The 144179-nt window shown below is 39.4% G+C and overlaps 1 protein-coding gene across 3 annotated transcripts; it reads right to left on the reverse strand.

Annotated features, from left to right (window-relative positions):
• Positions 32647-105252, reverse strand: CCSER2 (coiled-coil serine rich protein 2). 3 transcript variants are annotated; one of them, XM_021397836.1, is made up of 12 exons: positions 105132-105245; positions 104387-104663; positions 87376-88852; positions 86314-86516; positions 73384-73474; positions 69940-70102; positions 69020-69215; positions 59616-59702; positions 58772-58858; positions 57444-57542; positions 47086-47170; positions 37598-37828 (listed from the first exon to the last, which is right to left on the reverse strand). In XM_021397836.1, the coding sequence occupies exons 3-12, from the start codon at positions 88811-88813 to the stop codon at positions 37734-37736; spliced, it is 2544 nt and encodes an 847-aa protein (XP_021253511.1). In that variant the 5' UTR covers positions 88814-88852; positions 104387-104663; positions 105132-105245; the 3' UTR covers positions 37598-37733. The 3 variants fall into 3 exon arrangements, with proteins under 3 accessions (XP_021253510.1, XP_021253509.1, XP_021253511.1); XM_021397835.1 differs by lacking the exon at positions 47086-47170 and having other exon boundaries at positions 32647-37828; positions 104387-104564; positions 105132-105252; XM_021397834.1 differs by lacking the exon at positions 47086-47170 and having other exon boundaries at positions 32647-37828.

A 144179-nucleotide genomic window follows, 5' to 3' on the forward strand; every position in this document is an offset into this window, starting at 1 on the left:
ATTTAAGTGTTCCTTTCTAGGGAACACTATTCACATACTGTACTGCTACCAGAATAATTAAAAAAAAATACAAGCCATCCTTTAAGAAAAATGCTCTAGTTAAAACAGAAATTACAATTTCATTCAGAGATTGCTGGGAGAAAACCTTAGGTATGAAATGGTCTGATCAGTTCCTTGCAGTCTTTCCTTCCAGCCTCAAATCTCCAGGAAATTGATGGAAAAAATGGTTACTGTTTTAATCAAACTTCAGTTTTAAAAAAACAGCCAGACTTGTGGCAGCTGTTGTACACAAAGGATGTAACATTCCTTGATCTATTATATTAACAAAATCTGTTAGAAACAGAGGAACACTTTGGGCAACATTAAATCAGAAGCACCAATGTGTGTTCAGGTCCTTTTAGTTCTGATTTTGCAAAGCAAGGGAGCAGAGGTTGTCAAATGTTTAAATATTAAAAATGTATCCCTACAATAAGGGATATGAACCCAGAAAAAAAATTCTAAATGCCAGATGATCAGGTTTTTAATAAAAGAAATCAATCTGCCCAAACCCTACTGGAAGACAGACTGCTTTTAACAGTCCTGTGCTATACAGTAGTCCTCTAACCTATCTTCTACCAGCCCGTGTGTCAGATCAGCTGGATTCCTTAAGCTTTTAACCATGGGCCCATCTGACTGGAATTCATCCTACACTGACAGCCTTGTCAATATCTGAAAGAACAGGATGAATTTGCAGCTGTAACTCCAGTTTTCTGTGAAACATCTGTGCAGTCTCACAGCAACCACTCATCTAAATGTCTTCAAAATGCAATACAGACAGATCTTTTCAATTCTGCTCTGCAGGTGATAAGAGAGAATCTTACCCCAAGCTGCGTCTCAGATAGGTTAGGCATTAAATGCATCACTTTACTTTGATTCCATTTTAGAATGAGAATTAATAAAAACTCTTTTGCAATGGATCAGCTTGCTCATCTGCTAGCTGCTATGGCATTTGCTGCGTAGCTTCTTCTAGTCACTCCCTGACAACTAAGCTAAGTCTCATAAATTTCAGACTCTTCACGCCACAGATCACTTTGCTTATTTTTGGAGTGAAACTTCTGTGTTGAAAAATGCCTGTACTGTTCCCTGCTACCTTTTCTTTCCCTCTTTCTCTCTGTCCTTCCTGACTCCAAAGCTGGCCTTCTTAATGTGCTACCTGGAAATAAGAAACATTTCAAAGTGAAGTCTCTGTTTCATTAAGCGGCACCTCTGTTCTCCCCTGATGTTGCTTGTACAATTTTACTCTCTGGTACATACTTCCTACTGAGTGTAATCCTGTGTCTATCTGAGCAGTTAATGCAAGTGTAATGATGTCAATTTCCAGGTTGTTGAAGTTACTCTAAGGACACAGGTCAGAGGCTCTCCTTTTCCTCCTATTCACTGAGTTGATTGTTATAAATTCCCCCCAGAGACTGTTCAACTGAAGGAGAGCAAAGGTAAACCAGGTAGCAACTAAACCAGAAACTATGGAGAGGAAAAACGAACAAACAAACAACAAAACAGCAACAACAGAACAAACTGCAACTGGTAAAGCTGGCAAAGCAGTCCACACCAGTACAAGCATGCAACTGATTGCACAGTGATGCTGCATTTTATGAAATATTTTATTCATTAACTTTCACTCCACCTACTGAAGCACTATTTAGTTAATACTTCAAGCTTTTCTCACCAGTCTAATGGCCCCAGACAAAAACAGAGCCTATTTGTACTGAACAGTGTGAAAATACCTAGGAAGATGTGCCAGCCAAGCATGATAATCCTCAGTCAGAATGATTCACTTGATAAAAGAGGTTAACACATACCAGCTACTCAAGCCAGACAGTATGAAAGGGAGCAAAGTGGCTGTTATTCCTATTTGGTCACCTTCAATTGCTTCAGGCCGTATTGACCAGTAGCCATTCACAGGTGTGAAATTGCTTAATGTTGACAAGTATCATTGCTAACTTGCTCCAATTCTTCTCAAATGCTTCAAAATTTCTGATAATCTAAGCAGGCAAGATTAAAAAAAAAAAAAAAAGAAGAAGAAGAGACATTATCCTTATTACAGTAATGAGGGCCAGGAAAAATGATGTAATGTATCACTGTCACATCACAGAGTCCAAAGATGCGGGAATTGATCTCAGACTTCTGGGAACCCCAGTATTAAGGCCACACGGCATTGGAGCCCTCCTAACAAGTTCTGACCTCTGAATTACAGCAAATCACTGCAATACCACAGGAGGGGCAGAACACACATAACAGATGTAGCAGGACGAGCCATTTGGTTTCTGGAAGTCACTTGGAACAGAACTCAAGGCTATATAAATAATTCAGACTCAGATAATTTCCCTTGACCTAAAGAATCTCCTCCACAAGAGAGAGCAAAACTGTGTAAAGTGAAATCAGATATACCAAATAAACTGCAGTTGTTTCTCTCAAAGATAGTGGAGGAATAATTAGAGCTGAATGTAGACCCTAGCCTAACCTGATGCCTGGATACAGGTTTACTGGCCAAGTCACCTTTGTTCCCCTGGAAAACCAATGAGTTTACTCCCTTTCCAGTCAGGTACACCTAGAAAGTCATCTGATATTTCACAATTCATGGAAATAAATGTATTTTTTTTCCATTCTAATCTTGTAAGGTCCGGGCAAACAGCTATATCTGATATGAGAATTTAACTAAGTCTGCTGAAAACAGTCTCGAAGGCACAAACACCTTAAGATGACAATCTGCTTTCAGATGTTCTCTAGATTTAAAACACATATTTTTCATTTCCTCACACATAGTAAAGATGTCACAGGAAAACAAATAAACAAAAACAACATCATCTCATATCCTATCCAAATTTAGGAATTGGAAGCTTGTCACATTTTCAATTGCACCACGGGAAATAACAGCAAGGTAACATTTAGCATGTTTGAGCAATTTTGGAAGAAACAGTACGTAAGTAGATCCTTGGGCTTTGGTTAGACAGAGGACCTGGAAGCACAACCAATGATCACACTTCTGAAGCTGGAGGCTTTGATTTTTGTTCCCTAAGCTGTTAAGACAGAAGACACTGCTTTATGACAAACAATGTTTTAGAGAAGATAACTCTTAGATACCTTCTATAGGGTCTACAGGGACATAGAGTAACACAAACAGGTCAAATATGATAAATTCAGTCTATTTCTATTTCAGACTACCCTTCTTCTGAGATGGGCTTAAGGTTCTAAAGTCTATGTGCAAAATGTTACTGCAATTCAGCCTAAGGAAAAGTTCAGTCATCACCCATGTGTCCCTATTCTGGCCCAAAAGACAAAGCAGAACACTACAGTTCCTTTGATGCTACTTTTCCAGGACTACTAGTTAGAAAGGAAAGAATTTGTGCCATCCGCATTAACTTACAGAAAGAATAGGAATCATTACAGACGAGTGACCCCAAACTATCACAGAACGTATGTAAATAGGTATGTAACAACGTTTATTTTGTTAGAACACACAACACTGTATTTTCTCTAAGCTTGCAGTCTCACCCAAGACTGGAAGAATGCAGAAAAACATCTAAACTAATTGCTGGCCTCAAAACCCAAAATCCCATTAACACACAAAACGATCATCAGACAACCAAAACCAGAGCACAGTACCTGGTGCTTTCTTGGATGAACCCCACAGAGCTAGGGCAACACTACAGACAGAATCATTAAAGGCAGACTGTTAAGTGGTCAGCCAGGCCCCCAGCCAACAGAGCAAGTGAAAGGCTATGCTCTACTACAGAATGATGAGATTAAGTTTTATTGAGCACTGCCCCAGAGCAAAGCCTTTCCAACTCTGAAACGAGAAACAGAATATACAATGGCTACTTTAACTGAGGAAAGTGAAACTGTGCTAAGGGGTTTTGCTAAGTTCTAATGAAATGGCAGGATAAATCTGCTGAAAAAAGTTATTCTACTCTGTGCTGATAAGGACCTAGTGATTTAAACATTCATCAGAAAGACAACCACTGAGGTCTTGAATTGCCTCTTTGGAAATAAGTTGAGACGCCGTGCCTCAGAAATCCTGACACTGGCTATTTTGGGTTTATTCCTTCTTTTTAAAAGGAATTTTGTTTTGTTAGTTACAATGAAACAGCATTTTAGCTTCTGTTTGGTACTACTTGACTTTTTTTTTGGTTGATTTCTGTGATTGTGTTAATCTCATACCCACAAAATAATTATAGCTGTACCTTATGCTTATTTACAACATCTGTATCTTAAACTTTTATACTAGCTATTGTGAAACATTCCTTTAACATACAGTGAGAACAGGATGGATCCCAGAGGTACTATATGCTCAGTAGAGAAAACATAAAATAAAAAACTGCCTTTTAATTTCTCAAGGGCCTCATTTCACATCCCATGTCACGTGCAAGTATTTGTACATTAGTGACTTTTTGATTGAATGCTGCATAAAGTCAGCTCACTGATGTTCCTCCCCATCCCCAGATAATTATAGTCTAAGAAGTCTGATAGAACATACTGATGTTCCTCATGTGGAAAATGACTTCTGTGGGACCAGACTTTTGCCAGTTTAGCTCTTAGAAATGAGCACCTATGCACACGTAGTAACAGAATATCACCTCAGAGGAGGGGTGGGGAAGGCAGGAAGAAGCAGGCAACTATTCACTAGACTGAGTGCGTTGCTAACATGCATCTCTAATAACAGCATTACTAGAGAGACAACAATCAGGAAGACACCACTGCATTTCCAGAAGGGGTTACGTAACTGAAACTTTAGCTTTGCACTGTCACAGCTCAGAATACCATCTTACATTTGATGCGTCACAGCCACGTGAAAGAAAGTAACGTGGTCAAAGAGCTGTTCCAAAAAGTATGAGCACTCTGGTAGTATGACCTTGCTTACAAGCAGTATTCAACAGATTGTAACTGACTGAATCAAAGTGACCAAATGTACTAGCAGGAAAGGGAAATAAATGTGATCCAACAGTCTCTTAAGATTAAAATTGCATGTAAGGCTTTGCATGAGAGAGAACTCAGTGGAGTTTTCTTTCTCAACTTTAATTAAGAAAATGAAATTCTAAACTTCTCTGAGAGCAAACCAGGAAATGGTTGATAAAGAGAACCACCCACTAATGCTAATGCATGATCAGACAAAGCACCAGTCACCAAGGGTGTCATCATAAAACATTCCTCAAAGCCATTTGCGCAATGAAAACATCAGATGTGTTCTACAGTTTGTTCTTCTCTCTGCCCTAATGCACAGTGGCCACGCCTCTGCTGAATGGCTATCACATCCAGAAACCATTCCAAAATAGTGTATTCTTCTGAATAAAGTCAGGCTTTTTTTTTTCCTTCTGTATTTCTCATCTTCCTCCTCTTTCTTTCTTTCCTCTCATTCATGGCTTTACCTCTTCTTATATGAATACCACATTTTGTGTTTTATTATTAAAGAAGATCTAGATGGTGTTAGAATATATATAAGCAATACCGTGCAGTGGTTTGGGCTACAGCCCTCTTGTCCCTAGATCTAGTCTTCTGATTGCTTGTGGTGTATAAGCCAACAAGCAGCATCCAGGTTGGCTGAGTCCTACTTCCTCATCCTTGAGGCAGGGAGGCAGCAGGATTGGGGACAGATAAAGATTCAGTTGTGACTACATGAGAGGCAAGGTCTAGGAGATGAACCCACCCTTATGCTACTACTTAGTGAAAGCCTGCAAGTAACAATCCTAGGCACATAAAGCAAGCACGCAACTGCACGAATTCCATATTCCCAAGTGCAAGCCATCTTGCATCTTTCAGACACTAACATGTTCTTCCTCAATGCAAATATTCTTGGAAGAAGAAAAAAAAGAAAGGATGAATCAGAAGGGACAAAACAAAAATACATTAAAAAACCTGCTCCAAAGTAGGTCTGCAGAAGAGTGGATTTAATCAACAAATAGCCAACCTGTATGCAACTTGTATATACATCACCCATTGATGTTAGCGACACCGGAATCGTTTATGTGGGGAAGTTTAAATATTATTTGACATAAGCATGTGATTATGAATGAAAGACGTAGTCAAAAAGAAGTTCTCTAACATACAGAGGAACACAGACACACACTGGTACAATTGGGATTAAACAGCTTCATCCATAAATCTACCAGGAGAATTTATTGGAGAAAAAAAAATAGAAATCTAAAAATGACATTAATAATACTTGATTCTCAACACTAATGGGTAAGCATGTGGTCATTGAGGGAAAAGAAAGCCCCAGGCAGACTAAGCCCAGCTTTAATTACTGTTAATCTGCAGAAACATTCGCATCAGAAATATCACCCTGGCATTTTCCTGTTTACCAGCTGTAGATCAAGCTCTGTAACATTTAATCTTTGCAAGTACTTGCCCTTTGAAAATCTTGCTTTCCCTCATCTTTCTCTCAGCACATCACCTCTGCTCTTCTGTTGCTCATTCTGCTCAGCAGTTTTTTCCAGTCTCTCACAAACAATTGACGGGGAGTGGTCTCCTAGACCCTCTCCCCATTTCACAGTTCTTTCTTACTGTTTTGTTGGGACTATCAGCTTTAGCCTGACATGCAAAAACTCTGGGATGCCGGGACAGTCACAGACACGCTCCTAGCTGTGTGCACCGTGTGTCCAGAAAACCAATCAGAATGGTATTACTTTAACGACAGTTAAGTGCTCAAAAAGCTGTCGGGATCAAAACCTAGGAAGCTAGTAGCACATAAGTCACCTCAGGAGATCCGGAGTCACGTTGCTCCTAGATAAATGGCTATGCTAGCACTACCTCAGTTTAATAAAAGTACACTTAATTAGATGGCAAGCACCAACGACCACAGTGAAACAATGTTTATCCTGTAGGCATAAGTAGCCAGTAGGATCCCAATCATTTATACACTGCAGATAAGCCCATGTATATTCAAGTCCAGACCTCAGTAACCAAGTAAATCCAATTCCTTTTTCCAGACAGGTACATGCTGAACAGTTTTTTTTTTTTTTTTTTATTATCTGCACTGAATGTTTCAGGAAGAAATATGGATAACACAAGGGCCAATTGTCTTTACTACTTTAAAAATTGAAATTCCTTAGTAATATATGGAGACAATCCATTAATATTCTCTGCACAAGAATGAATCAATACACTTTTCCTGTGATAGTGCCACATGCTGCAAATGGTTCTAGTGTAGATTTTGTCTGAAAAATGTGACATTACTTCTAAATGTTTCAAAGTCATGGATTCCGGGTTTTGGGCACTAGAGCTGGATAGGAAAGTTAAAACATCAACCAAAAAGACATTCAGAACAGACTGAATCCTAAACCCTTCTGAATCTTAAGGAGAATGCTACCTGCGCTGCTGCGATATATTTTCTTATTTCACATCATTACCAGCATTACACGATATGAGGTACTAGCACAGTAAAATGAAGTGGTCACATCTCCAAGATTATGCTGCACTGCAGACAGGCCTCCTTTCCCATTCTCTCCCTTCCTTACATTCCAACCAGTCACTGGAGCTGTGCCATATGTGTCCTCTCTCCTGTCTCCAGATATACCACTACATGTTTGTCTGTCCCTCAGTGCCCCTGCTTGAAGAAGTGAGATTATCCATGGGTGATGCCTGACAGTCAGATTGCACAGAGAGGTTCTTTTCCTACCAGTTCATCACAAAAGATTGGCATTATTGTTGGCATTAGAGGTTCTCATCATCTCATCAGAAATATTCCCATCGTTGCACTGCACACTGCCTGCTGCACTCTGTGATCACGTGTTCCCCAATGCTAACTACTTAGAGCACACAAGCCAAAAAAGGACACATTATGTCCCTAACAAAGCTAAAATAGATCTTCCTTCCCAGCCCTGCAGCACATCCTCAGCCATGAGGTGAGTTAAAAGCATCCCTCACATGTATCTTGAGCACTGCTACAGTTAATAGCCACATGGTCACAACAAAAACTTTCAGGAAGAGAAACCATGTAGTTTGTAGAAACATATAAAGAGGTGCACATCTTTGTAGCACCTTTAGTATACATCTCAGTCACAGGTCATCTTCTAGTATTCCACTGGAACCTCAAAATGTTTGTAACATTGGATAAAAAATACTGGAAAATGCTTTTGGTCTCTTTGTGACAAAAAAAATCTGTTGCTAATCTAAACTGGGACTGCAGCTCACTGCATTTCTATTTTCTGCAGAAAAAAAACAATCTCTTCTGATTTTGCCTAAGGAAGTTTTGAGGTTTTATTTCCATTTCTAAATTCTTATTTTCCATTTAAAATATACACATATTTTTTATGATCCACTTAAATAACCACTGTTCACTCTGAGACATCTCCACCTACATCCAGTAAGCAACATACACTAAAAATGGTGTCAGAAAGAGAGCTCTTAGCCTTCTTTCTGCTTCCAGTGCCTTTTGTCACAATGGACCACCCATATTCCCTGACTGTCTCACTCTGTGCACCTTCCTCTGGAAAGCACTTTCAGCACCCCTGAATAAAAAGAATATACAGGGCTGTTACTGACTGGTCATCTTTCTAGTTTGAATAAAGATATGAATTTAAGCCTGGCTTGTAGTTTAACGTGTTGAAACATAAATATATATATATGTATATAAAGAAAATTTAACACCTTTACAAAATGTTTCATGAATTTATCTGTCAAATAACCCTCAGCCAAAAAAAGCTCAAGGCTGGAGGAAGACAGCATCACAGATCACAAGCATGGTACATAGCTGTACACTGACAATCACTATCAGCTGAGGGGGAAGACCCTAAAGCAGCATGCTAAATCCTTATACAGAGGGAGAATTTGCATTAGAGCAGGGAATTCCCTGCAACGGACAGGCTCCAAAGGAAGAATCAAAGTTCTCCTTTACCCTTTGAAGGAAAAAAGTATGCCTAACGGACTGACCTCAAGAAAGGACAGTAGTCCAAAAGGTACATGTTACGGACTCTGTGCTTGAAGAAGCATGCTCTCTGTGCTTGTTCCTCAAGAAACAAACCACGCAGAAGTGATGCATCTGTGAACGACCAGATATAATATATTCTACTTTTCTGAAAAGAGAGGATTTATTTCAATAGAAGCATGATAGGCTGATGCAGGGGCATACTGGAACATGCTATTGCTCTGCCAGGAAAGGGAAGCATCACCTCCTGAGTTCAAGACACATGCTGTTGACAGTAGGTGAGCATCCCTTACTGTGCATTTGCTCAAGAGAGTTATTCTAACATAGCATGTGAGAAAGGCTTTTGAAGTGTTGGAAAGCTCAAAGCACCAAGACAAACAAACATACAAACAAGCAGACTCAGTTTCTGAGAAATCCCATAGTTCACTATCCACTTCATTTGAAAAAATTCTCAGATTCTGAACAGGAAAGAAAGTCCAGGCTGAGCCTTCACAAGCCTCCCCCACCTGCTCCCAGCAGATTCAAATCACCTACAGCACTTCCAGATCTACTCATTCTGTGACTGAAGCAAGAATGTCTAGAGTACGTAGATATGACATTGTGTGACTATGCAATCAAAGTCTGCAGTGGCTAGGCCACTACAGCATTTCAGCGTGCCACAACTGCATTCTGAACTATTGAGCATGATGTTAGCGCACCCATTTTTACAGCAATGCTGTACAATTTCACTGCATTTCCAGGCTAGTAGCTTCAGTAATTTTGACATAGTACATGATCTCTCCCTAAAATCAATCCAAAGAAAAGACATTCAGCAGGAAAAATTCCAGGTTATGGTAAAATATCTTAGAAGAACTTATTCCAAAACATCTTTTCTTCAGTTTCATTACTGTTTTTTCATTGCTGGGTGCAGAAGTGAGGTAAGAACACTACAGACTTTGGAAGAAAGCAGCTACAAGCATACTTAATTCTGGTCCATACTGGCAAGGGAACTCCCAGTTCAGCAGCTATATAGGTATGGTGCTTCCCAGGGGGTAGTGAGCCTCAATGAGCACCTCTGCCAGTGCCGGTGATCTGGCAGGGACTTGCTCACCCAGCAGCCAGCTTTCCTCAGGCTAGATCAACTCCTGGAGGACAAACCATTTTTCTTCCTGATCTTCCAAGAGGAATGGGAAGAAGAAAGACTCTTGAGAAAGTAAGCTTTCCACTCAGACATCATCTTTAGCTATCAGTTGCTAGCAACATCTAAGAAGGCTAATACTTCTTCACCTTCAGTTGTGCCAAGCTGCTGTGTCCAATACGTTTTTTCAGCTTATGTATGGTGGAATCACACAAACACGAGATAGCTGTTCAGAGAATATTTCAGAGCAGCAGGTGTCCCTGAAGCTTTTCAGAATAAGAAGTGAAGTAACAACAGACATGATAAATTTAATTTACTTCTTACAAATAGAATAGTGTCCCGGCTAATTGTGCTAGATTAACCTCTTTTCAGCTGGAAACTATACCTCTCAACACATGTCCCATCCTCTATGCTTTCTCAGACCCACAGATAACAATTTCCTTCCAGAAGAATGCTAGAAGTTTCAGTTATGCTTCATAATTTCCAAGACTGAAGCTACACTGAAACATTTTCCCTTGACTTCTTTTCCAGCATTGTTTATAAATTTTTGAAGAAGCCACATATAATGATAATCAAAATTGCTACTAATAGCAAGGTATTTCACCCTGTGATTTTTAGTAAGTCTGCATGGCATTTCCAAGGGGCAAAATTACCAGCATTTAATTTATTAACATTTTTGTTATACTTTCAACACTAAGAATAATAGGAGATTTTCATTTCCTGAAAACAAGACAAAACATTGCTGCCCTGTTGCTATTTAGACTGAGGTGTGTGAAAGAGAGTTTGTTCTTCATGCTGAACACAAAGAGACTGAATAAGGAGAAAAAGCCCACAAGATCAGCATGTTTGATTCTAAAAACAACTGCCAACAGAATTTCTGATCAAAAAGCATCTCAGGAGTCTAATGTCCTTACCTTTATTGACACTGTGACTTTAGAAGCTACAAAACACTAACTAAGAAAAATTATAATTATCTCCCTCTGTAAAAAGTAAAATTAATTTGTTCAAACTAGTCGAGTAGAGGAGTCAGATATTTATTCAGCAAAACATTCACACACATTCCAGGCAACCGCTCTTTACCTTTGATTGTTTTTGCAGTGATGCTGTATCAGCCCGTATCAGGTGCAGAACTACAGCCTCTGGGTGGTCAACAGAACTTTCCATAGACTATGAATCCCCAGGACACACATCTAATGAAATCAGCACTTCATTATCTGCTTTTCCAAATCAACAACCAAATCAGCAGAGGAAATCAGCAGTTGGCAGATAATAAAAGAAAATCAAGCTCATATGGCGCTCACCAAATGAAGACACTGTTATTCTCAAATCAGTCCTCTTATAAGCTTAATTCAGCATTAATGTCAACAGTCATATTTTACTAACTTCAGCCAATTCTGCCTTATGTATATAATTATCTCAACATCAGCTATGCACAACTTCTTTGTCTCCACATCCGTGCACCCTGTGGCTATGCTTTCTTGAAGATAATTAAAAATCAAGTCAAAGATTCCTTTTGCCACAGCTGAGACACTCCAGCCTGCTTCTATCTATTCCTTTTTGCAGTTTCTCTTAGGTGCAATACTGATTAAACAGCAGTACTAGGCTATGAACATGCTTCGCTAGGCCCCACCTTTACATTCAGGCTCTGTTGGCTGACACAATGGCCTTATGGAAATCAAGATTCTTGCATCACTTACACAAGGCAGCTTTTTCTACAAAGCTCTGTGGAACCCCATCATACGCTGGCAGATGCTGACTTGCAGGGAGCATAGAACTGGCTATATTATCTTAGTGCCAGGAGTCACTGCTTAAGTGGAGCTGCCTGGTCAAAAATCCTCCTCCCAGGAGCTTTTCAGAGGCTGGAAAAGCAGCAGCTGTCCTTATTTGCAGAAGCAGGAGTTCTGCTGAGTCTGGAACCCTCCTTCTCCATCCCATTTTTAATGGTAGCTTCCTCCGTCTTTTCCAGGGCATGCAAAGAAGCTTTCTAAGGTCACTACTCATCACATCCCACCTTTCTACTCTCTCTGAAAAGTTTACCTGTAAGGATTACTTTCCGCTGGGCAATATGTAGCCACTGCTCCTTCAACCAACAAACCAAGGCTGAACCATCCAAACATGAAGTTTGGCTCTCTCTTGTTTTCCTGTGTAGAAGCAGCATTTTTACACACTGACAGTGGTAAAAGAAAATGCCACCTATATAAAGTTATCTCACTCCAGCCAACTGGCTGAAAATATGCTTTCTTCCATACCGCTAAACCTGACCATGCTGACAAAAGTTTCCCTAGCAGCCACAGAATCCACTATGGGAAGTATACAGCCTGAACGGCAGTGGTACCTAAAGGTTTACTGAAAGGTCAAATCACCTCCTTCAAGCAGCAACTTGGAAACTCAGTAGGAATGTTAAAAATGTGGACAAGTTCTAGGAGTACCAAAGGCTGGGAAAGGTAACAGGGACACAGGTACCAAGAGGCAGGGAAGGCTGAAAGCAGTTCACAGCGACAAGGAATAGTCCCCTTGTACAGGAGATGGAGGATAAGCCTGAATTCCTCTAGATCTCCTTATCCACAAAAGGAGACACAGAGGTAATAAATAGGATAGCTGCAGACCACAGTGAGGTCGGGGGCAAATCCAGACATACGCCATCTTCTGGGCTCATGCAGCTCCTTTAACTTTCAGGCAGGAAGGTTGCAGAGTACTGGCCTTGACTTTATTTAGCTGTGTCACATCAGAATTACCAAGGAAAAGTACTTACTTGCCATAATGACCCCCATATACATGCACACTCGCTCCCTCTCACTTGGGAAAGGTAATAGAGCTCATCAATACAGAAATTGACAGTAACCTTGAGAGAGTTGGGGAAATTCTTTTGCTTGCCTAATGACCACAAAGGGACTTTGTGCACTGTATTTTCAGGTAATCTGCTTGCTATTTAAACAAAAAATAATAATCTTATAGAGCCTGTAGCTATCTCAGACTTTGAGTCCCCGTGCAATTACAAATCACTGTTTGAATAACTGGCTTTCCTTTCACTGAGCTCTGCTTCTCTCTACTCTAGTGACTCCTACAGAAAAAGCAACTTTCTGCTAGCTGCTCTGGGAGTTATTAGATTGTCAGAACTCCGCACCTCAAACACACTGCTAGTACTACCAAGGAGAGAAGAGAAATGGTCTATTGCAAAGGAGGGTACTTGCCTAGATTTCTTTGAGAGCACTTATGCACGCTGGGAAATTCCTTGTTTTCTACCAGCACTTGTAACCAGGTGTCTCTTAACCTTTGACTGCTTCAAGCAATCACATTCAGTGATTTATCAGGTTGCCATTGTAGAAATAATGAAGACAGCGTAGGAAATAATAAATTATACTTGCATGTCTTCAATCCAAAGTTCTCAACATGTTCTACATCTGTTGATAAAAAATACATAAATGACAGTGGGTTATGTGTTTAAATATGATTAATGTTAAAGTCCTTTCCACTGCAGAGACGTGATGAAGGGGGGATGACACCATCAAAACTGAGCAGAGAAGGGGGAGAATGGTTGAGGTAACAGAACACATTTCTCTTGTTTTATAGATGGCACTTGTTTAGTTTCACTTAAAACAATAGCAAAAAGTATGAGGCTGTTATAATTTCATGCAAGCTTGCAAAGTTGAGTGTCCTTATAAAAAGAGCAATTATATACACACTTTAAGCACGAAGCAGCAGAATAATTAAATGAGTAATTACCTTCCCACTTTTAAGCTGTCATGCAATTAAACTTAATTAAACATTCTCTATACTTCACTAATCTTATTCAAACAGAAGAAGGTAAGAAGGGTGTGGTAAGGAAAGGGCATTTGGCAGAAGGCTGAGCCTATTATTCTGCCTGTAATAATAAATAACACTGAACAGTCAGCACTAGATTCTCATGAAATTACCTCGTTCCTAGCAAGAATATAGCCTGGTTTGAGCTGCAAGGCACACAATAGACTGAGATAATTTATGTAGCATTCTTCTGTACACCATAGGAAAATGCTCTTCACAAGACAAAACTATAAGTGAAGGAAAATGCTGGCATTTTAGAGCTGAGAGAGGGGAGAATTCCATACAGAAAGACTAGCACAAATGGAAAACAACCTTTAATGTAAACACAAGTCCAAGGTTTCTCTTGTTCCCAGTAAAGGAATGTTTGTGGAGACACAACAGAGGAAGAACCAAAGTAAGACACAGGAATTTTGCTGACAGGAAGACCAAGAGCTATGCTGCCAAAACCATTCGGAACTTGCTCCTATTCCAATCTGAAATTCAAATGAGCTTTGTAAGGGCACAGCCCACATACTTCTGCTAGATAGTTATTCATTCAGAGATAGTATATGTGATAGATCTTATCTCTAGCTACATGTTACTTTTATGGTAAGTGATAAAATTAACACTTGAGAGGATTTACCTCTCAAGAAACAAGAATTCTCCATCATTCCCTGAGGCAAACGCACCCGCAGCCCAGTGCCCAAATACAACTTTATTTGTCATCGTGTTATATTAATACATAAGTGTGGTTTAAATGTATCAAGTAAAGTTTAAAATTACCTCTAGTTCTCTTTTCTGTTCCAACAGCAAATAAAAATTCATAGTCTGGTAAAATCTAAAAATACAAATTATCATCCACATATTTGGACAAGAAGTGCTTAGAGAGGACACGAAGCAAATGCTACTACAGTACATCGTGTGTTCTCCCATTTCCCACCTCCTCTCATAGAAATCTAAATAAACACACAAAAGTGAAAAGTTCTCATCAGCTCCACTTAGTACCAACGTTAGTTCAAATCGCAAGCAAAGGGATTTTCAAAAAGTAACAGCCATAGCCTGTTCAGAGCATCTCAACACAACAGATATCACTAACATTGTCTCTATGTTTCAAAGATACACCATGTGGGAAAGAGCACCACTAAAAAAGGTTAATGGTAGAGTAGCAGAGCTCAAAAAATCTTTCAAATCACTCCCACCCACACAGAACTTACCTCATCCTAGTTTCAATGCATTAGATTTTTACCAAATATGTCCCAACACTTTCAGTGAACAAAACACAAATCTAAAGCATGGTCTGAATATGGGAAGGTTTCTCATTTACCAGCCAATGGAGTCTTCCAACATGCAATTGCCTCTCAAAGACAACACTCTTTTATGAATTGTAGGCCAAAATCAGTAAATAAACATCTTGAGAAACATTGGAACGGCAGTATTTAGGAAAAAACTTGTTATGACTAGTCTGTACTTTCTTGAAAATAAGAGTGACAGCCCACGGAACTCTGCTTTAGGCTGCTTTGAGCCTGCTGTCAGTCCTCTGTGGAAGGAGAGGCAGGCAGTGCCACACAGGCCCTGCCAGGTACACACCTGATAAGGCCATTTCTCCCCCTCCACTGTAGCACTGCTGATTTAGAAGCCAAGGACCTTGGGCCCAGCACAGCTTCAGAGAGCCTTCATTAGTCTCCAACCTTAGCTGTTTAACCCAACCTGACAAGCTTCAATGGATATCTTATTTCAGCTCTGGGACATTATATATTTTTGTTAATGGACTGGAAGCCAACAGTCCTCTATAGCTGGCAATGGTAAGTGCTGTGTGATTTAAATTAGGAATCAGCAAAAGAAGCAACATTGAAGTCATGGTTTCTACTTCAAAAATCCATTATCCCACCCGTACCAGAATGCCTAAAACAAAATCCCATCAGACCAGAACTCACCCACAACCAATACGGCCCTTTGTTTTCCCTGATTCGGGCTGTGGTTTGGAGTTGCCAGTTTGAATTCTTTTTCCTGTTTGTTTTATTTTCACGTTTTCCTGTCAGATTTGATATTACCACCTTAACATCCCTTGCTGCATTCTGATTCATGTTACCTTATCTGCAGAAGCAAATTAAATAGTTATGTGAAACTAATTTGCAAGCAAGAACCCAAAGACAGCGCACCTCTACCCTGCCTCAAGAAGCACTATGGAAAATACAAGGTAAACTAACCCGTGTCATTCTGCTCTGCTTGTCATGCCCAACCCACCTCATTTAGTTTCAGCATATCCAGAAATAATTAGAGACTTCATTTCCATGCTGCAAATTTCTTTTTACATGGTTTCCATGAAAGTCTTGACTCATTTTACTGAGTATTTGCAAATTTCAGAGCAATCATTCTCTTTTCTGAACTTACAACATGAAATAAAATGAAGGCATAGGCAGCACAGCATTGTATTTAATGCTGTGGGGGCTGCTACAGAGTTGAGTTTAACTACGTGGATGCATTTAACCCTACTGGGGGGGGGATTGTCTCTTGCTGATACAGGCTAAAACTATGGTGCAACTTTTTATTTTCTTTGTTTCAAAAAGTTCTCTGATTTCTATCACTAACCGCTGCGGCACCACTTAAATACTTACAAGACGAACAGCTGGAGCCTGCTCACAGTAGACCCAGCAGCATGCCTCCTGCTCTGCAATAGCTGTTGCCCCAGCACTGCTCATAAGGCAGAAGCAGGCTTCATTCAACAAATCAGACTGTTTCAGCAACTGGACTTTTCATACTGGTTAGCCAAAAGGAACAGGAACTATCAATATGCACTCAGGTTGTACACCATACTCATGGGAATGCTAGAAGAAAAAAAAAACAGAAAAAAATTAGTCTGGGAGAAACACTTGTTCTCTCTGTAAGACTGCGAAGGCGAGGTGTACCCTGCAGACTGTCTGGTTGCAAATCATCACATGGAAATCCTGCAGCTCCTAACCTGGCAAAGACCCTCTGGGTTCTCACTTCACAGGGTCCATGAAGAGCAGGGAAAAACATCTTCCAAGGTAACACTTATTAAATTCTAGAGGAGACATTTTATTTTAACGAGGCTGTTATCTCAGATATAGACAAGTTTACACAGTCCTGGGCAAAATCGACACACATTCTTTCACTGCCTTCAAGCTTCATTTGTCTCTTGGCCAGAACATCTCAATTATGTAGGCCGCTCTGAAAGTATTGCCTTCTATTTATTTCCATGGAAATAAATAGCACAATACACAAAAGAGCACAATGTCATGGTTTTATGATTTCTGTTATCGGTGCTCCACATCATAACATCATATAGCGCACTGGGATTTAAAGAGTTCACGCTCCAGTTCCATGGACTGTCAATATTTCCAGGTACCTGGTTCTCAGAAGAGAAGAAGAACTACATCTCCCAGAAGACTTCACTGTTCTGCTTTTGCTTTCCGTTTAGAGGGAAAGATAAAATTGCTCACGAGTCAAGAGATTGCCCCTTCTTTTTACTGCTCATCTGCAGTGTGTGCTCCATAGCTGTCTCATCTTCAGCATAAGAGTAAGGCCTTAGGTTTCGGATGCTCTCTCTCTTATTTTACTTGATTTATAACTTCAATTCCAATTATATTGCATTATATTGTGTTATCTTGCATTCCGCTATCATACTTAGCAAATCTGTTTTCTACCTCGGCTTGTTGCCAGTTTTGTTTTTAGGCCCATCTCCCTACCTTTTCCCTACCTTTTCCCACTTCCCTCTCTCTTGGGCCATGGGTTCATGAGTCCCCCCCGCCTCATAAGTCACGGAACTGGGCTGAACCAGCCCCAAACCAGTGACACACTATTTGAGAGAAACTTTCAGCTACAAAACACTAAATTCAACATAGTCACCACCATTAGCTATGCATTTTTGCCAGCAACAAACAAGAGCCCGCATGCCGCGCTCATAAAAATCTGCACCAGCTGAAGGTGACCCACTGTCTCACAGCTGCTATGACAGCACTGATGCTAGGAAAACGTTGCCCACACAGTCAAGTTTTCACCAACCTGATGGAAGTCAGAAGGCACCAAATCTGAACTACACAGTGGGTGTGGTAGGACACTCCCACCAAGACTGGCAATGTGCTCCACAGTCTTCAAACTGGGAAGGGGCCTGGCGTTCTCATGTTGCAGGAGAAAGTTGTCCGCTGATCTGTCTCTAGAAGCTTGAGCCTTCAGCTTAGTCAGTATCATTATGCAGTGGTGTACAGCAAAGGAAGGCGACGGCACTGCCTTGTACTGGGATACAAGTGCTGCAGAGCAAAGAAAGATGACAAAACAGAAAAGGTAGCTCACCCTTCCCAATGACCGGTGATAGCTCAAGAAGAGTGAGATCTCTATCCAGAGATACTACTCCCTCAGCTGCTAACCCTTAAAGGAGGGTGAGGAGGGGTGGACCCAGGTCATTCAGGTGCATTGCTTGTACCCGAATGCCCTGGGTTAGCCATGCCTTCTCACCTGCTGCTCAACCACTGGTTCAGGCCATGGCCTGGCAATTCCCATGCAAGTGGTCAGAGTTGATGGTTTGTCCGGGTTCCAGGAAATCCAGACAGATCGCCCCTTTCCTATCCCAAAAGACAGTGCACATCACTTTACCAGATGAGGGCTGAGTCCTGAGTTATTCCTCAATGATGAATTCACACGTCACCACTCTATGGACCGCAGTTTTGAGTCTAGCTCATAATGGTGACACCACATCTCATCATCAGCAATGATACGATCCAGGAAACTGTCACCTTTAACTTTGTGTTGATTCAATAGGTCCTGACAAACTTGCACACGCTGTTCTTTCTGTTCCTGTGTGAGCATTTGTGGGACCTACCTGGTGCAAACATTGTGATATTCCAGTGTTGCCACCATCGTTGCCAATTCACTGAAGCCAATATTCAGCTCCACACACAGTTCTCTGGCTATATTCTGCCAATTCGCACAGATCAGCTGATTGAGATGTTCTTCATTTTGTGGTGTGACAGCTGTGCATGGCCATTTGGAACATGGCTTGTTGCCATGTTTCACGTTGCCATGGCCACTGCTCCACCACAGACCACCACCTCACCATGCTCACATCCACTGGCTGGCCTGCATAAATGTTCAGCAAGTGCTGATGAATGCCAATGGGTGACATTTTTTTTCCACATGGAGGAACACAATGACACACCTTTGCTTCATATACACTTTCATTTCAGACACCATTCTGTCAGACTGCCCCTCTGCTACCATCTGTCACACAGCAACAACATGTAATGGAACACTGCTAAGAACGTTCAACATCTACTGCCATACCAACTACTTTCTTCAGTTGTTGGTAGATTAATTCTCCTGATTGATGTAGACTTCTGGATGCTCAGAGCAGACAATTCAGGCTCACTGTTACAGAAACATATTCTTGGAAAGGTCATAACAGAAATCACATTGTGCTCACTCCTGCCAACATGTCTAGTTATTCTTGTAGTTGTTCAAGGACCTGCTGAGGCCACCAGTGACTCCCAGTACAGTAGCAATCTGAGCTAGTAAGCTACAGGTCCTTTACCTGCCTCTGTTGCAAGTATGGAAGAAAAAGAGCAAGGAGAATACCCAATTCCAGTAAATGGTGCACAAAATCTAAACGGACACCCCACTGCATAACATTCAGAATGGCTGTTCAGTAAAATAGCAATGGGGGATAAAGAGAAAACACAAGAGGTCTGCCTCACATCTTTCTGTGATGGAAAGAGGGACTGCAAGTAGGTAGTCTTGCAGTTCTGTTTCACTAGAGAGAACTCACTGGAGACAAAAACTTTGCATTGGGAATAAACATATTTAAAAAAACAAAATCTGAGAAGCCTTTTTCTTTTAATACTTAAGTACATCAGCAAGTAGGATTCTGCCTCTCACTTTGCCTCTTGCAACTCAATTGATATGACCCCTCTGCCCAAGAGCAGCCTTCACGCTTAACAATACTAAACACACAATACACAAACAAAACACACAATAACTACAGAACGTACAAACCCACCAAATCAGCCATTGAAAGTGCCATTTGTGCAGCAGCAATTCTGACAAGGAAATTACCAACTTATATTTTATTACAAGTTACATGAAAAATTCAGAAGTTCTCAAACACCTCATTTTTTCCTGCCCAGGAAGTGCTGAAGACCATAACCTTCAAGAAGTTTTTGTCAGATAAGCTTCTGGACAAGGCACAGGGCCACTGAGCGGTATGTAAATACCATGAGTTCCCTAAGTTAGCTCTGCCATTCATAGCTCAGACAATTCCAGATGAAAGTTTTGTGTCAAAGTCAGTACATATAAGCAAATAAGCAAAACATTTTCAATATAGAATTTCTAATGATAACCAGTACAGGTCTACCAAAACTAGCTGGTCATCTAGCAGTTAAGTACTCCTAAAAAAATTTCACTTTGTATGCAATTTCAATTCACATACAAATCAGTCTCTTGTCTGATGCTCCAGTTAGGTTTTCTCCATTTCAGCATCCTTACACCATCTCAAACAAAAAACCCATCACTTTTTCTTTGCCTGATTACAGCACCTTTCAGATACCTGTGTGAGTTCATCCTTGGTTCCTTTTAGCATCTCAGACATACATCCTCCAAGACTGCATGCGCATACACCACTTGCTCACACTTCAGACTCCTGTCCCTCAAATCTCTTCTATCTGTACGTTTTTGTGCATATGCACAGTAGCTTCTCAGAAGTGCTTGTAGTATTCTGCCCTGGATTCTCTCCTATGGCTCTGTCCTTTAAGGCCTGCTCAATTTTGTTTCCGTTTCCTGGACTCATTCCAATTTGGTCACTATAACATTGTCAAGGGTTTACAGTAGGTTCAGCCCAGTTCCGTGACTAATGGGGCAGGGGAACCCACAGACCCATGCTCTGGGAAACGGAAAAAGGGAAAAAGGCTAGGGAGATGGGCCTAAAAACAAAACAGCAGCCACAATCTGAGGAGAAACAAACTCATTTACTAAATAAGATATTGGAACGCAAAATAACACAGTATAATACAATATAATTAAAATTGAAGCTAATAAATCAAATAAAATGAGAGAGAGTGTCCAAAAACCAGAAGGTCCTTACTCTAAAGCTGACGGCGAGACGGCTGGGGAGATAGATGCTGCTGGGACGAGCAGAAGGGGAAAGAAGCGAAAAGGGACGTCTCGTGATATGCAAACAGTTTTTAATCTTTCCTTCTGAACGGAAAACGGTAACAGAACAGCAAGCAGTCCTCTGGGAAATGTAGTTCTTCTCCTCTTCTGAGAACCAGGTACCTGGAACTATCCACGATCCATGGAACTGGAGCATTAATTCTAACTCCCAGTGCACTACATGATGCTATGATGTAGAATACCAATAACTAAAAATCATAAAACCATGACAAACAAAAAAGCAAAAGAAATTGACTTTGGCTTTGCAGTAGATGTCTCTGTCTTAAAGTGCGTAACGTGCACTTGACACTATTGGTAGAAGACATATATACTCCAGAAGTATAAAACGCAAAACCATCACTGGAACTGGCTAGACTGTTGAAAAATAACTGCTGCGCTGATCTCACTACCCTCTGCCTCCTACCACCTAAACAACCTCTGCCTCTACGCACAATGATGTTCTCCTCCTTATTCTTGATTCTGAAGCCTCCTAACTATGTTCCAAGGTTAGATGGTGGCAATGAGCTGCATACAAAGCCCAGGAGGCAGCCAAGAATTTCACATCCTGCACAGGGTTTGAGAATTGTGAAGAAGAGGAGCCTAGGCTCTCAGTATTTAAAAAAGTACAGAATTTTGCTGAGTGAGAACTAGCCTTCCAATATCTCCACAGCAAAGGGAAAAAAAAATATATTGTAATCACCTAACAGACTACACAGGTGACTAACCACAGCAGCTGGTTAATTCTGAGTGTTCTGCATTGCTGTCTTAAAAATGAGGGGAGGAATTTATTGGGTTTAATTATTATAGTATGCTTTTCTCATTACCAAGGAAATGCATATTTATTTAAAACAAGGGTTCCCTCCCCTCCACAAATTCATAGCTTCTTGTATCACTGAAGAGGGAACCCCAAACATTTACAGGTAAAATGAAAAATCTAGATTTGTTTAACATAGTTAATGAGTTCTGTTTATTTCCTGCTGGTTAGGCAGGGCAAGTACATCTAATAGAGCTGCAAAGCCTCGCCAGGCTTTTGTAGGATCGTGTAAAGCTTCAACCTACAGAAGAAGTAAAAGGCAACTCCAGCTGCTTCACTGCATAAATCTTCACCATCAAAACACATCTGAAATTGACAGGTTCCAGTTGACTTCCCTCCCTGGTTTCCATTAATTACAAGCTCTTTAATTACTACATGCACACAAGGGGTCAAACAACTTAGCTGCTCCTCCAAGATTTAATTACCAAGCACACCCCACCAGAGACCCAGCTTGGCCCAGTGTAGCAAGAGCCACTTCCTCTCACAAGATGCTGTTCATTGACACAAGCCACCTTCAGCACAGCACCATCTTCTGACTGCACTCGGAAAAGCACAGGAAAAGCAATTACTGGTAGGACTGGTTAGAAGAGCTACTGTCTGCCTTTTCCTCTTCCCACCCAAGAACAGCTGGTCACCCACACAGCTGGGGTGCACTGATAGCAATGAACACCTTTGCAGCCTTCTGGATGAGAGAAGTCCATACTGGATCTCTCATTCACTTCTCAGGTTCTCTCCTTGCATCTCTCACAGTGGGATAGAATATTCAAAAAACTTCAGTGGCTCACACACAGGCCTCTCTGACTTGCAATGGCATGCATTTTCCTTCCTGAACTATACTCACAACTGGTGCTGGCACTGGAACTGGAGAGGACACAGAGAGCCACTGCTGACAGTCCAGCATCCCCTGACCAGTTACACTTGGCAGGGTGGCACACAGACCTGTGCTATGCCCAGGCCACCTCCAGGCTGGCAGCAGTATTTGCTAGAGGTCTTCAGGTCCAAAGCCATGAGGAAGAACCAGATGCGCATGTTCTGCTAAATTCAAGATTAACACTTTTTCTTATCTCTAACTAGACCTCAAAAGAAGAGTTTGGACGGAATTACTTCCACAAGAAAATTTGGATCTATTGTCTGCATTAGATCAGAAGTGGCTTAACCCAACCCCTTGCAGGCAGACCTTTTCTGGCAGTCCTGCTCTCAAAGTCCAGCTGCCCTGTCTGACGCAACACTCAGCCTGGAAAACAACTAACCAGGGGAGACAGACCAGCTCTGTCTACATCAAACATAATGATGCATCCGGAAGCCAGAAACAGTGCAAATCATTTCTTGTTCTTCTTTACAGCACGCTCTTCCACGCCCCACGTTCTGCAAGACCAGCAAGCAATAACACACCCCAGACAAAAGTCAGGTAATAACAGACTGAATAGTGAACCCATGCTACTCAGCCCCCTCTGAACAGTGTATCCAGCCCAAGAGGATTCCTACTGAGAAAATACTGCTCTCTAAACATTCAAAATGAGCTCCAAGCAGCTTTATGGATCTCAAACTGCAATACGATAAGCAGCACATGCAGAAGCCACTACAGTCTACTAGGAAGAATATTAAGACTTTCTGGTAGGGGACTTTCAGCAAACACTTAGCCTGAATTTACAATCTGACCCTTCAGTTCTCTGCTCCAGATGTGACTGGTCCTTGGCTTCTTCATACAAGCTGTGTTCATATCCGAGTACAGTATTTGGAAAAAAAGAGCACAGAACTCAACTCATCAAGAGCTCAAAACTCTCATCTGCTGTTTTACTGACTGTTTCCCACTATTTCTTCATTAAAAAAAAAAAAAAAAGCGAAGTTCACCAACTACATAGGAGAAGAACCTCCAATAAAAGCTGCTAAGAGAATAATTTGAAGCTGTGAACAGAGATCAATAAATACATTTGGAGATGTGTTCAGTCACCACCCCCCAGAGCTAGGGAGAATTAAAAACTATGCATTTATCTCCCAATCATTTAAATATAAAGTGAAGGACAATCATACGGCAAAAAGCTGGAAGAGAAAATTGATCTTCCCAGACCCTTTAATACTGATCTTATATCAAATAACTTACAAACAACCCAAAATCTTCACTACACTCTAAACCACTGGTTATAGTTTTACAAAGCAACAGAACCCCCTCCTCGCTGATCATGTCAGCACAGTTAGCATTTGATTCATGAAGCTGTGCCGTAGGCCGTCAAGAAGAGAGCTGCTTCTTAATTAATAATAATGAGCTCTAGCTTAGGAGCCTCACACTTGTAAGACCCCCAAGGAGCACCAGATGAAGTAGGAATCTCAGTGGGCAACTTCTATTCAGACTAAAGCAGAACCACGAAGAGATTAGCAAGAAAGAGCTTTTAAAACAGATGCATTCACGTTCTTTGATGTTTGTCTATTTTATTACCAGCATTGCCAAAAAAAAAGCCACACACCTTTCTGGGTTTTGGCAAAGCATCTGCTACCATGAAACTACCTCAAAACAATTTTATCTGTAAGTTGAACAACCATAGCTTGGAAATATGCTATCATATGGTAATGAGAAACAGCTTACTCTAGCTGGAAAACAAAACTCTTGTATTTTGTAGCAGAATCTGTGAAAAGGAAGTGGCAAAAATGAGGCCATTACATAAACAAATAACATAATGCAAAAACCTTTAGTCACAAATGTAGAGTGCAAGACAGCTGAATGCTAAGGTGAGGCAGGAACTTTCTGCCTTCTGGTTCAGGACATGCAGCATCAGCTACGTTATATACCTCAGATCACTTGTTTGCAGAATTAAAGAGACCAAACTACAGGCAGCTGATGCTGGGTCAGAATTTAACACCAGCTCCATCCCCTGAGATATGCCAGCAAAATCTCCACGCCTGCCAGCGAGCCCAGCACTCAGCAGCATGCTTGGATCCAACAGCGCGCTGGAACCCAAGCGGGGAAAGTATTGTCTTTTGATCTGAGTGTTTGTGTTTGCAAGTTTGCCCAGATTCAGGCCAGAGGAAGGGCTGCGCTCCCCACCGGCCTCCCTGAGAGCCCATAAGATCCTGTTTAACTTGTGATGAAATAAATACCAACATACTCCAATTGATGCTGTTGAAAGTGAAAGGAAAATGAACTGGCTTCCACCAAGCATTCCAAGCACCAAAACAAGAAAATGAAACATGTTTTCTTCCTCAGGACTGAGCAACATTCTTTTCTCCCTCCATTCTCATTATTTACAGGGAGAAAGTAACAGAGATTTAAAAGTGCCAGGAAACCTTTTGTACCTTTCAATCCCACACGAATTACACCCACGTAGAGGAATGCACATTGCTAATCTTTTCCACGACTCTAGCTCTCCCAGCCCTATACAACATCAGATGTCTCAGCTCTGCCTTTTAGGTTGAAAACCTCTCCCAGGTGCTGTGCCTTCCAGCAACATGAGGCCATCATCATTTTTCTAGGAATCCCCAAGAACATCAGATGGCCAAATTTCAGCCGTTGTTGCACACCCCTTTTGCTATATATATGCATGCTTTTTTTCTCTTGATGAGACTTGCGGTTTCTGCCCCTCACCCCACAGCCCCTCAGCGCACCACCCAGCCCCATGCGGCCGTCGGCGTGCACTCAAAATGGCGGCACGCCGCTCCGACCGTTAGGCGGCAACGCCCCGCCGGCCGCGCGAGGCGCTGCTGAGGCCCTGACCGCCGCGCGCCCGGTCTCGTTCAGCGGGCAGCAGCTGCACGCACGCGGCCCCGGCTGCTGCCTAGCACGGCTGCAAGGGCGGGGGATGGAGCACACACGTGGCTGGCGGGGCAGCTGCAGGAAAGGAGTAATGCAGCGGATGCAACTGCAGCGGTGTCAGTGCAAGGAAACTCCTCTGCGTATCGGAACCGGCGCTGCTGGCACTTCCTCCCATAGGCACAGATATTAGTGCCTTTGGAGAAGTGCCCGTTGCAAGGTTACTCATCACTTAGCTGTTACCTTGCATACAGGTTAGCAGTAACGCCTACGGATGACAACTCACGGTGCCTGAAGGCTGCAGAGATGTGGAACTTGCAGCAGAGTCGTGCTCCTGTGACCTCGCTGTGATGAGCGGTGCCTGGGCTGCCCTAGTAGTGCCTAACGTGCTCCCAGGGATCACAGAAGTTCCAGGTTTGCCTCCAGCAAAGCCACAGGCTCTGCAAGGCATCAGCCTGCAGCAAAAAGATTTTTACAGAAACGAAGCGAAGAGGCCCTTCCAGTTTCCAGTAATCACTGGCCCCAGTGGTGCTTGGCTCTCCAGTCTCTTGTGACAGGCGGTCACTCCCACCAGAAGCAGTGCACAACTGCTGAGCAAGCACATTCGGTGCGCAGGGCACTCAGCACTGCACAAGCCTCCATGAAACAGCCCAAACCCAAAGCTGAGGAGAATTAATGATTTCCATACCTTTAACGGAACAGAAGCTGACAATATGGCTTTAGACAGGAAGGACTGCAGTACCTAAAGGGGAGATACAGGAAAAAAAGGGAACAGACTCTTTAGCAGGGTCTATGGTGATAGGACAAGAGAAGATGGTTTCAAACTTAAAGAGGGGAGATTTAAGTTGGATATAAAGAAAAAGTCTTTTACAGTGAGGATGATGAGACACTGGAACAGGTTGCCCAGAGATGTGATGGAGGCCCTGACCCTGGAGACATTCAAGGCCAGACTGGACAGGGCACTGAGCAGCCTGATCAAGCTGTGCATGTCCCTGTTCATTGCAGGGGAGCTGGTGTAGATGACCTTTAAAGGTCCCTTCCAACTCCAAGCATTCTATGATTATAAGGAAACGCCTCTGAGGAGCAAACATGGGATTGAAAAGTGACTTTCTTGGTTCGAGGAGCAAGTCAGTTCATTGTCAGTCTATACTATGAAAACACTTCCTTCTGTCAGCTGTAGTCACATGGTGAAAAGAAACCCAGTAATGTCCATGGGTCACTATACAAAAGAGGAACAAGGAAGTTATTACCAATAATCAAATAATTGTCAAGACCACATGTAATCAAAGGCTGACATGAAAAACAGGTGAAAAGGATGCAGAATCAAGTCAGGCTAAGGAACTTGCCTACAAAAAGCCTTTTTTTTTTTTTTTTTTGAAAGGATAGGAAAAGATTCAGGACTTTAAGTAATTGGACTAATACCTGTATATAGTAGCAAATTACAACATTCATTAAAAAGAATTTCTTTTGCAAACAGCTAGAGGGACTTGGGAGATGTGTGGCAGGTGATAGTCTGTATTTGTGTAAGAAAATATTCTAAAGGGGAAAAAAGAGACAAAGGATTAACCTAGTACAGTCACATCCACCGAGCTGTGGCATCCCAGCTGCCTCACTCCTCCATTCTCCCAACTCAGGGCAGACTGGGCACGTAGTCAAACTGGAGATGTCAAAAGAGAAGTGACAGTGATCTGAAAGTGTGCTCAAAATATTTCCATAGGTAGAATACAGCTTGAAAGACTGAAAAAAAAAATTTCATCCCCAACATTTTATTTTTGCTCTTAGCAAATATACACACATACTTACAGCTGTGCTCCAGCTTGTAGAGGTACATTCTGCATTTGTGTGCTTCCTTCAGAATGAATAAGCATACAAATTCCTGCATGCTCAATCTTGTTGTCTGTGGCAGATTTTGTAAGGGTGGAAAGGGGAGACAGATAAACATTTGTTTACAAGAGGCAGGTATATGCCTAGGAATATAGTGTTGTGCATTGTTATATAGATGGAGCAGGTACAGCTATTAAGATTTCTACCTCTGGTCTTGGAGTTGCTACAGTCTCAAGTTAGCCTGCACTGGATTCTGCTGGACAAAAGACATGCTGATTGCAAGTCCAGTCCTTCCTCCAAGAGACTTTTTCACAAAATTTGGTGTTACAGCTTACTTATGCAGCTTCAGTAAGGCAGCTTACTTCCTGCCTGCAGCAGCTACTTTCACACTTCCTATAATGGCATAAGGTGGCAAAGTTTATTGGTTTTTGTGCTTATTTGGTAGGAGGTATACACCATACTAAAGCACATTTGGAACATAAAAGTCCATCACTACTTTAAAAAAAAGACTCCAAAACTCCCACTACTGGATTCAGTCTGAAAAAAATCAATTATTGTTCAGTGGTGGTGCAGAGCACTATGGTCCTGAGAAGATCACACAGATAGAATGGCAGAAACTACAATTGCTGAACACTGTGCCATATTTCTACAGAGCTTACACCCCAGGCATAAAGCTCTGATTGCTTACTGTAAAATTAATGTATATTAATATTTAAGAGCAACTTGCTCTCAGTCAAAAGAAAAAAAAGAAAGCTGTTTTTCAGAGATGAGATCTGATGAGGAAGCGTTACCCACTAAGTAACAAATTCAATAAGCTTTCAGAGGAGTTTGTTTTTATTTTTAACAAAAAAGGATTTAACGAAGGTGTGCTCAAGAAATCAGGGTCATTCTAAGAGCACTGAAAATTGAGGACCCAAAAGCAATAGTAATTTCTGATTATTTAATCTGGACTACACACAGTAGCTAACATTTATGTCCAGTTAGACAAGAAAGAATACACACACGTTCTCCCTAATTTTCCAAAAGTGATGGCCAGCACATCAAATTGTTGGAGTAGAGGGAAGAAAATAACACTTCCCAGGCAGGACTTCCTCTCCAGAGGAAGTGCACTAACTGCACTAAGTGAGCAGTTAAAGATTCTGCGACGGCTTGGAGCTGCGAACACATTTGCACATTTAGTCTTCATCTCCCATATCCCTTGTGGATTTCCAGCCTAAGCAGTCAGTGAGCTGCGTGATAAATACAGCAGGCTGAAGCAAGGCCAGCCTGTCACAGAGAACAAGCGGGGAAAACCAACTCAGTTATTCCAGTTCAAATGACGCAGACACTTCAGTTAAGGTTATCAATGCCTGCTGTACTCTCCACCTCCAAACAGATGATTGCTTCTTTTGACTGAGCAATGTTGCTTCTGCTCACTGAAGAAAAAAGAAAAAAACAATCAGTATTGCTTGCTCTGGGGCCTTTCCATCCAAGCAAACAGGACAGAGTGAGGAGATGAACATCATTATGTTAGTTAAAGAGATAGCTCCACCTATGGCCGGGAAGGCATTCTGACATAGTAACATGTTTGTAAATGTGCATCTTTCAGCTGCTTGCATTGCACTGCCCTCTGCTGTTGAGAGGAGCAAAAGGCAGCCTGCTATCTGCTTTCAAACCGGAGGGAGGAAAGGCAAGAACAAGTTTTTGCTATCAAGAGAGGTTACAATACGAGTTCACATTTAACCTGATCAGAAAAGGCAAAGGAGGCAAACAGAAGTATTTTTTTTCCATGAGATTTCCCAGCAAGTGTATCGTTTTGCTTGCTATCCACCTGTTACCTATGCATTTACAATTAAAACGACGCAATTCTTGTCCTTTTCATCAGTAAAACCGCAAATACTTTACCAGGAAAGTGCATACTAGTAGGACTTGGTTGCTTTGTAGACAACAAAACATGTTTGCTAAGACATGTGCAACTGGCACCTGATGCAGTTACCAGTGTCGTGACACTTGCTATTGCTTGCAGTAACATTTGAAAAGCCCTCACGTAACATTTATCCTCAGGTATGTTTCTGACACCCTTCCTCAGACTTAGTTTCTTGTTTAGTTTGATATCAACTAGCTACATTCCAGGATAAGACTGGAAAACATACAACACACACTTAAGTCAGTGTTCTGGCTGTCAGCGGTGCAAGAGACATAACAGCGCAGCGTGAACATAACCTCTGTTATCCCTTTTTCTCCATTAAAAGAAATGTGTAACTCAGACAATATTATATAGCAGAACAACAACCGTCAAAGATAAGCCACTGAGAGATTACGTCCTCAAAGGAGCTAACAAACAAGTGCTATTAGAAGTACACTTTAAAGGAAATGCATCGTTTTCATGTCTAAAAACAAATACGTAGTATTTTTTCAGTACCATGCGTGTCCCATAAATGCCACACAAAGCTTTCAGCAGTTGATGCAACATGCACGCACAGCCCTTAACTGACTCTCTTGAAGTAAGGAGTTGAATGCCAACATAAAATGCACAAGAGTGTTATTAGCAAAGAGTTTGTGTATCATTAATCTTCCCTGCACAGAATTACCAAATCTGCAACAGCTTATAAGCATATGGTTTGAACATCAGACTTCCTAGAAACATAAGTTCAGATCCTGGCAGGATCGACTCAGCCTGACAACCTTCTGCTGCGCGTCTTGTAGCAGTACCTGCTTTTCTGCTCCATGTTTTGATACAACATCTCACAGAAAGGTCTCTCACCTGTGACTACAATCTGCTGGGTTACTGCTGCACTAGAAAAAACAAACAGTGCAACAACCCAAGTCAGTTTACAGAGTAGAATTTACAAGGGGCAGGGCTAAACTTGGAGTTACCTACAGTAGCCTGAACAACACAGAAGCTGCTTTGCAAAAGGTGAATAACAACAATAATATAAAAGAAATAACACCACGAAGTTGCAGCTTCTTCTGGGTGTAAGCATAACGCAAACATCTGGGATCCTCAGGAAGCTAGGGAGGCAGGTTCCTGTTGCCCCATGATACTGTCAGCGTACTGTTTGGGATACGCATGCCCAGGGCCTCAGAAAATTTGCCCAGTGTGGTACTCATAATTTACACAGAGGAACTACTCCCTCATCTACACTTCGGAATTCTTGCAAATAACTGCTTTGGAACCCTATTAAGATGGAAATTTGCTGGATCTGGTGGTGGTAACTCCAGTGAAGTCTATGAAACGTGCCCTCCATCTTCAAAAGCCAGCAAACAGAAATGCCACCTTTTTGCATAGCTCATACTTTTGAAGACTCTTACCAGGTAAATGCAGGGAGATTAATGTAATCTTCAAGAAAGCAAGGGAAGATTAATTTTCTCAGGGAATTTTTGTCATGCTGTCAGCACAGAATCTTGGTGAAGACAAGAACTGCAATACTGGTACTCATTTTTTATATAAGGAAACTAAGGTACTGAGACTAAAGGTAGCATGGAATAATTTGTCTAGTTGGCCAAAGTGAACAGCAATTAAAATGGAGCAAAGTACTGTAGGAATTGCTGAATTTTAACATTACTACACACTGAAATATATCAGACTAAGTTACCAAAGACTTCAAATGCTTATACGTTTTATATGCATACACTTGTTTACTGCTACATAAACACTTAATCAGTCTTTGTGCACAGAAGATTTTTAGACTGACGATCATGAGGAAATTACAGAAATTTACCCAGGCTGATCTTCAAGGATCTTTCTAACTGTAACACCCAAGATAATGATGCGTTGGGTCTCTTCAGAGTAAAATCTGAACAGTTCCTTTGATTGGAATGTACTTTTCTTAATACCTCTACATCAGAGTGAGATGTTCTACTGAAATCTGAACATTTCTCTGAAATTGCTACATTTCTATAAAATATTTTGGAAAATAATGCAAGCAACTGTTGGAGCATCCTATCTCCACACCTGTTTTTAAATGACTAATGGTTCAGGGCATTTCTGAGGCTGTGATGGAGGGAAGGATTTTACTTTGATAGCTTTTAAGTTTTCAGATTTTGCTCTGCTTTGTAAAAACCAAAGAGTGGAATCACTCTTAAATTAGTATCTGCTCTGTTATACGAGCAATTACTTCTGCCTTTAGCTGCATACTAAAAACTCCAACTATTTTCAGAATTAAGTATACAGAAGTACTCCATCTATTGTATGGGACCCAAGGACTCTAAATGGCTATGGTTTCACAGAAAACACCTGGAACTAGTAACAGAAAATCTTCCTCTGATTTTTCAGACTGCCAAATTGTTACATACTTGAACTCATATTTTCAGAGCTGCAGTATTTACGTTCAGTGTCCTCTGCAAAAAGTCCATTTTCATTTGAAAGAACAGCTGATACTTGTAACCCAGGGAAAGCAGCAACCACACAAATCTGGTTGATACCACATGGTTCAGTAATAATTTGACTTGCGGTTCAGCAATATTCAAGTGTACTCAAGAAAATAAGTCATTTCTGTACCGGCAAAGGTGACAAGGATGTTGATTCTGGGTTTCAAAAGGAGGGAAGTGTCATCACCTAACACTTTCTTCTCACACATAGTGTTATGCCCAGTGACAGTACAGCAGGTCTGTTCCAGCATGAGCAGAACACTGCTCTAAGGCCAAGCACATCACTGCTGCAAGGCCTATGCCTCTGGATGGGAGATGGCAGGGAAGAAAGAATGGGAGGGCCATGTGAACTACAGCTTTTAAGTATGCTAACAACACAGTCATTGCATCAGCTATTTATCTTCTGGTGATCACACCGACAGGATTAGATACCACAAAAATACAGTGTTGTTCATCAAACAACGAAAAGCACACTAACCCGGTAGAAACACAAGGGAGGAGGATCCGCCAGTACATAACTAGCTTTTTGGGCCTCAGATGAGGAAGGTACATATTTTACATTTGAACTTGGAAGCCATATGCAACTTACTCAAAGTTATTATCGTAAGAGATCAATTTAACTAGTTTACACAATAGAACTACGATGTAACCATCTGCTCTCCTCAACCATGCATTAGAATTGAAATAACATACCTTTAAAAACTAACCACATCAGTCCTTGATCATAGCTTTTCTATGTCTTTTCTCTGTTTTTAAATGCTCTCATGCTTTAAGTCAGAGGAAAAAAGCTGCAAGTCTGTTGAAGAAAAACAAGTCCATAAGAATACATAATTGTAAGCTTAAAGAATCTCCCACCACCGCCACCACTCTCAGACTCCCCTTACAGTCTTGTCATTCTGCACAGTCAATGACAGAGCTAAAAAAAATACATAAAGTGAACAGTCAGGAGAAATAGCAACTGATTAGAATTATGACTTTTATTTTTATTCACTAGAGCAACATTGAGGAAAGAATTTTTACATACAGGGTTTTAAATCAACTTTACAAGCAAGTCCCAATATACAATATTTACTCTGGCCTGGGTAAAAAAAAAAAACAACAAAACCAACAAAGCAGATATAGTAAGGGTACCTCTTGTTTTAGCTAGTGCTGAATTTAAGATTTCATTGACACTGGAATTATATTGTTTTTATTAAGATGCTTTTATAGTTGAGTAGGCAGCTAGAAGCTTTCCCACAACAGTGACTGGCTTTCCTCCATAGCGTTGTTGTTAAGATTACTATACTGAGGCCTACCACCAGAATCATGTATTAAACCCACTCTGCTCAGAAAAAGCCACTATAACAAGATAAGGAATAGTTACGGAAGCCCAATTCAAGAACAGAATGCCATTATGAACGGCAAGAAAATGTCCACAATAAGAGGATTATGTGCTGTGCAAAAACAAATACTTCTCCCCCCCGCAACATGCAACCTACCCAAGTATGACATTTCAGAATAGAATGTGCATATGGTTGTGACATGCAAACAAAGTAAATCACGCAAACGATAACCAGTTTTCCAGCATCATTATAACAAAAGGGCATTTAGATCAAGGATGAAGTAAATTTCACTGAGCTATGGTGCAGTCTAATTGCTATGTCTAACTTTAGTCTCACTGCTGTGAGAGTTGAAGAACCCACCTTTTTCAGAACTACATGAAAAATTCAGTGCAGTTTTGGATTTTCAGGGCTTCTGTGATCATTTCCAGGAATTCTAACAGTCAGTATTGCACTTTTTTTTTCCCCCCCAACAAAAAGATATGCTGGGACCATTATTTTATTTTATTTTTTTAAGGGCTATGCTAGTCCTAAGAAAATGTTGCCTTTGGCCTTGATTGGCAAAACGAAGCGCTCGCTTCAGGGAAGTGGAAGGTAATTGGCTGCTTCAGCAGTGTTAAAACTCCACAGTAAATTTAAAGCCATTGCACAACAAAAAAATCAGTACACTACATGACTATTTCTAAACATGCTAGAGTGCATATCAATTTTGTGAAAGTGACGTGATGATATCTTGGAAACAGTAATGCTAGCAGGGAAATTAGTTTCAAACAAAAGCCATACACAGCAGGAGGCATCTAGATTATTTTAGGCACAACTCCAAGCAATAAAGCTCATTTAAAGTGCAATTCTGTTTTTTTCTTTTGTGTTTATTCACTTGTTAAAACATGTAATTGCCTCTGTACATACGTACTGAACAGCAGTTTAATACTTCTGTGAATACTGCACAAAAGAATAAGACATTAAAAAATGCAATAATCAAAAAACCTAAAATTTAAAGATATAAAATAATTTATGCATTTAGAACAATCTGCACAAATACTGATTATATATCTGCACCTTCCATAAGGTAGATAAATTACCTGAAAATACATACTTAATCCCATTCTACAAGGTGTACACAACACCCTCTTACCCATCTCCCCCCAGCCCCCGTCCTTCACCAAAGTGAGCCTTCAAACTTCACTTCACTGCTACTCTTCCCCCTTGCCCATCTGCTGACAGGCTTTGCTCATACTCTGGACTTACTATACATGCAACAGAGCCTTCCCTAGAAAAGTCAGAAGAGCTAAAATACTTTATAGGGATGTGAGGTTAGGAGCTGAATATAAACAATTCTGACTGGCATCTGTCTCATCCGTGATCAAATCCCAGTTTCTCCAGCTCAATGTCTCTCTAATCTTGCAGAACAAAATGAAGAAGTGCTATTTATTAACATCAAAAAAGTATAATCAATTTATGCTCCTTTAACAGGGAAAAAAACACCAAATAATGTATTTTTCATCTTCTGAAAATAAAACGAAGAGCCATCTTCTGTATAATGGAAACCCCCCTAGCGATCTCTCTGCTTCATTCCTAAGTTTTTCAGTAAAGGTGCAGACAGATGGATATCTGTTCTTTTAAATGTAAACATAAAAATTTTAACATCACTAAATCAGACTGGTGACAATTCCAGAATAAGAAGCAACAAAATTCATGGTGAAATATCCATCAATAGCATTAAGTGAAAAGAATTTTTTTTTTCATAAAATCATATACAACCAAAAATAAAATCAGCCTCTCTTCAAGGAAAGTGAACATAAAACAACCTTCCGCAGAAATCTATACGGACCAGGAAATGAACCGGGAACCTGATCATTCCCTCAGCAGTTTTTAAACTCTTGAGTAACACAGTTAGCTGCCAGGAGCTAATTTGGGAAATATTCAAAAAATCATTATCAAAAGTACACATTTACACTGAAGGCCATCTAATTCAGTGCTCTGCAAGAAAAAGTAATTTTTTCCTGGAGAATATTTGTAACAGCAATCTTGAATTGTATTTACTTTCATCTTATATAAGCTACAGCAGTTACCGTTACTCATTACTTCTTGGTTACATTCTCTTCCACATAGCCCCTTCAATTAACAGGGAGTCCTGTAGGTCTCTTACTTCAGATTCTGAGAAGCAGTTCTGTAATGTAAACTACCCCTTAACTCCTTCCTCCCCCAAACTTCTCATTTTTTCTACTACTTTGACAGTTAGAAGAATTGCAACATGATGAATCCAAACTTTTGGGGACATTCATTACATAATGAGAAATTCAAATCGCATGATTTTTCTTCCATGTACCCATCCAACCAAGGTATCCATCAGTATACCCCGAATTAAAGGGCTGATATTACACAACATGATTGTGGAAAATATTTATGAAATGTCTACACCCATTCACTTCATTTTCTCAAAGAAAATACTGTAATGTTTCAATGTCCTATGGCAAAAGCCTAGAATAAACTTTTACTGTATTTCATTTTTCTGTCATTATATGCTGTACACAAACAGAATTTGAGTCAACCGTAACAGCCTTCTGCTGCTTATTTTAAAAACAATTTAAGAATAGAAAAAAACATTAACATCTACTATTCAGTGATGGGGAAGAAGTGGAGAATAGGAGATGGGACATAACATTAAGTTTTCAGAACACTTGACTGGATATGTATATATTCAACTCACAGCTCATGTGTTATGGTCCCATAGTTGCACCGTGATGGGCACATTTCCACACCACTTTGGGAAAAAAAAAAACAAATTACCCTAGATAGCCAAAGAATGTTGATTTTTTTGTTTTATTTCCCCAAAACGCTCCTTGCCAGTTATCATGCGCTTCTTGAATAATTACAAAAAAAAATTACAGAAAAACCCCCAAAAGAAAATGCACATCTCTGAAAAACTCTTAGAGTACCAGCTCTGGATAAGGACAAATAAATGGGGTTAATTTATTATTATTTAAAAATAGTTGCTTTTTTAATACAGGTTTTATTACGTAAAATAGTTTCAAATCCTTACACATATGGCAAAGTTTGTGCAAACGTTTCAAGTCAGGTACTTCAGAGTCTTTCAATATTAAACAGAAATCAATAAATACAAACAGTACAATAAAAGTTAAAATATATCCATTAAAATGCATGTTGTGCAACCTCAACATAGGTGTTATGGACCCCTAATTCCCATGGGCTCCTTACTTACCAATTCATAAGAGCCTTTATTGCAAGGTTTTGCACAAGTATCCTTAGCACTACATTTTGAGAATATACCCAGTAACGTGTCTATCATACAATAAAAACATACCACGATATCTTAACAAATGATGCTGTTTAAGAGAGAAGATCCATTTCACCATGTGAAATCCACTGTCTGTGAAGAGTGAAAATTAGATAAAGAACAGAGTAACTTCAGATTACAGCAAAAACAATACAAACCACTCAACCCATCAGATTAAATAACATTAAATATGTCAGTCTTCAGATAATGATAAATACGAGGATTTTTGCATAGGCCTCTGGAATACAGAGTCAGAATTATGGCCAATAAAACATCTGCTAATAATTCTAACTTTCTACCACTCTAACCTAACGAGTCCTCAGAACCAAGAAGTTAAACTGAATAGTAATTTCATTGTCTAATTACTCAAGTTAACAGAGGTAAGAAATTATTTCTGCTCTCCTGGAATACATAGTGCAGCATTCTGGTATTCATGGTCACCAGACTTCAGTACTGATTAAGATCACTGTGCAATACAATCATTAATACAGAATTACAATATAATTTAACACTCTGAAGAACTGCTGCACAGCTCATAACATGAGCTTCAGAACAAAAAAACAGAATATGCAAACACTAAAGGAAAACGCTCTTTTTGCTATTCACTCAGGATTTGCAGGCTGTAGATAAAACAGCCTCAATGGCAGTCAATACATAGGAAGCAATTTAACACATGACACCACCCAATGAGATGTAGGTATGTTCTCAATGTGTCTTTGGTTTAGGGAGGCGGGAATGCCGATTAGAGGGCAAACTGTCCCCAGAATGCAAAGCGGTATTCTGTGTTTGCACATTTTCCTTTCTCTGTACTTGTGGCTTTGGGATGTTAGTCTTCAAACAGGTGCTTTGAGGCTCTTGAGACACCGATGTGGATTTCTGACTGCTCATTTGCTTAGATTTAACAAAGGATATAGTTGGTGGACGAAGTTTGGACACTTTCTGACTCTGTTTACCCTTTAGGTCATCTGGACCAGATGTCGGCTGCAGTTGAGCCGAACTACTCAATGGTAGAAGCTCAGGTTCCTTGGAAGCAGCAGAATGATTTGCAGATCTTGCGAGTATGGCCATTGTAGGAGGCACTAAAGCAGTTGGAGGCTTTGCAATTCTTGAAGTCTTTGGCCGAGAAGCCTGGTATGTGAGTGAGGGTTGACCTTTCACAGCTACCTCAGTCCGCACCTCTTTAGCATCAATTCGTGTAGAGGTCTGAAGACAAGAACGAGATAGTAACGTACCTTCTTTATTACTAGCCACCTCCCCAGGATCTTCAGTACATTTATTTTTCACATTTTCCAAATACAACGCATTCTCATCTTTTATGTTTAATTCTATGTTCACTGAAGTGTTTACATCATTCAGGCTACTTCTCAGAGATATATTTGCAGCATTTTGATTCTGATGATTGCCATTTTCATGCACACCATGTTTAGAGTATTCACTGGGGGCCTCGATATGTGGCATTTTTATTAGTTTTCCCTGGACGAGGTCTGTGGAACTGGGAAGGCTGCTGGAAGGCTGTAGTACTTGAGGCTGTTGAAGAGAAAAGAATGCAGTAATATGTTAGGCAAAGAAAACACCAGATAACATTCTGAACCCAAAGTATGCTGACTGGATGCTTGGCAACAGCTGTATATCTTTTACAAAATTAAAACTTTTTACTTTGGTAAAAGAGGATGGTTCATGGGACACATACAAATGTGACTTGTAACTTAGGTGGAAAAAGTTAAACCACTACTGAAATACACAATAACAAAGACAAAAAAAAAAAATCAGTGTAAAGTAAGAAACATGAAAGAGACTTGGTTGATGGTTTTGCCTTAGTCTGCAGGACATCCTAACAATTACACAAGAATACTGATCAAATCCTGATTTGAATTCTTAAACAAATGCAACAGCTATCAGACTATCCATCTTTTAGTTTCTATATACTGTGTACTTAAGTTAGCTACCCCAAAACTTTAATTGTTGCTACATACTATATAGGCAGGAATTTATATAAAATATATTCATTTTCATTAAGATTTCTCTCTGTTGGAGAGTGGTTTACTTCTGATTTCCTTCACATGCAGAACAGTAAGCAGAAACAACCCCAGTGAAGTCCATGGAGTTATACTACGTTGCTTTAAACATGAGGATGACTTGTCCCTTTACAGTTATCACCCAGTCCTCTGACACCGCACACTTCTTTCATCATAAATAGAGATAAGCCTCTTTGCTGGGGAAAATCTGGGATAGGGAGAGGATGGCCCAAGGGCAGCAGAGCTTCACAGAATACTGTCGCAGGGGGCTGAGTAAGCATGCAGGAGGGGAAGTAATTGAATTTACAGCACATTTTCCTTGTATAACTGATGCCAGAAAATTGGATGCAGGTATGCCGTAATTAGGTTACTGAATAGATTTAGCTAACTGCATTATCTTGAAGTGAATTCAAATGGGCTGGTAAAGAAACTATCTTCAACAAAACAGCACAACAAAGTATACATGAAGCTAGAGCTCACACACTCCTAATAACCAAAGAGATAAAGGTAACCGGATGAAAACGTTACATTTTGTCAAAAGAGACGTTTCTGTATTGGACAAGAGAATTGCCAGTACCTTTTCTGGATCACAAAGTGAAGCAAATAATCATGGAGAATGGAGCTGTGCAACCTATTGCCACAGAAGACTGATCTAAGTTTCAGTTTTTCAAAAAGGACAGGTCATTTTTATGGATAACAGTAGTGCTTCAATTTAAATCAAGGTGCATAAGTTTCAGCTTGCTTCTAACTACCAACAGCCAAGAAAATACCTGCGAAGAGCAAATTACTCTGAGAATTCTGAGCTTCTTCATCAGGCTCTGAAATGAGTGAGTATGAACAAGCAGGCTTTGTCTCCACCAGACAGACGCACTGCAGCTTTCCTGTTACTTTGCAGTTTTGCTGCATATCCTTCTTCCTCAGTCCATCTCAGACTCCTATCTGACTATACAGACAAAATGTTATGCACAGGGTGAGCTCTGAGCATCTTTGACTCAGCCAGTATCCCTCCCAATACTTTTTATCCATAGTAAATAACCATGCTAGTATTCATCAGAAGTGTCTGTAAATGAGAGAAACTCACTGGCAGGGGCTTTTCCCTTGTATACCAACTGGCTTAGCTACAGTCCTCCACTGCTGTGCTCTGCAGCTCCACACACTGCATTAACCCTGCTGTGTCTCCCTGCCCAGTGTGAATGACACACTCCTCTCTCATACTTCTCCTACCCTTGGCTATGAATTGCATTATGGTCACTGTGCTAGTGGTGGTTAGGAGACAGAAACACAGAAACCAGAAAAAAAGGGAAAAAAAAGAAAAATTACAGCTATTCCATGTCTGAGGTATTCTCGCTGTCTGAACCACTGAGAAATTCTGCTGTACATTCAGATTTGGCAACTCTGTCCATGGCAGGTTGTTGAAACTAGATGATCTTTGAGGTCCCTTCCAACCTGAGCTGTTCTACAATTCTATTATTTCTATGTTTTCTTTGTTCTTTCCTGTAAAAAGACTATAATGTGTGAACACATACTAGACCTTAAACTTGTACACAGGTCTTGGAAGAATTACTGAATAGTCTGCAACGCATGGCAAACCCCAAAACCTATTAAAACTTCATCTATACTTTCAACAAGCTTCAAGTTTGGATGATTTTCTCATTTTCTTTATAGAGGAACTCAACTGCAACAAGCTACTCTTATCCCTGAAATTTGCTGAAACTACTTGAATCCATCCCAAGTGATAGTTTGTATGCAAATAGTCAACACACTAAAAGCATTTGCAAAATACAGTCAGTGAAAAAGAAGCAGCATTTGTCTTAAGGGATTTGAGTACAACTATCACTTCAGTCATCCTCTTGAATTATTATTCTCAGCTTCAAAACAGGAAAGAATTATCTGTCTGGTCTTCTTGCTCTTCTTAGAATTAGCAGAGAGACTATAATGATAACTGTGCATGCCACAATTCTATAATATTTCTAGAACAAGAGCACATTTCAGGACTCCTTAGATTTTCATCTTTCATCTAGCAGTATTACTGCTGCAAACAGAATCCTCAGAGTCATCGAGAGAAAAATTGATGGTAATGAGGGAAATACCAAGGTTTTTTGATCTAATTCCAATTTACTAGCCATCTTTTTCCACTTAAAATATACCAGTTCTACCTGTAAGAAAAGGCAACATCTAAGTTGGACCCGCGACATCAACAAGCAATAGACATGTTGAACAGTCTGAATACAATTGTTCTTGGGGAGGGGGGGAGGGGGGATTTAGAAGTGGTGTCAGATGAGTAGAAAAACCTTCATCTAGAATTAATGCATTTTTCCTCATCTATTTTTTCCTTGAGTGCTGTCAAATGTAGAACTATCCTCCTTCAGCAAGCAATCTTACAATAAGTACTAAAAACAAGAAGTAATTTTAAAATTTTAAGTTACAGCTTTTTTTTTTTTTTTTTTAAGAAATCCTGCAGATAAACTTATGTCATTTTTTCAGTGTTTGTGTAATGGGTTACAGAAATTATTATCCTTCCAGCGTAGGAGTTGACAGATGTTAGCCAAACTGGTTTATTGTTTCGAGAGCACACCTACAAAAGCAAAACTGCTAAAAATGTGTGCAGAAATCAAAGCAAGGCACATATTATTACTGCACTAATACGTAGATAACTGATTTTCTGATGTAGTGAATGCAAAAAAATCTATGTTTATAGAAGGTAGTATTATGTCAAGTTCAAATATGTACACAGTCATCAAAAACAACAAAAACTTTCCTCTCACCTAGAAAGGGTTTCTAAATGCCAGTCTTAAAAAAATGCAAATCTTTCCTGACACTACGGATCCTAACTTAGTAACTAATTACGATAGTTATACTAATCAGAAAAATTAACTTGTTGAAAAAGGAAGTTAATAGAAACATGAACAAGAAAGAGAAAAGCTTTTGATAATGCTGTTATTTCAAGGCTTTTGACAAAAAGTATATTTGATCTTAGCAATTTTGACAATTTTGCGTTTAATGCTTTGCATAGAAAAATAGCCAAATACGTACTTCCCTTGTTACCTCTCACAATCTAAAAGGGTCTAAGCAACTTAAGATCCATAAAGTTCATAATTTAAATGCAGAAGACAGCTAAGTGCCCAAAATTATGAAGATGGCACTACAGATACGGTATCATCTTTTGCCAAGTTTTTAAAAATACTGTACTGTTTCCTTATTTTCTATTTCTACTTACTCAAAGTCTGGTCACTTTTCAGAAATACAGGTTATTTCAAGATGCTACACATTCAAGATGACAGTGAAAGTAGAAAAACACTCCCAAAACATGCAAGTAACTGTTCATGGGGTTTTAACAAATTATGACTAAGCTATTAGTCTAAAAGCCAGCAGAAGGACTAGTGCTTCGTGAAACCTGCCACAAGGAGGGAGAATAGATAAAGAAGCATTTCCCCTCCTATGAATAATATTTTAGTACATACAAGTTTTAAAAATTTGTCATCTGTCTTGCTTTAAATACATATTAGACAATATTTCGAGGACAGACAGACAGTGACTTGGTAGCGACTGTCATACTAAGATTTCCTTTTTTGTCCAAAAGACCAAAATATCCAGGGAGACAAAAACACCTACATTCCTTTCTGATGTTCCTGGAATCTAAAGTTAGATGCTCAAACTTATTTCTAGTACCATGTGACTGAGGACAGTTAGTTCTCAGAAAGTACAGCAGACAAAACGCTTTGTGAACACGTTCCTTCTGCAAGACAAAGAAACAGACATTTCTGTAGCGGCAAGAACTTCAAATACTTGGATATATTGATGCACCAATCAAGATCATTCAATTGGAATTCCTATCACATTAGCCTCAGGGATTTTTCCTTGTTTCTCTAATCATCTGTTGAAAAATGCCAACAATATTCATGAAGAGGTTTATCATTAATATAAAGGTATTGAACCACTGAGATAGTTTTCCAATACAAAGCCAATAAAGATGTAAATAAGAATGTTATACTGATAAGCAGTTATGTAAAAATGGTCATAACAGTTATAGTGCAGTGCCTATTTCTACTTTAAAATTCCATTCATTTTTGCTTTGGTCATTCTGTATCTCCAATCTAAATATCCACCTCAACTCCCCATACAGTACCTCTGCAGAACTAAATAAGACGTTTTCTCCCTGCAGTATTTTGAGGAATGAAGGAAATGAAGGAATGAGAAATAAAAACTGCATGCACATCTCCAATAGACATGCATCATGCATAGGGCAAAAGAACAACAGTAAAATGCACGAGGAGGAGATGGGAAGAAATCTGAAGTTGTACTGTACCACGCTTTATCACAGAAGTAATGGACTAACTTCTCAACTCCTTGCCAATGGCATAATGGGAAAGCAGAGACAAGAAAAAGACAAGGACAATGACGTCAGAGGACCAAGACAAAACACTGAGCAATTGCCATGACAGAACTGCAACTTTTCATCATTTAAATTGCAATTAGCACATCCCACATTTGTTTTTAATCCATCTTCCAGAAACAAAGACAGCAATAGTATTTACTACTGCAGCATGAACCATGTTTATAGCAAGACCCGCATGGAATACCTTTGCTCTTTTACCTTCAAGTCTTTTAACACATTTACCCTCTTACACTTCAAATACTCTTAAGAATATTAACTAGAGTTTGTGTATGATTATAAGCACATACATCAAAGATATCTGCATCCACCTATATATGCTAGGTACCTAACAACGAACAAAAATGTCATAAGATAAACTGCGTTACATATTTTGACCTTGTTGACTGTACCCATCTTCCTTGCAACTCACTGATGAGCCTGAAGAAAGAGACTCCAAACTACTGTGTCTTCTTTTTGGAAAAGGAGTAAGGAGTGGGGAGGAACAGAAACTCCTCCACAAATATGTATCGTTTTCTGACATCACATCTCACTGCCATTGCAGAGGATAAGCTGTCATTTCACAGACCTTCATTTGAAAATGCAGCCTTGCTGGAAGGCTACAATGAAAAGCTGTCATTTTCTACCATCAAGATTTCACACCTTAAATCTGCAGCATTTGTCAATTTTTTTTTTCCTCCTTCTTTCACTTACAATTAGCTGTATTAAACCTGTGTCCCAATATCATAAAATAGCATTTGGTAGTATGGAGTATGACATCCAACTATGACACAAACTGAATCTCTCCCCTTTTCTTCAAACCACCAGTCACCACTGTGTGAGGTAATATAATAATAACATGGCATAGCATGGATTCCTCTGCATAATCTGTATATAAACACAATTTTCTAAAAAAAGAATTGCTGAAAATAATATGGTACATCAAGGCAGGTTTTTTGTCCACGCATTCAGATCTATGGGCAACTAGAAGAAAAGTATGACCATACAAAATTAAGGTTCAATTACAAACATAACTGATTAGGTACACAAAACATTTCCACTGTAGTCCAAACATCCAACTACCGAAGGGTGTTTTCTTAAAGGATATTTCTTCATATAACTGCACACTATATGTATTTATTTGTGTTGTGAGAGATTGAAGGACAATAATACAGTCTTCCCAGGACATTTTTAATAATTTATTACTCTTAACGTGAGAGTCATAGAACTTCCAAGATAATTTTCTGAAGCAAATTTGTTCTGCTAATATCAGGACTTTGCACACCCTACCAAGAACCTAAATTGGTCAGGAAATTCTTAGATTTATCATGGAAATATATCATAAAGTTAAGTTGCATACCCTTGTTGAAAAACGAGCATGAAAAAGTAAAGCATGGACCTCGTTTACGATCAGCGTGCATACAGTTGCCTTGCTGGTGATGGATGTATATATCATCCGCTAGAATTACTTCCATTACCTCTATTTGTAATTCTTATATACAAAAGCTCTAAATACTTACCCCACAAAGTGCTTAATAAACAAATGTGGACAACTGCAGTGCTTGAGGTGAGCAACAGAACAGTTTTCATCTCTATTTCTGTACAGAAAAGTACATAGGGCTATGTGCCTAGAGACACTGGTACTATATTCTTGTATTATAACAACAGCTTACAGTTGGCTCACTGAAAATGTGTATTCTAAATGTAGTGTTTCTACAGATGCATTGCTGAAGCTCTGGGATACAAATAGAAAAGTTTTGAATGGTATTGGAGAAAGTTTGCTATGTCCTCAAATTATATCCTATTACCAACAGAAACATAAGGTAACATAATATACGAATCAAGTTCAGCACAAATGAGTTACTGGAATAATAAAACCATACAGTTTCATTCTTAAGAAGAAATCCACACACTATTGGGAAAGCGTTTATGAAATATAAAACGCTAAATTGTCTCTAAGGCTGCTGGAGCAACAAAACATTACAGAAAGTATTCTTCTTAGAAGAAGAAAACATACATCTAATTCCAAAGCATGGAAAAAAAAAGCCTCCAATGTCATGAATGGATCTTAAGGCAAGTCAGGCTGTAGGCACTCTAACCTTGTAATCAGTGCTAACAGAAGAAGCGTATACACAAAAGTATGATGATATTTGATAGTAGGGGTACATTACCTGTCCTGTACAGCAGCCATAAAATTATATTAAACAACTGTATATGACCAGTTTACAGATTTACATCCTCAATCTACAGTGTTTCTAAGTAATCTATCTATCCATCATCTACCAATAACACAGCAAGTACTTGCATCATTCACAAGTGCACATACTTTCTTAGGTTTGGGATCCTGAATCTCAGAGTGACTGAGGCTGGCAGGGCCCTCTGGGTCCATCTGGCCCAACTCTGGCTCCAGTAGGGACCCCCAGAGCAGGATGCCCAGGGCCACATCCAGGCAGCTTCTGAAGACCACCAAGGAGGAGCCTGTGCCAGTGCTCCACTACCAGTACGAGGAAGTGCTTCCTAACGTTTAGACAGAACCTCCCATGTTCTAGCGTTCTAAATTCCTATTCCTAAATTCCAATTATCTCTGGACAGAAAACACTGCCAAAACATTCCTTTGTGTTCCCATCGCCATCTCAATATTATTGCAAAAGAACTACAATATTTTTTTTTTCCTATTCTCAGTGGTGATACTCAGCTCACTGCTTTCCCCAATTCCCTCCCCTTTTGCATTCCTTACCAAAGACAGGAGACCTAAAATCTCTGTCCGAACCAAAAGAAAATCTAGTATGGAGGATGCAGAAAGATGCTAGTGATAACTCCTGTAACTATTAATTTATAGAATTTAATGCATAAGATGTATATTTAAAACATCCAACCAGCTTTAGTAATGGAAGCTCACTATGGAATCCTTGAATAAGAGGCTGCTGCAGTTGGTGGAGGAATGCAGTGGGAGCTCAGAACCACTAAGAGATTAGCAAAGATCTCTTCTTTAGTTAAGCAGTCAGTGTGAATGATGTGACACAGAGGCACATATCTGGCAGCTCAGAGAGCACTGCCCATTCTGGCTCTATGATTGGGAAGTTCCAGAACTGTGGTATTTATATGTTCCTCAGATCTAAGACCAATCTTTTCAGACTCCAATTCCCTGCTGATTGATAGGCTGTAAACCAGCCATGCTGTGGTACTGTTGCCCTCTAGCCAGAAACAGAACACGTGATGATCAGCTTTGGGAGTTCTACATTCATTACATTTACACACAGGCAAACACACAAACAAAGCATACCCTTCTACTGCAAAGAGAAAAGCCTATGGAACAGAGAGTGCATTCCTGGTGAGTTGATTAAATGAATATTGTCACAGAAACGTCAAGAGAGTATTTGAAATACAATTTGAGATGTCTTACAAGATTTTCTTCTCTTGTAGTTGAAATAATTGTCAGGATTATTTCAATCTGAAGTAAATGTAAGCTTAGTTTTCCAAGGTGCAGCTTACTCTTCAGATCTCCACCAGCCCTGGAAATCTTACTCTTTCCATAATTATACTGCATTTCCTGTCCAAATACACTCTTGGACATTGCTAAGCAAACACTGTAATTTTCAAATTACAGTAAATTAAAAAAATATAACTTTGCTTTATTAACTAGTTATATTTCTTTGAACAATTATGTTTATAATGCAATCCAAAGCACAAAATAAGACTTACCATTTCTCTACATCTATGTAAGTACACATTTTTAAAATCAGCAATTGTCTTTGTTTTGCAGATCCAAGCCAAGAGAACAAAAGCGTCTTATATCAGCCCATATTTTAGCTATCACAAAAGCAACGTTAGCAAGTCATGCCAGTCTTGCAACAGCCACTTCAATGTATTAGAAGTATTTTTACAACAAACACCAGGAGAAAAAAAAATACTAGTTTCAGGAAAGCCATTCTGAAAAGTTAAGAAAAATTCTAGTGAGAGGCAATGACAACTACATTGTCATCAATATCTTTTTATGTACATCCACAGCATATTCATGAAAATACATCCACATATGCAAACATGCAGACTTATGAGCAAACAGAACAAATGCAAATGGGATATTATATTACAGGCATGAAAAACAAAGGGAAAATGCAGCAAGCAAGATTTATGTTAAGATGAGACTGGAAAACAAGGGACTACTCCGGTTTGCCTGAAGATCTGCTGAAGTGGATCAGCATTCAGTAACCGTTACAAAGCTCTAAGTTGTAGCTGCTTATACGCTGGCTGAAGGAAGCATTTTGGTTAGCCACAGACTGTTGTGTATGCCTGTAAATCTGCCTGAGAAAGGAGGATACTACAAGATGAACAGTGCGTGCAAAGGAAAGCTTCTACTGGAACACGGTGAGGGAGATGAGTGAGAAGTACAGACTCACTCTGTCTGCGGTGCGGTGGAACAGTCCGAGGGATGCCCTGGAATGAGCCCTGCCAGGGAGAGAAGGAGGGAGCAGAATACCCACCCTGTGCAGAAAGAGAGAGGGGGAGAAGTATAATAAAAAAGAGAACAGGGAAAAACAAGACACCAAAAAGCCACACCATTCTTTTCCGTTTTCCCCCAGAAAGGCATCAATATATTTACGAGTTTTTCTACTTCGTTGAGGTAAATGTGAGATTCTACTGAAGTCCACAGGAATTGATGGCATTGTGATGCCCTAACCTAGCCAGAAATCTTATAATACACCTCCGTTTTTATTCCATATATATGCACACAATTCTGCTAAAGTTGTTTTTCTTTTTTCCCCAGAGAGAAATATAGTAGCTGAACTTTTCATGTTAAAACTGCATGCTAAGATTTTTATTTTTATAAGTTTCAAAATGTTTTTTAAATGCCTTATGAATTAGTACATTGGTTAACAATACCTATCCACGGGAAAACCAAACAGTTTTAGTTCACAATAAAAAGACTTTCTCAGAAAAAAAATCCTAGTAAATCTCAGTGCTTTTGAGTCTTCTTTGCCCATGTTTTGATAGTGTTACTGATTGTGAAAGAGGAGACGTGACACTGACCTGCTTGCCTTGCACTTTGCTTTAGGAGCTTGAGCCTCCTACTACAGGATCAGAGAATTGTGACCGGGTATGTTGATTACTTGCAAAGTTTGCCTGTCAGATGTTTCAGATCATCACAGAAGTGACAGGAGGGAAAGTAACTTTACGTATATCTTTTTCTCTCTATCAACGCCTTTAAAAGAAGCCTACCCAAGTTGGAACTGCCCCCTCAAATCAGATACTCTTGATATTCCATTTCAGCAAGTCAGCTTTAAGTCTCTACAACCCTTCCACTGCTTACCAGTGGAAAATCTGTTTCCAAGGGATATGGAATACTGCTTCTAAGAATAAGGCCTTTCATTGCTTCCAGCTACCAGTAACCAGCAGATAGCAACAGCAACCATTTGTGGCTATTTCTTCAGATAGCAGGAATTTCATATCTAAACAGACATCTCTATCAAAAGCACCCAGGAACATGGTTTGCCTCTCCCCTCTAGTTTCTCTGCTGGCATATCTGTTGCACATCACACTGTTATGGTTGAACAAATAAAGTAGTATTTTATTTCCACAAGTTTTTTCAAAGTTTATTAAAGTACTACATGATTTCTACACAGAAATAGTCTACTTTTTTTTTTTCCCCCTAGTGTAAGTTTTAACATTTCCCTGACCTACCACTTTTCTACATCTAATTAGATTTTATACATCGTTATTCCAGGTTTCATTACTGCTAAGATGTAACTTAACATGTCCATCCAAATCAAGTCATAGAATTTGTTCGGTACAATGCTCTTTAACTAGAACAGAAAACAAAAAAAGTTGAGAAGAATTCTTTATTCTTCTTCAGAAGCGGAGATAAAACAATTACTTGAAAGAAATCACTAGGAAAAAGTTCACTGTTATTTGATTATCTCTAGATAGAGATACTGATTACTTAACATGTTTTCACAGTCTGCTGTCAGTAGCCACTAGTGTTCACACAATTTTAGACTGCCACATGAAAGAACGTTACTATTTTCAGTCTAGCAGTATGACAAAACAATATAATATGTTGCATCAATTGAGACTAGTATTAAAAAACAAATATTCCTAGGAACAAGACCAATCAACCCCTGACCGATGAGACATTAACAAAAGCTTTGGATTTCCACTGCACTGTACAAAAGAACAGTACATTTTTCAGGCTATCTGCATAAAGTTTGCTCACATTTCATCCTAAATTATGTCAGGATGCACGAACAATAGAAAATGACTTCCGTTCTCTAAATATAGTCCAGGCTCCAGACAGTAAAAAGGCCAGATTCACCAGGCACAGGTCTCATTTTGTAGAGAACTATTCAGCTTGGCAAAATGGTTTGGGTTTTTTTTGTGCTTCTTTTTTTCCTCCCCGGACTTGTTTGATATTTTAATGCATTAAATTAAGAAGAGTGGTTAAAGTTTTATACCCTCTTCCTTCTAAATGAGAGATTAAGTACAAGCCAGATGAGCTACTTAATACCTATAATATTACTGTAAAAGCAAAGAAATATTTAGATGTCTTGATACACTCCAGTACCTTTTAGGTATCCACACTAGCACTTCAAGGAACAGCCCTAAATACAGTCTGCTCCGTAATTCTTCATGATATTTAATCGTTATTTGTTGACTGAAGAAGTAAATAGAGAAAGGGCAAGTAACTTGTTCCCGTGTCTTGCCTGCTAGACTGAATTGCTCTCTAGGCAAGGCTCAGTTCCCCTCTCAGAATTGCCAAGGAACATTTTATAAGTTGAGAAGGAGAACTAGTTATTCCTCTGGCAGCAGACTTCAAAGTTTACATTGCTCCATATGGACAAGTCTCAAATGAAAGCCAAATTTCTCCTTTATAAAAATCAAAAGCATTGCTTAACTGTACCTCAAAAAAGTAATTAAAAATCAACATCAATGGAATCAAGTAAGGAACCAGAAATACAGTGCTAGAGATTCATTAGTGTCTGTATTATAACTTACGTTGGTTTTACAAGTTATAAATATTATATTGATCCTCTACATAAATCACATTAAGACATAGTTATCTGACAATAAGTCTGACTTATGAAAAGATGGATTTTCTTTTAATAGCATACAAAACTCCAGCAAATAAATTTATAAAGCTTTTTCTTTAAAAAGCCTCAGACCCACCTCCCTCTATTAGCCAAATATACGCTCGGATGTCCAAGGAAAAAAAGCATACTCACACTAAATAAACATATCTCCTCAGATTATGGCACATACTTAAAGTACACAGAAAACTGCAGTTTCCTAATAAGTGCAGGGAAGATAGCTTGATTACCAGAAAGTCTCTAAAACGCATAAGGAAGCTATAGTAGAACTAAAAGATGAGAACAGTACTTACCCTAGTTTTTATTAAAAAATAAATTTAAAAATATTTGGATTCTTCAAGGTTCTGCAGCTGTGATACAAGTCTTTCCACTTGCACTTTAATGCTAGACAGCAGCCTCAAGAGATCCTCCCCTCTCAGCTATTATGTGCATTGAGGCACTCAACTTTAATCCCATTCCTCTCATTTCACAGATATTGAAACAGGGAAACAGCAAAAGCATCTCAAAAGAAAAGTGATTTAGAATTTTAACTATCCAGCAAAACAGGAAACTCCAGAAAAGAGTGAAAATATGACCTACTCAAAACAGAACAAGATGAACATTTTCCATAGATCCTGACAGATTGTACAATTGTTGCTAAAAGCCTTGCAAAGTTTTAACCCAAACTGCACTGGAAAACCTGTTTTTTGTTGCTGCTGTTCTTAATTTTTAAGAAAAAATAAGAAAAAATAACCTAAAAAATACAAAAAGATTACTGCCAGACTTTTCCAGTGCTCTGACTTCAACCTTGGTATAACCCATCACATGAATAAAAAGAAATGCGGGACAACTGAGGAATCATGCCTAGGCAGCACAGATTCATGAAGAGCAGGTCCTGCTTGACCAATCTCATCTCCTTTAACCGGGTGGCCCGCATGGTGGATGAGGGAAACACTACTGATATTGCCTATCTAGACTTCAGCAAAGCCTTTGACTGACTCCCACAGTATTCTCCTGGGGAAGCTGGCAGCCCGTGGCTTGGACAGGTACGCTCTTTGCGTAAGGAGCTGGCTGGAGGGCCGGGCCCAGAGAGTGGTGGTGAATGGAGTTAAATCCAGCTGGTGACCAACCACGAGTGGTGTTCCCCAGGGGTCTGTGCTGGGGCCTGTCCTCTTCAATACCTTTATTGATGACCTGGATGAGGGCATTGAGAGCACCCTCAGTAAGACTGCAAATGACACCAAGCTGGCAGGAAGTGTCGATCTGCCTGGGGGTAGGAAGGCCCTACAGAGGGATCTGTATAGGCTGGATTGATGGGCAGAGGCCACCTGTATGACCTTAAACAGGACCAAGTGCCACATCCTGCACTTTGCTCACAACAACCTCATGCACTGCTACCACGCCTGGGGCAGAGGGGCTGGCAAGTTGCACAGAGGACAATGATCTGGGGGTGTTATGTGGCAGCCAACTGAACATGAGCCAGCAGTGTGCCCAGGTGACCAAGAAGGCTGATGGCATCCTAGCTTGTATCAGAAAAAGCGAAGCCATCAGGAGCAGGGAAGTGACTGTCCTACTATACTCTGCTCTAATGAGGCCACACCTCGAGTACCATCCTTAGTTTTGGGCCACTCACTCCTAAAAAGACACTGAGGCCCTGGAGCAGGTCCAGAGAAGGATCTGGAGCACAAGTCTTATGAGGAGCGGCTGAGGAAACTGGGGTTGTTTTAGTTTGGAGAAAAGGAGGCTCAGGGGAGACCTTGTTCTCTACAACTACAAAAGAGGCTCAGCCTCCCTTTCCAGGTAACTAACAATGGATGAGAGGTAATGGCCTTAAGTTGCACCAGGAGGAGGTTCAAATTGGAAATAAAATTTTAATTAAGAAAATTTTATTCTCAGAAAAAATGGTGATGCATTGGCACAGGCTGCCCAGGGAGGTTTCCAAGAAAAGGGTAGATATGGCACTAAGGGACATGGTTAGTGGGCATGGTGGGATGGGTTAATGGTTGACTAGATGATCTTAATGGCCTTTTCCAACCTTCATGATTCTATGACATGCTTCTGCCAGAGCAGGACAAGAGAAATATTTCTAAGCTACTGCTGTATAGTAGTCTTAGACCATCAGCCAAATATTGCAGCTCTTTTTCCAAGGATATACCAACATTCAAAACTACTACTACTAGGAAAAGTCTTTCCTGCTGCAGAAAAAAAATGCAGGAAAGGTCCATGTCCAGAGCTTTTGAGCACTACTATGAAGATGATCTTTACTGTCTCAGCTAGCATTAGCAGCTGTCCCACATAAACTTAAGAGATCACATGGTAAAGAAATCTATGACATATTTCAAGCATCAATGCAAACCAAATGTTTTTGCATCAGTTTCCCTTTGCTAGCCTAGCAGCAGAAAGATATAGATGAGTAACTCTGGCATGCAATGGTAATTTTGGAAGTATAAGGTAAATTCTATGTGGTAGTTTTCTACTGAACAAACAAAAATCATCCACAAAAGCATTAAAGGCTCACTTTTTGGCACGTGCCTGCCTGTTACACAATGTAACAGTGTTGCTGTAACAAAGCAAGAAGCAGATGTCCAACACAATTACCTAGCCCAGCTATGGTCTGTGCTACCAAAAAAGAGAACGTATTAGTAATCGGTATATTACGAGGGCTGCAGTGAAAGTAATGCCTCCTATTTTGTTATGGTGGCCCATGATGTCAGAGGCAGATATTGGTGGTATGGCAGCAGAGGTTGAACCTTCCCGACAATATTCTGTTACATGTTGTTGCCATGCCACAGATGGCAGCAGAGGGGCAGTCTGACAGAGCGGTGTCAGACATGGAAGTGCGAATGAAGCAAAGGTATGGAACTCAGTTCCTCCACGTGGAATAAATGGCATACATTCACTGATGGAGACCAAACAGTGGATATGAGCGCAGTGAGGTGGAAGGTGGTATGTTTCAGCAGGAACAGGAAGAACAGCATGTGCAAGTTTGTCAGGACCTACTGAACAAATATGAGGCTAAAGATGACAGTTTCCTGGATCGCACCATTACCGGTGACAAGATGTGCTGTCACCATTACAAACTGGAGTCAGAACAGCAGCTCATGAAGTGACGACATGTGAATTCCCCATCACAGAAAAGGTTCAAGGCACAGCACCTCAACAGGTAAAGCGATGTGCACAATATTTTTAGATTGGAAAGGCGTGATTCTTTTGGATTTCCTGGAACTCAGACAAACCATCAATTCTGACTACTACATTGTAACAATAAGCTGAATGCCCAATCTTCCAGAGTTAGGCCAGAGAAGGTGGCAACCTTTCTCTTGCAACATGACAGCATCAGGTCCCATACCAGCTTGAAGACCGTGGAGCACACTGCCATTCTTGGCTAGGCTATCCTACCACATCCACCATATAGTCCAGATTTGGTGCCTCCTGACTTCCATCTGGTCAGGCCAATGAAAGATGGACTGCACAGGCAACATTCTCTTAGCAACAATGCTGTCACAGTAGCTGTGAAACAATGGATCACTTCTGCTGGTGCAGATTTTTATGAGCGTGGCATGCAGGCTCTCATTTATTGATGGCAAAAAAAGTATAGCTACTGGCAGTGACTATGTTGAAAAAAGATGCTTTGTAGCCGAGAATTTGCTCTATCAAAAGGTGTTGTTGTGCTCTTTGTAGCTGTTGTAGTTTCCATGAAAATAAATAGGAAGCATTACTTTCAGAACAACCTTTGCATAACAGATGAGCAAGTGAACAATAGAGAAGTGCTGGACAATGACAGAAACCTATGCTAAATGTGAAGATAAACACAGTGACTAGGCTTCAGCACCTGGAGGTTAGAATTAATAGTTGCAGAGTCAAACCATACAAAAAACTAAGGCTAAGGTGGAAGATGACACTCAAAGACAACAATAGAAAGCAGAGACAGCCAAATTATTATTAAGGTTCACCAAAATAATGGGAAAGTCTATGGAAAAATAAGGTGTAACAATACACTAAAGGAAGGCAAAGTGCAGACTAAGATGTAGCAAAGAACAAGAATACATCTGCTCCCATACACACTGCTGTTTTAAAAGAGACATGAATGAACATACATAAAACTTTAAGAAACAAAACTTGATCTTATCATTACTTACTTCTCTGAGACAAAGGAATAAACCAGCTCTTACTGTACACTATTTACTGTTCCAGGGCATGAGAGAATATTCAAACTAAGAAGAAATCCATTATGCTAAGGAATTGGATCTCGGGGGCAAGAATCCTTTACAGGCATCTTCATCTAAATTCAAGGTTTTATCATTAATTTGCTCATATTTTACTTTTCAGCATCTGCAAACAACCTTTCCAGTCCAAGAAGCCAAATAATTTGTCAATATAAACTAAAGACTTGACATGTCAACTCAATTTTGAAAAAGTATTTAGTATTACTGAAACAGTGCTGCAAACCCTGAGAGACAGTTGTGGCAACAGATGCTCACATTGTAAGCTTTCTCCATCAACATTAAATCCTTCAAGTAATTTTATATTTTATTTTATATGTTCTTCAAGGCTTTAATTACTTCTATTTTTCATCACAGCTAAACAGTAGGCATATATTGACTGGAAGTGAGTTAATTAAAAGAGATCTATATGAAGCCCTTCCAGAAATGTCATTATCTAGCCCTGTCAGTCAATAATTGCACAAGACTCTACTCTTGAGGATGGCTAACCAAAACGAATAGTTCCCCCTAAGTTATCATCGACTATACAGACAATAAAACTACAGAATGTTGTTTTGAGCAGGACACTACATGCAAAATTCTATGTAACAGAGAGTGGCTGGGCAACACATAGCTAGCTATCAAATCTTAATATGCTTAGCTTTCAAAATGAGTTTGAAGAATGAACCTAAATTTACGTAGCTTACATTTATGTACATGTTTATCTTTAAATCGGTAAAAATAACCTAAAGCTACTTTCAAAAAACTGTGGTCACAGATAAATTTATTACTACAGCAGGATGGGCCATTTTCTAGAAACGTATCTAGTACTAGAAAAAGAAACAAATCAATAAGAAGATTTCTTAAAGAATACAATTAATGATACTTACAAGTCTATTTATTAGGAAAATCATGCTAGCAAGATTATCAGCTATACTAAACAAAGACTAAAATCGCAATGAATTACTGTAATACATACAGTTCTTAAATTCCTGAGATCTTTTAATAGCTGATTTCCACTCTCACTATTCCCTAGTTCATTCTAGTGTCCATTCTTTATGAAACACTACATTAACTAAGTACATATCTGGAAGTACTTTCTGAAACAGCAAATTACTGTAGGTACAGGGACTTACGCTCCATGAATTAACTTACAGTATCAGTTCTGCTAGAATTTGTAAAGTGTTACATATTTGTAATAAAGTTATGCCAACCTAACCAAAGTAACTTTTAATATTCGACATCATTTAAAGTAACTGGCAGGTCAGGGCTAAGAAAGAAACAAAATAGTTGGATATTCATCAACTTTGCTAATTATCAACATGCTTAAAGATTCAAAAAGCTTACATGCCTCAAAGGAGCTCTACATCTATTGCAAAAATTTCAATTATAATTTCATTTTTAAAACTGTAGCCTATACAAAACCTTCATAGTTTCCATAAACATTAAGTACATTTGTGATATAAATCATGTTTAGATGCAATGAACCTGATTTTTCCCAGCCTGCACCGTCAGTTCAAGGCCATTATTTTAAATGGAACAGGAATGTTAAAGAAGCAAAAAAAAAAAGACTTTTTTTTCCTAGAGATAATACATTTTTGCCACCTGTTTCCTGCTATTTGCTTTTACTGTATTTGTCCCTCAAGAAAATGCAGTCTTTTGTTTCTTCTTTCTACTGCAAGTGACACTTTGTCACTGAATTCAAGGTCAACAATGACTTCATACCAAGACTTTCTACACTTATACTGTATATTTAGCCAAAAGAAGATAAAGAAAACATTGTGCCCCAAACTTTTGAGCCATGATTTACAAGTAACAGCTCCTGAAAAGAAGATTGCTTTGCATAAGTGTGCGTATATACATATACACACACCCAACCATGAGCATAGCTTGGACTATGTTGTTTGTTGTTTCTTTTTTTAATTTATAAATATATTCTCCCTTAACCTGACTTAATTTCCATATGGCATTGAAGTGTCTTTCTGAACAGAAGTACTGAACTTTGAAGAAAACACATACTTCATTCTGACCAAAGAGATAATAAGGCCAAATGAATGCTTTTAGCTGAAATACTAACTTGCCTCTTCCATCCTCCATCTCCTGATATCTTTGTTTCAAGAATTAATACTACAGACTGCTCAAACTAAAGCTTCTGCAGCTACCAACTAACTTTTTATAGTTGATAATCTGTTTCTGAATTTATACAGAGAAAGAAATAGGAAAAAAAGACCAAGGAAACAACAACAGTCTCTAACTTGGCAATAGTATCAGTACAGAAAAACATCACATGCATGTCACATATATGAAAGTAAATCCTAGGGAAAAAAGAACGTAAGAGCTCAAAAGCTCCAAAGGTATAGGAGAACAGAAATGAATGGGATAAACAAAGACATTACATGTGCTTTGTGGAAAAACAAAGGTGTCACAGCAAAAAAAAAAAAAAAAAAGAAGAGCCACTTAAGGTTATGTTCTCTTTACTTCGGGTTCTAATCACACAACAGGAGGTTGGAACACATGGTCTCAATGGAAAAAAAGGATTCACTCGGAAGTAGTGAGCACACCATACGGTGGCGTTTCTATCCTAGTACTAGAGATTTAAAAGAATAGTTTTAGAGGAGTGGTATGGTTGATTCATCTTTACTACAGTTTGACAGCAAATAACTTGGGGCAGGGTAAAACAAAACTAAAGAGTCTAACCCATTTTCAGTCTTCTAAAGACAATTTTCAGGATTCTCTAGCTACAGCAGTACCTGAAAGATTATAATCTGAAGACTACTTGCTGCTGATTGATAAAAGCCTTGTTCATCATTCAAAAACATTTCCATATTATTACACAACAACAGAAGTGTTGTCTCCCCCGCCCCCCCCCTCCCCCCGACTACCACTCCATCTTAAGTATTCTCTTACAGTTCTATTAAGAATGCAATAATTTTGTACATGGGAGCAAAAATGATCCGTGCAACAACATATGGGAATTAAAATGTCCTCTGTCAAACTGACATTCACCCAATATTTTTTTTTTAATTCAACCATTTCTACAAACAAATGACTGAAGAAATAAAATAACTTTTGTTATTTAAATTTAGGGACTTAAGGTTAAGAATATGCTGTTACTCTTCCTCAGATGTGCACACAGGTACAGTTAAACTTCAAAAAGAAAAAAAGATATGAATAACCAACTTCAAAAACAAGATAAGAAAATGTCGATGTATTGTTAGATATACAGCTTGGGTTGACAATGACATCAATGTTCAAAAGATGATTCAGTAGAGAATTCAGAATTACATATATTAAAATAAATGTTTGTTATAATTTTTAAAATATGATTAGGTCTGCAAGAGGATGTTTAAGCTAGGCACAGCAATAAGGACATATGAACAAAACACTAATAAATAGCATACATAATCTCTTAAGTACGACAAACTTGTGCATGTGCACCAATCATAAAACTGAGGAATGAAACTCAAAAAAGTCATGACAAGTTTTACTCACAGAACTCCTCCTCCAGGAAGTTTGTGTAAATTTATCAGCATACGTGCACTTTGCCACTGTAGGTTTTTGGCTGTCTTTCTGGCAGTTACACCTACTGGCCTTAAACACCACCCAAGAAACAGAATGGAGAATTAATTAGTTATTTTCTAATTAAGATTGTTGAAAGGCACCATTCAGGCCCAGCACCTAATGCCTTCTGGCATTACTTGGTTACCGTGTTTATTATGCAACGATAGAACGAAGTACTAGTCCCTGTGTTAATTTGTTCATCTAACAATTAACTCCTCTGGAATACTTGTTTTTCAAGGAGAAATAAATATAATATAAATATAAATATTCATATAAATGAATAGAAATAAATATAATATAAATATAAGTAATATTTATTTTCAAGGGGAGTACTTGAAAAGTTTGTCAAATATATACATATGCACCTAAAAGTACAGTAACTGCAAATATCTGCAATTAATCAAGAAGATGAATGGCTAGTTAACAGTGCATTCAAAGTCTTTACTCACTATATGCAAAAAGATGAAACTGAAACAACATTGTAGAGGTTTCTACTATTTGACAAGGGAAGGTATGTGAGGACTATTATGAAACTTGTTATAAAATAAAAAAATTCATATCCCATGTCAGACTTGGACATGCTAGGGTGTGAATCCATTTCACCACCAATAACTGAAAAGGTATGTGAAGGTATGTAAAAGCAATTGTAAGTACACTGTATCATTTGCCATGGAAAATGCATGGATTGCACAGGAAATTGCAGGAAAAAAGTTATTCCCACAGAAGTTCACGCACCATGTTCTTAGAAAGGCCTACCTACATTTAAATGGCATTATATCCTCCCTCCCTCCATGCTACTCTTCTGTGTTTTTGATTGAGACTAGAACAAGACAATCAGTTTGAAGTGAATTTAAAAAGCAATTTATCTTAAGTTACTTGAGGAAATGGCTTGAAAACATGTGACAACTTTGCAGTGAGCTAGTCTGTCAGAAGCAAATGCAGAAATACACAGGATAAAATCCAAAGCTAGCTTAGAACAAGAGTAAGAAGCGAATAAGCATATAATACTTTTTCTTGGGGATGGGTGTTCATCTGAATCTGATTTGTAAATGTCCCCTGGTTTCAGAGCCATAGCTTTTATTTATTTGCTCAATATTAAAAAATACAAATCATGACTGGCCTCCTGAATGAAAGATCCCCCCAAGAAGAGTTAAAATTAGAAGTCTATCCCTTTTAAAGCCTTCACGAGAAATACCTATTAGGTTTGCACTCTTCAGTGCTTGCTTGGAATTTTATTAAGCATTTAACATTATACTTACAAGTTGATGCTCTAATTGGTTGATTGTTTCATCCTTTTTCTTCAGTTCATCTTTAAGCTGCCTGATCTCGTTCAGTAAATCTTCCGTCTACAACAGAACATTGGGCAATATGAGTTTTTCCCCTAAGGGCCACACAATCTAAATCAACAGCTCTATAGGATATACTACATCAGAGGTTCACGGAGCCCTAGCAGTAATAGGGCTCCGTGAATAGTAATCTTTCTTTGCCTTATTTGCATGGTGAGATGTGATAACGAGAACACCTTATGAACAATGAATTTTATTTATTTATTTATTTTTAAAGAGACTTCAAGAGTTTAGTTAACCCACTAAATCTACAGGCTGCGTAAGTAAATCAGCTGCAGTTTTGATGTAGATTCATCTGTTGTACAAGAAGCTAGAGAAAAAACCCTAACCATCAAATACTATCTCTAGCTGTATTTGCAGTAGTAGTATTAGACCATCTAAGGAACCAGGAAGATAAGCCAAGAGAAAATCTAAGTACTTAAATAATTATAGTATTATTACACTTCAGAGGAAACATTGTCTTTTTGAACTTTAACAGTTAACAAACAGAGAGAAAAATCTTTAAGATGTTACTCTACAGCTGGTAATGCCCAGGACTGCTACTAATATAAAAAAGCAAAGTTATTTTAACTACTTAACTGTAGTGCGACTAGTAAGCATTTCAGAAGGTTATGTTCTATTTGAAGAAAACTGGCATGATCTATACATATACATACACATTTGCTAGGTTTAAATAGATACAAGGAGCACTACTTCATAAGACAAATACAAACAAGTTTGCATCCCTTACTCTGACAAGTAAATCAGTGTCATTTACCTTAAAATAAGTTGATTCAGGTTCTTGCGGTTCTGGACTTGATGGAATCGAGAGTGAGATGTCCTGGAGCGACACATCCTCATCGTTCTAACAGAGAACAACAACAAATGATCAAATTATTTGCTTAAACAACCCCCTTTCAAACACCCTTTCAAAGATATAGATACACTGCCTTTCTGAAGAGCCTGTTACAGCACCTGAACTCCCTCCCTACGAATTCTGTTTTTCTTTCTCTGATATAAAAGCCTGCCTTGCAGCAGTACACGTATGCTGTCCAAATAAGAGCCCCGAACAGCCTCTCCTCACAAAGTAGATGCAGCTATGTCAAAACATATTGATTTTGTGCAAAAATTGGCCATTGTTTAAATGTTTTACTTCAGGATGGAATAGCGATACTATGCCAGTTTAAAAGCTTCATTTCCTTTAGCATCCATTCAAAGATGTCTGAATAACACCAAAATATACAGCCAAAATACTTCAGCTAAATGTTCTTCATTAAAAAAGTAACATTTACTACTGAGCAGGCAAACAAAATTATTTCACGCTCATAAGAACTAAATATGAATTATAAAAACTAGAACTATGAAAAAGCACTCTTTCCTCTTCTAATTCTGAAACTAATCACAGTAAGGAGAAGCGGGAAAACCAGCAATGATGTTAATGGATAATTTTACTTTGCTATATCGTGAAGCACTTAGACTAAGAGCGCATTCACAGAAAAGATAAGACACACAGATAATCGTGTCTCAAAACCTGTCTGAAACCACAGCAAGTCTGAGCCAGCAAGTCCACCCTCAAAGATCACCGGAATAAAACTGCAGCTCAAATACTGAAGATTAACTGCGGGGAAAAATGATAGTCCTATTTATGCCTTTCATGGATGTAAAGTGTATTTTTGCCTTTATGCCATAAGAAGTTCCTTATGAATTTTTAAATAAGCATTACAGAGATTGTCCAGATGCAAAAAGCAAAACATTTCAGCTTGTAACTTTTAACTGTTCAATTTTTACTCTTTCCTAATAGTGCTGATTATGTGCAGCTGGAGTATGCAAAACCATCACCAGAGCTAAAGACAAAAAATACTAGGAATCGAGACAGTTCCAAATTGTTTTTGCCATACTAAAGACAGTTACATTTAAATTTCCACCATTATTTATATGTAAATTTATCATACATATATATACACACACACACGCACATGCATGTATTTAATCAAAAAGCTTCCTTGGCCTTTTTTTGGTTTGAAAAGACTACTCAGCTCTTTTGTTGAGGCCTTGACTCCTTACCATGGCATATATTTCAGCTGTCCAGCACACAATTTAATTCAATCCACAAGCAGCTGTGTGCCCCTGGGCAGATCGCCAGCAGGTGACAGGCTGATGAAGCAGCAATTTGCAATATATAGCTCTATAGCACTTTGAAATTTTTTGAATTATTTTCCACAGTATTATCTTAAAGAACCTTACTTAATTCCAAACTTCCCTAAAACGCTAAAGTAAGGGAGCAACAATAAAAAACATTGGTTAAATTTGTTAACTTTAAATAACTAATTAAACTACAATGCACAGAAGAAAAGATATAGCAGTATCAGAGTTGTAACTGTGAAGGATTAATTATGGGGAGGGAAAAATACAAAGCAAAATAAATGTACAAAGTAGTCTGCATAGAATTTAAATTTGTAGAATACCAATACAATGCACAAAAACAGAGAAATCAAATGTTCTGCAGCAGCAGATTATGACTCTAATGCATAGGGTCATAATGCAAGGAAAATAAATCACAAATTTTCTGGCAATTCAAGTACTTATACGCTACACTGTACCTGATACTCACCAGCAAAGCAAGAGCCAAGCCCATTTGCACCAATTCCCTTACCTCTGTTTTAATCATTTTATTACATACAGTAATCTCAGTGCAACTGAGAAAAAACACATAGCTAACACTATCATTGGGTACCCCACTGTGAACATACGAACAGACTAACCTACGCAGCTTTTCCTGTTTTGCTTTTCTTTCTTAATTGTATTGCAAAAACAAGATAGGAGAAAGAAAATAGTACGAATAAGAAGGCTATCCATGTATCATGAAAAAAGATACGAATTAGAACAAAGACAGAATTTGCAAAACAATGCAACTTGTTACAAGCACATTATTTCTGGTCGCCCTAGAAATCATGCACTAAGACATCAACTTTAGGAAACATGGAGTGAACATATCATTTCAAACCCCAGGTAAAGTTATGATAAACTTAAAAACCTTACCACACTGCAGTTACCTATAAAAACTTCCAAGCTCATTTCAACCCAACTTACGTTTTTGTTTGATTTTGTGTTGCTTTTTGTTTTGTTTGTGTTTGGCTTTTTTTTTTTTTTTACAATAGTAGAATACATAATTCATAGTACCATGAATTTGCGTTGAGAACAGCTGAACTAATCTAATTTGTGCCAAATATAGACGATGGTTGCAAAAATAGCAACAAGATAGTTTATTAAGCATATCAAAATCAAATGCTTACCAAGCACACTGAAAAATAAGCTACGGCAGAAAACAAGCAAGAATAAAACATTTTAATTTCCTTAGCAGAAGACTGCTTTTGTGAAACAGCAGTATTAGAGAGAAAAGAAATAGTAATGTTTGTAACTATTTCCCAAATTTAAGACTGCAAAACCAATTAAAAAAATCAAATAATATATTCTAACTTTCTTGTTACAGTTATATTTAAACATTACTTTCAGTGCAGGCAAAGAGATTAATGCTGTAGATGCTGACATGTCCCTGCTGACAGGCAGGGACAGCCTTTAGAAGAGACTCATTTTTGTAACCTGAAATTCATATCTATATATTTGTAAGCAACATTTAATCATGTTGGCTCTCAAATAGCAATCAAGCAGTAATGCAATGACAGACCACACCTTTTTCTTGAAATCAATCAGGAATCTATTTGAATCTACAGCGATTTTCAGTTCAATCACATTTACTGGAAATTTTTTACTCCGTTTCAGCCAACAGCATGCACTGCAGCATGTGCCCAGTTTTGGGTAGTCCCTGCATAACAAACTGGGGGGAATCACAAGCTTCGAGATGTGCGGTTTATGGAGTTAAAGCAAGCCTGAAGCTGGAAACTTAAAAAATACAATAACATGATTTAGGAAATCATCTTGTACTTATTAATAACTACTTAAAGAAACAGGTTGAGGTAGCAGGAAAAAACGTCCACACACAAATTCCCTTAAAACATTGAGTATCCAAAACGGAGTTGGTTCTGAAAAAAAATTAAATTTTTTGAAAACAAATGTCAACAGATATTACAGCATTTGTACATCATCTGTAACAACGTTTTAGTATTTCTCTGCACTATCTTACTTGTAGGTTTATTTTTAGCTAAATGTACGTGCAAGATCATGTGTAGAACTCCTAGAAAAACAGAAGAGAGAAAGGTATTCTTTCAGAAGACAACTCCTATATTGCCTCACAGAAAAACGAGCTTAAAGCTTGAAGGTCATAGTTGCTTTCATTACAACGACATATTCTAGGTTCTTCTATTAAGAAATAAACCCTATTTATTAGACGCAAATTAATTTTCAGCAATTACCTTGTGGCTTCTTACAACGTAAGCTGTGTTTGTAACCTGCAGGATTTTAAAAGAATATACTGCCACTTATGTAATTCCATGTTGAGAATTTTTTGAGTGTTGCAACACCTACAGCTCATAAGGAAGCTGAAAAACAATGAACAAAGTTTTTAAGGCTTCATCGAGGCCTAGCCTTTGATTCTCAAAAACATCACAGAAAATTCCAAGTTTTCTGCACTACAAAATGATGATGTGAGTAGCTTCATTCCATTTCAGCATTTTTGTAAATAAGCAAACAGAACTGTGTTCATCAAGTAGAGGGTGCTACTCGCCTGCTTACCACTTGACATCTTACTGTGCATTTGACTTCAGTTTCACTGAAATATTACCATGAACGCCATAGTTTCAGTTGTCCATCACCGAACATTGTTATAACAATGTCCCAAAAGCTAGTAACCAACAGTTTAAAGCTAAGATATGCCATGTGTATTCACTGTGTTGCCTATTTCTTTAGCTCTCCTTGTTTCTAAGAGTTTTAATAAAAATAAGGACTAAAGAACAAAAACAAACGAAATCTACCTGACCAAACAAACCTCCATAGCACTATGCTTCTCCTTTCTCCTAAACACATTCCTACCGCACAAATCATCAGTAGCCTGAATCCTTATTTCAAATTCCACAAATTACCACCAGTTATTTAAAAAAGTGGGTCAGTGAGAAAGGTAGCATTTAGCTGAGATAGCACACAGGAACAGCAAACTGGCTGGTTGTATACAGATCCACCTGCCATCTCTCCTTTCTGGTACCACACCTGCACGGACCTGTACTAAGCAGCATTTTGCCCACAGAGAGACAATTCCATGCATGCAGGAGATGGTGGCAGGCACATCCACAACTAGAAATTGTGTTTAGGGAAATACACTGCTCCTGAAGTTTTCTGGGAGTCCAAGCAAACAATTCACTTTCCTTCATCTAGTGTTTTCCTGGCCAAGTTCAAAAAGATTACAAAGGATTATTTACAGAAGCGGGCTTCTGTGAATTCCCATCAGTAGCTATGCAGAACTACAGACCATGCTGCATCTAAACCACTTCAACAAACTCCATATCCAGCCAAAGCGAAATATCCTGTAGTACTCAAAACTGCACCAGCACTTAATTCTAGACAGACTCCTAATCACTGAGTATGGCACATCCCTCAATTTATTAAGCTGATTTATAAGCCTTAGCCACATCATTCTGAAGTTTGTTCAGACCTTGTCAACCTAGGAGCACACACTTTATCTTCCTCAGTTCCACAATTTCTGCTTTGTTTTCATTGACAAAATTTTCTTCTCACATTGTCTGCACAGTAAACAACTATTATTACTTACGATAGCACACATATTCTGCCGTATCTTATTTACTATTTGGTTGGCCACTGATTCTCCCAGGCTTCCAATTTATTCTAATTTATTTCATTTCTGACTTGCCATTCTGTGTTGGTGGCTCCTCTCCAAATGTCACTTTATTCCTTCAAATCACTGAGCCCAGGTCACACTTGTGTTTCCTTAAAACTACTGGCAGTCTAACCATCTAGCATTAGCCAGCTTATCGATCACTTTTTTACTGCACTTAATCACACTGTAGTATAATTGAGTACTTCAAGTTACTTAAGGCTCTGGATTTTGCCTTCCCCTGCGTTCTCAAAACTCAGCTCCCCACATTCATTTTCTTTAATTCAGTTCCTGCTGTGCAGAAGTGGAAGGTCCTGACTATCTCTTCTGCCTGTGCCTCCCTCATGTCCTCAGAAAGAGCAACAGAGATTAAATTAGCAATGCTGCATTTTGTGCTGTGTTCTAAATATTGCAAATTCTTATCAGTACTTGTTTTTCTACAGAGAATTAACTTTAAACATTTTGCCAGTATAAACCAAGACCTTACTCTGTTAATGGCATTTGTCCTCCATTTTCCACTGAAACAAAAAGTAATGATTTCAGAGGAGAGTTAGCAGACGAGCAGTTGGACAGATCCTTCAAAATTCACTTGCCAGCTAGAAAATCTGCTACATAATACAGATGATGCACTCTGAAATCAATTTGTGTGAAAGGTTTCTGCATATATAATAAGATATTCTCAAGCAATTCTACATTTCTGTTCCGTTGTCATTTCTAATGACTAGACATGATTAAGTTCCATTTACACTAGCAATAGGAGGTTGCAGGAGTATGTAACAGCTAATCACTACCCATTCCTAATATACAGCACAATCCTACAGCAGTAAGTAGCAGATATTACCAGTGTCCCACATCTTTGGTTTGTTTTTTTTTCCTCCTATCACTTAGCTTACAGTTTCAAAATACAAAAAACCAGAAGGCAAATAATGACAGGCTCCAGAACATTCTGCAGTTCCCCTGCTGGGTAGTAACAGGGAAATAATAACCACATCCCTATGACAGTAGCATCTTTCAGCTAGGAATTTACTTCAGAAAACAGCCAAAGCATAGCAAAATATTAACTACCTTCTGGTTTCCTCCTCTAGGCGAAACAAAATCCATTACAATTCTGAACTCCATCTGAAGATTATTTTAAACTGCTATAGAGGATCCAGGATACAATATTAGGTGAGTTACTATGCAATATTTTAACAGAGAAAGGTTTTATTTCATGAGTTCTTTAATTATCCAAAGTAAGACTGCATTTACAGCTGACATTTGAAAGTCTCCACGCTAGCAAAAGTCACTGAACTCAGATAATGATTAAAATATTAATATCTCAGAACAATCACTGAGCCATCACACATGTGGTTCAGAGGTCATAAGATTCCTAAGCAGTGCAATAAAAAAATTAAATGTGCGTCCAGAATGGGTCCACTTAGTTACTGACTTAAATATACAACGGCCAAATCCAGCCTAGGGAAATCAATGAGGCAAACTACCTCATGGTTAAGAAAAAAATAAAACAACCACCACAGTTACAATTTATACATGACAACAAGAAACCTTTGTATTTATTTTGTCAATTAGATCTGTAACTGCCTTGTCTTCAGGACTCCTGTGACAAAGGTAAATATTTCTGACAAATCTCACCATAATCAAAGAAGAGAAGAACACAACAATCATACACTTTAAAGGAACTCAAGTGACTTATGGGTTTAAACCCTCAGCAAAAATATATTGGCACACTTGCCAATTTTGCACTAGACTTCCTTTTTCCATTCATCCTTGCTCATACAGTTCAGACAGTCCTACCCATTACAACGAATGTTTGTGTTTGAAAAACAAAATTTCTTTTCCACTGACAAAAGCTACGTTGAAAAGAAACATTTTTATAAGCCTACATGCTTCATGTTTTAGTCCTCCTTAAAATAGAAGTCCTTATTTAAGGTATGACAAGGTGGGGGGCATCACTGCTGCCATTTTTGAGAGGAATTACTACAGAGGATGGTCAGCCCTTTGCCTCTCAAAGGCTGCAGAGCATCTGGAGTAATACAATACTTGTCCAAGGAAGGAAGCTCTAGCACACTAATTCTGCAGCCTCAATCTAGAGCAACAAGTTTAAGAAATTGAGGAAGAAGTAAGCAATCTTTAAGATCAAAGTAAAGCATATTTACTATTAGACATGCAAATGAAGTACCTTAGTCATTACTTAAGAGGCATTAACATTTAGATGCCACTTGTTACTGGTCACTGACTGCTTACAATTGAAAGTTAGCGATTCAGTTAAATTTTAAGGACATGCACCAGTAGCTCAGTATCTTCCTGCAAATAATTAAACTGCATTTAGTGCAGGAAGGTACATTGTTCCCTCCACATAAGCTGATATAACGTTACTGCAAAATTAGAGAAGTTTACAATTAACACAGTAAAAATTTCAAAAAAAAATCAGCGTAAGATAGACACTCTCCCCCCCCCCATTCCTTATTTCAATGTTTCTTTTAAGACAGAATGATAGCAGTATGCAAGAAGCAAGCAGACAGCATGTGAACTGCTGGCATTGCTGTCCTGGTCACAAAGAGTTCAGACAAGGCTAGACTGCTCTAACTCCTTATTTTTGCAGGTAGAATGCTGAACACAACATGAAACCACGCTGTTGCAGCTCTGTTATTTAAAGATACCCTAGATACAGCTATACGAGCTACAGTCACAGCAGTTAATACAGTACAGCACATCAAGTCTCCCCTAGGAGTCTGCTAGGTATACATTCATTGTACACTATGCCCTGTAGTATGGCATGCCACAGTTTATCACTTGTATAATTTTTAATACAACTTAAAAAACCTTCTCCTCACACCTGAGATCTGAATACAGCTCTATTCCCACCCAAATTAGAAATAGTCCTAAAAATCATACATCTAAAAACGTACCATCTGTATATTTCAAAATACAGTATAGGTGACACGAATCCAAGAACTTTTGCTTCCTTTACTAAAGCTTGTGCTTGAAAGGAGCTCTGACCTTTTATCCTGCTTTTTCACACATTATAAAAAGCAGTCTGCCACATGGCCCAAACTGAGTTCTAGCCCTAGTTCAGTGCTCAGATCGAAAACAATTACACCAACTTTAGCAAAACTATATTTGTTTATAATCAAGGGGGAAAAAAAATGTAATATCCTTTAGTGCTGTTATTACAAAACTAGCTTTTACGGCAAGAGTGGTTGAAATCAAACTTTTGGCAAAAGAAGCCACAGATTGCTAAGAATGTACAAATCAGAAATAACTAATTTCTAAGTTCGCTTTTAAACAAGATGACTCCTGTCACTTTCCTGAAAAGTCTGACTATTATAAATTAGAGCAAGATTTAAAACACAGTATTCTGTAAGGCCCCAAGCTTTGGCTCTAACTTGTACACCGAACTACAAGCACACAGATCATTTGCCTAGTTGTTTCATTGTCCTTGTGTTAAAGGCATTAAGAGCTCAGGCTAAAAAGTCCTCTGTTATCTCATACAATCATCACACGCTTGAGGCTGTTGGAGAGCACAGTTCATGCTGCCTGCTGCTCAGACATGAGGCTTTAAGAACACATCCTCCCTAATGCTGTTATTTTTTGTACAATTGTATTTCTGATTTCGTCACTGGTAAAACATCTCTAGCATTCCTGGTTACCATGGGAAGGAAATGCTCACATTTCTCAAAGGCAGAGTCATAACCTCCCATTAGTCTCAGGGCTGAGTCGCTTCTTGTTTTGTTGTGTTTTACTTTTAAGGCACAAATTTTCATTATATTATGCTGTTAAGAAAAAACTGCGATAAAGAAAATCTCATACATTTTTCCATGCTAACACGTAAATGGATCCAAGGATACCCACAATTTGTTGAGCACAGAGGTGAAATGAAAAAGCTCTTTAAAAATTTATGACAACACGCAGGTAAGGTTAAGTTTCAGTACTTCCCATAGAGCTGACCTAGCAGGACTTGCAGAGCTTCCAGCTGAAACAGAGCAATGATTAAGAGTGAAGAATACAAAGTTTTTTTTAAATTATTATTATTAAAAGAAAAAGCTATTGCCATTGAACAAATTTGCATTCAGCAAGTCAGTGTGATTGATTTGTGTTTTTTTTTATTCCTACCTTTTTAGGACCTTATTAAATAAAAGACTGTCTTCATATCTACTGATTAATTTCCCACTACTTCCACAGAGAAGCAGAATACCAGTATGTACTATTTTTGTATTCAGTAAAGTGCTGAAATGGCAGAAAAGTACTACTTTAAATTCTAATGATAAGTGTATGCTTTCTTAAACACAGTAAAAATCAACGTATGCAGAAAATTGCAGTCTAATAAGACCAGACGACTGGCCCATCTGGGCCCGTTCTGCAATACACTTACTGGCTTTTGTTCCATTTAAACAGCTCACCTGGTGCAGTAATCTTTTCAGTTTCAATAACTGAGTTTTCACAGCTGTGCAGTCTTGGACCATGTGCCGAAGTGTCATCTCATCAAGCATCACAGTATTCTCCGGTAAGCTCACCAGCTGTCTGGGAGCCTGGTAAAAATTTGGTGTGCCATAGCTTTCAAAGTGACCAACAGAAGACTCTAGGTAGTTTGATCCCCTGATAAAAATAAACATATATACCCATTTATACATATATTTATATATAGATGTACACACACACACAGAAGGCTGACGAAGTAGAGCTAAGGAGCATTTAGTAACACAAACTTACGTAACATGGGCTATATTTACATGCTGTGGTATACAGAGAGAATCAAAAATGCCAATGCTTTTTCACTTTCCTTCCCACTTGCATAAATATTTAACAGACCAACAACTACAGTATCCTAGAAATCAGTTTGCTCATTACTATTTCTATAAGTTCATCCACGCAAGCTAGCCTATAAGAACTGTAGGACTAAATTTATTTACAAAACAGAGTAAAAAAATCATCCAAACTTAAAACTTGAAATTAACAAGACACTAATATTTTCCCATGGAATAGATATAGAAATTTAAGCAAGCGTTTACAAGTGTCCTATGAAGACAAGTAACAAATCACACTTCCAAGAAAGTTCCGGCTCAAGTCAAAACATTCTTATTTTAATTACCCGAGTTTTACAAAGAAATCATTACAAATCTCAGTGGTGCTCCCACTTAGGCATGCTATTCACAGACTATTCTGAAAATGTCTTTTCACATTATATACTTATAACACATATAACATCTACAACATACACAACAAATACAATGTACACAATATACACTTATCACTTGATACTCCTTAGCAGCAAAAGAGATTTCTCATCAAGGGAGGGGAAAAGAAAAGACAAGTCCTTTACCTGTTCAAATCATTTTTACCATGAATATAGTGATCAGTGTGACCAAGATGATAGTGATCTTGTGCATTCCATCGCTGTTGTGGTGTTCTTTTCCAGAATCCTTCCTGATGCTGCCTGCCATTTCTGTCTTGTCTATCATAACGGCTCATATTTTCACATTCCTCTATAGAGAGCAGAAATTAGAGAAATATATGGAATTTATTCTCCTGATCGTATAAAGAAAGCATTTACTACCCACTGATAGCAGATGCAGTGCTTTTTTTTTTCCCTCCCAAACCAGTCAAAAGAGCAAGCACTTCTAGAACAGTCAAGCAGATCTCTGTAACAAGCTCAGGTTTTTTGCTAGCATACAAAACTTTTAAAAAGAATTAGAGTAACCTGTGGCAGAATTAGAGGTCAGCCTTTACAATATTTCAGGTCTAAGAAAATCATTTGAAGGAAATTGGGCTATAGGGATAGAAAAAATATTATTTTAATCTGAAGTAACAATATTCCTCTCTTATAGACAGTATCTTCAGGCTTTTAAAAAGTTAGAACAGACAAACACAAATATGGTTATTTTAGAAAAAGGTCAGTACTTTGTTCTAGAACAAAACAATTACTTAATATACTTCTGTGTCTCATTCTAGTCACTCCTCTGTTTCAACTTGAGAGAATTTTAATCTTTAGTTACCAGGACAATAAGCACAATTTAAAACAAGCAAACCAAATCATCTCTTTAAAACACTAACTTCTGCAAAGCAAAGCAAATTCCACAAACTTCTGAAGTGAACAAATGCTGTATTTGGCAACAGCTCCTAAGCCACTAAAAACAAAGCCAAAACAAATGCTGCCCGTGCCATCAGGCACAGCAAAGAGTCCCAAACCGCTCTCCTGCCATTGCACTGTCTCTTTCACTTACCCAACGAGTTTTCCTCACATTGTCAGCCCTTTGCTAGAAGAATCAATCTACACAAGAGGACATTGTTTTGCTCGGCTGCCTACTCAGCCATAGCCGCGCGAGACGCTCATCAACAGGCCTTCCTTCCTGCTGCGCTCCCAGCCTGCGTCTTGGTGGGAAGGGAGCCCAGTTTTACCCTGTGATTTAAGGCTGCCATCCTCACACACTGCATACTTGTTGAACTAGAACGGCTGCTATAAATAGTGTCCAAGCAGCATCCTGGACTACAAAATGAAACAAGGAGAGTTTCTGTTGACCTGGGAAGTCTAATAGGCTGACATCACTGAAGCTGCACACAAGTATGGAAAAGGGGTTGGCAAGAAGTGCTGCCAAACAAAGCAAATACTCGTATCTACAGTTCAGTTATTTTTAATCAACTAGTTCAATAACTAAAAATTAGGCAAGAAACTAACTTGCACACTTAAAATAACAGAATATTTGTTTTCCTTTAGAGGCCTGCTTCTACAGATTGCACTGCAAGAAAGCTCAAATGGGTTAAAACAGAATAAACCCCCATTAAGTTATTAAGTTCTTATGATTCATTTTTCAGCTTTGGAAAGCAAACTGAGACACTGAATAAAAACATAAGAATATTAACAAAGAACAAAGTTCAGTAAATATGACTAACTCAATAAGTGAAGAGAAAGCACAAGATGACTTGAATTCTGAAATCACTGAATTTTTAGCAGAGAAGCAATTATAGCAGAGATATCCAATTTATTCCACATTAATTTCACTTCAAAAAAAATGCAAGAAAGTAGTAATGAACTAATGCTGATCCCAAACACTAATTTCTTCACCTGAACCGCTTTCTCAGCCCAAATTGCTGTAGTTCAAGACAAATTCCAGCTACATGAACACTACTGACGCTTGAGTAGCAGTGTGAGTATGGATTTATTATATTGAGACAATTAAGAAAGCAGTGAAATACAAACAGTATATCACCCATCTCTAGATTGAATAGCAAAATAACGTTTTTTATGTTCGTGGCAGACTTTCACCTTTAAAATGCACGTATTTTGGACAGTTTTTAAATCAATCTTAAATGGAATTACTGATGTGGATGCACTGCATGTTTCATAAACAAGGAAACTTACCAAAAACTTGACCTACCCCTTATAATTGCTTCTGAGTTTTTGCAACAAGATAACAATTATCATTATTGAAAGAATACTTAGAGCATAATCAGTAGTACTGTGAGCAATCCCCTACGCTTAGTTTATTATTCTTTCCAGAAAATAAAATGTCTTAAGCATCTGGGCTGAAAAGTTGGATTCTAGCAAAGCAGAAACAGTTATCAATAAGCATCAGTAAGTTTGGTAACAAACACACACATTAAAAGTGACCTGAAGCAGAAATAAGAGGTCAGATTTTACAATGTTTCAGGTCTAAGAAAGTCATTTGGAGAAAATAAGGCTATGAGGAAGGAAAAAATACTAAAATAATCTACAGTAACACATTCCGCTCTTTCTTACAGATAATATCTTCAGACCTTTAAAAGGTTAGAACAACACACAAAGATATTTAAGTAGATAGCTAAAACAAACGAAACACTCAAAACTTTGTGTCATTTGTACAGGGTAGGGCAATACTGCAGTCCACATCCAATGTTTCTGTTCATTTTAAGACATATTAGCTTCCACTGAAATGGGAAGCAAAGGTAAGACCTACAGTCAACAGCCAGTGATGATTCTTATGAGGAAGTCAGGAACAACCAAAATCAAAAGCCTGGAACTTTCCAAGTAGGATTTGATTAAAAGGGTATGGCAATAATTTACCTGAACTAGCTCATTCTGGTTTAAATGTTAGTATTTTAGTAGCATCTATCCTCTCCATGAAAAGGTTACCAGCACTCTCACTGACAACAGAAGCATATAAAAGATTCAACATATTGCAATTTAAAACCTAAGGCTACTGTTACACTGAGTCGTATAGACTATATTAGGATACAGTTGTCATTTCATACAATAAAAATTATCTCAAGAGAAATTATACCGTCATTCACCAAAGCTGGAAAAAAAACAAGAACACTGCAGCAACATTTTCAAATACAGCTGATGCACGGGACTGAAGGACTAACCTGGAGGCTTCGAATCATAGAATGGCTTGGGTTGGAAGGGACCTCAAGGAACATCAAGCTCCAACCCCCCTGGCTGCAAGCAGGACAGCCAACCTCCACATCTAATACTACACCAAGCTGCCCAAGATCCCATGATTCTATGACTCTAGGCTTGAAGTTTATTTTATACTATCAGCCTAAAGACAGTCTGCAGCCAAGTTGGGTTGGCTTGCTTTTGTCTTTTTTGTTTTTTTAATAAAAGGCAGTAAGTTTTATAACTTCAGAATTGAAGTATACATTGTATTAAAACCTGTATTTCAGAAAAGAAAGAAGCAAACTGAAAAAACACAATTTGAAGCAAGCATCACCTTCCTGAAGGTGAAGTCAGAACAGTGAAATCCAATAAGTGAAATTTCACAGTAAAAATGCTTGACTAATGACTAACCTTTATCATGAGGTGGGTCTTCAGGTAGGTCTACATCAAGCATGAGATCATCATCCTCAAGATCACAGGAATCAAGATTGTTCAAGATATCCTTCAGGAAATAAAACATCATTAAAACATCTCCATTTGCTACTTTGTTCCACTGCCACAGCCGCTTACTTCAAAGCTTTGCTACATTTGTTTTCGATACATATCTGATGTTGTGAGCAGCCTCTTCTCTTTTAAGGCCAAGATCAGCCTTACCTGAGACTACAAGAACTAATCACCTTTCTACTCACCTCAAAATAGTGACACTGGTAACAGTGCTAGATAGATGATTAAAGCAATTTACCACCTTGTGCCTATGGAAAACTCCAAACAATTTTCTATTCATCACTATTCCGCCTGCATTTTAAAAATGAATGATGTTGCTCACTTGGAATTCAAAGGCAACTTTGTGCGGAGAAGATGTTAAATTACCCTTTTCCAGCTCCTATGTGATATCGATCAAAAGTTAATCACAAAGGAAAAGGGTAGGGAACCCATAGTACCTTGATTTAAACATCAGGAAGTTAAGAATTTCCACTCCTTTAAATGTAGGCTTGACTGAAGGACTAAAGACCAAATTATTCATAAGAAGAAGAAAAATGGGGAAGATTGTTCTGCTCAAATTATTGAGCAGAACTGAATCTTCCTATTTTCAAAGCTAAACATAATGCCAGCACCAGATACTTTCGTTTTGTACACCTATTCTTGACAGAAATACAAATTCTTTTATTGAATACTCTTAGACAGTATCTCCATTAAATGTAATAACAACATCCCACAATCTTCAACAGTCACAGATTTTCTCAGGCAGTGGTACACTTATTGCAAGAGACGAAACGCAATTGCAAAGTATAATTGATTAACTCCATTAACACATTTACTTCTAGTGCATCTTTCAGGTGAAAGAGTCACTGCTTCATACCTTTGACAACTTCTTATTAAATCTAAATGTCAAGAGACAGTATCTTCAGATTAAGATTTATTTGGTTGCTGTATTTAAGCGTAAATAATTACTCAAGCCAGAGTTAAATATTATCTCCCTAAAATAATGAAGAGGCCTCTATATTACTTTAAACACTACCAAAGGCATCTTTTGATCTACAGGAAAAGCAACAGTATCTGATCACGTTTCTGGCTTTTACAGAAGCTTTGGTGTGGAACAGCAGCAACACCTAAAATCCTTAACGTGATTTGTCAGTGAGAGATTAACATACTCCTAAGGTTTTCATGAGAACATCATGTTCCAGCACCTTTTTCAGCCAACAAACTTAAAACATGTAGTTAATAGTACTAAGCACTGTTGCTTTTTACCTTTAACATTATGCTTCTTATAAAGCTGTTTGTGAAGTTACAAAGCTCTGTGTTGCAGGGGTTATGTTAATAGCACACACACAAAAAAAAACAAAAAACGCAATCAATGTTAGTACCAAGTGGAATTACGCTCTGTTCAAAAAATGTGGCCAGTCAGGTACACTAAAGAAAAGCAACAAGTTAAAAGCCCTAGCTTTAAGGTCTAGGATTAGATTCAGTTATTTCACACCCATTTCTTTTTTAAGAACACAACTGCAGATTTTTCTTAGCTTTATCATCTACATCTAAAGGCAATTCATAGAAGCAATACTGAAAAACAAAGTTTAAAAACTATATCGCTAATTACTTCTCTCTGGATAATAAGCTGTTCAGTAAATATTTAACTGTATACTTGCATACAGACTATCAATACAGTGCAAAACCCTGTTCACTTGCAAAGCTATCTCTCTGCTGGCTGGCTGTTAGAATGACTTTGTCAGAGATGTACTGATAGAAAGGAAGAACACTGATAGGAATCTCTGCACTGTTGATTCAATTGTTCTTCTGCAGTCATCCTAGATTGTTCACAAAGTACTCTCATATTTGATTACAAAAGGTGGAAAGAGCAACGTGTATTTGAAGACTTCTTTTCCATGACACAGAACAGTAAACATTCTCCATTTCTGTAATGGAATGTATTTCTTGACTTAGGGGAAAGGATATGTGATATGTGACAAAAATAGTTAACATTCATTTTGTAAAACATGAACAATGCACAGGAAAGGTGGAATACTTGGGACAGAACCACTTCTGTACACTGTATTTAAAGTCCCACGTGAGTAACATTGCTTACATGTGGTACTTCCAGTATTTACAGGAAAAAACACAGTATTAGGACATCATGAATAATAAACATCTACAGAAAAACTTCCCCAGAAATGGAAGCAATTTAAAGAAAATGCAAATTTAACATTTGGACTGCAGATTAATACTTATTTTTCTACCCACTACTTCACATTTTTCCAGGAACTCAAGGATTTTTAACCAACATTTTTTTTTTTAAGGCAGCAAAACACAGGTGTTTGAGAGGCAAATTCAGTTTATTCATTGATAAATTGTTTCTATACCCTGTTTTGATCATCAAAGTTAGTATGAACAAGCACTATTTTCCTCTACTATGGGGACCTCAGTGAACATGACACATTAGTTAAGCAGTGGCAAAAAAAACACTTGGCTACAAAACATTGCTATTGCTGTGCAAAAGCATTTTAGAAGTACAGTACAAAAATGGAGCATGCTAGTTTTAACTAATAAACCTAGATAGGCCACTTCGCTATCTGCAGAGCTTCAGAAGTCTAAAGATGTCATACAAGGTCAGCATTTGAGATGCCAAAAATACTTCTCTGTCAACAGCACATTTCATCACGTTTCTCTAATTATACGTTACCAAACTACACTGAGGCAACTCCATGCTAGAAAACAAAGCTCTGAATACAAAATCTTTGCAATAGCTGTACCTCATGTGAATTCTAAGTATTTTCTACTGCTATCTACTTAGATGCAGATAAATGCAGATGCATTTTGTAAATGAAGTATTAGCGCTGTCATCTTGAAATAGCTGAGAAAAACTGCAGGTTTCATGAGCTCATTAGTACACATCAAAACCTGCATTTACAGACTCCAGTTGTTACTCTTACTACTGTATAATGAACTTAACTACATGGCAGAAACATTGTTAATATGAGAGCTTAACAGCTATTATCATCATGTTATTCTGGGCAACAATCTCAAAACAGGAAGTAAAGAAACACTTCAAAATGCACTGGCTACAACCCTACTGAATATTACACGCTTTAGCAGTTATTAAGAGATAGTGTAAAAGATGAATCCTATTTTATTTGTGTAGTTGAAAAGAACAGTGCATATTAAAAGTTGACAACCAACCAGTCAAGAAGTGGTTCCCCTGCTACAGCTAGTGTTGGTGCATCCTCACCTTGAACACTGTGCGCCTCCACAATATAAAAAGAATAGTAAGGTCCTTGAAAGCACCCACAGGAGGGCAATGGAACAGGTAGCAGAGCTGCAAGACATCCTGTGAGGAGAGGCTGAAGATACCTGGGCTGTCCAGTGTGGAGACGGGAAGGCTGAGAGGTGACCTCATTGCTCTCTGCAGCTCCCAGAGCAGAGGAAGCAGAAGGAGGTGCCAGGCTCTGCTCCTGGGAACTGATGGCAGGACAGAAATGGCACAGAGCTACACCAGGGGAGGCTCAGACTGGGCATCGTGAAATATTTCTTTACTGTGAGGGTGGTCAAACTCTGGAACAGGCTTCCTAGAGAGGTGATTGATGCCCCAAGTCTGTCAGTGATCAAGAGACATTAGGAAAATGCCCTCATTCATTTAACTTTTGGTTAGCCCTGAAGTGGCCAAGCAGTTAGTCGATGTTTTTAGGTCCCTTACAAATGAGCAATCCTGTTTTATTGTAACTTTACAAGGCTATTCAGCACTAGATTTTCCGAGGTGGTACAAGTTAGACATGCATGTTTGGAAGTGTTAAATCTCAAGTCAAAATACAATGGTGTTGCCTAGCTCTCCCTCTAGACAGGTTTTCAACTGAATACTTCAGTAAGCGAAGAAAGCATTATTGTCTGTGTAACAACAAAAGCATTAGGGGAGAAACAGATGATCCATGACTAATTGGTATAACTGAATGAGCTGAGAGCCCTAATAGCGGTGAATGCTCCTACTTAGTAGGGAGATGGGAAAAAGCCTAAAGAGACAGGCAAGCGTACAGGCTTGGAAACAATTACACCACACTTGGAAAAGCAGCTGTTAAAGTCCCTAAATCATTTCAAGCAGACAGCTGCTCTTGAGACATTCCACAAAAGAAACAGAAGTAAAACATCCTGGTCAGATGTCAACATTTTTTTTCTACTACCGAAGATACCCTTATTTATAAAAACTTGTGTGTCTGTTAGCACAAGTCACAATACAATTTTATACATGAGTCTGATGCTAGAGCAACAGATACATTACTACATATTCAGCAAATACTGATTTTGCTTCAAATCACACAGGAGAAAACAGTAATCAAAGTAAGTTCTCGTTAAAAAAAAACAGAAAGCTCTTGAAACAACAGATGATGTAGGGAGTTGACACTGGGATAGGAAGCTCAAGATCTAAAGGTCAAGGCTCTAAGATATGACAGTTTAAGTCAGTTATTCATTTAATTCACTTAGCAGTGGGAGTCTTCTCACCATCTCACCAGCAGCATCAAAATAGAGCAATCCTTCCATGCAGAGACTATCCAACAGCACTCAATATGAAAAGCGCACTTTCCTCAGACATAAAAATAGATTGTGCGTTGTTTCTTGTGGGTGTAACACAACAGCTCGTTATATGATGACTTTTTCATTACATGCGATACTGTATCCAAATATTTTTTATTTTAAAAATACAGCAATAATCTTGCTAGTAGGGCAGAAATATCTGTAAAGAAATCTTACATTAATATGAAGAACACTATTTTTAACACTTATATTATTCATACTGCTACTCTTTGTATGATCTACAACTAACATGAAAAAAAGTATTAAGGCAGAATATTCCATAAGAAATAAACCACCACTTTCTCATCAATAGTCATGTTTCTGCAGTTAAGATCACCAAGTTGGATGCTTCTGTCTTGACATTTAAGCCCTCAGTCAACGTATGGTTACACTTTCAAAACAGAATGCCTTGTGTGGTCTACATGGCTTCATGACTGAAAGTAAGGATTATTGCAGAGAATTGGTATAATTTTGCAAGATGAACAAGAAAATATACTGCATTTATTAAACGCTTTACATTTTAGTATTTGAAATGAGAAGAATTACACTAATTTCTAGCTGAAAGGAATTCACGCTTCTGTGCTGTCAAAGTATTACAAGTCTTATGTGCCATAATTAAGTGCTCTTCTTTTAGGATTTCAAACATTCTTTTGCAAATGAAATCTACACGTGCTTTACAAAGACTAGCAGTTTTAGACACACAAAATTCTAGACATTTTCATGCTATTTTCTACACAGGTATATATGCTGCATCTCTTTGGGCAAGATGCTAAAAATTGAAGTACGTTTTTTACATAAAAAAGATAGAGGGAAAAAGAGAATGGAGAGATCACAGAACAGTGTTCAACATGCAGAATATTAGCACAAGGAAAGGGAAACTCTCCCCCCCCCCAAAAAAAAAAAGCCAACCAAACCCTCAATGAAAGATTTTAAGGCAGTAAAAAAATTAACAAAATATCTCCAGGTAGCTCCACTGATAAACAAATAGATTTCAAAACAAAGGATAAATAGATACGGTAAATCAGTCATTTGAACTACAGAAATCAGTCAAACACAACTCAAGGCCAACATTACAGAGAAGAAAATCTTCCAGGATCTGGGGACAACACCACAGATAGAGACAGGGAAAAGATGAATAAAGAAACACAATACAAGTCTCCCAAAAGGTGACATTAAAGAAAAACTACACAAAATGGTTATGAGAATGGAGAAAACAAATGAAAGTAATGACTTATTTCACTTGTGGACAACTGGGCAAAGAAGAAACTGAAGAGAAAAAGAACACTAAACAGCCATAAAAACAGAGGAAGACTCACAGGGAAGAGAGCAAGAATAGAATTCTATAGAATAACAAAAATAGGATAGGAAAGGAGCTAGTTTAAACGCTGTATATTGAAAGTCATATTAAAGATAATCAAGCACAACATCCAAACAAGTAATTCATCATTTTGTTCATGCTCCATAAAAGAAAGACTGCCATGACAACAAATGTAACAGGATCTTTGATCTGATTTTAACTATTGGATATTAGCCTTAAAGATTTATTTCTCCATGAAAACATTCTTACAGAGGCATGGTATGTTTAACTCAGGTTTGCAGAACATAGTTAGGAACTAATTCTTAGGTTATTATCTCTCAAGAAGCAGCTAGGCAGAGCGCTTTTCTTTTTTTTTCCCCTCATATGTCAGAGTGTGTAAAAAAAAATCTGAAATTCAATAGCACGAAGGGGAAGAAAGAAGAAAACCTGAAATATCAACCATTCTGTTGAGACTTCACCAATTCATAAACAATAGTACTTTCCAAATACATAGCTCAAGTGAAGCTGCAATCACATTCCTTTACTGCCATCTAGCCACCAGTAATCAAACTACGAAAAAAAAAAAAAGGAATTTTGACCATCCTTCTGCAATTTCCCCTAGATTTAAAAATGTTTTGTGATTCCAGTGCTTTTTCTGTGGTTTTGTTTTGTTTTTGTGCTTTTTTTTTTTAAATAGGCAGATGCTTTTAAGGAAAAAGTTTCTGATTTACTATAAAACAGAAAGCCACCAACATTAAGCGTTAAGAGTAACATAGGAATTACCAAGTCCTCTCTCATCACTGCTTCTGTTCTCTGAAAAGTCTGTTAATGTCAGAATTTCAGCATTACTTTGCAGTTAACCTATACATAATGGAAAATTTTACATTATAAAGCAGTATGTAATTATTACTGACACTCTTAACTGAAAAAAAATCATTATGAATGATGCCTTCTCCACTAATTTGCACTTATATTAAAGTGTGACGTTCAGCTTACAGGTATACAGTGAAAGGAAGATCTTGAGAATCAGGAGAAATTACAAGAGAAGTAGTTTGTTTCCTCACAACTTCCAGGCTACCAGACATGGATGACAGGACTACTGCTCATTTCCAGGTACCAGTCGAGACAAAACGTGAGCAGTCTTCTTCAGCTCCCCAAGTGCATTTAAGTTCAGTTGTAAAGTCTCTTAGGCACAAGAGTCACCAGTGAATTTGAAAAATACACTGTACATGAAATATCAAGAATATGCCACTTTAGTTTTGAAATTCAATCATAATAGAAGACCTACATCAATGACCTCGGGCTTCAAACAACTCCCAGTTGTGAACAGAATCAGAACAATCTCAAAATTTAGAGTAACATCACAGATAGCAGGATTGCTACCTGGAGACCAAATTTTAAATTACATCCTCACAGAGGCACATTAATACCGTTGTTTCTAATTAAAGGACAAAAAAACAGCTAGAAAGTGTTAGAGGTTTTTCTTCTATTTCAACCCACCCTCTGATTTGTACTGCTGCAAAATTATACTCTCACTGCATTATCCTGGTGTATTTCCGAGTGAACAAAAAACACCACGATATCAAAATACTGTTTAATCAAAACACCCCTTAACGGGGAAAACAACACCCAAATTTCCAGTCTCAAGGACTATGACAATTAACATGATAAGGTGTTTTGCAGCTGATACTGATCTGGCCTAAATGCTACATTATGTGTTCTTGAAAAGAAAAAAGTGCATTCAATCTTCACAACTGAGGAGACAACACTGGGCATACACATTTCATCCAGAGAGACCAAAACTGCATACTACAAAAAAGTTGATCCCAGCTTGTATTAAGGTACTGCTCCTCCCCTACATTTCTGATGCTTTTCAGCTGAACCTCATCCAAATTATTTTCAATAACAGTCTTCCTATAACTCAATAGAGATAACTCAATATAAATTCCAGATAAATAGAAAAAAAACTGTGTGCCAACCTGCATGCTTTTAATTAAGCTATATGTGAAGTGTACAGAAATTCAGTTAGATGAGTTAGATGCATAGCAATTCATTTGATATACTCTTTAGATACGTTTTTCTTGCTTACACCAACAGCATTGAAAACTACCCCAACTTTAAGAATCTACCGGTCTCTCCGGGCACATGCTCACTACCTCATTTGTTTCAAGATTTGCTAGCGATAAGTAAAACACTGTAATACCTTAAGAAAAAAACACAGCAATACAGTTAGTTTGAAGCACACTAGAGTAATTCTGAAGTTCTCCTGTTACTGAAAAAATGAAGCCGCTTGGTAGAATAAAGAAAAACATTGGAAAGTAAACACTCTAAAATCGCATTAAAATACAAAACTGTATACACAGTTATGAAGTCATATTGGAAACCTCACTTCAAACTCATGAAATAAAGGAAGCATTCCTTTGTACAGTATTTATCACACTGCACTCAATGCATCTGCTGCTCGCTCTCTCCATCACAGAAATTAATGGCCACCACAAATGAAATATGGAAAATCAAGTGAAATTGCCTTCCTTCATTTTTACCGACCAAAACAGCGTGAGAATATTGACCGTGTCAGTTCTGAATCATACAGCTCTCAAAGGCATATGTGCTCTCCTATCCCAAAGGAAAATAAGTAATTTACCATAAAAGCTTGCTCATAAAATGTCACGCCTCTCAAAGCAACACAAGAGGGTTGTGTGCTGTAACGTATTCATATAGCCTCTTAATATTTGACAGCAGGGACACCTACATCACACAAGACTCAGACAGAAATGCCATCTTATTAAGTAATGTAGTTTCTTACTACCTCCCATTGCTGTAATCATTAAGCTCTAAGGCTGAAGGCTAGAGTGGTGGTGGGAGGGCAGTCAGTGGCTATTTTTCACTCTGATGCTGTACCTCTGAAGTCACAGCCTCAGCTTCCATGACATTCATGCATGCCACGATCAGACAACTGGCCGCCACCAAAGCCTCCTGAAAGAAAGAATGGTCTAACAACACTGCATGCAGAACATTCTGAAACAACTACATACTCTCAATTCTGTAAGAAAATTAATATTACTGACAATTTTACACAACAGTTGTGCACTTAACTGGAAAAGTAACTGTGGAGATGTTGATCAAGGAATCTCCTCCACATACTATCTTTTCAAAATTAAGACTAAATGCAAAATGGTCTTTCTGAATCTCTGAAATCAGAAAGCTTGGTGTTCAATTCTTCTCCAAATATAAATTTTTAAGCATAACTGAAGGGGATAATTTTATTTATTTTTTTTTGGGGGGGGGGGGAGGGGTGAGGGGGAAGGAGTTTGGAATCGTTAAAATTGAAGATATGAAAAAAAAATGCCAGAGATTTCTGTACTTGAAATATGGGAAAACTGAAAGCAATTATATCAACTTAATGAAAAATATGAAGTTAGAACAGTACAATCCAAATGAGTCCTCATTTTTATTTTTGTATGAGTCTGGAATATAACATGAGCTGTCAATATGGAACTTGGACATAACCACTTCACCTTCAGCTGTGATACACTGGGAATAAATTACAATCCTTCCCCTGATCAACCTAAATTTGAGCATGAGGTACAAATGCATCAATGATATAATATATACTGATTACAACATCAAGTGCTATTATTCATTTTAATTTACCCATCATTCTAAAGGTAGAGAAATGAGACCCAGAGCTCCGTGAGACTCACTCAAGGTCACAATGTGTTGTAGATCAGCAGCTGGAATTTCTCCACTCGCAGATCGAGATATTTTATACACTAATTGCAAGTAGACAATCCATTACTAGACAAAAACATTCAGTTGATTCTGTCTCTTATTGGGGTGGGAGGGTGGCAAACACTGAGTGGCATGCAAGTTATTTCCTGACTGGAACACCCCTAGTAATGGAGCATTTCAACATCAAATTACTAAGAGAAAAGCAAACACAGGAATGAGGGGAGAAGCCTCAGATTCTGGAAATCCAGGGACTCCAGTAAAGGCTTACATAAAGATACCATCAAAATCTAAATACATTTAAGTGTCTTTGTTTCAATAATAAAATTATGTATATATTCTTTCATAAGAAAATGTAGATCTTACATTAAAATACACATTTAATTTTACCTTCAGCTTCTTAAAATCTTAGACACTTCACTTGCAGCATGAAATGCAGAAAAAAATCAAGTTTAAATTAGCTCATTAGACAGAATCTGCTTTTTAAGTGCGATTCTTGTAACTGGCTTGCACCTGAAGGGCTCTCCTTTCAAGGTTCTTCTTCTTAAAGAAGTTGCTTGTAAAATAAAATGTTTGCATGGAGAAAATATATGCACTTCATTTCACTAAAACCTATTAAAGAACAAAAATGAAGCACAGGACCTTCTGAATACTCAGTACTGAACACCTCATTAAATCAACAATTGCTTCTGAGGGAAAGATTCCTGATGTAACCATTTCTCATTTTCATTATACTACTTAAATTGTGTTCAATTCTATAAACACATCTTTTAGTTCAGAAAGACTTGGCACTGAAAACATTTCCCATGGATGTTACACAGTGCTGCTAGCACAGTACAAAGACTGAATATTTACATATTTGGAATAAGCACTGGAAACTTGTATTGTTTACAAAACAAATTTAGCACTTTATAATAATATTATGTAGCTCCATTAAAAAAAAAAAAAGAAACAAATTCCGGGGAAGAGATGTCTATCTCATATGGTAAAGTTTAAGGGGCTCACACCTTATTAAAGTCATCCAAATATTACTTTATAAGCATTCCTTACATATATCCAAAAAGCCCTTTTATTCCATAGTTGTACATTATATTAAGCTTACTTGCAATTGTATTTTGTTAAAGCTGTAATGAAGTAATACAAAACTTCCAAGAACTATGGATTTGGCATTAACCCACTGGAGAGAATGTACAACAGAAAAAGAGTCAATTTAAATGATTATTGATGTCATTTAGAGAAGTGAATTATTAAAAAAATAAAGCAATACTCAATTACTTGTAACTAAGATTACTGTAAGAAAATAACGAGTACCACAGGTTGAATATTACACAGTGTTCTTTCAGCAAGCATATCTTCTCTATTAAGCATGCAAGTTTAAACAGCATATCTCCCTGAGTAGCCATGCCTCTAGGACCATAAACCATTCTGCCCAGTCTCAAACTAATTCAGAATGTCCCTTTCTCAGCTTCCAATTGCAAAGGAAAAGCCAAAAAAAAAACAAACCATGAGATATTAAAAAAATAGAGAAAAACAACCATCTTAGACTCTATGGCTGAAACTCCAGTCACATCAATAAGTGACAAAACAGATTCACTCCACTGAAACACGGATTTCATCCCAAGAGCAATTAAATTCTAAGCAAAGCAGCTAAAATCCATCTGTCTCTTTCAACCCAGGTTTCAATTATTGTTTCATAATTCATTTTAAATCAAGTAAGTTTATTCTTCAATAAAATATTGAAAAAATATCAAAAGCATCTAATGTACCTCAGCTGTACGAGGTTTAAAACAGCTTATATTAACGAGACAGACTATGACTGAACATCAGTTGATACACTTGCATAAATTAATATATGCAGATCACATGTATCAAACAAATTCCGTAGTCCAAAAGCACGTAGAAGTTCTGTCTTAATTGTTATATAAATTCCACTGTGTATATCAAAAATATCTGTATTTAAAATCCACCAAGGAGAAAGTTCATGAACTTTTCCTGGTGCATTCATGTGCGTGTCAGGGAGACAGGCATTTGTTTTTATACTATACTTTTTCCTCTAAGTGTCCATAAACTACAAAGTTCATGCTGGAAGAATCTCAGTGCTTTTCCAAGCTGGCCACAATTACCATGAGAAGTTAATAACTATTTCTAAACTTTCTTTTAGGCACCACATCCCAAGACCATAATTTAAGACAGAAAATAAACTCTACCATAGGCAGCTGAAAATAAATCAGGAATTTGTACGTAGTTATACCTAACAATATAATTAGATAGCCATACCCTAGTTACAGGCTAGTTCTATGCTGTTCTTCTTGAGGGCTAGCACAGCCAAACCCAATAAAATTACAAATCAAAGCCTGAATAAGTACCACAGTGCTTCAACGTTACTGATATTGGCACAGGTGACAAAATAGCTAACACTCTTAAACTTAAGCAGCATGACAAACTGATCAGTTATGCATGGATATTGTTAGAAGTTCCAAATTAACAGTGTAATGTTAATAAAATCTTAACAGTCTTAATTAAACAACTCAGATAAGTAAATATGAACAGTGTTTCTGTGAAAAAAGGATGAAGAACAGACAATATTTTCATCAAGGCTGCCAGAATCCAGAGGTTGGCTAACTTACTTCAGCTGGAGAACTGCTACTACTCTGCACCCTCTCTAGATGGATAGATGTTTCATTCAGATCAGTTATGTTTAGCAAGAAGAAAACAGTTGTTCATCTTATGTTTTCCATACATACAAATAGTCCAGATCACCTAATGAACTACGGTCAGGTACCACTTGAAAGATGCTATGTTAGAACAAACTGACAAATGAAAATGAATTTGCGTTCAAAAGGATCCTATGCAGATACGGACCAGAAACAAGGCAATGGAAGACAGGCGTTTGCTATTTTCTTGCTTTTTCACTCTTAGGTTTAAAGACTGGTAAGGTATACTTAACATTACAGGAATAAAGAAATTACTTCACTAAATGGTGAGCACTACCATGAAATTGCATGAGGAATGATCTAATTTGTTACAACTTTAGAATGAGGTAGATGTGTATGTAAAAAAAAAAAACTGTTTCAAGGCCATCTGTCTAGAAACAGGAGTTCCTTAATGAGAAGTTTCAGAAACTTGTCAACTACAGAGGAAAGAAGGAACAGTTATCAAGTAAAAAGAAATGAAATGACATTAATTGTATTTTTAAAATATACTTCAGCAATAAACTAAGAAAAAACCTATAAATATTCAGGTTATACACAAATACATACTATGCTGTTCATTTCTGAAGACTCATAACTTCCGCATGGATGGACACTTCCAATAGGTTCCAGTCCCTCTTCATCCCACATATACGTGCCATCAGAGCTATCAGATGGAGAAAGCTCAAAAGAGGACCCAGCTCTGTAATTCATCTCTGGAGAAATCACACTCTCAGCAGTGTGCTTTGTGCTTTCACTGTTGTCATCCATTGCTTAAAGAAAACAAAAACAGTCAACAAAAAAACAGTCAAAAAAATCCAATATTCCAAAATAAATAAAGGTGTGCATTATTCATGTTTTAATGCTTCCAAACCATATTCTAACAAATATCTAGAAGCATTCTACAATATTAACACCACTCACCCTGGGAAGTAAAAAGTTCAGGCTGGATTAGTAGTTACAACCAAGAGTCCTTTTAAACTACATCTTTGCTAACTTTTTACAGTGCAGTAATCTATCCCTCAAGAAATGTATTTTTTAGAATTCTGTACCTTTTTAATAAATATTTTAATCAAGTGGGTTCAAAAGTTAAGTCCAATTTTTCAACATAACATCTTTCAACACAAGCTTACACTATGAAAGTCCATCAGGGATGTGAAAATACAGACTTTAAAGCACCTTCTCTCTTTCACTGACTTTAAGAGTTAATACAACATGCCATTAGAAGAAAACTAGTAACACCCTTATTTTTAATATTAACTAATTAAATGAGATACCCTACACTTAACTCCCACTACTTAAGGCAGTTACAGCTGTTCTCTCCCTATAGAGAGGAGAAAAAACACAGAGACCACTAATCCAAAATAAAAGAATGTCAAAACAAGGCTAAGAGGAATTCTACCACCTTACCACTAGAGCAGCTAAAGGAGCTACCATTAATTCTTTCACTTAACTCTTAAAAAATAATGATTGAAAAAGATGACTATCATGCAGAAAAAGCACTGGAGAAAATAAAAGGGCTAGTTGTTATAAAAAAACAGAATGGTTAAACATATAAAATAACTTCACAGCAGTTATAGAATCCTGATTTTAGTACCAAAAATTTCAAATTGAATGCAACAAAGTATTTACCAGACATATTTATATCAAGCCAGTCATCAGCATTACAGCAAGATCCTCCACTTTCCTTGAGAGAAGTGAACGGCTCTATGGATGTTACGCTCCCATGCTCTAACTCTTGAATGCAGCTTTCCTTTTGCTGTACTTGTATTGTTTTATTTGGATCTTCTAAATCTATGAAATCATCACTGAAGTCTTCACTCAAGTCATTTTTTTCAGAGGATGACAAAGAAGATATAGATATTTCATCTCCATCATCGCTCATACACATGACATTTGATCCATGTTTCCCCATGCTTTCATGAAGGCCCTCAACAGATTCTGTTCTTTGAGCATTACTCTCCATAATGCTATTTTTCTCAATTGTTCTATTTATATTTGTTGATATTTCAGAGTTCTCCACTATACACGTGTCAGGAGTTGTACTTTTTCCACCATCCACAATAATATTTCCAGCAAACCGCTGGCTAGTAGGCTTTAGCAGAGAAGGACGACTTAATCTGTATCCAAAAGAAGGTGCTGACCCAGATCCATTCGACAGCGGGGACTTCTTTGTGCAAGGAGATGATATACTAGAGTATGGTCTGGTAAATCCATATTTCACAGGTTCATTTCCATTGGGTACATCCAACTGTCTTGCATTTCTTGACCACAGAGTTGACCTCCGAGATGTCCTAACAGCTAGATTTTGACTATGATAAGGCCTTGTAAGATCCACAGCTTTATTAAAGGAATGTGACCTGGTTAACGATGCACTGGGAAGGAAAGAATTCTGAATGGAATGTGAAAAACTTTGTGATCTTACCATTTTTTCACAGGAAGAAGACTTGCTATTGTCTGTAGAATGTACAAGGCTTTCTCCCGAACTTGTTCTTGAGGCATTGGAATTAGCTCTAGGTCTCTGCAAACCTACCATTGGCCTACTTCCATAAAATCCATTTAAGTGTGATTTTGGAGCACTGAGTCCAGAGTACGAGGTCCTTCCTGACAGGGCACCTTTGGCAAATTTTGCTGAACTAGAGAGTCCAGGCAAAGATTTGGGGTTTGATTCCTCAGTGGAAGATACAAACATGTTGTTTTGCTTTGCTGTTTTTGACCCAACAGAAGCAGTATTGTTCAAACCCACCCTGAGCATATCATTAGTCAATGCTCCTTGAGTCCGAGAATACTTCTCAGAATCAATTAATTTGTCATTACAATTATGTTTAGAGTTGGTCTCTCTCTCATTTTGATCACGAAGTTGATATTTATCTGATTTTCTCCAGTTGAAAGAAAAGGAAGACATGTTAACAGTGCCATTATGCTTGCTGAAATTTTTGCCACCATTATTCCCTGCTAAGTTAACAGCTGTCCCATTTGATGTAGGTTGCAAGACGCTTCCTAAAGTTTTTGTTCCGTATTTTGGTAGCCTGGAAACCAAGGATGTCCTGATTTGACTTTTTTCTTCCATGAGCTATCGGGTACATTGGTCCTCAAAGGGTGCGTGAATCTAAGAAGAAGAACGAACATATTAGACCTTAACCAATGACACAAAACTATATACTTTAACATGTATTTGCATCTATGTTTACTACATCCATGTGGTTAACTACACTGTAATTCTATGAAGTAACTCACATTTTATGACTTCCATAGAAATGCCAGTCCAGCTGCAGCAATTTGGCAGTAATGTATTATTCAATTGTCACTCCCCACCACCTAGACTTTCACTGCCTAGCTAAACTGCCTATCCTTTGTCTTCCCCTAATATCACTAAAGGTAAGCTTCAAAAAAGGTTTTGTATTTTTCATCTACCAATTTGAGCAGCAAACTGATTTTCTTGTGCGGTACTATAGTTATTCAATTACATAGTTAAGACTTCATACTTTAAAAAGAACAAACTGAATATAGCACCAAGCTGCAGTCAGCAATCTAAAACTTCCAAAACTACACTGTAAAATTTGACAAAAGCAATTCTTTTCAAAGTTATTCTTTCTAGCCAAGACTGTTCACATTGTACTAGTCACAGCATTGACAGGAAAAGAAATTCTGACAGATGTCACACATCCTCAAGTATGAACAAATAAAAATAGCGTTAGAAGAAACATGATTAAAAGGCTTCTGAAAAAATGAATTCCAAGTTGTTTGCTACCAGAGGGATTACCCTAGCTCTCCATTTCAGGTAGAAGATTTGAGTAAACAGTTACAGTAGGAGTTGTTTTAACATTTTAGCAAAAGAGTAACAAAGTGGTTCAGATTTCTGCCAGCAGAGCAGTACAGCCCATAGGAACCACAGTTGGTGTAAAAGTAACAAATGCACTGACCACAGGAACATAGGCCGGAATATCACCTTCTGAAGAAAAATGTTACTACTGAAGAAAGCTACTTACACCCTGCACCATCAGTAAAAACCGGAAAAGTTGTTATCCCTGTCACCTGAGCATAACGTCAAAGCAAAAGATGCCTTCTAGCAGGTGTTCACTGCAAGTATGTTTCCCCCAATTCCCACAGAGACCCTTCCCCAGTACATTCTCCCAGATTCTGTTTATGTCTGGAATACCCAGCCATGAACCTGCACTCATAGCCCTCTCTCTAACAGCGACTTCTCTCTCTTCACTAATTTTGTCAAAATTCTTTGGACACAATTATACTCCCAGTACTATATAAATAGTCTGAGAGTTCCAGAAATTCATTCTGTGTGATACATATCTTTGCTGTCATTTGCTGATAATTCAGTGGCTGATCATTTCATTTCCCCAATTTCTATGTTACAAGATTAAAAAAAAAAAAAAAACCACCACTAATCATTCATCTTCACCCCTGAATTTTCTTTTTCCATATTCCCACTCAGGATGAAGATCCCTAGGCACTTTTCATCTTCATATGAAAACTGTTGTCAACTTTGGTTGCCTTCTTGTTCCCAGACAACATCTGAGGTACAGGAGAGCAACTGCATTCAGTATCCAAGTTAATACATTTCTTAACAATGACTAAATGTTTCTTGGCATTAATGAATTTAAAAGTTGAGTTCTGTGCAGAGATGCATGAACACACAAACCTACCTCCAAATTCTGAGATAAAAGACATTTATAGCATTTATTTCTTTCCTTTTATCTGTGACTCTTCCTCCCTAGCCCCTGGGAAATACTACTTCTCCAAAAGAGTGGACACACTCGCTGGAATTGGCTGCCCAGGGAGGTGGTGGAGTCACTAACCCTGAAGGTGTTCATGGAACGTTTAGATGTTGTGTTGAGGGACATGGTTTAGTGGGAACTATCCGTGATGGTTGGACTGGATGATCTTGTAGATCTTTTCCAACCTTGGTGATTCCATGATTCTATGAAACATTCCACAACCCTCTTCACCAAAAAATGCGCGTTAGGACAATGTCATTGTGGTCTATTTTATACCGTGCTTTTATTTTAGAAAGCTGTGTCTTGGCCTCAACAATTCTTGGCTTGAGAACTTCCATCTTGCTTTAATACACTTCCACACATATTCATCTTAATATCTGTGCAGATAACTATATCTGTATCAACCTTTTGCACAGCAATACAATATGAAGATTTGCCTAAGTGCTAGTATTAGTATTGTTATTATTAAAGCCTTGCAATGTAGACAGTAAGGACAGGCTAAGTCTCCAAGTTTCAATGCTACATATTAACACAAAGTTTACTCTTGTGTTAAATACTGTATTAGCAAGATGAGGTTTCTGTTGTAGAAGACAGCTGTGAAAGAATACGTTGCTTTTGCTATCCGGATTTTATTTACCGATCAGTTCCACCCACTGGTCTTACAAGGTTGCCAAGACAAAATTTTGTTAGTTCTTGTGTTATTCCCCGAAACTATTATCTGTGTTTGACTTTTCACAGACAGCTAGTAGGACTGAAAAACACCGAAGAAGTTTTTAAACCACAGCAAACTTGCTGATAAACAACACAGAGTAAGTACTATCATACTTACTTGAGGGACAGGAAGTACCCTCTTTAACCACAGCAAGCATTACCTCAAAGTGACTCACTCCCCAAGCTGCAAGACCTCACTAAGAAACATGTCAGATAAAATCAAAGTGGCATTAAAATCATGCAAACTGAAGCACCCCCAGGATTCTGTAAATGAATAGGATGCCGCAGAGCTGTGCTTCTGAAAGTAGGTCTAACTAGAAAGATATTAATAGAAACGTACTCAGAAACATGGCTTTCTAAAGGCTCCTAATGTAATGAAAATATCAGAATCCACATCCTGCAACAGGCAGTGTACATCCACTTAGAAACACAAATCCCCAGTTTTGAAACATCAAGTGAATTCTTGCACACTGAAGTTGAACACACTGAGTTGTACACAAGCATACAAGACTCATTCTTAGCAATAGTTTTATTTTACACTGAACATAAGCACCTCATAACAAATTTAAGAGCTAGTAAGAGCACCATATATTTCTAGATGTGCTCAACACAGCATGTAGCTCCCCAAAAAATTCTGCTATACTATGCAACTGTAGTAGATGGTGTGAGAGTCACTTTGCAGATTGTACCTTAGAACATCCCCTAATCAGCTTCAGTTTTTCATACATTCAAAGAAAATATATGGACAGTCATTCACAAGCACATCACCACTCTTTAGTTGAACTGTAGTAACTAAATGTAGTAACTAAATGTAGTAAACTAAATCACAGTTCACTGCAGCTGAAAATTCTATTTAGACAATAATTATCTAAAGTCAGAACATCAAATTGTTTCTTTTTTTTTTAGAAAAGATATGATGAGTTTATGTACGTTGCATTGCTCAGCTTGTTTGCAAGCTGTATGACTAAGGCAGCAAGCAGTACAAGGTCTCCCTACTTTTTGTAAAGTTTCTGCCATGTGCTTGCAAGTATTTTTATTGACAGGAATACATTAACATCCCCTTTTAGCACAGCAATGACATGGGTAGAACAAACAGGTACATTCACTTCCATTTAGATCTCTGCAGAAATCACCCCAGACAGATTTTAAATTATTATTATTTTTTTAAGAACATCTTACATAGTGATTTACAAACACAAGGAAATAAGAATTGCAATTTTGGAATTAAAATTGCCAAGCACAAATTCCATTTCTGGGCTGAAAAAGATCTCTGTCCCCAAAGGGCATCTATATTCTCTCCAAACCACAACAAGATTGATAAATCTAGCCAGGAGCCCCTCTGCCTCAGCTTGCAGTTCAGACTGGAGACTCCATTTGAACTCCTAAATCCACAGTGAAGGCACCTAGATGCTAGATCTCCACAAACACTGAGCACTCCACAGCCTGCATTAACCTCACAAACCTCATGTAAGTGGATGTATGCGAATTTAGGTGCCTAATCTTAACACAATGATCACCATTTGCTGGTAAGAAAAGGCACTTAGAGCATCTCGTTCATGTGCCTGTACCTATAAAAAGAGAAATCTGCCTACAGTGTACCTATATACCTTATCAAAATGAAATTGTGTCTGAATATCAAATGTCAACCTCCAAGGCACTTTATGCCATGTATATGATGTCAATAAAGTACACTATAATTATTTAAAATAATAATAACCCTTTGCACAACATTACCCTTCACGTTATGAAGCATTCATTTACAGTAAGCAGCATAACACAGAGCTATCAAAAGATATCCAAACTCTAACAAAAAGAGCTTAACTCTTGTAAAGAAATCTTCAAAATCAAAAAGTTGAGCTAGAAAGCTGCTTTCGTGCTATATGGATAAATCCCTTTTGACATCGGTCTACCATCTCTCAGGTGACCACAAAATTTAAATGAGGCCATTTAATGAGATTAATTTAATCCTCCAACAACTGCTGCAAATTAAACTCGAACACTGTTCAGTTCTCTTGGAAGGGTGTTATTCATTTATCCTTAATTAGGGAAGGAGAAAATACTATCTTCAAGAAAACTGTACCAATTGCCTAAAACACCTCAGATAATTAAATTAAATACTGCCTGCAACAAACACGTGCCTGTGTTTTATTATCTACAGAGCTGTAACTACTGTTACATTTTCAATTCTTGGTCACATTTGTTCGGTTGAAGTACAAATGCCATCAAAAAAACTTAACAGCACAGTCTGGCAGATGTTATTTTGCCCCAAAATCTGGAAGTTTTCTTCAAGTTCTCTCAAATTTCCTCCATTTCAACATACATTCACTACTAAAGATTTCATTAACAAGAAGCACAGTACCTGCAAGTTACAGCTGGATTTCTGTATTCCACAAAACTCAGGTTCATTATGATCTGCACAGTATTCCTTTATATCTTAAAAAACTAAACACGTTTTTAGATTTGAGCAATCTACAGATTTTTTTTAAACAAACATTTGAACAAGCAAGCCTTACTCATTTTGCCCTGGGAAATGCTTTATCTAGTTCACACGAGACTAATCGAGAGTTAAACTAATTATAAAGAGCCTAGTCATATATAATAATCCAGGGAAAAGGAATTAAGATCTACAAACCCTCTGAGCTAACAGAAAAGGTGCTATATCCCTATTTTCAATGATATTCAAGATGACGGTGATAAGAAAGGATATTCATTTTTTACCTTCCTTGGCACTTTCCATATAGTATTATTTTACTTAAGACAAGATCCTCTGACATGAGCTTCAACTAGCAAACACAGCACCCATGGTCTGTTTCAAGAGCATAAAGAAGAATTTCCTATATATCATCATCTCTGCAAAGTTTGATTTTGCATCTGAGACTGCACCCTTGTTGTAGAATTACTTTTACAGAAAAAAAAAAGGCAAACAAAAGTTTATATAAGGGCTGCTCTGAAGGTAATATCTCCTATTTTATCATGTTAGCCCACGACAGAGGCAGATGTTGGTGAAATGGCAGTAGAGGTTGAACCTTCCCATCAGCATTCCACTACATGGTATTGCCGTGTGACAGATGGCAGCAGAGGGGTGGTCCGACAAATGGTGTCTGACATGGAAGTGTCAATGAAGCACAGGTGTGTCACTGAATTCCACTACGCAGTAAAAACGGCACCCAGTAACATTCATTGACACTTGCTGAACATTTATGGAGACCAAGCAGCAGATGTGAGCACAGCAAGGTGGTGGCTGGTGCGTTTCAGCAGTAGCAATAGTGGGTCACCTCCACTGGTGAGTGTGGCATGCAGGCTCTTGTTCATCACTGGTGAAAATGCACAGCAAATGGCAGCGACCATGTTGAAAAATAGTGTTTTGTAGCTGAGAATTTGCTCCATCAAATAGTGTTATTGTGCTCTTTGTATCTGTTGTCATTTCCATGGAAATAATTAGGAGGCATTACTTCCAGAGCTATCTACACACATGTTCATCTTTGACAACTTAGGAATATTACTGTCCTTATAACCCACACCAGAGAGCTAACAGTGGTCTGAAGTTCCAAACAGTTCTTTGTAGGACCAAACTCCCTCTTACTGTCATAGCAGTGTGGAATAAGCGGCTGCAGGATGAAACAGCGTGTGCAAACCCTCCTCAGCATCTCCTCATTACTTTCAGATAACAGAAACAATACTTGCCTGTAGCCTACAAGAAGCTGACAGCTGCAACAGTACACAAGCTTCCTTACTCATCCGGAAACATTATGTTCAACAGCACTCACATATGGTAAACGCCAATTACTAATCAGTCAGTTTTTGCTTGATACTTGGTTTGGGAAGACTGACAGAACAACAACTATGAAGCTCAGCACCATTATTCACATTTCTACCACCATCATTTGGATGTTATGGAAGTCAAAAGTTTAGTAACTACGTTTGCCAAGCCAGACCCTACACTCCTATTACTTCCCTTCTCAAGAAAGCCTAAGAATTAAGAGACTACCTAATTCACTTGCTTGGCTCAGTGACAGGTGACCTGAAACAACAGTTTATCCAAATCGATCTATATTTCTAGCACCAAGAACTCGGCAAGATAACTTCCAGGGACCTTCATTCTTTCTCTTGGAAAAGAAAAGCACATTTCTACCCACGAGAACAATATAGAATAGAAAGGTGAAGATATTTCTCCCATGGAAACTTAAGTTATCTCCTCCTCCAGTGAAAAAACTCTCAGCTACACCACTATACTAGAGCTGAGAAGAAAAAAAAAACGACAACAAAAAAAGCTGTTAACTCATGCCCAAGCAGCATGGAAAATGAGTGAAATATACCTTTAAGAACTGAAGGGCAGATTGCAGGCAATGAATGGATGTCTTGAGGCAGGCAGAACCTACCACCTTAAACAATTCCATCCTGTTTTCTGCACCACATTTATAAAAGCAGGTAGTCCTGCTGAAAACAGGCACACAAGACCAGATATTCAAAATGCTGTGAAAAGCTTTCAAGATACCTGCTCCTAACATCTCAGTGGTTTTCACTATAACTATGATGCCCTCTGCACCAAAAAAATAATTGTCTATCTGAAAAAGATGGTATTTTACTTTAATTATTTGCTGTATCCAGATATATCACATTTTTTGTGAATTTAAGTATATTTCAACTGCATACATTGTGCATGGCTTATGGAAACAACTTCTGTGTACTTTTAATACATCAACTTTTCTATCGACACATACATGCTTATATTCAGGACACACAAAGAATGCAGATCTTCTGACCACAGATGTTTAGCGATGCTTTAGTTTCTGGGTTAAAAGTATAACTTAAGGTCCGTTTTACTTAAAAATAGCATTAAAAAGATGTACTATGTATGAATTGCTTTATCAAAGTAGAGAGGTGTTGAATGACATGAGGGAAAGAACAGGGAGGCTCTTGCAATAGGAAGAAATAAGCTTCTTTAGGAACTACTTTGGAACATTGCAGGATGGCCAATAGTCTGTTTCCAGGTTTGAGGGAACTCATGAGAGCTTAACAGAGCGAAACTAGCAGAAGATCTGGCTACCAAACACCTGCTCTGAGCAGGATAAGACCTAAATTGTCTGAGGAATTAAAGAAATGATGAATCCTAAGAAAATCATTCATGCTGTATGAATTGAAAGAGAATACAATTAAAAGTCTTGATGGCAGAGAGATTGAACTTCCGAGTATTTATTAGGCCTTGCATGTTCTTTAGTGTTATTTACCCTGCAGATCAGCTTCAGTTTTGTTGAAAAAGCCCTCTTCTGCAAATTTCAAGATGAAATAAGGTTTACCTACACTGTAGTAACATCCTCCAAGCCTTCTTTTCTCCCCATCTTCAGCCTGAAGCACCTCTACTCTTGAATCAAATACCAATGTTTCACAAAGATATCCATGAATTTTTGGCATCTCCCTTTACAATGCCCAAGCTGCATGGCGATTCATACCAGTGCTCCTGACAGCTGGTTCTTTGAGAGTACAGTGATTAAAGCATGGTAAGAAATTCCAAGACATTTAATGCTGTTCTGCTTCTCATGTGTTCAAGGTTGTATGACTCCTTTCCCAGACTTCAGGGAGCTTAGAACTAAGTCCTTTTTTATTGTTCCTCCATCACCCTCGGGTACACTGATGTTCCAGCCACATGGAAAGTTCATTCTGGAAAACACCACATCAGTTACCCAAGCTACTGTTGCGCTGAATTTCAATTAGAGTTGGTCAGAATACACTAGTTCAAGAGATATAAACAGAGGATGATAATGTACAGAGATTAAAAGAGAACAAGGCATCAAAAGAGACTGTTTCTTTTCTTCCTAACATTAAACAATATCACCAATCAATATAGCAGAGGGATATTTCTAAAGACTACATTCCTTGCAGTCTTCAGAAATAAGCATTATTGTTACTTAGAATACTGTTTCTTAACATTTAGTATAGCTAGAGGACATAAGATCTTACCAAAGTAAAGGAAACAGAAAAAAAGCCGCTCCTCTTTTGTAGAAGAAAGCTACTAGAACACTTACAGAATCAAAAAAACTCCATTCATATCCCTCAGAGCCACACTCACAATTCACTTTGTCATTAATGCTACTGACACTGAATGTCAGGCACCTCAAGGGAAGAGGAAGAAGGAGGGATGCTAACTGGTATCAGCCCAGAAATTACTGCTTTGTAATATTTTGCCCGCCTCTGCATTGCATAATAGTGAAATAGAAAATATACATTTTCAAAAACAAAATTTTATACAAAACCTTAACAAGAGATAGTAATAAAAAAACCCCAAACTGGGATTTGCATTATCACATAACCTTTAAAACTTCATTAGAAAGAAAAGCAAGTTTCAATTAAAAGGAAGATCTTTGCTAGGGTTTCTCAAATAGGTAAGTCTGTGCTGATCTTCAGCAGTCTCACAACAATGACTATTGAGGTAGAGGGCAGCGAGGATCTAGAAGTTTAGCCAGCTGTAGCAAGGGAGCAGCTTCAGGACAAAAAAAATATGGAAGGTGATACTGGGGAGAGAGGAGAATGCTTTACTCCCAAAAGGATTTCAGGGTCTGACTGAGAATAGAAGAAATAGATCCAAAATCAACACATCTCACTTAGACTCCACTTTAATCTTCTTTTTAAATGGAAGAAACCAAGTTACTATAGTTCATTCATAACTGAGAAGTGAAATCCAATGAAACTTGCTGTTTCCCACATTAGTGGCTGGCAGCCTGCTCTCAGGGGCAGGAGTCAGTGAGCAACCAGAATGAAGTGCAGCAGAGGCGCATCACTCCTCTGAAGCTGCTAGCTACCTGATGCGTCTTCATGGAGAAATCATTTTCCCTGCTTCCTCAGTTCTACTCTTCTGCTCACAGCAGCGGTGAAACATAGTTGCAAGATAACCTGTTTTGCCAAAATTCTTACCAGCTCCTTCAGCAGGAACTACAAATGGCTTAGACACTGACAGACTCAACGTTTTCATTGAGTTTGTGCACTCTTTCTAACATTCATCATAAGGCAGCAGCATCATATGCTGTTACATTTGAACTAGCAACGTCAACTCCGGTCTTACAAGGAGCACCCGACAGAACTGGAGAAGAGGAGGCTCAGGGGAAACCTTACCCCTCTCTACAACTCCCAGAGATCCAGACAACACAAGGCAGAGTTGATAAACAGGCTACATTATGTGTGTTGACACCAAGAGCAGATTCCACAGCATTATAAAAGGAGGAGAGGATACACCGTAATAAATCAGAAGCAACTGACCTAATCATGATTGATATACCTAACTCCAATGAAAAAAACCACTCGTGCTAGAAGGAATTAAAATATGTTGATTACTTAGTTTGTTACCTACCAAGAAATAGACTTCATGGACAGAACCTCCACAACAGGCTCAGCCCGGGTGAGTGAGTCAAGTAGACAACGCTTCTTAAGCAGGGCAGCTTATGGCACTTACATTCCAAAACATGTATTGTTTTCAAAATCCTTGCTGATGTGCAGATACAAGGGGTCTTTATTTGTTTCAATTCGTTGATGACATTATTCAGTTCCAATTGTTACCAAATTTGCAAGGACAATAAACAGAAAGGAGAAAAGCAAACTAGGAAGAGATATGCACCATCTGTCTGCCATACAGCTATAATGCCCTGCAACCTAAAGACAAAGACCTACTGCTACAAAGAAAAGTTAGGCCATCCTATTATGCAAGCACCACTCCCACTAGTGCTGGGACCTTAAAACACATCTCTAAGTCACTCTTTTATGCTGCCTTAACACTTCTTCGTATGTGGCAAGACTTCTATCCTGGAAGGTAATTATAAGGTGAGGGGGTGGGAATGAAAGATGTAACCGCGTTTCAAAAAAGATTTAAGCTATTAGCCTTTATGACATAATCAGTGATAATTAAGTTCTATTCTGTAGTTAAGATTGACTGAATAATCCCAAACAAAGCCCACAGTCTAGAATACGAGCGTTCTAGAAGCGAAACAGCAGATCTCAAGCCTCCTCACAGACTTGGTGATTTTTTCAACATCAAATAATTGACTCCAGGAACAAATGACTGCATTTGCAGATGGTATAATTCCCTCAGAAACAGCATTTCACGTCGGTCATTTCAGTTTTTCTGAAATGATTACTCTGTCTCTGAGTTCAGACACAGAAGCAATGTCATTCCACAAACACATTGGATTTAACTGCTCTTGCCAAGCAACTACTTCACTTAAAGACAAACCAAGACCACATTCACTAGAATACGTTACTTTAAAAGTGAAGTCCTAAGCATGTATATTAATGAATAAGCATGTTAAATTGAGCAAAATGCTACACTCATGAAGAACAGCATCACTTCTGCCTCTGAACTATGCTGTCACCCAACAATTCAAACACATCCTCTCTTCCCTCCACCTCCGCTCAGACAGATTTTTTTCACCCCTGCTTCAGTACCAAACTGAAGAATCTGTTTCAAGTTGAAGTTCTCTGCTACTTATTTAGTAATGCTACCAGAGAAGGATTTTCTTGCTGCTAAGAATGGGCAAGCCGGTCACCAGGTAAAAAACTTTGACTGTAACTGATTATAAATAGAAATAGCCCTTTTCAGACCCTCACCTTGCCCATCCTCCTCCTCTAGTTCACTCATTTGTCTGATGCAACTACGCCAATTAAGAACACTGAATTGCCTTAAGCAAAAACCCTATTTGATTGTACAAACTCTTACTGTTTAATATATTTTTAATTGACTATACGATAATGATTGAAGCACTGCTACTGGCATGAACCATATTTGAGCACTTCATCTACATCGGTATCTTAAGGTCAGCAATTCCCACCAGCTTCAATCTCCACCTAAGCTCTACATACCATCAACACAAGTTTTCCCTCCTCCCAACTCATGGATGCTCATTCTCCTTATTGGTACCCGCTTGCTAGAGGTTAAGCTGAATGACATTTATAGATACTGGAGACTGCATGCAGGTTATAGACTTACTGGTACTGAGATAAGCCTGAGGAGGCTCAGGGATGAAAAGTGAACAAAACTGTACATGGTGAAATAGTAGGCGGATAGATAGAAGAAAATTCAAGGAACTCCTTTTGTACAAACTGCCAATGCTATTTTAAACTAATTTAGTTTTTGTCAGAAGATCGTGGCCTTGACAAAAGAAAGTGTCCAACTATGGCTACAGATTTTTAGCAATATACATATATATTCTCAAACAGAACACTGCTGGATTAAAAACAGCACTAGAAAAGGGAACAACAGAGCAAATCTTTAAAACTTCTCTCATGAAAGAAAGCACACTCTGCAAAAGCTTGAAACAGCAAACAAATCCCTGTATTTCTCTGGGTTCGGATCCTAGCAATTCAGATGTCTGGATTCAATTCTCTAGCTCATCCATCCAGTTCCAGCAGTTAAACTTATTTTAAAGACAATGAATAAAAAAATACCGTCTCCTGTGTTAGTCTTAAAACAATGCATCAGGAAGAAGATAAGCAGGGCAAGCATATAATATGACTTCAACTGTTTTCAGTTCATAGGATTTCTTGAATTTGATATATTTCGGTTTGGAACTCCCCACAGAACTCTACTCTGCTATCCTGTCCAGCCTGCCCTTGAGCCTCCAACCTTTTTCTGCCCATGATTTCCTTAAGAGTTCCAGAGCACTGCTGCTAACTCTTAGAAAGATTAATTTGACAGAGCTCACTTCTTGTATAGAAGGATACTGCAAACAGCTGGAGTCATATTTATCCTTCCTGGAATAGATTTGATTTTTGTGTCTCTATGTGAAGTGGTCTCTCTTCCAAGGCTGGAAGTCCTAAAAGGTCATCAGACCTCCTCAAACCATCTGTTTTACACTTCTCTAATCAACATACTTTCCCTGAAGATTTAAATATATTAACACACAGGTTGCGCAATGGGGACTACGACTACATTGACTGTTACCCAGGTTATTTGGGACTACAGGAGTCCTCATACACACTCCAGTTCAACACTGTTGTAAATGCCCTACATTGCAAGGACTGGCCACTGATTTCTGCCCTCATTATTACCAAACAAACCAGTTAAGAGGATCAATTTGTTTCATGTGCTTTCAAGAAGATACTAGATTGCTTGTATTCTCGGATATCAAGTTTAACTGACTTCAAAATCCATCCTTAATCAAAAATACTGCAGCCATATACCAGCATATCACAGCTTTCAGTTGAAACTTAACTTGCTTATTTCTAAACCACAGTCATTTTTAAAGCACCACTGGAATTTCATTTCATTAGTGCTGAGTAGTTAGAGCTTCTGTCTATGATTTGATTGCTACAAATCAGTTCCCCATCTCAGAACGTAACTCTGAAAAATATTTCAGAACAAACAACTTAGCAAGTCTACCAAAGAATTAAAAAAAAGAAAACGTTTGCAACCGCAGACTAACAGCCTTCCATAAGTATTTTAACATTTTCTCACTGATTTTCCAATACACAGATTTGAACGTACCCATCAAGGTCAGCTTTTAAACACACAGAAGTTGCAGACACTTGTTATACTTTCACACAATCAGAACTGAAAAGTAAAACTGTTTCTCTAACAAACTGAACAAAGTAGACACATGGAACACAAATAACTGAACACGAATAGCGACAGCTTGTCCACAGCATCAGTTTCTCCCATATCAGCTTACTAACTTACACAGAGATGGTCATTTGTACTCACGTTTTACTTGAATTTATAGGGCACGGGGACATATGATTAGTTTCGTTTACTCAGCTTCTCAATTTATCCATGGTAAAGTGCTATTTTTATACAAAACTATGTCAGAGCACATTCACAACTGCAAGATTTATATGAAGACTGAGGCATTCTGTTTTGTGCTTTTTCTTTTTCTTTTTTTTTTTTAATATCAACTGTTTCCTGATGGACAAAGGTATGCAGGATGAAAGATTCTGCTCCTTTCCTCAAGTCTCCTGCTACTAACAACAGCATCTTTGGCCTCCCAAGCTTAAACATATGCAGGTTTGCCTCAGTGAGATGCACATTAGCTGGAAGCAAGAGCTTCCACCAACTCATCAAAAATCAATTGATTAACAAGCCTATGTAACAGTATTACTATATGAAGTCAGGTTTTTTTAATATGTATTTCTATCTTTAATATGATTCACAAACTGTAACTGAGTATCACACAAATCCATTGTCTATTGAGAAACTTTGTATCTATGTAGAGCCCAAAGCATATATGGTATTTTCGAACCAAGAGAACCCAGGATATTCAGGACATTCTCCCATGATGTTCAGCTTAAGTTCTGCTGAGTGTGTCACAAGCCATCTGGGCTAAGGAAGCTTAAAACATAGGAGTTCTTTTGCAATTCAGAAATTGTTTGCAATTTAAGGGTTCTTCCAGACCCCAAGCTTGTTCAACCACCACATAAAGTAAAATCTTATCAGCAGTTTTCCTCTGGCTAAAAAACTAAGGAACTCCAAGCAGAGCAAACGTTGCCAACATTAACCATGCTTCCTCTTCAATCAAAGCCATTAAAATGCACTCCGCAGAACACTACCTCAAATCAACATGGACTAAGTGCTCATGAAAATCCCAACAATCTTTATTGTGAAAAAGGCATTTCACTGAGAACTTGTGTCACCAGTTCCTCACATGACCAGTGAAAAACACCCCCCAGCCCCAGGAGCCTTTCTTGTCTCACTATACAACACTACCAACAGAAGCGTTCCAGCTGAATTCTTCACCCCTTTAGAACAGAGGGACAGTAGCTAGCAAGTAAAATCCAGATCTCTACATCTCTGGCAATCAAGCTACTTTAGACTAAAAATGGTACGGGATGCTTAGAACAGCCTCAAAAATGCATCTAACTTGACAGAAGTTCAGAAGTGAGCTTCAATATGTGTCCCAGAGGTAGGAAAAAATACAGAGACCTACACTGACTAGCTCAACTTCACCTTTGGAATAATTACTATAACGGTGTTCTGATTTTATTTTAACATACACGCATTCAGCTATACAGAAATTTACATAAGCCTTCTTATTGCTTCAAGTGAATCACAATACAGGATTTTAAACCTAATTATCAAAACCACCATTAGTATTTTCATCTTGTTAGTATCCTTGTTGGCAAAGAATTTAATCCTGCTAGAAAGCTTCTAACTAAGGCGATGGCACTGCTCTTTACACTTCCCAACAGTGGCAAAAATGAAACAACACGACCAAAACTGTAACCTTTCACTCCCTCTTGTCCCCTCCATTTCCACAGACTTCTAACAACTGCAGACAAGCAATGTTCATTTGAAGACTGAAAGCACGATGGCTTTATATCAAGAAAGCCTGTGCCAACTCTTCTTTGCGTCTGGTTTATTCCAAATAACCAATCCATCTTAAAGGATGATCAGGTCCAAAACTAATAGGTTTTACCCTAGAAAGCTTTTACACGAGCAGTTCCATTAAACAGGATTACTTATTAGTATAACACTACGTTAATTGAGATCATTATGTTAATTGTGGTCATTACTATTCATGTTTTTATATAGTCATACATATTAATAATTAAATTCAGAAACACAAGGTGTCATAATGAACAAGAAGTAACTGCAGAAATCTCCTAAACCCCAAATATTTCTTATGACTAAACCCCAAATATGTCTTATGATTAAAGATACTACTTAGCCATTTTTGGAGCCCAAACATCGAGATTACTATACTGAAAGGTGTTGGCTGTAAGGAAAGATTAAACTTACATTTTAACTGCTGCAAGTTGTATGTTGACATAGATGCTAGGTTAACATCTGCTTGGTGACACCTCTTCAGCTGGGAAGTATTAAATTCCAAATTGGCCCATACAATTTAGGGGTATGCAAGCCATTAAATACTTGAGAAACTATCTCTCAGTCTCATTCAGTATCACTAAGCAAGATTAAATATTTACTGCGTCACACCAACATGATGAAGCATTTCCAATTTCTAAAACCCTTCAGAAAAAATATTTTTCAAATTTCAGGGAATTCCTCAAGTGGTCCCCATTATAAAAGCATGACGAAGGAGACCTTGGACGCAGCCTCACTCTGTTTTTAACACTGTGATAACAGAACTTCCTGTTCTGCACCAAATCAAGGCTCGAGGCCCACGTACAACAGAAACAAACCTGCTAGGAGCAGGAAGCACCAGCCCTACACGCTGTACCAATCACTCCCCAAACCGGCATACCAGAGCTCCCATTCTTACCTTAAACCGCCGCCTGGCCCGGATCCCACCGCAGCACTACAGCACGGAGCTCCCATGCACTCTGCGTTCTCCAGCCGAAGACGAGCAGGCCGATGTCCTGCGAGCCGAGGGCTATGGCTGCCAAGGTCTCATGGCGTGTCAAAGTGCAGCCAGCAGCGCGATGCCACCGCGGCAGGCTCTGCGTGATGCAAGCAAAGCCCGTGTCACCGCGGAGAAATCGCTGCAACACGCGTAACGCGCTCTGGACGGTGCAAGGGAAATCTGAACCAAATTATAGCTGAAATACACCACAGAAAATAACATCTCAGCATTTTTTTTAATTGCTGTCTTTAAACAGCCGTACACAGGGTTCTTTTCGCTTAAAGCCGCTTTTCGGCGCTACAAAGGGATCTGCGCGAGCAGGGCCCTCAGCAGCGCTTTCCTCACAGCCTGCAGGTACGCCCCGACTGCAAGCCGACAGCGCGGGCCGAGCGGGGCCTGCCTGCCTGCCGCCGGGCCGCCCCACGGCCCCCGCACACCTGGGGCAGGGCAGGCGGCGAACGGGAGCCCCGCTAGCACGCAGCGCGCCCGAGGGTGCGGCTGTGCCCGCAGAGAGAGCCCTCACCGGCCCCTCCCCTCCCCAGCCGCCAGCCGCACGGCCTGCGGGGCTCGTGATGCCGCAGCCCCCTCCGGCCGTCCTCCGCTGCCGCCGGCTGAGGGACGCCCCGCAGCGCTGCGCAGCGCCAGGGACAACCGCGGCACTCACCGCCGTGCCGCGCGCAGGCCGGAGCCGTCCCCTCCTCGGGCCGTTCCGCGCTTCGCCACACGCTCAGGTAGCGGCCGCCGAGCACCCCGCCCCGCACCGCCCCGCCCCGCCCGGCCGGCCGGCCCGCCGAGGGAGGGCCGGAGCGCTCAGCCCCCACCGCGCATGCCCGCTGCCTCCCTTCCGCGTCCCCCGCCCCACCCCGACGTCGAGGCGGGCGATACGCGCCCGACCCTTGAGTCCCGCCCCGGGTCCGTTAGGTGACTGTGTGCGTGGAGCCGTGCGTGTGCTGGTGTTCGTGCGGTGCCCTTTGTACTCCCTCGTCGGGGACTGAGCAGGCCGGGCTGCCCTAACGAGGCTGTTGGCCAGGCAGAATAACAGGCTGCGTGTTAGAGCATAGGGAAGTAGGCCTGCAGGTATCCCGGCTCTGAGGGAGGCATACAGAGTGCTCATGGCGCAGAGACCTCACACGTGTCCCCGCTACGTGAAGAGCCCGGAGGGATGCTGGCAGCCAAGAGAGGCCAGGCCTTTCTCCTTGCTCACGCTCACAGAAGCGCTGCTGGTGTCGTGTCCTGGCCCTGTCTGCCTGTCCCACCGACAGACAGAATATCGAAGCTTCTGCGTGGTTCATGAAGTTCTTTTCCTGCGGCTCCTTGAGGTTGCTCAGATGACTGCAGTGGCTCAGTGTTTACAACCTGCAGCCTTTGCTACCTGTGCCTTTGCTTGGGGCGTATGTTTCTGCTTCTCCCCTGTTTTGGGATCTTTGTTTCAGCGTATGCATTTCTGTGCTTCAGCTTCAGATTTTCAAAGCTTCATTTTTCTGTTTTGAAATTTACAATAACTTCTTAACCCTTGTATACCTGCTTTGTCAGCCCTCCCAGAAGAGGAAAGCTGTGCAGTAGCTTCAAGCTATGCTCACGTGGAAGAATTAAGCCCTGTTGCTGATAAGCATTGATTGCTGCAGCCTCTTCCTCAGCAGTCAGCACGCTGCCTGAGGTGAGCCTTCCTGCCGGTGTCAGCCCAGCTCCACCAGCATCTCTGTACACATGGGCTGTGAGAACTCCGATACATCTGCCCCATAGGCAGCATAAAGGCCTTCTTTAAAATAAGGAGTAACAACTGAAGCCTTTGTACGTCTTTTTGCCTGAACTTGAATGTACCCATCACATTAATGGATTTATTCTTAGAACAATTTGAAGCATAATTGTTCCCCTACAGTTCAGGAAGAAAAAAAAAAAACATAAGTGGAGAGATTAAATCTCTTGCGCAAAGCTAAAGAGATAGCAAAGCCAGGAAATGAGCTCAGATTTCCTGAGTCAGCCGGCCTTGCTTTAACTGCACAGTCATCCTCTTTCAGTCATTCTCAGCTTCTGAGCACTAATGTAAACATCAACAGCATTAGCACAGATTTGACTTTTTCTACTTTGTACAGAATGACTTTACTGTTCCCACTGAAATTTCCTCCAACTTCTCAATTTCCTTCCCAAAATTGAGATAAATTATATCACAGACTGACCAGGATAATCTTAAATTCCCACTGCCTTTCTCAGGCCCTGGCAAGTAATGTCTTCATCCTCAGCACAGTAAATACCTGCTCAGAAAACAACTGTGGAGCTTAGGCAGGTACCCAAATGGACAGGTGGAACTGATCAAGGAACAAATTGTTCCCTATCATCACACTTTTCTGCCAGATCAGAGTACTAGGAGCACTTGTACCAGCACAGGGGAGGCGCATACACTGTCTGCTGACCTGGAAGTGGTGGCAGAATCACCTTACTAACTCTCATTATTTGAAAATGATTATGAAGGCAAACTCTAAATTAATATCTTTACAAAAAAAAAAGAAAACGGCCTAGAGATGATTTAGGGCAGAGTTGAGAACCTCTACTATGTGTTTAGACACCTAACAAATTGCCACAGTGCTTGTATAGCCTCATGACTGAGATGGAAAACTCGTAGTTTTTTTTTTAATAACTTCAAAAAGGGACACATTACTTGTACAACTTGAGCTTCTGACTACGTTAGTAAAAAGATACTCTTAACAGTCCTACTGACAGACTACTGACTAAGATCTAGCCATGATCAAGCGCACTGTGTTTTCATATCAGTTTATTATTTGATGTGTCTTCATCTTGAGGACTTTCTGTTCAATTGATTTTATACTAAATTAATTTAAATGGATGTTATTGCACTTGGAGATGGACTAGAAGCTTGTTTCATCCACTTCACATGGTGTAGAACTGTGCTGCTATCTCCAAGAACCAGAGACACAGCAATGGATGTGAAGAACACCCAGAGAAGAATGAGAGCCAGATGAGTAGGTTGTGCTATTTACACAACTGCTGTGCCACCCTCCATCAGTTTGCAGACCAGGGACATATTGTCCAAAGATGGATTTTCCCATGGATTTGTTCAGGTATCAGGAATTTCAATGCAGGGAGCATAGGAAGGCCTAGTTTTCCTTGTAATAGTGGAGTATTTTGAGAGTATCCAGCCATAACCTTGCTGGTTTTTTCAACTTCAGCTGATTTGCTGATACACTAGCTTATTACTAAGTAATAACGTTATATTTTTGTAACAGTCCTGAATTTTGTCCTAGGTAAAATGAAGCCATGTACATTGTTTTCACAAAGTCACTGCACGGCTGAGTCTGGCAGGTCTCTCTGAGTCACAGAAATATAGAATCATAAAATGGTAGAATGGCTTAGGTTAGAGTGGATCTTTGGCCTTTTCAACTTGTACTTTTGTGAACTATATAAATAACTCCATTTTCATAGTGCCTTAGGAATATGTATTAGAACAAGTTCAAAAAGTTGATGAACTTGTTTTCTGAGATAATGAAGACAGGAAACAATGGGCAAATGCCAGATACAGAAGTATCTGTATGACTGTGCTTGTATACGTGGGTATTTACTATTTCCATGCATTAAGTCCACAAGTAACACAATTTTGTATAATAAATAATTATACAATAAATTCAATAATTATATAAGAGAAGAATAGTCAGTAGGAAATTCTGCTTGTTGCAAACAGAGGTCTTTACCAGTTCACCATCACTGCATCTTCTTTGGTGCACATGTGGGAAAACAGAAACGAGCTGAAACTCATTCTGCTGAGAAATGTGATAGCCTAGTCGTACTTCAGTCCTGTATTTTTTGTAATTGGTTGAAAGAGAATCCAGATTTATTGCAATGAAGTACTGAGCATTTGACATGCTTTCAGACATTAGTGCTACCTACCACTTTCTAAATACATGCACAGGATAACATTTAAATGAAGAACTGTCCATTAACGGTCACAAAGCTGCTTTGTTATTTAGGCAGCTGGCACAGAGGTCTATCTTTGATTTCCTAAGACAATGTTCCTGTATTTATGTTTTTATCATGTGCTTGATGTTACCATTTCTTTACTGGAGCAGCGCTGTGGTAGAACTCTCCAGGACCAGCTCAGTGAGAACTTAAACCCTGCCTCAGGCAATCCTTACACCATGCTGCTGCTGTTGCCCTTTCTTTTAAGAGATGTCCACCCATAATGCTTCAAAACACCACATTAGTCTAAATGATTTAGACCTGCTTCGCTGTAACAGACTAGTTAAACTACTTAAACAGTCTAATTAAAACTACTTTGTAAAATACTGCCTTTTTCTCTGCATGTCCTCAGTAGCCACGTTTCTACCGGTATGCAAAAGCATCTAGAGATAGCGATTAAAATCAAACTGTACATGCTACATGCCTAAAATCCAACTGTGCAGTATTTCCTTTCTTTTAAAATATGTTTCCCTCAGTATCTAGCTGCTAAAACAAATTAGTATATATATCATTTAAGTCTGATATAGCTTATTTTTAATTCCAGCTTAGTTGGTATTTCCACAGCCTGAATGCCCCAAGGAATACAAGTGTCTAAGATTTCCTCTGAGTCAGTAGGAATTTGGAAGCTCCTGAAACATAAGTAAAACATGTTATTTCAGCTTGATTTATAGGTATGGAAGTTACATCATTTTGTATAAATAAAAATTATTCTAAATCAGGCTGGAGAAACATTTTCACCACGGTTTGTTACTGAAATGTTGACTAATAATCTCAGAACTCAAAAATATCTTTCTACTAGTGACACCATTATGGAAATTTATCTAGTGTGTTTAGGATTTTTTTAACCCAGTCTATGAAAACATAAGTTAGTGACAAAATAGAAAAAATAACTCAGACTGTTTCTAATAACCACATCCAAATGTAGCAGAATGAGAAAAATGGACTGGAATTCAATGAAATCTCAGTAGATTCAGTAAAAACAGTTAAATATGTTTACATGCTTGGCATCGTACGGCTTATTTTTACGCAAATATTGTTGCAAAGGATCTTCTTTTGTATGTATGCTTATCCTAAACTGACCAACGTTGATAAATTATATTCTTGGTAAATTTTGCAGTGAATAACATAGCAGTGAAGTTACACATATTAAGAAATGAAATGTAGAAGTCAAAAAACAAATAGCAAAATAATACAAGTATAAGAGCATCAAATATGTCTATCTGTTTTCATTTGACAGCATTCATCTTAACATTCATCCACAGAGAGAGACTGTCGGCATCACTCAGCAGATGAAAACAAAGATGAGCCTTCTGAGCCACATTCAGAAAATGCTTAGAAATGACAAAAGATACCTGATCTGAGGTTTTTGTGATGTGAGAGATTTGCAGATTAATCTCACCTTCCTTTCTTAGGGAAAATTCCCACTGACTGGGCAACCCTATGAAAAGGTACATAATAATGGAAAGGATTAATTCTCATTTATCTAATCCAAGAGAGGATCCTTTTAAGAGCAATCCAGTTTTTGGGTCCCGATTCCTAGCTGAAGCAGACTGCAGAAAGGAATTAAATAAAGTGTTATTGCTTCCATGAACACTTCCTCAATTATATTACATTTTAATATGAAAGTCATTAGTTTCAATTAACTTTGAGGTGTTAAAAAACAACAAAAAAAACCACACAAAAGCAAAAAAACAAGCAGATCGTTCCAATAGCAAACAGCAATTTCAAAATACAGTTCAGGACTTCGGAAACAATTTTATTCCCTGTGTGTATTTGACCCCAATCTTTCTTGTCAGAACATGTAAAAGCATCCAAAGATAAAAAATGAAAGCTGAAATTCCATTTTTTCAGTGACTAGATTACATTTTTGGTATTAAATGGGGATGAAAATAAAGAGCTCAAAGATGCAGATTAAAAAATGCAATTGCTTTTCCTTTTTTTTTGTGCACATGGCAGTAACACGTGCTCTGAGAAAAGAGCTGACCTTATCTAAATTTATGTGACCAACCTAACCAGTATAGCTCAATAATTAACTGGATGTCTCAGAGCTCCACAGGAACATTAAGTACAGTAACACTGTATTCTCAAAATCATGGTTGGAAAAATCCTGAAATATCACATCAGAAATGTTTTGTCTTATAAGGGTTTTTTTCTCCTCTATACTTGTTTCCTTTCCATTTTCTTTAGGTATTGGGAATCATCTGAAGAATGTAAGTGGCCAATTAGATGATTCTTAAATAGCAACCTTGGCCTGTTGGAGATCTAATTTATACAGGTTGCTCTTGACTGCTCCTTCAAATGGCATTGGTTGGTTCACCTCAACATCAGCTGGAGGACAGGCTGTCACTGTCTGCAAGGACCTTCCTTACCACTGAATCTTTCTGGAAACGGCTGTCAAAGTCAAACAGTTCGGTTGCAGTGAGTGTTAGCTACTTGCTTTCCTGTCAAGTAAGAAAGCTGGATTCTCACAAAGGCAAAACAGAAGAAATGTTTTTCTTCTAAGTAGGTGCCTTCCCTTGATTCATGGACTTCTGAAGTCACCATCCCAAGAGATTTTGCCAGAAATATCGGAGCCGGAGATTCAATCGCTGGTTTATGTAGTAAGATGTTTAGCAAGGTTCTGCTGTACTTCTAAACCCGGAGATGCTGAAGGTGTTTTTCTCTGAGTTAATAATTACTAGCTGTAGATAGCAGCAAGCTGGAAGAGACTGAACTATTTTAGAAATGCATGCAATAAATAATAGTGGCTATGCTTCAGATGGTTGCCACAAGGCTCAAGGACAAATTCTAAACAGCATGACTGGCATTTTAATGGCTAAAAATATGTCTTCGGTCCACATTGTGAAAAATCAATTAGAATACTCTTACAGACCAAAAGTTTCATGCAAAACAGTGAATAAAACCACTGCCCTTCCTGCCTTACTATAAAAATAGCTATGAAAAATACTTTCTCCCCTAAATCCTTTGACATCTGGGAACTCCTTGTGCTCTGAAAGCATGAGTGCATCCCTGGAATATGTTTTAGCAGGGGTAAGGCTATTTCTAATTTATTTCAAATAAACGGGGGTATACAAGATGCCAGGGTCGAACTGGAAAGCCGGTGGCAAAGATCTGGAATCAGCAGATCCTCACTTCAGATCTGCATGTTTATGACTGAACCATGCAACATCCAGGATGAAACACTACCAAAATGGTACGGAGAAAGAACATGAAATCCAATACTCTGAATGTAAGAAAGATGTAACAATAGTAACTGTGAGTAAAATAAGAAATGTTGGGAGATATTCTCCTAAATGGTGGTGGTTAAGAACAGGCATGACTGAGGTGCATGTAATTCTCAGAGATGCAGAAAAAGAGGACAACGCAGACAAGCTAAGGGAAACCTCTACTGAGAATGCAGGTCAAGTGCAGAACTAACTCAAGCCACAAAGATGCACATAGAGAAAGTAATAGCAGATAAGCACTTGTAAAATAATAAACCTACAAAGAATTCACAAGGAGTTGGATAAGCTTTTAAGGAGTACCTGGCTTTCCTCCATCTTTCAATATCACTTTTAACTGTGTATTTGCAAGCGTTTTTTAGGCATCCGATTTTGTTTTTATGTTACATTTTTAAAATACAATGCAATCCATTTTCAAGAACATAATGATAGTCTGGCAACGTGACTGTATGTATTGAAAAAAGTGAGGGCAAATATTGCAGACAATTCAATCAGTAACATAAGGAGAGTTGCTGGGTGTGGATTTGGTACTTACATGTAAAGGAGGAGATTGGTGAAAGGGGACCATTGTCCTTGATGTATTGTTCACTTACTAAAGTAAGAACTATATTGCCTGGACTATGGTTCTTCCAGTGCATGCAGTGATAGGCACTGCTCTATTTCTACAGCATTTAATTCCTCCTAAGACTCCAGATTCAGCTGTTGTGTCAATTACATACAGAGGTACGCAACATTGCGTGGAATATCATTTTCTTCATGTTTATCAGAAAGCACTTAAAGAAGTTATCATTTCAGAGAAAAAATTTCTAACAATAATTAGCTCAGGACGCACTGTGGTATCCAGAGGAAAAAGGGATTTGGAGGCATTTTCATTTTAAAAGAGATACCTCATTATTATCTCTTAAGAAAATCTTCAAAGATGACAACCCTCATTAAAGTGAAAATTCAACAACTGGAATTTTCTTACTGATTCCAAAATACTTCGCAAGACAAAGGGGAGATGGGAAAAGATGTTTTAATGCTAATTGTATTTAGACTAGACCTCTTTACTGTTCTAATCACCTAAGTAAATAACTGTGCCCTTCATCCTGTCAGAGGCCGTGTGGTGGTTTGCGTTTAGAGGGTTGTATTTTGATACTAAGAGAACAGTAGCATGTGCTGCTGATGCATCTAAATCATGAGTAGTAGTGCAGACACTAGTTAGGAGAAATGAACGTCATTTTTCCCTGGGGCTGTACTTCTGTCATAGTCCAGGTATCCTGGGAGTCCTTTGATTTTGTGGAAAGTACAAAGAGCACAGAAAGAGCTGCATATAAGAATATTAAACGTTATTTATCTGGTTGTAAATGACCTGGAGTGGTGTAAAGGTGAGAAAAAAAATCAGACGGGGATCAGACACCAGAAAGGAAGAGAAACAAAATATACTTTAAATATGAGTCAGAGAAAGGTTTTTTAAATGAGAAGGAAAAAGGGAATCTTGCTGGTAAGAGAATATCAGATCTCATGAAATATTGAAGAGAGGAGTAAAAGAAACAGGCCCACCATTTTTCCCTGATGTAATGGAGGCCCCCAGCATGCACTCTCTTCATCTCGCCTTTAATTCCTTATGTTATTATGAGGGCATCCTCTTTCTAGGTGGATACACAAAAGTATTGCTAGGGAGACACAGTAATGATCTCTAGAATCTTACACCTGAGGCCAATTATAAGCACTTAGCTAAACATATAGTTTGCATATTCAGTGAATGAATTAAAATGTATGTATCAGATAGAAGCATAATAGCCCTTAAATCTGTTTTCTACATCAATGCTTATGGACACATGAGAATTTCCTGGTTTGTTAGTCACTGAACAAGTAGGTGCTGGTACAGCTTACTGTGCCATTTCATGAGTCATGGAAATCTACTGTCATTTTAAAAGCAGAATTTACCTGGCAATTTTAATACATTAGTGCCCAAGGTTACTGGTTTTCTAAAAAAAGCTGAAGCGAGGATCTGCAGTCCTGTGATACTCCTAGTATCCAGGTGCACCTTGTAGATTCAGTATCAGCTTGGGGAATTTTTTATTTGGAATTCAATTTAAATGAATACATTCTGTGCACGCATTTTCTGCAAGTTCAAGATGAATGTGCAGACATTTGCCATCCTCAGAAGCTTTTGGCTTAAGCACAGGCAATCTGCAGAATTATTGCTTAAATGAATGTTGTTCCAGAAATATATTCTAAAATTAGTATTTTGATTAAGGGCATATAGGAAGACATTATCGTTTTGTCTGCAGCCCCAACAATGTGTATCGCCAAGACATACTACACATATAATAGTAATACAGGTGTAGAAGATGAATTGCGAGTTAGATTATTTTTCTCGTATCAGTGCCTTACTGCTTTGGAGAAGTCAAATACCTTTGCAAGTATTTAAACCTGTTGTTTCCATTACCTATTGTTAGTTCAGCTTAAAGAAATACAGGCTAAAAAAGACAGTAGTATTGCTTTCTTTACTGGATGAGCAAGATGAAAGACTGGCACATGATGCAACCGGTACATTTTTTTGAATCACCTGAATTTTTTCATGTGGTTGCTCCTGAAAATCAGTGCAATATACTCAACACCATTTAGAAGTTAACTCACTTCGCCTTGAAAAATATTTTGTGGGAATTCATATCCTTTATCAAATCTAACTGGTAACAGAACCAGAATGCATTCTTTTGATGCCATGTTGGTTTTGTAATGATTTCTTAAGAGCTGCTGAACCATGCCACAATTGTGCAAAGAAAAGGCACAGAGCAAATGCCAAATCTGAGCTTCACCTGGGCTGATCTGATGTCTACATACATGTAGTGATGTTATTTAACTGTTCCATGGATATGCAGCTTTAGTCATGGAGCTGGTCTTGCAGAATCTGGGCTTCTTGGTCTTAACAGTTTCAATGATCAGGTATTTGTTTACATATTTTATATGTTTTTTTAATATTTTTTCTGTTTTAGTACAGAAGGGAGAAATATTCCAACACAGATGCACACGTACTTAGCCCTGTGTGTTTATAATACAATTAGCTAATTTTCTAGCAATAATCCACAATATAACTTACATAGCTCTATTGTAATATCATGTGTGCTTTGGCATTTAAAATACTGTGTTTTCTTTTACAAATATGTTCCTGTTTCTAATTAGCTGTGTATTTTCTCCAGCAATGAACAAGCAATGAGAGCATGTTTCTCTCATAAAAATCTGCACCAGCGAAGGTGACCCACTGTCACTGTCACCACTGCCGAAACACAGCACCCGCTGCCTCTCTGAGCTCACATCCACTGCTTGGTCTCCACAAACGTATAGCAAAAGTCTATGAATGTCAGTGGGTGCCACTTTTCCTACATAGAGGAATTCAGTTCCACCCCTTTGCTTCAAACACACACCCACGTCAGGTGCCATTTTTTTCAGACTGCCCCTCTGCTGCCATCTGTCACACGGCAACAACACGTAATGAATACTGGTGGGAAGGTTCAGCAACTACTGTCATGCCACCAACATCCACCTCTGACATTGCAGGCCAACGTGATAAAATAGAAAGTGTTGCTTTTGGAGCAGCCCTTGTAGCTGCAAACAGGGATTTTCATCAAAGAAGGCTTCTTTACTCAGAAGATGGTAAGGCAGTGGCACAGGCTGCCCAGAGAAGCTGCGGATGCCCCATCCCTGGAGGTGCTCAATGCCAGGTTGGATGAGGCCCAGGGCAGCCTGAGCTGGTGGGTGGCAACACTGCCAAGGCAGTGGGTTGGAACTGAGTGAGCTTTGAAGTCCATTCCAACCTCACCCATTCTATGATTATAGGATTCTGTGAAGGCTTGCATCCTTCCAGAATGTCGTGCAGAAAGATCATTTGCTACATTCATCCATTTCATTCACAAAGTGCTATGCTTTAGGGATATTATGTTACCTTTTAAAGATAGAGAATTAATAATTTGATTTTTTCTGTGGCGTAGAATTTGTCTTTATTGAAAAAAAATGTAGCTAATCTCTTACTACTATAAAGATCATAAAAATCACTCAGCTGCTTGCTTTCCTCCCTAATTGTTGCACAAAGTTATGTTGAGAACAGTTTATGTTCACCAAGACTTAATAAAGTTGTGCAGAGTTGATGGCAAACATGATTTCTAACAGTAAAAGAAAAAAAAAAAACAGCACAACACAAATGCATGGATAGACCTTATCTGATTTTTTCCATGACTCCATCTGATCCTATCTGATTTTTTTCCATGACATTCAGTGGCAGGTGATTTGGTCCTCTTACAAATTTAGAAATCTATGATACCTTTATAGGTATCAGATTAAGAAGTTTGAAAGAAAAATCCTTTCTTACACGCAATTTAGCAAAAACTGCAAGGAACATATTGCCCTGCCAACACGTCTTCTCTATGAAATCTTTAAAGGAAAAGACAGTTCAAGATCCATGTGTAATTAGTCTGTGGCCTTTTTACCAAAACTACTGACATTCTGCTTTATAGAATGAAGACTACATGATTGCGAGATAGAAATACTAATAACCACGGAGAACACTAGCTTTCACTGGAAGTTTGACCACTGAGGTCTAGACTAGGACCATGAAATTTACTCTGTTGCTCTCTTCACAGCCATCAGACCATAATGGCTGTCAGAAATAATACAGCTTCTTCACTGAGATGTGACCCAGTTGGTGGCTGCAAATTGAATCGCACTATATTCCCTCTACTACTCCTTTGAGATAAAGATCCTATTATCCATTATCATTTTTTGGAGCATGTAATTTCTTTTAAAAATTACTCAGTCAAAAGCTAGTAATATGTTTCAAGCACTATATTAGATGGTCTTTTGTCACTGCCAACAGTGAATGAACACTAGAAGTTCATCAATGTGCGTAGTAAACAGAAAGAGCAGAAACAGATTAGTAAGAGTGGTTTTTATATTTGCTCTGCAAGGACTGAGTTCTGTAAAATAATACTTACTAGTCAGAATACATTTCCATATCAAAATGCAGTCAGCAGCAGGAGGCTATGTATGTATTACTGTAGTAAATTGTGCATTTGACAGCTTACAAATAAACTGGGGGAAGAGTGAGAGTGACAATATATTGCAGATCTTCTGTCTCCAAAGATCATTCTTACTGCAGAGAAGAAAAAATCATCACAAGTCAGATGCGTTCTTGTTTATACTCAACTTTAAGAAGATAACATGGATCTCTACTTTGGGGGTAATTTTGCTTATTTTCATCATTCATTCTCCTTCCTTGATTTTTTTTATATCTATTTTTATATAAATACATATCATATGTATTTGTTCATATACCTTGCCAACTTGCTCTAGGAGGGATGAATTCAGGCACTCGTTCACATCGGCTGCTCTGAGACTTGGCAAATTTACACCATCACTGAGCCATTTGAGTCACTGCTCTTAAGTGCTGTACAGGCCAACGGCTTATGGGGATATTGAGATAGAGCAAGTCATGTCTTGCTAATGCCAGTATTTTTTTAAGTAAAAAATGAGAGGAGAAAAATAAAGCAGAGAAGGAAAAAGGGTTTTTCCCAGCTTTTGTTTGCTGGCCTGGATGAGATGACAATCTCGATATTCCTTGTCTCTGGCTTTTCTACTCAGTGTATACTGCTGATCAGGCCCAGTAATTATGCAGTTTTGAGAAGGGCGTGGGGGGGAAGCAGGTGGACTTCTCTAAATCCCAGGGATACTAAGGATGACAAACATGACAGACAAATTCCTTCCATCCTCCTCACTTTTCTCCACTGCCACTTCCCACACTTTTTAATGGCTTCAGGAAAGGCCCAGAGCAGTCATCCCCCACCATCCCTTCTGCTAGTTGGTTCTAATTCCCGACACATCAATTAGGATCCATTAATTTCTGGTTCCATTCTTCCCTTGTTTACCAGACAGGATGTCGACCCAGTCCTTGGGTTGTATCAGTAGATGGTTTTGTTTTCATTGCTGCAGTAAGCCACTCTGCATTGTCTCTCTTAACATCCATTGTTATAGGCATATAGGACAGTTTGTAAAATGCCTCTCACTCAAAAATTCAGTTTATAGTTTGGTTTGGCTCCTTAAGATCTCAGTGACTACAAGAGAAAATCTAGAATGTGAAAGTCTCCTAAGAACCAATCATCTTGCTTTATTCAAATTGTAAAGTTAATGCCATTAGAAATTCAAATTATCCTGCCCTCTAGACCTGCAATGACATTTAAGTAAGAAAAGTGTTAAGTGCTGCATTTGCTTTGAAAGCTGCATCATTCCTGAGTGCTCCTGGTACCGAGAGTATTTCCATAAGGGCAGCATTGATTTCATTTATCCGCTGCGTGCAGCATGGCAAGTCATTCCTCCTCTTCACATCATGCACTAATTAAAAAATAAACAGGTAGTATGACAAGTTAGGTTCAAAAATCTCCAAAGGACAGACCTGTGTACAGCAAATCAGCTGATACTTTATGCCCTCAACTATGACTTATTCTTATTATCTTAAATTACACTCTACTGGCTGATCAGACCATAAAGCAAATGGACAGCTGCAGTAGAGAGTGGGCATTTTAATAGTAGAGTGCTGTAGACATGGCTGACTGCCAAAGAACACATTGTTAAAGCAACCAGCATAAAATGAAAAATTAAGACATTGGCACCAAGACCTACTGGTAAGAGCTGAGGGTCAGTAAAGGACAGTGCAATAATCTGAAAGATTTCTTCCACTGGATTAAATTTAGGACAGGCAAAGCAGTCTTGCTTTGGAGAAGTATTCTGCAGTGCCGGGAACTGTGGCGAGTCTCAAACAAACACAGAGGACACTGTTGGCTGTCCTGGCTGCTGCAGTTTCAGCTCTTGGCCAGATAGAAATTTGGTACAATCCTCCTTTATAGCAGTCACAGCTGGACAAAACAACATCCAGATCAGTTCTGAAATGCACTTCCAGTAATCAATATATATCTTAATGTGTTTTATTTGATACTTTGTTCTATTTTAAAAGCATCAACAATTTCTTGAAATTGCCTTTTTCCCAAGAGAGATGCAGAATAACAGCAGCAAGGCAAGAGAATATTCACATGCTCCTTCCTCAGTAGCTGCCACAGTTATCATTGGTTAGCACACACTGGATATGAAACCAGTTTTGAGAAATTCTGTAGTGAAATGGCTGTGCTTTTGTTATTCAGGAAAATCCAAACACATGATTTTCTAAATCACATTCTTTTCTATGGGTATGCACATTGCTCTCCATTCTCTAGTTACATCATAATGTACTGTACTCAAATATGGTCACCATTTTTTATTGCTGTCCTATACAATGACCACAGCATAGCTTGTGGTGTGTCTTCATTCCGCTTGGTAATTTTATTGCCACTGTGATCCACTGTCTCTTTATTGACTCCTTTGTGCAAGTTGTATTTTACTCCAAAGATGCATGTAAATAGTTTCTCAGCATTATATACCATCCCATTTATTTTTGTGCCCAGGAGTACTTCCTTCCATTGAGGCACTTTAGAGTTGAAGCCATCAAGCAAATTGAGATGGTCAAAATCTTCAACATCCGATAGGACCTGTGACTTAATATTACAGTATAATCCTGAACATCTTTTGTTTGTTTGTGTGCACTCTGTCTAGGAGCATTCTCATTTGGCCTTGGAAAGCAAGGCTCAGAATTAGAAGCCTCCTAGACCTGTGGCTGTTTACAAGCAGCAGGCAATCATAGCTGCAGTTATCATTATTTGGAAACACTTAGCCAAAGACAAAGGTATGAAATACAGCCCGTGTGCGTGCCAGAAAATCTCAGTAGGTCAATGCAGTGAGATTTTCACTCTCAAAGGAGAGCAACTCTACAATTTCTAAGATGAATCATAAAGAGTGCCATTTTGTAAATGTTTGTTATAAGACAGAATCATTAGCAACTCTTTCAATGATTTTAAAAGGTATTAGGGATTGAGTCTGAGTGTCTTCAGCACAGTGTTCATTATCATCTCGTGTTAGCCAAGCTTAGCTCAGCCCTGTGCATGTTGCCTGGGAAAGCTTGATGGCAAACACCTCACTGCATGTAGGAGTTTTGTGCCACATCCAACACACTCCCAGGGCAGGAGGGGAGTGAATGCCCCCACGTTTCTCTTCACCCCACCTACATGCAGGACATACCTCTTGAGTAAGACTTTAATTGCATGGGACAGTCTGTGATACTTACACTTTAGTGTTAGGACTTCAGTGCAAGGCATCCGTCCGACATTGCCCCTGGATATTTTTACACATCCTCCATGAACTACTGTTATGAGTAATATTGCTTTCAGACATTTTGGATTAGCAATCTGTACAGAAGAGCTTGGGAAACTTTACTGATTTCTTTTCAGCAGCTGAATACAAATATGAAAATGATGGAAAAAAAAGATTAGCTTTTTTCACATTATACACTTGAGCAATAAAGCATGTGACATTTGTACCATCATCTGATTTCTCTCAAGAAAATAATCTCAACAAGGTGTGAAATGAAAGCTCATAGATTCATTCTCCTAATCTTCCACTATGTAAGCTTCAGTGTGGATAAGTCTACCCCGTGTCTCACACCCCATCAAATGATACAAGCCTCTAAAATACATAACCAGACATAGATGTTTTATAATGGCATCCATATGGATGTTTCTGGCTTAGCCATACTGACCCTAATTGATTGTGACTGTCCACTCACTTCATTTTACAGCAGAGAGACTGGGTCAATTTCTCATTAGAAAATTGAATTGCATTTGCATTATGTTAATCCAGGATGAAGAAAAAGCTGAGAAGAAAGAAAGGTTAAAATCTGGCACAGATAAATCAATCTGAGTCTGCTTTTGCACTGTTTTGTTGTCTCGAGCTGTACCAGTAAGGGCTGACTCAAATACAGGTATTAAGCTTGCTTCCATTTTAAGCAGCATTATTAAAAAGATTTGGAAAGTGGGACAACTTAGAAGCTTAATATTGCTCTAACACAGCACGGAGACTAATCTCTAATATCTTTATCCTGGACAGTCCTTTTCTGGGTTCCCTGCCAACACCTTTTCTCTCCACCCTGTCTCAGGGCAGAGAGATCTGGGTCCAGAGTGAATGAGGTCAGTGGGGCAGCCAGGCTCAGGGACACAAACACAAGGTGGCACACTGCAGGAATGTGAGCCCACTGTAGCTGCTAAAATCACAGCCACCGGCTGACCCTGTCGGGACCCAGAGGTGACCCAGACACACTCGCAGCTCAGACAGACAGACAAGGGCCCCAAACAAGCCCCAAGGCCCCTAAGTGAACCAAATTTCTCACTCATGCTTAGTCTCTGAGGTAAGGAGGCATCACCACCCACCATGAGGAACTCATCAGAAAAGCATTGCTGCTAGTAGCTAAGTGGATACATCAAAATGCTAAAGCAGCAGATACTTTTCTGAGCATTGCATGGGACTTACTAGTCTAATCAGGGGCTGGAGATCGAATGCTAATGAGTCATCTTTATCCTAACACGTCCTACACATATTACTGCTGATAAAGTTGAGCTAATAATAAGAAATAATAAGAAAGTCAATTTTAAGGAAAAATCACACCATAGGCATAATTTAGTGTCAAGCTGAATATGGCAGTAGCAACAATAATGAACGCAAAAAAGAATATCAGTTTGTTGCATCTTAAAGTCATTGAATCATAGAATCATTAAGGTTGAAAACGATCATGTAGTCCGACTGTCCACCTACCACCAATGCTGCCCACTAAACCACGTCCCTAGGAGCCACATCCCTGTCCTTAAACACCAACAGAGACAATGACTCTGCTGTCTCCTGGACAACCCGATCCAACGCCTGACTACTCTTTCTGAGAAGAAATTCATCCTAATCTCCAACCTGAACCTCCCCTGACGCAACTTGAGGCCATTCCCTCTTGTTCCATTGCTAGTTATCTTCTAGAGATGAGATTCTCAGAGTAAAGAAAGTAATATGCATACTTAGTGTGCTTACAGCTAAAGTAACACCATGGCTTGCTTATTCTAGTTCCTCAGCTTTCTGAAATCCTCTTGTATGTTAAGGCTTCAGTGACATCTGCTGTTGAAGACCTGTTTAATTCATTGTAATTTAACAGCTATTTCCTCTAAGTGAACACTTCTTCCACAGAGTTTCTGGAATTCAGTTCTGTTTTCAAAGTTCCCTACCACAATGGAAATCCTTAATCTGATTGGAAAACCTCCTAGACTGAGCTCTCCTGCTGCTCTAGCCATTCAACAAGCTGTTAAATCACTCCTATTTTCTAACGCAACAGAAATTTCCTCTCTGCCTTGCTCCTGCCCTCCCTCCCAATTTGGGTACATGGAAGTTCAGCGCTGTGCATGTACACAATGTGTTGAACTGCCAAAAATGCAGTTCTCAATGGGTTCAAATCCAAAGGTGGAACATCAAGGTGGATTTTATGGCTGAAAAGCAACAGTGACAGAAGATTCTGTGTAAAAGAGTCCCAAAACTTAGTCAGTGAGCTCTTCTGTGCTCCCACAAGAGCCTGTAAGGAGGACCAGTGGAACAGAGCTTCAGATTGCCCTCCATTTCATGCATGAGCCCAATGATCCAGAGAGCGGAGCAGAAGAGGCCAGCAGGCTCCTGCCGAGGCCCTGATCTGAGCTGGTCAGGAAGGGCTGAAAGTCTCATTCTTCAGCTCAAAGACTGAAGAATCAGAATTAAAAGCACTGTTTTGCTCAGTTGACAACACCAGGTGTGTGATAGGGGGATTAAAATCCCAGGTAAGAGACATGTCAACATAACACCGCATAGAAAAGATGCACTCAGGCAGCATGTAGAATCCTGCTATTAAGTTGCAATTCTTTCTGCTTACCCTGGACAAAAATTCTTTTTACATGAAAATTAATGGCCCGTGCTTCAATGGTGAGTTGAAGTTAAGGCTGCAAAGTTGGGGTCCACAGTTTTGCAACCTGGTTCTGCCATGAAATTGCTGTATGCATTTGAGTGGCCACAAAGCCAAAGTTTCAAAATCATTCTACATTCCTGGATGATTGACTTCAGACACCAGATTTGTTTTGCAGAAGCACTTAGCCCACCCCTAGAAGTCCTGGAAGTGACTGCCATGCTGCTTGCCCAGAATAGAAGCATGTAAGACTGAAGCATCTTTTGGAAATACAAACCGATTATCTTGCAGATACAGCCCATAGCACACAGTGACTTTTAATTTTATTTCATTAAAACATTTTAGTAAAAGCCAGAGGAGAAGGAATGAAGTAAAGAAACCAAGGGAAAACCTGCTACTTGTCCGTCAGATTTTTAATCCTCCACATAATTGTAAAGCCAATGGAATTTAAACAGTTACCAAACAAATGATTGTATTATTTATTTTCTTCTTTTTCAAACTGTGATCAAAACATCCCTTGTCTTGGCATTTTGACCTTGTGTCCAGCTGTAGTAAACAGAACTGGTTCAATTTAACAATTTTTCTCACTTGAAGGGCTCCAGATCCAACTTTAGCAAATGCTTTCAGATTCTTAAGGGTTTCTGTACAGCTGCCTGAGCAGGGAAGGGTGCAAGAGACTGAAATAAAAGTGGAAGAGAAACTGCTCTCCACCAAAAAGAGGTTAACACCAGCAGTCCAAAATTTTAAAGCTCTAAACTAAGTAGTGGAAGTCCAAACTCAGTTTTAGCTAATCCTTTTAGGAGTAAATTGTTGCACAGTGTTGAACTGTAGAAGAAAAACAAGGAAAGAGAATTGTCTGTCTTTCCAAAATGTGTTTACAAAGTACTTTGCAGATGGATACATTATACATTGTTATGCATTATTGATTTTTAAAACATTTATTTTCATAAGACTTTCTTGCCAATGTTATCAACTAAAGAAAGCTGCCTTAATACGGAGAGCTTATTCCAATGTTATTTTCCTAATTTTGGACACAAAGCCTCAAAAATGTTGTATCAGTGAGAGGTTTCCCTTGCACAGAATAAGCAAATATTGTTCAATTCACATTTTGGGTGTTGTAGCCTGTTGAATGGAGTATGGGTTGTATTTTTACTTATTTATATTTCTGATAGGTTTATGAACAATAAAACAGCAAAAATTAGAAGCATTTCATATTAAATTTAAATGTGATCTTTTTTTACTAACTTGTGAAGTCTAATAGATAAATGAAGTTTAATAATCTGGTAAGTCATATGGTACTTTACCTGGAAAATCCTCTTCCATATTTTGAACTTATGACTAAGACTTCCTTATCTACTTTATTTCTTACAGTCCAATACAAGTGTGATATGGATCACAACACCTACCTTTTAAAATTAGTTTTCAAGAGAGAGATAGCTAGAAATTTTAATTTTGTTTGGAATATAGAGCTTATATTTTACATAAATCCTCATCTGTCTCAGGAGACTTGCCTTCCGCTAATTGAAATACTGAGAGAATGACAAAAACTGAAATGGTTGTTTGGGTTTGTTTTTTTGTTTGTTTTTTCCCTTGTTTTATTCAAGATAGATGGCAATTTGGCTGCTATATTTACTTGGGTACAATTATGTTTTTTACTAATTGAATTGAATCAACATCAATTTTTGAACTTCCCAATACTTCAAACAAGCATGTGAATTCCTTAAAAACATATTTCAGATGATAGGAAAGTAGAGTTTTCTTTGTCAAATAATTTACAGTAAGTTTAAGTTTTAAGGTTTTTCTATATATATCCTTCCTGAAATAACTTCTATTAGAAACAAATGACTTCATCCCTAAGTGAAATACGTAGGTCACTCCAACAGTAATGCATCCTACAAATACAAAGAGCACAATAACATACTTGATAGAGCAAATTCTTAGCTACAAAACACTAGTTTTCAACATAGTCACTGCCATTAGCTATGCATTTTTGTCAGTGATGAACAAGACCCCCACAAGGCTATGGGGGAGCTAAGGATGGAGACAGTAAACTTTGAATATCCTGTTCTCCCTTGTCCATTGTGCTCCCTTTGTCTTGTTCATCCAGTTGGTTTAGACATGCCTTCCTCATGTCTGCATCTGCTGTAGTTGATGTGGAAACTCTCCATTCATTTTTCCATTGCCTTGAAATTATGCTCTGAATACTAAGAATCTACTTTGAGATGACTTAAGCAGTCTTCCAGTCCTTTCACTTGCAAACATGACGAGAAATATGAGAGCAAAGCAGAAGTTAGCATGTTAGCATCTATACTATTCAGTTAGATGAATTCAATTTTAGTTTCCTTCAAGCTAAATGAGAATTTTAGAAACAGTAAAAATGCGTAACCCAATCATTTGTTAGCTTTTTACTATGACTTGCAAATCCATAGATGTCCCTAAAGTAAGGCTGATGAGGAGATGGAGTTCAAATTTTAATGTATAATCTACAACTCCCAGGCCTGACACAGGCAGTAGGCAGGCATCATCCTGGCACCAATTCTGCCACCATGATAAGGTTTTCCCAAATTCCCGTGGAACACAGTGACTTAAATCATAGTTAAAGCGATTGCACTCAAGAAGCCCAAATCAGTCTATTTGCATAAAAGACCAAAGACTGAATCAGAACAGTCCTAGAAACACCCTTAAGCACATTTATTTTAAAAGCTGGAAGGAGCAGATGGCTTTTGGACCCTGATGCTATCAGTGCTGTCTGCATGATGAAGCACGATATCTTCATTTGTACTGATTGGGGTCAAATCAGCTCCAGCCTTTAATTCACCCTAACCACTGAATATTTTTCCTAATTAGAAGATACGTCATTATCTATTTCTACAGTAATGATAACCTACTGAACTCTAATGAATCAATTTCATCTGCACTGCTGTGCATAAACTCTGCCATTTCACTGCTCACAATAAAAATAAGTCACTATACGGCACATGAGCTGGGAACCAGGAGTGCATTACTGCAGCCCCGCTCCATGCACTGCAATGTAAACTGAGCAGTTACCGCGAGTTGTGCTGTGATTTTCTGCGTAATTTTATCACTGAAGGGTTTGTAAGGTCATTCCCATGAGAGCGCCTGATACCTAGCAGAGACAAACAGTAAGTACAAAAACAGGGGCACTGCGCATCAGCTGAGAACTAATGATCATTGTGAAGGACAGAGATAAAGGGCACTGAGCAGATGCATTTTGTCTAAACACCACATTTTAAACTCCTGTAGGAGTTCATGCATTATGGATTAAATTGTGCTGTATTTGACACCTGGTTTAGATTGGAGGCATTTGATCATCACCCCAGCAGGTACATGGTGGGATTCTGGCAGCTACTACAAAGCTGCACGGTGGACCCTTGCAGCTCTGATGTCCTGGAGTGCCAGAGCATAGCTCGCTTCATTCCCTCAAAGATGTCTTCCGGGCAGGAGGGCTGGGGACAGCACACGTGCCATGCGCTGCCTCAGAAACAATGTAGAAACTGCTGCTTATTTGAAGGGGATTTAATGACTGATTCCAGTACGTTCTGCCATACACAGGAATGTTTTGTGGGAGAAAGGACAACAGCAGTGAGATTACTAAGAGCGTATCAGGTTTCACAGCTCTACAGTTTGGAAGAGAATAGAATTTTTTATCCTTTCTCCCCTCGTAATTATGCTCATTCAATATTCTTTACTGCCTCACATTTGTCTCTTCACGCTTTTCTTTCTGGTTACATGGCCAGCTGACTGTTACCTCAGTAAGTTGTGTGGAAAAAGCCCTCAGGAACTAACAGAATTGACTCGATATTTCTAGAAGCAATTTTATTTAATACTCAGACTAAACTGCAAGGGGCTGAATTCACCTGGGAGGTCAGAATCTCTCTGCAGAGAAGGTCTGCTTGTCCCTGTTATTCTGAACTAGAGGATTATCAGCAGCCAGCAATGGCAGTGCTTTAGGGAACATGGAGGGACACGGAGATTTTAGGGAACACGGAGACCACCACCATGTTTCTCCCACCCAAGCCACTGCCCCTGCATTTACCTGCCTAAACAAGGCAAAGGAAACACATGCATCCCTCTGACAGACACTTTAATTGTTGCCCATCAGCACTTCAGACAAAGTCACAGCACTGCAGCTTGCTGTATTTTCCTATGAAATTGTACAGCCATAGTTCAGCAAAGCAGTAGCCTCAAAAGGGAAAAGGATTCACAGACTGGGAAAACTCGGGCTGGTAAAAATTAGCTCTTACCCATTAACTCATGACAGATCCCAGGTGTTTGGATGAGGTACAAGGGAGCAGCAGAGCTTTACAGAAGTTACTTAGTTGTGCATATCACCAGTGGCAGAAAAAATCTTCTCTGATCAGCCCCATGGGACCTTTGTGAGAAGACTCTCGTTCATCCCAGTGCAGCACAGTTATGCTGGCAGAAAGATCTGATCTCTAACGCCTGCAAGTTGGCCTGCAATTATCTGAGTGGCTGACAGGGAGGATTAACTTGTTACAGCCTTTTAGCTAAAACACATTTGAGCTTGCTTCACGTGTACCTCAGAAGTGAAAGGAGATGTTCCTAGCTTTTCATATCCAGCATGATTCACCCTAGATATCTCTATCCTTTCCCGAAGGAAAGGCTTAGTAAAATTTGGCTTGACATATTAGACATCTTTCCATCAAATTTTTATTGCTGCATTCTGGCAAGAAACTCCAATTTCATTTCCCGATTCACATATTTGCTTCTGAAGCACGAAGAACAAAAGGTTGTTTCTGGCTGCCTCCTCTGCCAGAAATCTGCCAATAAAGTTCAGCCGCAGCAATGAACCCCGGGGACTTTTTCAGCATGAGAGTGATGCAGAACAACTGGAACCTGTAACAACAGAACCCATACCAAGTTTTCACCTAAGGCATGCTGCAGGGATGAATTGCCATTGGTAGGAACTGAGATCAGTGTTGTCCAGGAAGGGAGGTGTCTGCTGGCTCCCTCAAACAAAATGGCTGCAGCAATACCGAAGTGTCTCGGTGACAGTGTGCAGCCCGTTCTGCCCAGGCATGGCCCCAGTCTCAGCACGCTCACACAAATCCCCCATCCCTCACCTCTGGCTGCCCTGGGGTGTTTCTAAGGCTCAGAGGAGTGCTGCTGGCTCTTGCTGTGCAGCTGGGAGAACAGAACTCCAGTAAAAACTTCCCGTGAGGCACCAGAGCAATATACTGGAGCAAAAAGTAAAGCTGTAATTGCCTTAGTAGGTATGTTAAGCAGATTTTAAGACTGCAGAGTCAAAAACCATACAGTACAGACCTCTGTAATATAATCATTGCTGAAGATGGATGAGAAATGCAAAGTCATGTTAAAATAGATTTGGCAATTTAGTCAATGCTAGAACCACTTTTCCAGATGAGTGCATATTCCAGAGTTGTCATTGTCACAATCAGCTTCTGATATTTGTTACAGGATTATCAAAGTGGTCTTTTAACATTTCTATCAATTAAGTAGCTACTGCTACTAATCACTGGTCTTTTTTCTCTCCAGCATTTCATTAATGCAGGGGGAAAAACTGTTCAGCTTATGGAATAACTCCAGGCTGAGCCAACCACTGCTACCTGTGCAGCTCTGGGGAGCTGGACACAGCTTCCTGCACTGGGAATGGATGGTGAAGCCCAAACCCCAGAATGAAACAGCTTGAAGTTGTACCTTCTAAGAAGACAAATTACTGCAGCAGCCAATTCACTTTGGAGTGAGGTGGGTCTTAGTGCTGGATGGTTCTAACTAACATGGCATGACAGAGCTATCTTTGGTAGGTATATCTGGGGAAGACTGCTTATCAGGAGCTGATGGTTCTTGAGTCTAAGCATTAGATTAGCCACGTAACTAGAGGTGGTGGAAGCCCCGTCCTTAGACACATTCAAGGTCAGGCTGGACCAGTCTCTAAGCACCCTGAACAAGCTATAGAAGTCCCTGTTCACCGCAGGGGAATTGGACTAGATGAACTTTAAATGTCCCTTCCAACTCAAACAATTCTATGATTCTATCCAAAAGCTCCCATGTTAGCAGGCATGATGAGCAAAGCCTTTCTTTGTAGAAAAAGTGAGATCCGAAGTGCTGTCCCACCCAAGAGGCAGGGAACTGTAGGTGAAAAGACGACAAACTATCTAAAATTTGCACCAGGAGATCACCAAGAGGTTACCAAGGCCAGGGTCTGTTCTTACCCTAGTATAGATTTGGAGTAAAGCTAGTGGATTTGCAACCTTCATTTTCAAGTGAAGGACTGAAGACTGCACTCTATATTTGGCATGTTCTTTGGGAGTTATTAGGGAAGAGCGCAAAGGAAGCAGGAAGCTGTGTTCCAGGCTGTAACACCTTCACCCACAGTGACATCAGAGGGCAAAAGCAGCACTCAAGTTTGTGTCACATGAGGGCAAAACAAAGAAATAGAGCTGTCCAGGAAATTATAATGAACTTAGAGCATGCTCTTTATGTCCGTTCCTGTGATTGAATTTATAAGGCACAATGAAAATTCCAGGGTGTATTTAGGCTCCTTGAAATCCCATTGATACATCTCCACCAGTCCCATAGGCACAATACCCACATACAGCAGAATAAAGAGCTGTTTCTCTCTCAGAGTGGAGTTGGAAACATCTGCACTGCTTCTTACCTTACCTGTAGGACACATTAGTCAATGGGCAGTGGGGTTACAAGGTGTCAGCGTGGGCAATGCAGCAGGCTGATGTTTTATCAGGGTGAATAAAGTAACAGCATTGACATCTGTTACAGTGGAAAGACAAATCCCGTGTTCAAAGTCCCACCCAGCTCTGCGGCACTGCTTGTACATTGCTTACCACCATTATGACTTTTCCCTGGAAGAAAACAACTTGTATTTTCCTGAGAGGGTAAAACTCCATACAGAGAAGAGCTGGGTATCAGGCCCATGGAGTCAGCTGATGGCCAGGGAATTGATTTGTCAGCAGCGCTACAGCAGCACGATGCACCGCAGGATGACAGGGCAGAATGAGGGACACAGAGCCCGAGGGATCTATGAGGAGTCTTCTTGGGCTCCGAGCACTGTAGGCAGTTGTCTAAGCTGCATTTTAATGTTCTCCTGAGACCAAAATGGAACTCAAAGCAGAAAATTCCCTCACCTGTGAAAGCAATTTTGCAGCAAGAAACAAAATGCTTTCAGCACAAGTGATGCAAAAGCTTAACTGGTAAGCTCTGCAGAATTTACCTTATGTTTAACAAGGGACAACAGTTACAGGACACTGCTGGAAAATTAAACAAACCTGTGTTCTCCTGCAGCCTCTGACAGCCAAGCTGGCTGCAGGCAGGAAAGCACGCAGCTCGACTCCTGCCTGATCACATTGATAAACCCACCTCTCCTTTTCAGCCTTTTGCCTGTTGCATATAAATAGCTTGACAATTCCAGAAGCTACTTCAACTTTTACTAATCAGTTAATCTTTCAGCTCATTCTAGTTATGACAGCAAGAAGAAAAATCAGGATGGTGATTGTAACAGTCATTTCTTTAAAGCCTGCATCCTGCAGTATCTGGAGTCCCCCGGCCCCAAAAATCAGCACTCGCAGGTGAGGGCACAGCCACCCTCTGAAGCCCAGCCAGCTGAACTGCATGCACACATCACCCCTTCTGTTCAGAACAAACTGTAATTATGTGAATAAAAAAAAGTTTTATTTTAAAGGTCTCCACGCCATAGACTCCTGTTGGTATGTGCATCTACCCAACCCTGCTCTGTGCCCAGCTCATATAAAAGCTGATTCACAGCAGTACCTGGAGATGAGATTAAGACTTTCCACTACATCCAAATTCCTTTCCCTTGCTTCCAAACAGTCTTTTCTACCATCTTAAATGGCCACCTGGCTCTCAAATGGCAGAAGCCTGTGCAGGGGTTTTTATGGAGTGCCTCAGATGGAAGAATATTGCAGAGCTGCTGAAGTTTTCCACCGTATTTTCTGGGGGTACTGATGAACTGAATGAGTCGTTTCCATCCTATGCCAGTTTCAAGTACCTCGGCAGTCACAGTTTTTGCCTCGCATGACAACAGATAAATTGCATCAATAACATGACAATGTCATGGGCTTCGTCTGCAGAGGGCACACAGATGACATTACAGTGCCAGAACGGTCTTAGAAACTGCATACGCTGGGAGACAGAGAGTACCTGTGGCAGCGGGACACACCCTGGGCTCCACTTCACAGACGCTGTACACCATGGGCTCAGGAGGGTCATTGCTGGTGGGCAGATCTGCCCCATAGGAGCCAGGGAAGACGAGGGTTAGGCCAAGGTGGTCTCCAGCAGCTTAGCACTGCCTCGGCCCCTGGTTAATCTGACACAATCCCGACATTACTAAGGTCTAACTTGCAGGAGTTCTGCCTGCTTGCTAATCCCATGGCTGGCCTGCAGACCTCCAGTAAATCCCCTTCTCAGCCTAGGTGATCTCAGTTACAGCATTTTCTTGTGCCAGAAGTTGGCGAGCTCCCATAGGGCTCACTGTGCTCTCCAAACACGATGGCCCTACATTGCTCAGAAGCTTGTCAAGGTAGCAGTACAGCCTCCACACACAGACAGAAGCATCTAGATCTTATTCTCCCATTACTACCCATTGAGATTTACATACTGCTTGCATAGAATCATGGAATCATAGAATTCATGGAATCGTGGAATTAAGGTTGGAAAAGACCTCTAAGACTATCTAGTCCAACTGTCAACCCATCCCCACCATGCCCTCTAATCCTCGTGCCTTTACTCCTTTACTAATCATCTTTTTTTTTTTAAAAGGCATTTCTTACAGTTCTTTGATAATGACAAGCCCTTTCCCATGCCCACTGAAGTCAGCAGAAGATTCTCATTGGAGTATTTCCTTTGAAGTTTCTTCCATCTTCAATTTAATTTGAAATAAAAATGAAAAATTTTCTACTGTATTAATTTCATTATAAGCCCTTTTATGCAACTGAGTAATTAATTCCAATTCTCAGTAATGGCATTTATTAAATAATTGCTCTTGTTTTCTTAAAAGAATGAGTGTACTCTGGAAAGACATTTAAACTTCTTCGATTTCAGATAAAGTTACTGTGATTGAAATTACTCTTTGTATATTATTCAGTTTAAATTTTATGATGTTTCCAGCCCCATATCTAAAACTAAAATGAAGGATAACCTCACAAGCCGACACAGGAGCCGCATTGTTTCTAGTTCCTTGGCATCCGTTTATGTTGATTTGCATTCATATTGTACAGAAATCTATAACAAAATCCGTTAACAAACCTTAGCTAATTTGCTCTACTTAATCATTCTTAAGCAACAGTGAAATGCGAGTGACAGCCTATGGTTATGTACACATTGCCTTGGCAGCATGAGATTTAATTATTCTATTATGTTTCATATAGAATTGAAATCTCTTTTTTTTCCCTTTTTCTTACATGCTTATGAGGCACCAACCAGCACAACAGAATCTTACAGAAGTGCAAAGGCTACGGGGAAGCGGCATGTCAGATCCCAGCTCTCCAGGCTCCACGTGGGGTAGGCAGTGGGGAAAAGAGGCTGCCACAAGAGACCTTCGTGCTTTCTAGAAATCTGGTGGCAATCCAGGTAGTGCACAGGCAGGACAAATTGGAACCAGCTCGGGGCATCTCACTCCCAGTCTGCTTCTTCCACTTGCTCTGGAGGAAGAAATACCCATACAAAGTGGCATAGGGTGTCCTACTGCACAAAATGATACTGTGTCCACGTAACGACTCCCTGCCCTGAAGGCAGAGAACGGAGCTGACTTCTCCCTGCACACGTGGTGACTGCTTTGTCCAGGCTTGGGAAAACTGGGACCAGTCTACTTTATTTGGCTTCCTGAATTGCTTTTCAGAAGCAAGCAGTTTTTTTCCTAGAGAAAGAATGGAACGTGGTATCTATTCTATAAGAACAAACAAGAATTTTTTGTCCATACTTTGAGAAGGAATAAAGGGCAGCAGTAAACAGCAAAGCTTCAGATTCAATAAGCTACTTAAGGCAGCTGTGCTGATGCCTCCAGCCAGCAATGTGCTCATTTCAACAGCTGCATGGCATAAATAGAAGCTGCTCACTTCTCTCTCAGCTAAGTACAGGCCTATGGGCTTTAATCCCTGTAATAGTCCTATACTGTTCCTTCAGGACAGGAGAAAGCAATTGTTTCCTAATGAAAGTGCCTCCAAGCACATATTAAATCTCCAGGAGACCTGCTATAGCTTTGTCCTGTGCACATCCCCGTGGTCTGCTGGGGCTTGGACAAAGGGAGCCTGAGCTGTACAGTTATCTCAATGCAGACACTGTCTAAAATACTGAAATTAAACAACTAACTGAACACTTAGCCACAAAAAAAATTCAATATGATGCTGTTGCAGCCAAGACTTACCCATATTTACAATTTTTTGTTGTTTTAAGAGTACATCCAAGTCTGACATGCGCACTATGAGGCAGACCACAGGGGTCTGTCCTGGTTCTGTACCCCTAAAACCTCTGACTTAGTCAGGACAGCAGCACCAGTGTCCCTCAGTGCCAACCGAACAGCTCCACAGCAGTGTGCTCACTGTAAGCTCAACATGGCTGGTTTCGCTGTATGTAGATCTCCCTGCATCCCCATTTGTACTGGAACAGCAGAGCACTGTTCTACCAAGCCACACACAAAAATCAATTTATGTTGCTAGTGGTCTGCAAAGACAGAGTACATTGAAATGACTACATAAAAACATCACTCTGCAGGTTAGCAACCCAGTGACTCTTGCTAAACACAGTACTTGATAGATATTTTCAAACAGCGTGATCCCTAGGCAGGGAACCGTGAACCACAGGTTGAAGAACTGCTGAGAGAAAGAGTGGTGCTCTCTGTACAGGAGAACAGTTTCCCTAATAATAGAAAACATCCCTTCCAAGGTAAAGAATTATACTGAGGAGGGGATTTTTTTCCACTTTCTGCTGAATTAATGATATTTCAGAGTATTTACCATGCTTTGCAAAGGGAATTTGAGGAAGGAGAGTTATTTTTAATAGGGAAGTCCCAGGGGGCAGCTCAGACATCCTCTTTTCAGTGCTGGAAAATGATGATTCATCTGTTGTTCTAAAAAGCAACTGTGTTTTTTAAATTGAAAAATCATAGCAAAAATGGTTGTTACAAAAATTTCCAGATGCAGCCTTGCAATTAACGTCAATAGCTACTTAGTGCATCATGCTAATTGTGTTACCCAAATACAGGCAAGCAATATGAAAAATGGGGTGGGTCCATTCTTAGCTGCCTTCACAGGATTGGGCAATTATCCAATTAGACCAAAGGATGCCTCAAGCCTAATCCTTGCCTGGATGCTCAAGGCAGCCAGGCATTTTTAGAAACATTACCGGTTGTCTGGAAATGCAACTGGTAAAACTGCACAAACTGCAAGGCCAGAGCCATAAGACATCCAGATAGTACGTGAGAGGTGGTCATTAAGCAGAAAGCCTTACCAGTAAGGACAGCTGGTGAAGCAGAAGTTTCAGGGGATTTGTAATGGGATAGCAAGCTTTTTACGCCTATGTCACTGGTTCAAATCCAGTCCAGATGGGAAATGAAAGTAATTGAGAGGCCTCAGCAGCTGGCCAGCAGCCACCGAAATGGGCTTGTGCTCAGAGACTAGTTTCCATGGAGGTAGGCTCTTCCTCAGAATCCAGGCACCATGCAGGAGGCAGCACCTGCTTTGAGCACCCCAGATCTCAGCAGGAGCAGAAATGTGCTACAGTCCTAATAAGTGTTCCCTGTGTTTGGGACCCTGTCTTGAAGGCCAAGGAGCTGTGTACAGTGCACAGTTTACAAGCCAAGCTGCAGAACCGGACCTCAGTTTCTCACAACTGGAGTCATGTCTGCAGTGGAGACAGAGTAGGCTTTGAGGAGAGCCTCGATGGCCCCTGAGGCTGTGAGCAACTGAACTATGGACTGAGGGTGAGACTGGCAAGGTTAACTGAAAAGGTGGTAGGAACAAAGCACTGAAGCAGTATCATAGGCAGAAATGTGAGCAGCGACACCACTCAGGGATACATAGAAGACATTTAAACCAAAACAAACTCATGAATGAGCGCTTGGTTGCCTGTTTCCAGTCCCAAGAAAGAACACATGGAGATGTAACTACCACTTGATGGTTATTGCTTTTAACACGTAGTTTGCATTAAATATTATATAATAATAATAATATTATATTAAATTCTCTTATCCTGGCCAAAAGGTTTCCTTTTTCTCCCTAATGCACAACTTAGTTTGTAAAGGGGGGCAAGTATATCTCATGCAAGCTCTTTCTGCTCATTACTAGGAAATTACAAAGGACTGGTGGCATTTGAATTCAAACACAGGTGGTCAACATTTATACCAGTTGCTAGAATTCAAATCAAGAAAGAATTACACTGAGGATGACTGTCAGGAAACTCTGGGGTCCGATTTGCCTTCCTCAAAAGGAAAACTCACAGACACTAAGTTTGTGCAAACTGCAGCAGTTCAGAGACCACTGGGGCTCAGGTCTGAGCCCAAGATCTTTGCCATCATCCTTGACATAATACAGTTACAATCTCTAATCATAATCGTTTGAGCTGGAAGGGACCTTTAAAACTCATCTAGTCCAATTCCCCTGCAATAAACAGGGCCATCTACAGCTTATTCAGAGTGCTTAGAGCCCCATCCGTCTGACCTTGAATGTGTTCAAGGATGGGGCTTCTGCCACCTCTCTGGGCAACCTGTGTTCGCCCCTCACCACCCTTATTGTAAAAAACTTCTTCCTTGTATCCAATCTAAATCTCCCCTCCTTTAGTTTGAAACAATTTCCTCTTGTCCTGTCAAAACAGATCCTGATAAAGAGACTGTCCTCTTCTTTCTTAAACCCCTGCTTTAGATACTGAAATGCTGCACTCAGGTCTTCCTGGAGCCTTCTCCTCTCCAGGCAGAACAGTCTCAGCTCTCCAATCCTGTCCTTCTAGGGGAGGTGTTCCATCCCTTGGAGCATTTCTGTGGTCCTCCTCTGAACACACTCCAACAGGTCCACGTCTCTCCAGTACTGAGGACTCCACATCTGGACACAGTGCTCTAACTGAGGTCTCACCAGCTCAGAGCAGAGGGGCAGGATCACCTCCCTCGACCTGCTGGCCACGCTTCTTTTGATGCAGTCCAGGTTATGGTTGGCTTTCTAGGCTGCAATCACCAGTGCAATGTCCCTTATAGAAAGTGCTGTGCAGTGCATAGAAGAGATGCATTATGTGCCTCTCCAAACGAAGCAGCTCCGTATGATTTTGTTTTTCACAATAGCTCAGGATTCAAAATCTTAAGTGAAGCCAAACAGACTAATTACTGCCACCATTCTGACCAAGCCTCCTGGGAGCAGGACAAGACTGCCTCATATTTCAGCTGCACTCCTCATACAGCAGGGCAGGGTCCAATCCTAACTGCAAAACAAGATCGGAGTGCCCAGTATCCATTACATGGCTGTGTGGGGGGACACATGAACGCTCGAAGTGCTGTGAGACCCAGCTCACACGCTCTGACATACCAGGCATACAGAGCAGCCCTCCGTGCCTTACAATGAATCTTTATTTTGTATGTAGCCATATCAAGCTCCACACCAGATGAAGTGGCACAGCTGTTGAAATTCATGGCAAATCTGTATGCATGGCTTCACATTGCTGTTCCATGAGCGTGCAAACACGCAAGCATGTTTGTTGCAGTATGGAAAGAGGTCATTTTCACTAATCTTATTAATCCTAAACAAGCAGTAATCAGCACCTACTACTAGCTCAGCTTATAGTTCAGTCTGCACCTACTCCCAAGAATCAAAAGCAAAAATTGTTGAGCTATTAAAGACATGGTTACACTTTCAGAGCGTTGTACAGAACTGGAGTCAGATAGATTTTACTGATTTTACAGAGAATTGTGTGGCTTTAATGCTGTGTAAAGCTTTGAAAGCCCAGGAATTAAAAGAATCTACCTGACCTGCTCAGCATGCAGAGCCCTCAAGAACAGTAGTGAACACTGAACATGTAACTGAGGACCGAGGGAAAAAATGACAGAAGCTCCTAATTAGCTCTTCACTTAAAGATTGAGCTGCACAGAGAGCTCCAGAGCAGCTTCTGAAATAGGCAAATATAAAAGAAAGAAATTCAAGAATTTTTCTAGAAAATAGAACATGTCCTTGAGAAAATACAGAACAGTCTAATACAGCAACACTATTAAGGAATATCCAAACAGCTGAATACCCAAAGCCCCAGTTCTGCAAGTGGGCTTATTCACAAGCTAAGCATCTGGTTTCTGAGTCAGAATACAGGAAAACGGCACTGTTTCCCAAAGCAAGCATTCTGTCTTTACTTCTCACACTGTTAAGCCACTATTTAAATGTGGGGCTGCTCTATCCCAGGCAGCAATGCAAGGTGGTGTAGATAACCTCCCCCATTCATAACTTGATGTAGTATCTCCCAGAAAATTATAAACTGCAAACAAGCACAGAATTGTAGCTATAGAGTTTATATTTAGCTCTTCTGTTGATATTTAACTTTTCTATTCCAGTTTAGATGCTCATTTTATAAATGGTAGTAGGATTTATTTTGTCCGTTACCCCTGTGCTCTCTGACTTTCACTTTGGTATAGCGTAGCCCAAATCATAGTCTATCCCTCTACCAGTGGCTTAAATGTAGTACCAAACAAGACCTAAGTTACAAAAGATAAGCGCAGGAGCACAAAACCAATAATGCAGTATTACTGTGACAGGCAGTGATCTTAGCACACCAGCAGCAAAGCCTAACTCTTAAGCCTCACCATATACTGTTCTGACAGTGCAGAGTTTGGAAGAAATTTAGATGAAAATTCACATGGACATCCTTAGTAGAATTTTTGCTAAAATGCGTTATATAAACCCCATAGGTATTTAAGAAATATGCTGTACTGGAATAAAACATCACTTTGCTGCCAATGGGATGGTCAAGACTGGTGTAGTGGAACAGTCAACATCAAGGTTTGCCATCTCAGTGTGAAAGGGTCAGAAGCATCAGGCTGTGAAAGCAGGAGAAAGATCAATAACATCATGAGCTATAAGGGGGAAGAATGAAAGGTGGGAAACTCAGAACAGTCAAAACAAGACAGAGTCCTTGCCTCAGCATGCTGCAAGTATACAGGAAGGTTGTTTGCTAAGGATGGAGGAGTATACTGCAGCAACAGGTGTGAAAGTCACAGTTTAAGCAGGGGAGTTAGTGTGGATGGATATTAGGAAGGGCTGCAGCCTTTACAGTTTTCACCCAAGTTCAGCTTGTGAAGTATACATCCCTTTTGGACATGAGGACATATACAGAGCTGTAGACGATCTCCACCTTGGCTATCTCCTTAAGTCACAGCAGGACGTCACCCTGAGTGGTGGTAGGGCACTGGAGATGCCTACAGCAGTCAGAAAGGAAACCTACGAGCTGTGCTAATGTGACACATTCATGGTGCCAGCAGAGCTGGCCAAGGCTCTCCTTTGAAGGAAGGTAATAATAGGAGAGGACTGAGAAGGATGCTGAAGTTTGCACATACAAATAGCAGTTACCTGGGGCTTTGCAGGCAAGTTTCCCTGCAGCCAAACTGTAGAGAAAGAATAAAATGGAAACAAAACTCCTGTTTATTCCCAGCAGGATCTCCAACCATTAGAGAAGAACCTTCCAGTTGACACTGTGGGAGGGAAAATGAGAAACAGTGTCACAAAATCAAAGTCCAGGTCTTGGGAGGAAGAGCAGAGGAGGGATGTGGAAGGCAGCTGACTGGCCCAGATGAGTAAAGATGGTATGAGCTCTGTGGGGTCTGAGGAGGCTTTAGCAGCATGAGGAGAATTACCAGAGGAAAAACAGAGCCTCGGGTCCAGACTGACTGGGAGGGGACTCCAGAAAGCAAGGACAGGCAGCAGCCACAGCACACCAGCAAAAGGGAGAGCAGATAAATTTTTGAATCAGGTGGAAGTCATGGGTGGATTTCTAAAGAACATTCTTCCACCTTTTACGTGGACAGCTAGCAGATGCACATCACATTTTCAAGGTTTAGTTCCAGCTTTGATTCTGACACCTCTTTTACTGTCGCCACCATCAGAAATTCTTTGAGTGTGGTTCTCCCATTCAATTCCAGCTTAGAGGGTGAAAGGTGCAGAGCACTGAGTCTCAGCATATGAATGCAAGTCTTCTGTTCTTCCCTGTTCCACACTGCTGAGGATGCATGCACACATTCACAGTTTAGCATCCTCCACCACTACTGATAATGTCTTGTTTGGTAATGCACAGTGGTGATATCACAGGTCATGTGGGAAGAGGCAGAGATCTGTGTGGGCCTTGAACCTCAATCCTGTGCTTCTCCACTTGTGAATATTTGATTTCTCTTTTAAATTGCACTTCCTGATTATCAGTTTTTTTTTCATGTTAGCATTATCTGTACAAAACATGACAACAGAAGAATAAGTGCATTTATATATGAAATAGATCTACAAAACCCTGGGATTTCATCTGTGCATCCTCCCAGACAGGACCCGTGCAGCTCTGCTGAAGCAGTGACTAACCTGCACCTTGCCCAGGGCTTACAGCAATAACGACAGTGATAAGCTCGGAAATGGGAGCATGACCTCTGTGGGAGCTGAGACAAACAGCCTGCCCGGAAAGACGTGGAGTGGAGAGGCCCAACAGCCTTCCTATTGCAAGGCGGGACTCTGGCGGGCAGGGGTGGGCTATGCAGGTGGGCATCAGGGAAAGCAATGTGGCCAGGGTAGAAGGGATGGGTGGCAATTCCAGGCTAATCTTGGAGGATAAACTCCTCATATTGAAGCTTTTAAGCACAACCTTTAGATCTACATTCTTTATTAAAAAAGAATTAGGTTTTAATGAAATCACTTCATGAGTGCTTTTATGGCTTTGCTTCTAATACAATTCTAATTATTAGCATTTGTTCATTTCTACCAAAGATGCCATCAAGGACGTGAAGCAACATATATTGCTAACTGAACACCGGATAAAAACTTGCAATCGTTTAAAAGATTGGCAAGTCTCAACCGTATAAAACAAAGAACATTTGCATAGAAAGGCAATTTGAGGACATAAGCCTTTCTAATGGCTCTTTGTTACAGGCCTCTCAGTTGCCAGAGCAGCTTTTCATCCCCAGCTCGGAGCTCCGCCTGACGAAGGCGCTGACAGCGAAGCAGCTCGCTGATAACCTTGCATGGAGCACCCTCCGGTGGCCAGAGCCAGCACAGGCAGGGAAGGCAACAGCTGCCAGAGATGAGAAAAATGCTGAAAACCATCACCGACATTCGGCGGGGATGACCCAATTTGTCACAGGGGAGAAAGCTAACAAGCGCACTCATCCCAAAGCAGAAAAATCAATACAGTGCAACGCAATGCATCTCTCAAGCCTAAGCAGGTTTTCACAATGCAGGAAGTGACACAGGCTCCCTCAGCTGTAACATCAGCTCTACTTGCTTTCATAGCATCAATTTTTGTTAAAAATGAAACTGTTTAGTCACCTGGAAAGAATGGTGAGGGTCTTGGGTACTTGCCTGCTCCTTCCTCCTGCTGCTGAAGGAGGGAGGAGGCCATGTGCATCCCTCTTACCCTGAACTGCTCCACACCCTACAGACAGGAGGGCAGGCACAGGCACGCTTTTGCCTGCTGATGGGCAGCTCCAGGACGCCTGCCAGGCACTGGGATTACAGCTACATCTGCTCCTGGCGTGGCCAGCAGGTGACAGGAACAGTCACCCTACATCCCCATGTAGCTGAGCAGACCCAATAGGTATCCCCAATCCAGCAGGACTTAATGCATCACAAAACCATGATTAAGGTAAACTGAGCAATCGTTCTCAGCCTGTGCTCTGCTCAAAGCTTGCTGCTCCTCTTCAAGCCCAGAAGAAAGCATTCCTGCAGCTCACATTACTCAGCCTAACCTTAGCCTTTCCTCTCCCTGCAGACCACCAGGAGGGCTGGCTGGGCTCAGCCTTGTTGTTGCCTGGCTCCTGCCCTGGCAGCAGGCTCTGTTTTGCTCTCCTGACATTACCAGGCCCAGCACAAAGAGTGAAGGTAAAGAGCACTGTCCTTGTGCATTTTCTTTCCTATTTCAGGGAAAAGCTCTGAAGGCAGCAAAGCTGTGGGACCCTGGTATCAAATAAAGAAAGACACAGGCATGCTCACAGGCTGTCCACAGGCGGCACGCAATTCAAACACCCTGCAGAAAGCAGACATTGTACAATGATATCAAACTGCTCTGCCTATGCAGAGGCTATTTCATGTAATTCACTTTCCTGCACATCTTCTGTAGAAGGAAAGCCAGAACATTTCACCAGGAGAGCTGCCCATCAGCACAGACCCAGACACAGGAGGCAAGCACTGCAGGAAGGTTCAGAACCTAACTGACCAGCTTTAATACTTCCTCATAACCACACCAGCAAAGCACACTGCTGCCAAATGGCACACTGCAGTTAAAACCACTGCCTGGCAGGGCTAAAAATCACAATTAGCCTCAATCCCCAGCAATGTGGCTTTGGCTTTCTATATGATACTTTGAACCATTCTGTAACCAGGACACAGGACAGGCATTTTGCAATAAAGTCACGAGTGTAGCAATCACTGAGGCCTAGAGCAGCCAGTGACCTACCTGGGCTCTGAGGCAGTACCTGGGAAAGGAGAGACCTAGCCAGGACCAGCAGGTCCCTGTGAGCCACTCTGCCAGCCAGCAGCATGCCCAGAGCTGGGCTGGCACAGGGGAGAGCCCTGGCAGGCAGCCAGGAGCAGGCTTGTCAAATGGATTTATCATTATACCCTTCATCCTTAGACTATGGAAAGCTTCCTGATCACCACAGGCAGCTAGCTGTTAGCTTTCCAGATCTCATGTGATCCTCCACCAGGATTCTGACTTTCCTTCCCATCATGTCTGTGCCAGACCTTGGACAAGACGCAGCAGGGCCTCACAAAGAGAGGCCGCATTCATCCTGCTCTGGGCCACTTGATCTCCATTTAACAGCAACATGGCCACTTAAACTTCCTAGGACGACCGCCAGCTCCAGGTCGCATCTGTGCTATACTCCAGGGTATTCAGACAAGAAGTCAGTTTATAATGGAGTAAGAACAGGAAAGGGGTAGAAAAAGATAGTCTTAACCATCGTTCACCTGCTAAAAAAACAACATGCTTCAATAGCATGCTCATTGCAAGTGCATTTCCAGCTCGTTCACTCCTCGCTTCTCATGCATCTTCCAGGTTGCCGAGGCCCGGCCACAGCCTGAAGTAAGGGCACTCACTCTGCCATGTGCCCAGACCTGGGTATTCTGGTTGCCTTACATTTTCTGACCTGTCACACAAAATTTGCTAGGCAATGCAGTGACATCCACACCTTTTCCTGAGTCAGTAGTTAACTCTTAAGCACTCATGCGTTGCTTAGATTGATTCTTCTCGTTAGGACAATATAGCATTTATCAATTCTATGTTGAATGCAGATTTCAGCACTGAAATTTGAAAAGTCCTGGGAATTCCTCACCATCTCCACCCCCCTTAACATCAAAAACACTGTTCTTTGTTAATCGTGTAATTTAACTTGGGCTGTAGCATAAAAACTTGAGGTATGTCATAATTAACCCAGTTTTGTGCTGAAACTTAACTAAAATTTTTCATCACTATGTTTTTTAACCTGTATGTAAACCAGAACATTGCTTTAATCTATATCTTACTGCTCTAATAAGCTCTTAAGAGTAATGTTGCCAGCAGATTTGTTTTCATGATCACAAGCCAAGTATGCACATATCCATGCTTGACTGGTGTACTTGAAGTTCAGCAAATTAGAGGGACAGGATTTCTTTTGAAGAAGCCATCTTTCAACCAAGTTTGTAGAAGGACTCTTACACAACGAATACTACTGCATCCAAAATGCATGATGGTTGAAGGAAGCCTTGTACAAATCAACCTTTCCATTGCTATTCTCATTTCTAAAAATACACAGAGTATATCCAAACTTCAAGTACTGCAAAAAAGCTTTGGGTTTGTTCCTTTCTTCCTTTCTGGGGATGCTGCAGTGGAGAATCCACATCTCAGATCATAACAGAAACCATGTATGCAGCCAGCAGGAGCTGATAGAACTTCATTACCTATGCCTTCCCCTGGCACAGCATGCTGAAGAATTTTTCCCACTAAATCTTAAAGTGAAAATCCCCTCCAGTTAAATAACAACACATCTTTTCTTTAAATGGGGCAGACAGAAAGCCTTGCTTCCTTTTCCATCTGTGCCTCTCTGTTCTCACACCTCTTGTGTTTCATTTCCATGTGCGTTACCTGAGGCCCGGGGATGAGAAAGTACTTCTCAAAGTTCACATCTCTGGAGAATTCCCCGTCCCTCACTATGATGGAAGTCTGAAACAAAGAGCTGGTGTGCTGAGCGCCCAGCAGGCAGCAGAACCTCCAGGAGCTCTAGGTTTACCTAAAAATATAACTTCAGGGACCCTACCTACACGTTTCATACCTTCAAGAGGCTTTCACACAGACACCCAGTTAGGTACACAGTACTTGTGAGCTAGATTCCAGTTGCCCATCCTCCTGCCAGCATGTACTGCAACCTGAGGTCTACAAATTGGCTTCTCATCTCTCTGAGTTGATTTTTACAGCAACGCAAGCTATGTTATGAGATACGAAGAGCAAGCCAGTGAGTGGCTTGTTAGGGTGGTGACATGCACAAAAGAGCCTGAAAAAAAATGCCTGGCCAGTACTAGCATGGATAACAGCACTGGCAAATATTTGACACAGCCTACTTCAGGCTCATAGCTCTTATTATGGTTTTATAAGAAAACTAAACAGACTCTAGGCATGCTCATTTAAAAGCCATTCACAAACCATTAGCTACCGCATACTAAATAATAGGGATATCTCAAATTACTGTTCCAGAAGCTTTCCTGTCTCTGCAGGTGTCTGTATGTTCCTCACCTTGCCAAATGCTCAGATGCCATAAACACGACTGACTTGCCTCTCCCATTCCTGCAAGATGCATACGAGTGTTTCTGGTGAGCAGATGCACCAAGATCAGATTTGCCAAAGATCAGAGGGACAATGAAGAACTAAAATATTTTTCAGGTCTTAGTTCAGCCTCAACCAGGAGGCTTTCTAGTCTATGCCAGAAAGGATAAACTGAAAGATTAAACCTTGAAAACTACTGCAATCGATTAATAAGACAGCAAATTTGCATGTTTAGCACAGATGACCTTTTTGGTCTCATTGAGTTAAATTCATGAACTTTAAGACCAACTTTTCTCATACCACAAAGACAGTATTATGTTTTCATCCAAATCTATATACTGGTCATCTATTTTAGTCACAGCTATTTTAGTCACAAAATCCAGCTGAGCATTGAGGTCCCTTAAACTCTTATCTCTTCTACACATTTCTGCAGACAAAAAAGAAAAGAAAAAAAAAAAAACAGAACCATTTTTTTCTGGCATTACGTATTTGAACCTAAGCGGGTGCAAAGCAGAAAAGGAGAGCAGAGAAAGGAGTTGGAAAGGAATCAAGAAAGCATATGAAAAAAAAGCCAATTTAAAAGTATGAATGGCACAATATAATGATTTTTCCTCTTCCATCTGTTTCTCCTTCATCACTTATTTTGCTTCCAAATAGCCCTTCTATTACTTTCTGCTTCATTCCT

The sequence above is a fragment of the Numida meleagris genome, chromosome 5, assembly GCF_002078875.1.
Source record: "Numida meleagris isolate 19003 breed g44 Domestic line chromosome 5, NumMel1.0, whole genome shotgun sequence".
Classification (NCBI taxonomy): Eukaryota; Metazoa; Chordata; class Aves; order Galliformes; family Numididae; genus Numida; species Numida meleagris.

What these genes read in the sequence shown, in the direction of transcription:
- CCSER2 (XM_021397835.1), bottom strand. Translation starts at nt 88,813, where the DNA reads ATGGAAGAAAAAAGTCAAATCAGGACATCCTTGGTTTCCAGGCTACCA. An exon ending in AGACCCACCTCATGATAAAG is followed by an intron (nt 70,103 to 73,383) that starts GTTAGTCATTAG and finishes TGCTCTCTATAG; the next exon opens with AGGAATGTGAAAATATGAGC. An exon ending in ACCAATTAGAGCATCAACTT is followed by an intron (nt 57,543 to 58,771) that starts GTAAGTATAATG and finishes GTGGTGTTTAAG; the next exon opens with GCCAGTAGGTGTAACTGCCA.